Source organism: Mustela nivalis (genome assembly GCF_964662115.1).
Source record: "Mustela nivalis genome assembly, chromosome: 4".
In the NCBI taxonomy this organism is placed as follows: domain Eukaryota; kingdom Metazoa; phylum Chordata; class Mammalia; order Carnivora; family Mustelidae; genus Mustela; species Mustela nivalis.
This window is the reverse complement of record NC_139023.1, coordinates 124,854,913-124,999,091: the sequence shown is the minus strand read 5'-3', so window position 1 is coordinate 124,999,091 and position 144,179 is coordinate 124,854,913. Positions and strand designations below refer to the sequence as shown.

At 35.9% G+C, this 144,179-nt stretch overlaps 1 pseudogene across 1 annotated transcript; it reads left to right on the top strand.

The window, feature by feature from the left end:
• The first annotated feature begins 43,348 nt into the window (after positions 1-43,348).
• On the top strand, positions 43,349-115,772 carry LOC309863134 (large ribosomal subunit protein uL16-like; annotated as a pseudogene). The gene is made up of 4 exons: positions 43,349-43,446; positions 52,763-53,261; positions 111,144-111,322; positions 115,603-115,772. The product of its transcript is annotated as a large ribosomal subunit protein uL16-like (transcript).
• The last annotated feature ends 28,407 nt before the right edge of the window (positions 115,773-144,179 follow it).

Genomic DNA, 144,179 nt, shown 5'->3' with positions numbered 1-144,179 from the left:
GTACAAAATCATAATTGAACAATTCTGTGCATTGCTCAGTGCTCATCATGATAAGTGATTCTTAATTCCCTTCGCCTATTTCACGCATCCTTCACCTACCTCCCCTTTAGTAACCACCAGTTTGTTCTCTGTAGTGTAGAGTCTGGCTTTTTTGTTTGTCTCTTTTTTTCTTTGTCTTTCTTGTTTCTTAAATTTCACATATGAAGGAAACCATATAGCATCTGTCTTTCTCTGACTGACCTATTTCATTAAACAGTATACCTTCTAAATCCATCCATGTTATTGCACATGGCAAGATTTCATTTTTTGTGGCTGAGTAAACATATTATAGACCTCATTTTAACTTCCCTGTGAAAGTTCCAGATCTAAATAAATGTAGGGATCTAACATTGAGTTCCATTGACCAAGTTTAATATGATGATAATCCTACCCCTTAAGCTCTCAATTTTTATTATCGAATGTTAATGTCTAAAATTCTTTTTGATTTTTAAAAAATCTGACATAATGTTTAATTCTTTTTTATCCTCTGAGACATTTTCAAGCTTATTTATAACTTCTGAGCTTTTTAAACACAGTTATTTCATAATCTGTCTCTGATAATTTCAATTATCTGAAGTTTGTCTGAGTCCGTTTCTGATGTTATTTTTGCTAATTTTGACCTATTTGGCTTTGTTTCTTTGCATATTGAGATAATTCTGATTGCATACCTCCTCTTACTGTTGAAAAATTACTTTTACAGACTTTTGGAAGCCTGGGAAATGCTAGTTTCTGTTAGAAAAAAAATGTATGGTTGTTATTTGCAGTCCTATAAATTCTGTCAAGTCAAGAGCATCATAAACCAAAATGGACATGTTTCACGTACTCTGCAGGTGATATAAATCTGGGTCAGAAACCGATGCCAGATTTTAACCAATTGAAACTTGTGACTAATTCTCACTTCATCTTTTTAAATTGTTGCTCTTCCTTTCTTTCATTCATTCTGCTCTAACCATTGGCAAGGAAACCTTCCAAACAGTGTTCTAGTGGGTAGAGTGATATGGATCACTCGGTTTAAAATGGGGAGGAATTTTACAAGATATACCACTTTGGGTCTCTATTTTAGCCTTTTTGTCTTAAGAGACCTAAATGACAAAAGCTCGGATTTTCCTGATGAGTAAATGTCATAGCCAGCTTCCTTAATTCCTCTGAGGGACTCCTTACCTCTCTGGATTGCCACATTAAAAAAAAAAAAATTGTTTATTTATTTAAGAGAGAAAGAGCACAGAGGGAGAGTGAGAGAGAGAAGCAGACTCCCCACTGAGCAGAGAGCCTGATGTAGGGTTCAATCCCAGGACCCTGAGATGATGACCTGAGCTGAAGGCAGATGTTTTAACCTACTGAGCCACCCAGGCACCCTGCAAACTGCCACTTAAAAAAAAATTTTGTTTCATGGTTTCTTCCTGTTTTGTTAGCTCTTCAATCCATGTAAATATGTGTAAATACATATGCATTAATTTCCATACATATGTTTACACATACACATTTACATTATACCAATATAGATATAAACATGCTTATTTTCAATCCATTTAGAGAAGATATTTAACAAAATATTTCATTCAAAATTTTCAGTTGTTTTCAATATATGATGTTGTGGGTTGAATTATTTCTTCCAGAAATTCATATGTTGAAGTCCCACCCCCACTACTTCAGAATGGGACCTTATTTGGACATATGGCCTTTGCATATATAATTAAATTAAAATGAGGTCATACTGGAGTAGTGCTGGCCCTCATCCAATATGACTAATGCCTTGTAAGGAAGCAAAATTTAGACACAGACACACACTAGAGGAAAGTCATGTGAGGATGAAGGCAGAGACTACTCTGATGCTTTCTATAAGCCAAGAAACCCCACAAAATGGCCAAGAAGCCACCAGAGATGAGGGAAGGGTCCTGGAGCAGATTCTTCTCCATGGCCCTCAGAAGGAACAAACCCTGCTGACACCTTGGTAGATTTCCAGCCTTCAGAACTGGGAGACAATACATTTCTGTTGTTTAAGCCTCTGTTTCTGGTACTTTGTGCAGCAGCCCTAGAAAACTGATACAGATGAGTACATTTAAATAAACTTGTCCAATGTTACCAAAAACACAAGTCCCAAAATGCCTTCTCTCACCTTAGAGGAAAAGAGTGATTTGTGTGTGCTTCACAAAGAACAAGACCCCGCTCTTTGCTCCCTCCTGACTCGCTTTTTTTTCTCTCTTTCTCCTTCCTTTCTTCCTTCTTTCCTCCCTCTCTCCCTCCCTCTCTCTCTTTCATTTCTTTAAATAAGCAGAAAATCAACTGCATGTATTGGAAATACAAGATTTAAGAACCAGCTTGTTTCCTGACCTTTAAACTTATCTATTACTTTCTGTCAAAATGTGAGCTTCCTCAGTAAAACAACATGCTTCTACAGGTTTGCATATACTATTCTCTTTACTTGGAATTCACTCTTTTTCTGCCTTTTAAATTCTCTCCATCTTCAAAATAGAATCTAAATGAGATCAGTAATGAAAAAAAAAAAAAACAGAAAGAAAGAAACAAATAAAAAACGCACATATGTCAGAGATGGTTTAACACAGGATTCTAAGCTGAAGTAAAAGATTCCCTTCCTTTCTTCTTTTCTTTTTTTCATTTTATTTTATTTTATTTCTTTTCAGTGTTCCAAAATTCATTGCTTATGCACCACACCCAATATTCCATGCAATATGTGCCTTCCTTAATACCCACCACCAGGCTCACCCAGCCCCTTACCCCGCCCTTCCAAAACCCTCAGTTTGTTTCTCAGAATCCAGTCTCTCATGGTTTGTCTCCCCTTCCAATTTCCCCAACACACATTGAGATACGACCTTACACCAGCTAGAGTGGCCAAAATTAACAAGACAGTAAACAAGTGTTGGAGGGGCTGTGGAGAAAGGGGAACCCTCTTACACTGTCAGTGGGAATGCAAGTTGGTGCAGCCACTTTGGAAAACAGTGTGGAGATTCCTTAAGAAATTAAAAATAGAACTACCTTATGACCCTGTAATTGCATGGCTGGGTATTTATCCCTTCCTTTCTTCTAAAGAAGGGAGAATATAAAAAACTGAGTAGACATGGGATAAATTTAATTAATTAATTAAAAGAAAATACATGAGCAAACTCCTGGGGCAAGATCTAAAATAAGACTTTAATTGCCAAAGAGATCTAAGCCCAGCTATACTAAAGGGCTAAACTATACTAAGCTCTTCTAAGATTAGAAAGTGATAGAAATTGGAGGGAATTTAAAGCACGATGAAGTTCTTTTTCTCTTTTTGTTAATGTTAAGTGAGACAGAAACATTAGAAAACCCAACTTAAAAAAAATATTTGAACATGGTTTTCACAAAACAGGAAATATAAATGGTCAAGATATTTATGAAAATGCACTCAACTTCATTGATATCAAGAAAATGCAGGGGCATTTGGGTAACTCAGTCAGTTAAATTCCTGACACTTGCTCTCAGCTCAGGTCTTGATCTCAGGGTCATGAATTTAAGCCCCAGTTTGGGCTCCATGCTGGCTGTGGATCCTACTTTCAAAAATGACAATGTAAATTAAAACAACAATGTAATCATACCACATACCCATCAGAATGACTAAATGAAATATATTGTAATGAAATATTGCAAATATCACATGTTGACTAGAATGTATAACAACTGAAACTCTCATGCTGCTGGTCCAGCCCTTTGAGAAACTATTTGGGGAAAAAAAAATTCTATCAACCGAAGCAGAACATGTGCATGTACTTTGATCCAAAAATCCCATTCTTAGTAAATACAATAAAGAAATGTGTACTTATGTTCTCCAAAGACATGTACTAAAATGCTATACCAATAGTATTCATAAGCCCCAAACAGGAAGCCTATTCAGATCTCTACAAAAGTAAATTAATAAAATAAATCATGGTACATTTGCTAAATGGAACACTACATACCAATATAAAAGGATAACTTTAAATATTTTCAGTGAGAGAATACTCTTTTATTTCAATTTAATTAGTATTGAAGCAGGTTGAAGGCATGGGTCATGTCAGAAACCAGAATATTAGCAGTCCCTTGGAGAAGCACTGAGGAGGCACAGAGAAACTTCTAGGATGCTAGTTATGTTCCATTTTTAAATCTGGGTTCTGCATACATGATTGTATTTACCAAACAGTACACTTAAGATGTTTCCATTTTTTAGCATGTACAGTTTACCTCATTTCTAAGTAAGAAAAGAAAGGGAAACAAACAAAAAGAAATGTAAATGACTTGCTAAAATAAACAAAAGTCATCCTACTCCAGGTCGAATTTTCTTTATGGCACACAATTCTGTTTCTCTATCATATATTATAAACCTATATCTCTGAAATAATAGAAACAATTTAAATATGGGGAAACATTAAGCTAAGTGAAGTTTCTAAGCAACTATACTTTCAAATGATTTTTACATTACTAAAAAAAGTCAGCTTTATCTTGACATTAATAAGTTACAAATAAAATAATTATAATAAATGTTGTAAGATAAGAAGGTAATATTTTTTATTGGCTAACCTCATTAGCCATGTCCAGGTAAAATAATGGCAACTCTCAAAGCACAATGGAGTGTGTCATATATGCAAAGTTCCATCTAGAAACCAAACTGGGTAATTGCAAGGAACCAATTGTCTAAATCTAGCAAGTCTATGCAAATTATATGCAATTTTATACAAATATTAGGATCTTCTAGATACTTATGTAAAATAAGAAAGGACACAAAATAAAGTTGCATAATTATTTTAAATAAATAAATTCTTCTTATGTGTTTCATTTTATATAATGCTTCCTATGTTTGAAGATCTTAGAGTTGTGGGAAAAGTCTCAGTTTACTTCATAACAGCTACCTTTCATTATCTTAGGGAAATTATAGCACATTAGAAAAATATGACTAAGGGAACTGGTTTTGTTTCAGAATCAGTTTTATTTGTTTTATTTTGTTTTATTCCCCACAGTATTAGGAGAGGTAATAGAATCATCTATCCCAGAAAAAAAACAAAGGAATTCTGTTTTTGTTATCCAAAACTACTGTAGATGTCTATGTGCAAATTTTTGAGTGGATATTTATTTTCCTGTCTCTTTAGTATGTACCTAGAAGTGGCTCCATGGTAATTCTATGTCTAACATTTGAGGAACTGCCAATGTGTTTCCAAAGTGTTTTCACTTTATATTCCCACAAGCACATGCATGAAGGTTCCAGTTTCCCTAAATCTTTGCCAACACTTTTTACTTACCGTCTGTCTTTTTTCTGGTATCTGTTCTAGTGGATCTGAAGTAGTATGACATGGTTTTGATTTTGCATTTTCCTAATGACAAATGGTGTTGAGCATTTTTTTTTTCATATGCTTAATGAGCATTTCTGTATCTTCTTTGGAAAAATGTCTATTTAAATCCTTCACTCATTTTTTTATAGATTTTATTTATTATTTGACAAACAGAGATCACAAGTAGGCAGAGAGGCAGGCAGAGAGAGAGGAGGAAGCAGGATCCCTGCTCAGCAGAGAGCCCAATGTGGGGCTCTATCCCAGGACCCTGAGATCATTACCTGAGCTGAAGGCAGAGGCTTTAACCCACTGAGCCACCCAGGTGCCCATCCTTCACTCATGTTTGAATTGTTGTTTGTCTTTCTATTTTTGAGTATAAGGGATGACACCAGCCCTTCATGCAAGCCCATGCCCTACTGAGTCACAGGCAAATGTTAAGTTCCTGATCAGACTTCCCTAACAGCCTTGTGGTCAGTAGTCTCCTCTGCTTCCTAATACCTTCCATATGAACCCCTTAGATTAAACTTTCATATAGCTTTCCAAAACCTGCTCTTTGGATTTGAAGTGACCAACTGAGCTTTAGCAAGGGAACCAAAATACTCCATACATGGAGCCTAATGAAGGTTGTGCCCTAGCTCCAATCTCCCTCTCTGTCTGCACTCTGTCCTGACCACCCTGTATGGCTCCTCTAAGCATTCTGGGTACTTCCTCCAGGACCTGTGGGTAATACACTTCTTTATTTCAATTTTTCTTGTGGTCTATTGCTGAACTTTAGCTCACCATGAGGTGCCTGTGCTTCACTTAATAACTGTTAATTTGACAAATTCATAACATGGTCCATACATCACAATAAAATGAGTACTAATCATTAACCATTTTGAGAAGTAAATTAAGTCTTTTTTTTTTTTTAAGACTTTATTTATTTATCTGACAGTGAGAAAGAGAGCATAAGCAGGGGGAGTGGGAGAGGCAGAAATAGGCTCTCCACTGAGCATGAATCTCACCCCCGACCCTCAACTTTAGGCTTGATCCCTGGGCCCTGGGATGGTGATCTGGGCCAAAGGCAAACACTTAACCAACTGAGCCATCCAAGCATCCCATAAATTAAGTCTTAAAAACATTACATCACTAAGTGAATCTCTCAAGGAAAGTGGTAGGTCCATGATTCTGAATTCTAGGATTAAATTTTCAAACTCTCTGTTCTAGGGGCAGAAGTAAATCAGTAAAAAGTGTCTTAGGTGAACCCATAAGAACCATTATTTCCCCCAGCACTGTTGTGAATTTAGCACAGAAGTATTAGCTATGCACTAGGCTCATTTACCGAGATTATAATTTGCCTAAAAGAGTAAGAGCTATTTATGTTGGGCTCTGTATATTTTTCATCTTCTATTCCAAGAAGGTAGCTAGCTCCTCCCCCCCCGCTTTAACCATGTCTCAGTAATTTTCTAGCTCTCAATACATTAGTTTACTAAAGACAATGCCTCTTCTGCCTTGGAGTTGGAGGGTATTAAAAAATTAGAAAGACAGTTCTGGGGGTTCTGAATAGTAGGCAGAGAGTAAGGAGAGACAGAACTGCTATGCCTTGAGATGAGAAAGCAGGAGCAAATATAGACAGTGGATATTCCACCAAAGAAGGTGATAGTTGGTAGTCTGTAGTTTAGTGACACCATTAAAAAGTGACAGAACCTGTGAAATATAGGAAGTGTGGCTTGTGGCTAGGGAGTATGGCTTGGTTGTAGCTGAACAGATGCTTTCTAGGTGTTCACAGGAATATGAACACTTGGCTTAGTAACAGTAAGTACTGAGCACTGAAAGCCTCCTGAAGTTTTCCTTCTGTTTAAGATCAAAGTTGCTCTTGTACCAAAAGTATTTGTACTGAAAAGGGTAGTTTGGGGTACTTAAGACTGTCCATATCTTACCAAAAGAAGATCCAAGCAAGACCTAATTAAAGAAAATAATATGACTTTTTTTTGGAATGCCAAAGTGCATGAAGAAGTGACATTTATGCAACATATAAAATCCATCAAATAACTGGTGGACAAGGTATTATTTGACTTAAACAGAATTGTAAGTCAATTGAATTGAAATTGTCCATTGTCTTTAAATTTAATATTCTCCTGGGGGAGGAAGGATGCCATTGTTATTAATGTGGTATCTTATCTAAGACATCATTATTCAACCCAAGGTCATATTTTATTGTCACTTTTGTATTTACTCAATGAAACTTCATCTGCCTCAATGAAACTTCATTTGTGGAGTGAAGATAGATGAGGAATTGATTAATGTAGCAATATCACAAATAAGATTAAGAATATCTGTTTCTGAGGACAATATTCCACATCATAAGAGAGACCTTAGAATGGTCTGTGGAACTAGCCCAGGTATGTGACACTAAAGAAAGGAATATTTAGGCAGCACCAATATAAAATTAATTATTGACTATAACTTTAATTAAGACTGTGAAATAATCTCCCAGTAGCCATTGAAGAGTCCCTAAAATAACAATCTTTTTTTGAATTTTGGGCAAAGGCATTTGAGATATGTAAAAAAGATAATCTACAGCTGGAACAAAGAAATTCTCTAGCTTAGAATTTTTCTATTTTTGCTTTCTACTTGCTGTAATGCAGACTGCATCAACTGTATAATACCATAGATGTTTGCATATGTATTTTCAACCAATTCATATAACATCTTTCTAAATCCAAACAATGAGATAATTGCAAATACAATGCATTTATCGCAAGTCAATATTTTCTGCATTTATAGACTACACATTAATAGTTTCAATGTTTTGCAAGGTCAGTTATAACTGTGATAACTGTGAGTAATGGGATTATCTAAATGAAAGGAGTAGTCATCAAAAGTAACAAATGGGACAATGTAATCTAATCTGTTCTTTTTTTTTTTTTTTTGAAGTATTTCATTTTTCATTTGAGAGAGAGAAAGAGCATGAGAGAGAGTGTACAAGCAAGGGGGAGGTGCAGAAGCAGAGGGAGAAGCAGACTCCCCTCTAAGTAGGGTGCCCAATGTGTGACTTGATCCCAGGACCCTGGGATTATGACCTGAGCTGAAGGCAGACGCTTAACCGACTGAACCACCCAGGTGCCTCTCTAATCTGTTCTTCTAGGCTGCTTGGCCAAACAAAATTGATGTGGAGGAAATACCATGGAGTAGCTTAGTTCAACTCTCTATAGACAAATAAAAACAAAAACAAAAACAAAAACCTCTCTCTCTACACACACAGACACACACACATATGCTACACACAAATATGATATATGACTATATATTGTATATAGTATACATCGTATATATTACATATTTACTATATCATCTATCCCATATATAGCATATGTAACTCTGTGTGTGTGTGTGTGTGTGTGTGTGTGTATGGTACGCACACATATGACAGCTTTGAAGAGTCTACTGGTGGGAGCCAGTTTGCTGTAAGCTTCTTGCATTCTCATATATCTCAAGTTTATAAAAAACATATAACTCAAGTTTACAAAAATATGATTGCCCTTTACCTAGACTACTTCTCAGTATTGTTTACACAACTCACAGTCTTGAGAAGTGAAGAAATGCATTGCAGGAAGGCTTCAAATAGTTCTGTATGCACCTAGTCATTTCCCAGGAAGTAATAGACTTGCTTACAGCTTAGATTCCCTAAGTTCTCACTTGCACATCCCATGGTACATGTAGGCTCTGCCTGGCCTCATGCATAGGGTTTGCTGTGAGACTTCAGGTTCAGAGACCCAGTAAGACAATGCTAACAATTTTGCCCCTGCTTTTGTTCCCATTCAAACCTTCATCTCTGACTCAAGAGTCTTCTGTCTTCTGCCAGTGTCCATGGAACTGGGATGGGCTTCCATGTTAGCTTGTAGAGCTATTTTGGTTAGAGTTCTAGATCTCCTCCACACTGTCAGACTCTTTAAAATAGGGTAAATTCCCCCAAATTATACCATAGCTCCCCTGAGAAATTAGTGATGCTGAAAGTTGAAGAAAGGAAAAAAGCTGTAACAATATTATTTATTCACTTGATTTAAAAAATACATATTTAACATATTTAATTGGCCAAAATAATTGATTTTTATTTCACCATCTTGCTAATTTTGAATCTTAAAGGAAAAAGGAAATAAATTGATTTATAGCTCACAGAAAAGGGAAATGCTGACTTGAATTAGTACTGGATTTTCTTGGAAGCATAGTTGTATAAAAAGCAGATATTTTGTTATTGCTTTGAAATTTCCCTCAGGTATTGAAAGAAGACATATGTCAGAATAAGTATAAGCAATTCTCTTAAATCTTGTCATATCTTGTTGCATCCTATCACACACATGGTATATCAGTTTAATTTAATATGATACATACAGGAAGCCATCCCAACTAAGAAGTTAGATTATAGACAATCTATCTAACATTCAAAAAAATATTAAAGAAAGAGGAATAAGTTAATCCCTTTTAATATAATTCTTCATAAATGCAAATAATGATTTATGATAACCCAAGCTCTAGGAAGGTACCCTTACCTTCAGTGAGTAAATCAAGCCCTCTGAACCTTATTTTTTACCTTGTATGTGTTAGGCAATATATTAGTCTTCCAGGGCTGCCACTGCAAAGTACCACAGACCAGAGTGCTTAAACAACAGAAATTTATTTTCTTGCAGTCGTGGAGGTTTGATGTCCAAGATCAAGGTATTGAGAAGATTAGTTTCTTCTGAGGTCTCTTTCCTTGTCTTATAGATGGTCATCTTCTCTCATGTCTCCACAAGTCTTCCCTCTGTACTTGTTTGTGTCCTAATTGTCTCTTATTAATAGGATACAAGTCAGATTTCACTAGAGCTCACATTTATGACCTCATTTTTACTTAATTACCCCTTTAAAGACCTTGTCTCCAAATACAGTTACAATCTGAGGTACTTGGGGTTAGGAATTCAACATATAAATTTGCAGAGGGGACAAGTCAGCCCATTACAGACAGATTATCATAATGTATTTAAAACATCTAATAAAAAATTAAAATGTACTTGTAATATAATCATAGCCATTATTATTATTACAACTCTTCTGGAAAGCACTAATTTAAAAATAATTACCTAAGATGAATCTTTGTATCTTGGTCAAAGACAAAATATCATGCAATATTCACGAAAGAGAATAAAATATTAGAAAATACATGAATGAAGTTTATTCTTATATGCATTAGCAAGGTTAGCCATTTGTATTCAAACAGTATCCTTGGATTTCCCAATACAAAATGTTTGTTGAACTTTTCCAATATCTAAAATGCGAGCACATATTATAACATTGACCATCAGAAACACTTGAAGAAGCAATCACACTTAAAACTGGTTTGTATGGCAGTTAAAATACTGTATAATTATAACCCATATCTATTCATGCAAATATCTCTAATCTCTATGTCTAGACCTGACATTTTAAAGTCCTGTGATGTGTTTTGGCAATAAAATGGATTGTGTTTTAAAACTAGAGTTGGTATTATTTCTTTGCAACATAAGACCCAGTATAAACCTTGTGTCTTCCATAAAATCATAAAGGATTTATATTTTCTTTTAGGACTATATTAACTGTATGTGAACCACACATTTCCCTATAGTAAATATATATTTATTTATTATAGTTTGTATTATATACTATATGTTTAACTATCAAAAAGATATCCATATATTTATTATTATTAATATATGCCATAATCATTTATATTTTTATTCATTTTCTGAATAACTATTTTTATAATCTGCCATGTTGGGATTATGTATGACCAGATTTTTACTATTGTCTATTCATAAGTTTCTCTCATTTAAGTGCTCCATAAAGAAAAGGATTATTTCTAATTATTTATTTATTTATTTATTTATTTACTTTCTTGGAATACTGGTGCTCTTGTCCTTATGGAGCTCTTGTTGTGGACAAAGTGTTTGTGTCCCCCCAAAATTCATAGGTTGAAACCTTGAACCCCAATGTATTCGGAGATGGGCATTTTCAGAGATAATTCAGTTTAGATTAGGTCATGAGAGTGGGGCCCTCATGATGAATTACTGTTCTTCTAAGACACTAGAGAGCTTGTTCGTTCACCTCACATGCACACAGAGAAGAATTCATGTGAGCACACAGGTATGAAGCAACCACCTACAAGGCAAGAATAGGGGGTCTTAGAATGGAACCTAGCTTACTGGCACCTTGATCTTGGACTGCTCAGCCTCCAAAGCTGTGAGAAATAAGCTCCTATCGTTGAAGCCATCCCAATGTTTTAAATACATTATGATAATCTGTCTGTAATGGGCTGACTTGTCCCCCCTCCAAATTTATATGTTGAATTCCTAACCCCAAGTACATACATCCCATCTGTATGATTAATACAGACCTTTTTTTTGAAATGCATTTATTCTGGATTATAGATCCTGTAAAGAGAAGGATTGTCTCTAACACTTCTTTAACATCCTGAAATAGTCAGGTGCTTATGCTTGTGTAACTGAATCGTATCTTGGAATATGTACTATCAGAAGTCAAAAGCAACAGTGATTTGCAACGACCAAAATGGCTTGAGATTTCATTTATTGGAGAATAATTTTCACAGTGAGTATTTCTTATGAGTAATTTAATCAAAGCAATAAATAGTTTCTGGCTGGAAGTCAATTTGTATAACTGGTTTTAGGCAGCAAGGTCTCATAGCCTAGATTTGTTATATCTTTGTGCACATTTATTTAGGATGTCTCATCATTTGACTTGTTTGGTAATTTTGAAGAGAAATGTCACGGACAACATCAAAGACTTTCATTTTGTGGATTTCAGCACCAGCTCTGGAAAATGGCTTGAACACCAAATGTCACTTGCACCTGAGGGATTCAACATACCGGCAAATTATTCAATTTAGAATCAAGACCTCTTTTTGTAGCCTCTGCCTAGACTGGGTCAACTATATTTATGACCACCTCTAGAGAGACTTTAGACTACTTTGGCACAGGTACCACTGGCATCTAGGATATTATTCAGCTTTGCCTTCGTCCCTATTGGGACTCTGCTTTATTTTCATTCTTTTCTTTATAGCTATCATTATTTGAGCTCTCCCTGAGTTTTATTTAAGGTATCTCAATTTCATTTAGAGTGTATTTAAATGCATTTAAATTTATGAAATCTCTTTAATTTTCATTTCCCCATTTAGCCCCTGTTTTTGTATAGGAAAGAAAACTTTCAAAAAATAACTTCTTCCAGGGGCGCCTGGGTGGCTCAGTGTGTTAAAGCCTCTGTCTTTGGCTCAGAGGCTCTTGGGATCAAGCCCCCAATTTGGCTCTTGGTTCTCTGCTCAGCGGAGAGCCTGCTTTCTCCTCTCTCTCTGCCTGCCTCTCTGCCTACTTATGATCTCTGTCTGTCAAATAGATAAATAAATAATCTTTAAAAATATGTTTTAAAAAAATAACTTCTTCCAAACTCTCTTGGGCTGATGGTACAGAACCTCATGTCATTGTCTCTCACTTAAAACAAATAGCAACCTTGGGATGAAACCTGCCTTTCATGGAAATTATGCTTTCATACCAATCCAGGGTCACACTGAGACCAGAGAGGAATGACTCTCTTGAGCTTGTCGCAAGCCCTGTACCTCTGAACTTCACCTGTATATTTTTTCATCTTTTGACACTGAATGCAGTCTAGAATTTAGGGTAGCATATCCAATTCTGCTTCCCCGGGTTGGAAACCAGTGTTTAATATAACACCTGCTGAATCCAGCCCCCTTGCTTTATACCTCTTGCACATATATCGTGGAAAGTCAAGGTGTAGCAGCTGCACCTTTGGGCACCCATTTATGAAATCGTTGTAAGGTTGTGACTTCAGTTAGGCCAGAAACAGCCATCCAATTGTACCAAGGCCAGAAACTTTGTAGATCAAGTTCAGTCTGGAGCAGTTTTGTATCCTCACATCTAGTATGAAGCCTATTAGCCATTCTGTTTGGATGAAGAATGGGGCCAACTGATTGTCTGAGAGTTGCATAGTTTACTTAAAGAGGTTAAGTAGCCATCTCGCTCTGAACAACAAGCTATAGGAAGATTTAAAAAGTCCCTATTTTTGATTACCTCTATATCCTCAGTATCTAGCACAGATTCTGGCACATATAGGGAGTCAGTGTGTTTTTACTAAATAAATATAATACAAGATACCTTTTTTGACTATGATTGTTTGTTTCTAATGTACATCTAATTTTGGTTTTTCTTTCTTTCTGGTCTCATAGGAAGATTCAACTTTCCAAGTCCTTTTTTAGTTATGTGAGACTATTGACTTGACCTAAGCAAAGAAATGTGAGCCAAAATAATGTGCATCACTTCTGTACCAAGGCATTGAAGAACTTGCATGCTACACTCAACACTGCCTCTTCCTCGACTGTCAGCATCACAGAACTGCAGGGTGAGACAACACAGTTACAGTGCGAGGGCTTCTGTATCTCTGAATATGCTATTCATAGCATATTTATTTAGTATTTATTCATAGCTGAATATTTATTCATAGCTGAATAAATAACTATGCTATTTATTCTTTCTTCTTCTTCTTCTTTTTGTTATTAGAGGAAGAGAGAGAGAGGAAGGGCAGAGGAAGAGGGAGAGAATCTCAAGCAGGCTCCATGCCCAGTGTAGAGCCCTTTCTCACAACCCTGAGATCATGATGAGAGCCTAAATGAAGAGTGATACTTATCCAACTGAGACACGGAGTGCTGCATGGGCTTCTGTATCTGAGTTGCTGCAGACAGGAGACTTCCTCTGGAAGGCTGGTCTACCCCCCTGTGACTTTATGCAAGCTTTCGTTTGTTTAGTCAACCATATTTGGCCTTCATTTTGTTATATTCCTGTTGAGCTGATGTATAACATTGATTTTATGTCTGTTAATTGTATCTCTAATAGAAAATGTTGGATCTACATTATTAGACTTTCAACTCTTCATTGTTTGTTATTATTATGTATGCATCATCTTTCAGAAGTCCATCCTTGACTTAATTTGTAAGCCAATTCAATGAATTCCTTATAAAGTCTTAACTATATGCTCAGAATTTTTTTTACTTTTTTTCTGCTTGTAAAATTCCTATTGACTCTGTGGTAAAGAGCTCTTTTTTAACATGCTGTGGGACTATCTTGGAAGGTAAAGTGCCAACTGGAGAAAAAATCCATGACAAATCTAATGAATGCCACAGATGAAAATAAATAATATGCAAATAAGAGGTAATGATGACTTTATCCAAGAAAATGAGTTAATTAAATATATATCACCCAGAGTTTTTTTTTTTACTTCAATAATTAAAATGCTCAGATTTGCAATTAAGAAATAACTCGGGCTTTTCCAGGTTTTCCCGTTGCTCTCCCACATCACAGCATACATTTTCATTGTTTTCTGAAGTATAGTAGTAAAGTCTTATTGTCAACTCATATAACAGTAAAAACAAAAACAAAAATGCTGCTATAAAGAAAGAGGGGAGAAACACTTTAGGGGAGAAGCACTTTAGTTCCATTATATGGAATTATTTTTAGATTTAACCTGAAGCGTTAGTTTTAAAAATAAAATAATTTGTCTTGACTCTGCAAAAACTGTGAGGGATAAAGTGGCCGGTGAAACCAGGCAAGAATACAGTATGCATGATGGATGTGGTTTGTTTTTGTTTTGTTTTATTTTTGGTAGCCAAAATTTTGGAAGCATGAGCCAGAAAGGAAATGAAAAATAAAGATCGAGACATGGGCTTAAATTTAGAATTCAAATTTAGAATTAGAATAAAGAGAACTAACTATTTATTCACCAAATACTCCAAAGCAATTTTACAAGTGATGGAAAGTTTTGACCTGTGATTAAAACTTTATAGGAAATTTATAGAATCACTCTTAATCTCACAAAACAAATTGAGGGTTGCAGGGGGGAGGGGGGTTGGGAGAAGGGGGTGGGATTATGGACATTGGGGAGGGTATGTGCTTTGGTGAGTGCTGTGAAGTGTGTAAACCTGGTGATTCACAGACCTGTACCCCTGGGGATAAAAATATATGTTTATAAAAAATAAAAAATTAAAAAAAAATAGAATCAGTAATGAAAACACAAATGAAATGAAGTATAAACAGCACTTTATATGCACAATTTTAACTCTTGGAATACTTTTGTGAATTAAGTATTATATCGTTTTTGCAGTTGAGAAAATTGGCTAAGAGAACCTCTAGGCTCACCTGGACAATAAGGTGGGAGCTTGGATTTAAAACCTTTTAAGTCTGATTGCAAGGCTTATAGTATTTCCACTGGATCTCATTACATTCTTTAGAAGTCAGCTATGCTAATTTGTAAGGTAAACAAATGGTAGCCCAATTAGTTATAGTAAAAGAAGGGCAGAGATTAAGTATTATTACTTTTATTTCTGGATTCCTTCTCTTAAACCAAGGCTCATTTATGGTAATAGATTGAGTATGAAGTTCAAGAAAGAAAACTGGAAGTTTAACATGAAATATTTAGGTGCAGTGGGACCTGCTATGAAGAACACAGATGTTAGAGTTCTATGAACATGAGTTTAGTTTTCATATCTATAAAATGGAAAATAATCCCTGTAGGATTTTTATAGACATAAGTGATAATGCATAAGTACTTGGGAAAATGGCTGGCTCATGCTAGGAGATCAATATATGATAACTGCCGTTTTTCCCTCTTTTTGCCCGCTGCTCTTTGGACTGAATGCAACCCAGATGGTTTCTGTGCACATAGGAAGTAGAAGTAATTAGAGTTAAGTTAATAGAAGTCAGATCAGGTGGGTGACAGCAAGACAGAGGATAGAAGTGGCTACATTTTTCTACTAAAAGATCATCAGGCTGTGATTTTCAAAAACATCATATCAGATGAGACAGAAAATTTTACTGAACTTGGCCATGGCCATTGCATGTCTACGATACGTACCTCCCAGCTGCAGAATGTGCAGAGCAGGATGTCATCCAGGATAATGTGACCTAATTCTGGTTTTTGCCCTTCCCAATTAGCTTTCCATGGAAATGGAGTAGGAGCCACCCGATGGAAACAAGCAGTGTTCTGGTACACAGATATATTACTTTTCATGGGCACTTTACATTCTACACATCACTGTAGTAGTGTGTGTTGCCATTGCAAATATTCCTACAGCATCACTCCAAATGTTTCTGGCCACAATTTTATATGTATGAATTATCTTCCATAAACTTTTTAGGTTTCCAAAGGAATGTCTGAGCAAAGTTAAAAAATCCTGTGCTGGCTACTAAGCTCTTGATTATGAGCTCCAAATCCACCTTTCCAGACTCCAGTAAGGCTGCTGCTGAAACTGCAAACCACATTTAGCCTGGCCAGCAGTCCCATCAGGCTCTGCACAAAGAGGGCGCTAGGCACAGGCTGAGAAGCTCTAGAAAGGACTTCTTTCTTGTTTAACTGTTGGTTTCCTGCTCCAGTCAGCATTGCCCTACTCCTTCTCCTTAGCTGTGGCGGTTTGCAAAAACGGAAGGTATTCCAAATTGAATTGTTTCCATTACTGGCAGAACCAGTTCATGGAGCCCCCTTGAGACATCAGTGTCAAGCATCTGAGACCACTGTCCCCTGCCAGATGTTTGGATTCCAGCTCCACACAGTCCTGCTCTGACTCAGGGGTAGGATGGCCAGGAGAATACCGCCCCCTTTCCAGAGGACTGAGTTTCACTCCAGGAGGCCCTTCCCCCAAACGTTTGAATTTTAATAAAGCCAACCTCTTTTCACTGCTTCCTCAATTCTAGCAGTGGTGATGGCTTCCTGTGGTGGCAGTCTCTGTAACACCTTATGTGTGAAAAAGAGCAGGAGGGGTGAGGGGCGTACTGCTCCACTTAGTCCTGCTTGCAAGGCCGGTCCCTGGCTGGTGTCTGGGAACTTAGATTTTTGATTGGTTCCTACCCTTCCCTCATAAGAATTGTTTATTGTGCCTAAACTGCAAACACTGTCATTTATACTGAGTACCAGCTTTTCTTCTGGGGGTCTGGAATTCTGGTAGGTGATAGGCAGAGAGTGCCCACATGAACACCCCCATTGAAACCCTTGGTTACTGAGTGTCTCATGAGATTCTCTGGTAAACAAAATTCCACATATGTTGTCACAATTCATTGCTGAATGAATTAAGGGCATTCTGTGAGACGCCACTGGAAGGAGGACATTCGGAAGTTCAAGTCTGCTTTTTTCTAATATCAACCCATGAATCCTCCCCTTCTGCTGATTTTGCTACCATTTTGTTTTAATAAATCATAGCCATGAATATAACTATATTTTGAATCCTGTAGGTCCTCTCAAAAACCTAGGACTGCTCATAGGAACCTCGAACTCACCTTAGCTTCTCTTCCACCTCCCCCCGCCAATTTTTTTTTTATAGTTTTCTATACCTAGGTAATAATTATTTGTATTAAATTTTCTCTGTTAGGATAACTAGTGTAGATTAAGCTTTAATCTCAAACTGATCTACAGTAGGGTTTTGCATAGTGTACCTTTTACCTACATCAGAAAAATTACCTGGACACAATTATACCACATATTTACACACACACACTGGAGGTACTGAATCATGGGCTCTAGGGGAGAGAATTGGGAATTGGGTTTAACATACAGCCTTGATGAAGATAATATTCTAAAATAAATTTGGAGAACATTTCTCAGTGGTGTGAATTAAGTTTATCCTTTCTTGAATACCTGAGAAGGTATTTATAGTAAATCATATGCTCTTGCCTTCGTGGAGTGAATTTACTTCTTTTATATGAGCAGGCTACTTCCCAGTAGTCAGCATATCCTTGGACACTTAATACCAATGGGTACTTAATACCTTGGCAAATTGCTTTATAACCATATCATTAGTTATTCATAGAATCTGTAAGTAATATCTACTTTGAGTTTATTCCAAGGTCTTTGATAAGGTCGATAAAAGTTAAATCGTGAAAATGTATACTGACACAATGAAGGGTTTTACTCCCTTCTTAAAAATAACATTTTATTTTAAGAAGCAGAGACATTTTTGAAAATATTCTAGGAGACCCACAAGAAAACGATGGGCACAATGAAGTTATAGACACTAAAATGTCTCTAAATATTTTCTATGAAGTTGATAATTTTTATCAATAAATTGGCAGAACAAGAATAAAGACCATAAAATTAAAAACATACGACACACAAATGGGACAGAAGCTTAATTATAAAAGCACAATGGAATCTTCTTTTCCCTTTTGAATTTAGAAACATGTATGGGTCTCTCACCTTTTCTCCTTCCTACATAATCATCTTGGGCTGACAACTATGATGTGATAATTTACAGACTGAAAAATGACTAAGCTTGCCATGGATCGTAAAATAGTGCTTAAGTTCCAAAGGTAGTGGAGCAGTTAGTGACCTCATTATTCCATCTTGAGTTTTAAAGCAACATTTTGAGCAAACAGAACAAGTCAAAGTCATTCTTCAAGAATTGGGAATGCTTTAACTGGGTGGTTCAAGATCTTTGATTTGATCTTTGATCTTCTAGAACTATACTTCTAGAAGGTTCTCTGGATTCTAATGTGTCTGCTTCAGATCACATTAGTGTCTAGAGCAGAGACCTAGATACCGAGGCATTGTACTGGACTCAGATTTGTTCTTAAAACAACGCCTTCAGGCTCTCCTCGCACATTATGGACATTAAACACCATCAAAGGATACCGGAACAGGATACTGAAATGTGTACTCCTCTGTACTTCTGGAGTTAATCTGGGAAAAAAGCTAGGATAATAGCAGTCACCATTTCCTTCCCTTACCTCCTGGTATCAGCACATTCTAACCCTCCTAGTTCAGATTCATTATTTTGACTTGCAATCATTCCTCTGTGAAATATGATCCTTGGACTTATATTTCAGATTAGAAAATTTTAGACCTTCCTTAAGGAAATATTCCAGATCTTTTCAAACACTGAACCCAGTATTAATGAAAAGGAAATATACAAAGATCTAGAAATAGATTCGGTTATAGAGAAGTTCTTTTTGGTTTCATTCAACATATTTTGAGCATTTTCCATTTGCCTCTGGACTCAACATTGAGGATACAGATGTGGTTCCTTGAAAAGATATCCTTTGAGTCATTTTCTCAGTGGGACAAGCAATAGCATTTGGGGTGGGATAACTATTTGTATTTGCCACATCACAGAATGTTTAGCGTCCCTGGCCATTTTCTATTAAAAATCTACCTATTCTCCTCTCTTATTTTGGCTACCAAAAACAGCACACACATCGCTGATATAAGACATGTGCTGCACTTGAAAACCAAAATATTTGAATTTTATTCTACGATAATTTAAATATAATTTCAGTTATATAATTTAAGAGTCAAGAGGACATCAAAATCTATTGTACAGTTTTTTTGTTGTTGTTGTTTTGTTTTGTTTTGTTTTTCTGTCTGAGAGTTTTATTTTCTTTGTTAACACCTAATTCCTTCACCATTTTTCGGGGCTAGCATCTCAATTTTGTCATACTCACGGTAACATGATTTCCAGAGTGGATGAGCTTTTTCTTGGAGACTAAAAGCTTCATGTCAGTTTCCTGACAAGGGAACTTTTTTATTCTTCCTCTTGCAGAGCTGTTCTTTACCACTCAACTACCCACTAAATTCCAATTTCCTGTCTGAGGCAAGCCTTCAGTTCTCCATTAATTGCCAAGCACAGATGAGTAGTAGGCCCTGAGTCATCAAGGAATTTCCAGTTTGGTTACCAGAGTTAACCACTTCCAAGGTAGTCTTTTATGAATCATTTAGATTTTGACTTTCCTTTCTCTGCTCCATCAGATCTTCCTTCTCAATCACGTCACCTTGGTTTTATGACAAAAATCAGCATCATGCTTTCAATGTTTGTAGCAGAACACTTCTACCTAAAATAAGAATTGTTTCCTTACACATGGACAAAAATAAGCCTTCTCAGAAAGCAGTTATATGTCTGAAAGCTTGAGCACAGAGCATTTATTTTAACTATGAGATTGTGGGCATGCCCTTTAGTTTCTCTGTATCTCTAGTTTATATGAAGGACAGGGCCAGGTAGTTTCTAAAACATCTAACAATGCTATGAGTCTAGACTAAATGCTAGAGGAAGTTGAACACTTTTTTGTCTGTGATGTAGGAAACAAGTGACACCTGTATTTTAATTTCTAGGGTATAGTGTGAACCCAGATACATGTAGTTACTGAGTAGTCATTGAGTTACAACGACCAGGGTAAGGTATATAAGAGAAAAAAAAAAATGTAGAAAATGTGTTGATGTGGCTTCTGAACTATACTTCTAGAAGGTTCTCTGGATTCTAATTCTTTCTTCAATTTATACTTTTCACAGCTTCCTTTAGCTATTGACCAAGCTTCAATGTGAATGCAAGCTAGGCAAATGCTTAAATGGCTCCAAGATGAGGCCCTCTTACCTGAGGGCCAACCTGCCCCTGATAATATGCTTATAAATCAAATCACTTTCTGTATAGGACAGAAAAAAGAAGAGGAATACCAAATGCATATTAGTGGCATATTCAATGTTTCAAATCACAATCCTTAACCAGCTGTGTTTAAAATGATGAAGTTATTCATATTTATGAATATTTTTAACTTATTTGCTTTCAACTTGTTAAACATCTTATACCTAGTTTAGTATATATTTGAGCACATGCTTAAAAAACTTTAAAGAAGTGTAGGTATAATAAATAATAACCAAAAATATTTAGGGCTATAGAGGTATATTAATATATAGATTTGAGACCATACAGTAAGTGACATACAAAATTTTAACTCTATTATTACATGAAATCCATCCTTGCTATTCTTTCATGAAATACATATTTTTATGCTCTATATATATGAGTTTTGTTTCTGAAGTGTTTCTTTTAAATTTATTTACTGAAAAATTCAAGAAGAAATCCAATTAAAATAAAACTTGGCTATTGTGGACATTGCTGCTATAAACATTAGCCAAGTTTTATTTTAATTGGATTTCTTCTTGAATTTTTCAGTAAAGATTCAAAAGTTCAGATGTCATATAACTATTAGGGAATATAGGGGATCCATTTCTTATATGCTGGGAGAGTTTTCAGCGCTGATTCACTGCAGGTTACGAAGATGTTGACACATTATCTGTTCCTGGCTCAAACTCTGCAGTGGCCCCTCATCTTACTCAGAATAAAACCAAAGCACTTACAGTGGCTTCCATGTACCAACACAATCTATCTCCATGGTTAACTTTCTGACCTCAATCCCTTCTTTCCCAGGCACTCGTTCCATTCCAACCACATCTCCAGCTTCACACATTTTCTACATCTTCACAGGTGCTCTTGTCTTAGGGCATTTGCCCTGATCATTTCCTCTGCCTGAAACACCTTCTCTGGCTAACTTTCTCATGTCCTATAATCATTTGCCTAAATCTTGACCTTCCAGTGAGGACTATCCCATACCCTGGTTCCTTCAAATCAACAGTCAAGATAGAGCCTACCCTGTTCTACTTCCTGCTGCTTTCCAAGACATTTAATAGCTTATATAAAGGCCATGCGATTTACTTCTATATTTAATTTATTGTGTGATGTTGATCTATATCCTGATAGAATGTAAATAGCAAAGAGCAAGAGTTACTGTTGTGATCTGAAGATTTGTGTCCCACCCAAATTCATATTTTGAGATTTTAATGCCCCATGTGATGGTATTTGGAGGTGGAGCCTTTGGGGAATAATTAGGTCATGAGGGTGCAGCCCTCATGAATGGGACAAATGCCCTTATAAAAAAGACTCCAGAGAGCCCTTTTGCCCCTGCCACCACATGAGGACACCATGAGAACTCTGTAGGCACAACCTTAAAGAAGGTCCTTGCCCTGCCAACGAGGACCCTGATCTGAGACTTCCAGCCTCCAGAACTGTGAAAAACACATTTCTGTCCTTTAAAGCATGCTGTTTGTATTCTGCCATCAGTATTTTGTTATAGCCATGTGTTATTTCATTACAGCAGCCCAAAGAGACTGAGAGTTTTTTATCTGCTTTGTTTCTTAATGTGTCCCAATCACTAAAACTGTGATTTGCTCACACTCAGAATCCGATAAATAGTTGCTTTTTTGAAGCAAAATAGCATGATTAGGAAATGATGATAAAGATGATGATGATGGTGGTGGTGGTGTTGATGATAATGATGATAAAGTGATTATTCTCATTTCTACCCTGGACTTAGTCTGTTCCTTTCATAATTGAGCCAAACCTCACCCTAAATACTATGCCACATAGATATTGCAATTCTTATGTTATCAATTAAAAAAAATGTGGCTGGAGAAGTTAAGGAATTTGTCTCTAATTAAACACCTAAGAAGCTAGAGGAACTGGGACTGGCATCTAGATCTGTCAGACTTCAAGGTCTAGGTCCTTATCTTATATTATGCTCTAATTTCTCAAATAATAACTTGGGAAAGTAAATTTCATACTTCTTTGATTGCTGACAAATAATGGAAATAAATTTATTTTATATGAACAATATATCGCATATACTGTAATACAGTATATCATATGGACTTTCACCAATCTATTCGATTTTTGGAACTTATTTTGGCCCTTGAATTCATGAATCATTTATCCTGCTTCTACTCACATTATAAAAACTCTGTGAATTAATTGTTATGAATATCCTGTGAAAGTCTATCAGCTCAAATGAACTATCTGGACATGAAACATATAGAGTAAAATCTTTTATTAGCTCAGCTTGCTTGATAACACAAAATCACAAGTAAAAAATTATGGGAGAGGAGGGAACAATATTGTCAAAGGAAAGAACATAAAAGCCTAAAGATTCCAAGTGGCTAAGTTAAAAATGAGACAAATAAGAAATGTAATACTTATTATCAACAGGGAATATATGCTATAAAGAAGGGAGCTTGAGGAAAAAAAAAAGAAAATGTGCATAAAATTAAGTAGATAGAAAATATTCTCATTGTGAAGTATAGCATTACTACTAGTTAAATTATGAGGTCTTGTAAGTTTGTTCATTTTTAAATTGCTGATAAAAATAGTATCTACCTCAAAGAGTTGTTTAGAGAATAAAACGAGTTCATATATTTTAAATGACTAGAAACAGAGTCTAGCAAACATAAATGTTTTCTATAACCATTTTATGATTCTGATGGGCAGAACTGTATCTCTCTTTACTTTCCGACACGGAAATCAATTGCTCATGAATGATTTGACTGCAATTCTACTTAGAGGTGGGCAGATTTGAATTCCAGTCAATTTAGGATTTTAATCTGTCCTTTTTCTTCTTTTCTCCCTCTGTAACATCTGAAAATAGATGGAAACATACAACATCATGATAGAGGAAGGAACAGTCTGTTACCTGAATACTGTTCTCCAGGTCTTAGCTGTCCTTTGTACTTAATGACTCCTAGTCTCTAGGTGTCAGTTAACCTTCTTGCAAATATCTATGGTCCAACAGTAGTTACCTTTTCCCATGCAGCATCCCCTTCCGGAAGACCTCAGATTCTTTACATTTACAGCACTCTCAGCATACTTGTGCTCATGGAAGCTCCAGAAATAACTTAGTGTACTGCAAGCCATGAGCAGGGAATGAGGAATGCAAAACATCAATCCAGGCTCTTTCTCTGCCTAATCACACAATGTCATTATTTCTACTCTAATAGGACCACCCTATGTGGTCACAGAGCACACTATGTGATGACCTCCTATCAGAAGCTCCAAATGATAAGCAGTGCACAAGCCTCCTCAGCCTTTACTTTTCTCCTCCATGTGTGGTTTCTACCACCTCGCTCTATCACTCTTGGCCAAAGTCCATGTAGTGATGCTTTTGCTGGGTGAACTGGGGAGTCATTGAGCCCTGAGGCCTCATCCTGTTCAGTCCTAAAGATGTTGCCAGAGGCTCTTGGTCTCTCACTGGAAAGAATTCAAGGATAGACCTGACACAGCATGTGAGCTGCGTAAATGAGAGAGATTTTGAGTGGGTGAGCTTGAGAGAGAGCTGCATGCCCTGGGGGTAGGTGTTTTGTGTTTTACTGACAGTTGTTAACTGGGGGTGGAATATTCATTATTTGGGACTATGATTTCTTTGAAGCAAGATTTCATACCTTTTCTTCCTTCTTTGGTCATGGGGTTCCTGTCATTCCCACCATCTTGGGCCTGTCTGGTGTGATAGGGCTCCTTGTGGAGTGCTACCAGGAAGGCCTCCAACTTTCCCCACAGATGACCATGGTTTCCTTCTTGCTGGGTTTCAGGTATCCTGTTAGAATGTAACTCACTTGCCTCTAATAGTGCTGTTGAATCCTATCTCAGGGAGCCAGACAGCACTTTAAATCCAGTTTCATTCCATTCAGATCTCTCAGGGAGTGCTTTTCTCTACCCATTTCTATATATCACTATTTCTTATGTGGAGATAACTTCCTTACATTGGATCTCATATACATCTTCTGTGTCCTGTGGCTAATAATTAAAATCAATATTAATCTCAAGGCACTGAGTCAGATTTAGGTTTTGAAATTTCGTAAGAAAAATCAAGAGTGTATAAATCTTTTTTCTGGTTAAGTCATGAATTGAACATTGACCTCTCTGTTCAGCTTTTCTAGTAGAAAGTATTAGGTGACAGGATTTATCAGGAATCAAAATATATAGGATATTAGTTGAAAAAAATTTAACTCTTTGCAAGAGTAGGAAAAGGGAAGGAAACATATTTACTAAGCATCTGTTACTATTTCTCAGGGTGTTAAAATTTTAATGGAATATTTAACATTTATCAAATGAATCATAAAGTGAACAAGAAATGATTTTTATGCTTACTGCATTGTACTGTATTTTTTTTAAAGAATTTATTTATTTATTTATCAGAGAGAGAGTGAGCGAGAGCGAGCATAGGCAGACAGAGTGGAAGGCAGAGTCAGAGGGAGAAGCAGGCTCCCTGCGGAGCAAGGAGCCCAATGTGGGACTCGATCCCAGGACACTGGGATCATGACCTGAGCCGAAGGCAGCTGCTCAACCAACTGAGCCACCCAGGCATCCCTGTACTGTATTTAAATAACAGTTGTTTATATTTAAATAACAGTTCCAGGCATGATGGGATTTCGGTTCTGGTTCCAAGACTCTCTTTCCTTCACATCCTGTGATTCATTAACAACCACAAGTCAGTCTCTATTCCCAGCAATAGTCTCTCATTGACTATTTGTCTCCATGTGACTTCTGTTTTGGATTACCATCTATGCCAAACTAGCAGGAAAGGAAATTCATTTGTTCCTTTTTTTCTCCCATTGATTTTCATAAACATTCCTTTTAAAATTTTAATTTCCCCATCTTCCTATATCCTTAACTTTTTCATAGTATAGAAGTTACACAATCTTGTCTTTATCTGTACCCTTTAAACAACAGATTACATAGATCCATACTATCTTTATATAGTGATAACACTAGTAATCAGGAAAACAAACAAACAAACTAGCATTTCTTAAAAAAATAATACAGTAATTTTTGTCAAAATAATTTAACTTTTCCTGTTTTTTATTTCCTTTTCTTACTCCCCAGTATCTATGGATGTGCTATGGAACTCCAAAGTTGCAACAAAGGATGTAACAATCTACTTTTTAAAATGTTGAAGACCTATATAGAATTCCAATTATTTACTATAAAAATCTGCTGGTTAGAACTCCTTGTTCTGTTAGGTCAGAATTTCTCATTTACCGAAGTCAAAATGTTTCAGAAATTCTTCAGTATTGTATCAGCTCTTAGAGTCACCCAAGCCTTATGCAAACCAATACATTGATTTGCCTTTAAAGCTCTAAATCTTATAATTGTCAACTTTATTGAGCACACTTTCAAACATATTATGATGATTAATTTTATGTCTCAGCTTGACTGGGCCACTAGATACCCCCGTATTGGGTTAAGCATTATACTGGGAGTGTCATAAGATTATTTCTGGAGGAGATTAACATTTGAATCAATCCATGAAGAAAAAACACAGTGTCTTCTTTAATGTGGATGAGCCTCATCTAAACCACTGAGGGCCTGAATAGAACAAAAGGCAAACTAAGGAGGAATTTGCTTTCTTTACCTATTACTAAGCTGAGACATCTGTTTTTTCCTACCTTTGGATGTGGAGTGGAACTAACTGGACCATCAGCTCCTAAGACTCCAGCTTGGCCATGGCAGATTCTGGGATTTCCAGCCTCCATAACTGCATGGGACACCTACTGAATCACAGGTTCCAGGATCCTTTTCCTTTGTACTCCAGTTAACAAGAGTGGTGAGAAACAACTTTGGAAATATGTGCTACTGGTGAATGTGCATTACCTGTCATGCTTTAAAAATATATATGCTTTTATCAGGCTAAGGCTTTATAGATAAGCAGGACTAGATTAAAAGTGATGACTTCCGGTGTGATGATTATAATCAAATCTTTGGTAAGTATAGAGGCTGTTTTTAGGAAACAGGCTTGAGGGATGGAAGGCAGAAAGGGCCCCAGTGAGCACCTAGCTGAATATAAACAGGCCCCTCAGACAACCTACCTCAAAATACCCATAGGCCCTAACTGACCAATGGACTATTTACAACCAGGCACAGTTACCAAAAAAGGGGAAATTCCATACCTCCCCATACCTCCTCATCTTTCTTCTTTAAAAACAACCCCCATCCACTGCCTCACTCTCTCCTTTGCTGCCCCCCTTGCCACTCCCTTTCAGGGTATTCCATAAACTCTTATGTCTTTTGTTCTTCCCTGGGTGAATCCTTTCACTGCGCCCACCACCAGCTCCTACCTAATCATGGCCCCACATCTGAGGGCTCTCATCAGATCACACAGAAGGATTTTCTAAGACTAACTGAGAAGAGAAAAGAGATAATGCTTGGAGCAGAAGAACTTGCTTCACTAAAGAGCTTTGGACTGCCAAGGGGGAACCTAGGAATACTTGTTGCACATGTGTGAAGGAGAAAGATCATAAAGACAAGAAAAGAAGGGATTCATTCCTTTACATTTCATAAAAGTTTATCTGCTTCACACACATTTTGTAGAACCACCTAGTGAAAACTGTCTTCTATAATCTGATTATTTCACTCCATTATATTAAACTTTTCAGTGATCCATATTATTCAATGATAATATGTCCCTTCACAGTGTGATTATCTGGCTTTACAAGACCATTGAAAATAGAGGTAATCACTTCTAGAAAAACATGAAAATTCAAAGACACTTATTATGTAGCCAAATACATTCACTAGTTGAAAGTAAATGGTTGTGATTATTGTAACTAATGAAAGAAATCCAGAATTTGAGAATCAGATTAAGATAAAAGTGAACACCAAAGATGAGTAGAAACTTTTTTAAAAAAATCTTATTATTTATTTATTTATTTGAGACAGAGAGAGTGTGCATGCACACAAGCAGGGTAAGGGCAGAGGAAGAGAGAGAAAGACTCCCCACTGAGCAGGGAGGTAGATGCATGCAAGACCCTGAGATCATGACCTGAGTGAAAGAGCAGTTGCTTGACTGACTGAGCCACCCAGGCATCCCATAGATGAATAGAAACTTTACTTAGTGAGATGATGGCCCTTCCTGAGATGAGTTAAGTGTGGCAAATATGCAACCCTGGAATATTTGTCGCTGACCAGATGGTGGTAACATACAACCCACCCCAAACCTCCCTCTGATGCTTGCCTCTACTCTGAACATGCCTTCCTTCATCCATTATTCTTAAACCCAGACTCCCGACTTTAGTCATCGATGGGCAAATGTTAACATATGAGGTGTGGCTCAGGATTGGGGTAAGCATTTATCTTTTGCAGATTTCTTGATAATAAAAATAGATACAAGCTTAGAGTCTGAATTTCAGAGGGCATAAAAGCCACTATGTTAAAACATCTTCTCAGAACGACTGCCTCGCAACCATGTTAATGTGTCACGGGTCTTGTACTTCCTTCTGGCCAAATAGCTTCTGTCCTACTCAGAACAGCACAATAGTTCCTTCTTGGTGTCTTCCTTGCCTCTCAAGTCTGAGTTAACTGCTCCTCCTTTGGGTTCTCATCTCACAGTACAGTGCATGCACACAACACAATGCACAGTACAGTGCATAACACAACACAAAACATAAATGCTGATATTCTCTCCACTAGGGCCCTGGGCCCTCCTTAAGGCACAGAGAAAACTTTACTGAACTGCATATGCTCACACTTAGCATAGTGCCCACCAACTAGTGGAAATGATAAAATGATTAAATAATAAATCTACAATAAAAACAGCTCTTAATCCACCAGAATTAAACTACTGGATTAGAAATAATTTACTTGATAGTGAATTCAGAAATACCTAGTTCCTTGCCTTTGGTAAAACTGATAGGCAAAAAGACAATATTCAAATTTACCACATAGCTATAATTTAGTCTGAAATACACAAACATGGACAGAAATGTGTAAAACGGATGTCCCATTTATAAAAATATAAATTAGGATTGTGTCAAGTAAGAAAAACAAACAATTCAAATCCTATGATTCAGAGTCCTTAAGACTTTATTTAAATGAATTTTCTTTAATTAGCTTCAAGTTACATTATAGAAGAGACGGATGAATTGTTATTTAAAACTAAAACTAAAAATTCTAAACAGAACTTCCTGAGCTGAAATTATTATGTCGTTCTGTACATATTCCTTATTGAAAATTGACAGTTCATGAATAATCTCATCACAATCCAAAGTGTTAATTAGCTAATGCTTTAATGGGCTCTTCCTCCAAAAACCTGTGGCATTTCTTCTCTCATTAGTTGCAAAAATAGCAGGAGACAAACTATTCATAACACATGGACCCTATTTCTGTAGCCAAATCCCACTCACAAAAATACTTTAATATTAATAAAAAGAACACCTTACATTTTATGGAAATTTACTGGAAAAAAGATACTTTTATAGAGACAATTCTGACCTAATTCATACAAGATACATAAGGGCCAGGACTGGTATTGTTAATTCTAAAGCCTGTTTCTCAGGATGGGAAAATTATTTCTATTTAAAAAGCAGACACAAAAATAGGTGAAATGTTAATGAAACCTACAGCTTTTCTCTGCACCCCTCTGAGTAGAAAACAAGTTACCAAATGATGGAAAACAATTCTTTTAGTTACAGTCTAAATTCAGAGATGCATGCTTAGGAAAGACTAAGCTAAATGTTATACTACCTAAAAACCACACAAGTATAATACCTTAAAGGTAGGGTAAGAAATGTGTTTGTTGAACAATGGCTCCGATGCGGGGTTTTCACCAGCAATTATCCCTCAATCCTAGCACTTCAAACATGTTCCTTTTTTCTTTTTTAATATTTTAGACAGGGGTCTCTTTTGAACTGGAATTTAAAAAGCTTCACAACTATTCCTGCCTTGATGCAAAACTCTGTGTTTTTGTTATGACTATAACAAGTAAAATTTTTATAATCCTCTGTTTTGGGGCAGAACTTCGAAAAGCAGCTTTTGATGTTTGGGATTATTATTTGCTTTCTCTTTTTGGCAGTTAATCTTGGCATCCTACAGTGTTTTTTCAAACATTGGAGTAATAGCATAGCTTCCCAAAATTTGGCTACTGGTTTAGAACAAAGAAGTTGGATATTATCTGAGTGATTCCCTATTCAATAATTTCAGTAATTTCTTCATTTTAGCATTGTTTGGATAAATTTTCATTCTTAATAAACTCTAAATATGAAAATATTTCATTAATATGTGATATTAACATAGGAAAAAGGCAAACATGAATTGTCTTAAGTGAGTTTAGCAGCAAATGTAGAATGGGTCAAAACAATAATTCCTTAATTAAAAGATTTACTGACTCCAGTGCACTTATAGTTTGATACTCTTTATTTACCAAGATGTCTGTTCAGTGAGTTTTGGGGTCACTTCACTGAAAAGTTAAGAATGGATTATATTTTGCAAAGATATAGGGCCGGTTGTGTATGCACATATTTTATAAATGTTAATTTGCAATTTAGGTTAATTTCTTATTTAATCTAACCCTTAATTTTACATGTCTCCAAACTAAGGCACGTTAAAAATTAAAAAATTGTAGTGAGATACAAATGAATTTATCTTAAACAAAGGTAGTAATTGCAAATAAACTAAACACAGTAGGTCTCCTAACTCACTTAAACATTCACACAAACTCACCAGTTAGGGTCCCATTTGACAAAAGAAGAAACTGAGGCCTGATGAAGTTAAACATATTGCACGAAGTTAGTAAATACCTGAGCTAACTAACATCTGGACCCAATTTTGACTAAAACAAAAAACCTTGTTTAGAAACTACTTGCTACAAGACTGATAAATTGGAATGTACCTATTATACATATGGATTGCTCAGAAAAGTAAATGTCGGAATTCTGAATATGACTGCATCACAAATTATCTATATATCACTTAGGATACACTGAGCACTGAGATTCAATGCCCTCATCCATAAAATGAAAGTATTTAACTGAATTCAATTAAGGCAGCATTTTCAAGGACATAAAGGTGGCGCCAGATTAATCATGCCCATTCTTATGATGGTAAGCATTAGAAGCAGCAGTTGGCAATAAAAGTGGTTTACACAGGTGAACATGTCGACATTTCAGTGTTTCAAAACTCTGCTAATACTTTCCCGTCAATACCACTGCCACTTATGAATTAGTGCAATATGCAATTATGGGACCACAAAAAAACCCCAGAACACCGAGCCCGAGAAACTCCTGTAAGCTAGAACAAGAACATACTTGAATACCAGCAAAGGAATAACAAACCTGATGTGCTTTGTCAGTTTACGAGAAAACACTTTTAAAATAGCTTAGATTGTCTGCATAAACTTGGTCAGTTGTGATTTTAGCTGTTTTTCTAATTACATCGGAACAGTAGTAGTGTTTTTTATTTAATTTAATTTTTTTTAATGTTTCAAAGTTCATTGTTTATTTTTTAGAAAGATTTTTATTTATTTATTTGAGAGAGAGAGAGAGAGAGAGAGAGAGAGAACAACTGGGTGGGGGAGGGGGAAGGGCAGAGGGAGTCTGACAGGAATCTATCCCAGGACACTGGGATCAGGACCTGAGCTGAAGGCAGAGGCTTAAACAACTGAGCCACCCAGGTGCCCCAGAATAGTAGCAGTTATATCTAGATCCTAAGTAGAAGAGAAATAGCTTATCACCAGTGTGACAAGATCTACACAAATCTTCCATCTTATGGGAAGGGTTGGTGACGTATGCTCTCCACCATTTTTGCTCAGATTTGCAACCACTTTCAGGTATATTTTTGTTGGTTATACCTCAGAGTGGATGCTGGGACATAGGGAATTAACTACTTTTTCTAGATACTCTCAATAATTTATAATATGAATGGTTGAAATTAATTCTTCTTGGCAGTAGGTAGGAGAAAACTCTCATTGCTTCACTTGAAATCCTTGAGAATGTTTGGTATATAAAACTTTTTTCTTCCTCTTTAGTCATTTTGGGGTTTGGGTTAGATCAAAACAATGTTGATTGATATTTTCTTGTTGCTTAGAAGAGATACTTCTGATTTTTCTTTTTCTTCTTCTTTTTTTTTTTGGTCATTTGTTATCCTCTTTATGAAGTCTTTTCAAGTGTTTAGCCCATGTGTGTTCAAAGATTTATTTGAGAGAGAGAGAGAAAGAGAGAGCACGAACAGGGAGAGGAGCAGAGGGAGAGAGAGAGAGAGAGAGAGAGAGAGAGAGAATCTCAAGCAGACTCTAAGCTGAGCACGAAGCCAGACTTGGGGCTGGGTCCCTCGACCCTGAGATGAGGACCAGAGCTGAAACCAAGACTCAGTCTTTTTAGATACAAAATTTAAGTCAAATGCATGTTGAGTAAATATATCCTCAGAACCTATCTGCCTTTTTTCTCTTCTACTAATGTCTTGGATAACCATAAGGTGTTAAGTCTGATACAGTCAAATTAATCAATCATTTGCTCCATGGTTAGGGCTATTTGTGTCTTATTTAAGAAATATCTGTCCTCACAGAAATGACAATATTTTTGTTCTTTATTTTTTTCCCTGATAGCTTTTTTGCAATTCACATTTCAGTCTGCACTCCATGTGAAATTGATTTTTGTGAATGGAGTGCACTAAAGAATCTTTTTTTATCTCTATCATTGTACTAAAACCACTGTCCTAATCATTACAGCTTTATAGTATCTCTTAATTCTATCAATATAAATCCTCCTTTGTTTGTTTCATCAAATTGCCTTGGTTCTTCTTAGCCCTTTGCATTTCTCATGAGTTTTAAAATAATTTTATCAATTTAAAAGCAAAGCAAAACAAAACAAAAAAAACCCAGCTGTGTGTTGCATTCAATCTATTTTTCAATTGGGAAAGAATATATTATAATTAAACTTTTGATCCATCAACACACTATATGCCTCCATCTATTTAGAGATTTAATTTTTATCAATAATAATCTGCAGTTTTCAATGTAGATATTAGTTACTTTAATTTTATGGATGCCTAGCTAACTGATATCTTTTTTAAGGTTTTTTTTTTTTGAGATTTAGGAATATTTGAATGATTTTTGTATATTGACCTTTTATTGAGCAATCTTGCTAAATTCACTAATTAATTTTAATAGTTTGTAGATTTTCTGTATAATAAATCATATTGTCTTCAAATAAAGATACTTTTATTTCTTCCTTTTCATTTATACATTTTATTCCATTATGTTACCTTTTTGCACTGACACATTAAATAATGATTATAGAAGACAGCTTCACTTTTTTCCCAATTTCAAGACAGAGTTCTCAATATTTTATCATCAAGTATTGCCTTTATTATGAGTTTGCTTGCAGATACTCTTTTTTTTTTTTGCTTGTAGATATTCTTTATCAGATTAAGAAATTCCATTTCTGTTATTAGTTGAGCATTTAACATAAATGTCTTCTAAACTAAATGCCTTTTTAGCATCTATTGAGATGATACTATAATTTCCTTTTTTTCTGTTAATGTAGTGAATTATACTTACAGATTTGTAAATATTAGAGCCACCTTGTATAACTGAATAAACTCCATTAATGATGGTATATTATCCTTTTCATACATGGTCAAATTGGGTTTGCTAATACTAAATTTAAAATTTTTTATCTTTGTTTATAGAAAGAATTTAACTGTAACTTTTCTTTCTTGTAATGATTTTGTCAACTTTGTATGTCAAAATTATATAACCAGCTTCCTGAAAAGTCTCAGTGCACATTCTTTTTTGTTCTATTCTCTAAAACTGTAGTGTAAAATGGAACTATTTCTTTCTTACATATTAAGTGAAATTCATAATTGAAGCTAGGGATTCTGATAGTTTCTTAATAAGAAGGTTTTCCATTAACACCTTTACAGGGTTTTTTAATTTACTTATTTTTATTTGACAGAGAGAGAGAGAAAGGATGTGCACAAGAAGGTGGAGTGGCAGGCAGAAGCAGGTTTCCAGCTGAACAGAGATCCCGATATGGGGCTTGATCCCAAGGCCCTGGGATCATGACCTAAGCTGCAGGTAGACACTTAACCCACTGAGGCACCCAGGTTGCCCTGCCAAACATCTTTACAGTTTTGATAGACATCGAAGATACTGAACTAATTAAGTTTTCTATTTCTTTTTCTGTTGATTTTGCTACATTATATTTTTTAACAAATATACTTATTTTATCCAAATTGCCAGATTGGCTATAATTTATTCATAATAAATCACTCAGAAACTATTTCTTGGAAAGTAGTCAGATTCCTTTTATTCTTTCTATTCAAATTAGAAATTAAAATACTTGCACCAGAAAAATGAAACTGGGACAAAATAGCAGGAGGAGAGGGGCTCATCATTATGCAAAGAAAGCCAAACCAACTTTCAACATTATATTGTTCTGCCAGAGCAGATCCTGTGTGTGTGTGTGTGTGTGTGTTCTTAAAAATATGTAGAGTAGGGGCGCCTGGGTGGCTCAGTGGATTAAGCCGCTGCCTTCGGCTCAGGTCATGATCTCAGTGTCCTGGGATCGAGCCCCGCATCGGGCTCTTTGCTCAGCGGGAGCCTGCTTCTCTCTCTCTCTGCCTGACTCTCCGCCTACTTGTGATTTCTCTCTCTGTCAAATAAATAAATAAAATCTTTAAAAAAAAAAATATGTAGAGTAAATCTGAAACTCAAATGTCATATGTTAAATATGGGAGATTAAGCACATGTGTTTCTCTTTTTTTTCACATGTGTTTCTCTTTGATGATTAGTCGGTTTCTCTAAATTATGAATGAACAGGCATAAAACATCAAGAACAGATAGGATAGTTGAGGCAATAACCTACGAAAAGTTAATTTTAGAAAAAAGGAGTTTGGGTAAATGTGTGGTAACACACTTAGGAAATTGGAGAAAGCTGCATCCTAATTTGTTTTGATGTGTTTCTATCTATCACAATTTTCATTCCTGATGCACCAAATATTATCTTTCTTTTTCCAATGGGATCCTCTTCCAGTTGGCTCCTGCTTACTTTAGATGTGACCCCACTAGCTCTGAAAGCTTCTTTATTCTCTGGTATGTGAAGCTGGTTCAGATCCATCTTACATATTTTCTGCTCCCAATCTGAAATTGTGTTTTTGTTTTTTTCCAAGAAGTCTTAGTTCCTGTGAGTTGAAAAGAACTATTTAGAGATCGTAATCTGGGCACTCAGTGTGATCACGTCTAGTGAGCTGTTCACTTTACCCCAAAATAACCCTATCAGTACTGTTGGTTTGGTATGACCCATTTCAGGTTCATTCTCCTCAAAGTAGTCTTGCTATTTGACTCTTCAATCATTCTTGTGTGTTCTATGCATTTCTCTTGGTTGAGTAAATGCTTTCAAGAATATACATCCCTGCTCCCCCAGAGTTTAAAGATCTGACAACTGAATGATCTCATTGTCATGTTGTTTAGAAACTCTAAGGATTCAATGTCCTGAAGTGTGACACATGAGAGGTTATGAACAGAATTTAAGAAAGAATTTAATGTGATGTTGTCACAGTCAAACATTCTTGGATAAGGGCAGTGTAGAAGATTATTTTTAATTGTCATGATGTTACTATTGATGACAGGATGAGAGAGTTTGTGGTTATTTGTATTCTCACTACGATAAATACTACTTCCTGATAAAGGTTTCTGTTCTTTTTTTGTTTTTGTTTTTGCTTTGTTGTGCTTTGTGTGTGTGTGTGTGAACTCTGAAGTCTAATTGTCAGCCAACAAGTGTACTATAGCTTGTAACTATATTCCCACAAATGTGATAAAAATATAGATTTGGAAGAAATAGCATACATAGTTACTTCTTCAAGAAAGTCTAATGATTTCAAGAGATAAAAATGGTATCAGTGCTAAAAGAAGGTAAAAAAAAAGAACACAAAATAAAAAGCTGTGAAATAATGTAACATAGATCATTCATACATGGTTTTAGAGGAGAGGAATGGATTGGAAATATATCCATTCATTTATTAATTCATGTATTACTTATACATCTTATTCCGAAGATGTTGATTTATAGAAACATATATAGTATAAAAATACAATGAATTACAATGCCCAATAATATCAAATTAATGAAGAAATTGTATGAAGAGAAATTTGACAAGTACTAATCCTTTTGAAATATGCACAACTAATGAACTAAGGCTTCCACTTCCATTAATTTACATAAAGAATGTGAACCTAAAGCTTTAATAATAAAGATGTTTACCACAATGCTATTTGTTGTCATGGTAGTAATGTGTGTACTGCTGAACAAAGCGTAACTATTTAACCATAAGAAAATAACTAAATGATGATACATTTATTATAAAACCACTAAATATGTTTTCAAGTAAGGTTTAATGACATGAAATGATCACATAATATTAATTTTAAAAATATAATATAAAATTATGTTTTAGCATATTTCAAGTCTGTTAAAATCATCAAAACCATAAGATTCATAGAAAATGTAATATGAATAGATCCAAATATCTGAAGTGGTTATTTTGGATGGTTATTGGTTATTTACAAATAATTTGAATTTGTTTTATATTACTTTTTCTATTTTTCAGTGATTTCTATAAGGATTTCCTCTTGCAGGATTACTTTTTGTGAGATAAAATTTTATTGCCACCTTTAGAATGTAATACATGCAATAATTAGGATATATATAGTAGGAAGAAGGAGAAATAGGGTAGCAAAATTAAAAAAATAATTAATTAATCCATTTATCAATTTACAGTAGTAATTAGCATGCTTTCAAGTATTTTAAAGCTGCTAAAATGGACCAGAGATTTGGGCTCAAATTTCCTACTAATCAGGTAAACAAAGACACAGAAAATTTTTTATATGATTGGCCGTATAAATAAGAAAAAAGCAAAGCAAGTACTCTGAGGAAATGCAATTATTCCTTGTAATGGGCCTTAAGAGAATTTCTGCTGAACTTTATAAGACAATACTGAGTTATTGTTAAACAGAATAGATAGGATGTCTTTGTTTAATGGAAAGGATTTCAACTAAATTTTTAGGTTTGAATATTTAAATAGGTGGAGAAGACACTGGATAGAGACACTTCAGACAGAGAAAACAACAGGAACAAAGCTATAAAATGATGAATGAGCTCAACACGTTTCAGGTCACTTAAGATGGCAAGAGTAGAGGGTTTATATTGGAGAGACATTGATAAAGTAAGACATGAAAATGTCAAACATAAGGCTCCTGGAGATACAGATGAAATTGGAGATAGAAAGAGAGGGGCAAGGGAGAGGGAAAGAGAAAAAAAAGGTGCACTAAGTTCCATTGGAGAGAAGGAGTATGCATTAATGTCTTTAAAAAAAAGTATTGGTCACATTTAGAAGAAAAATAGTCAAATAAAATTAAATTTTGTGTATTTAGAAAGAAAACTTTATAACATCATAAAACAGCTAGTATTTATTGACTTTTCAGGGAGTGCTGAAAGTTCTGATTAACTTATCTTTAATCCTCACAAATTTTTCAAGATGAGAGTATTTATTCCCATTTTAAAGATAAAAGCATTAAATGGTTGAGTCTGTTGCCAAGATTGTACAGCAGGTAAGTGGTAAAAATAAGGTTTGATAGCTGTTCTGCCTAGTTCCAGTGCTTATATTCATTTCCATTTACATATTGCTGTAGCTAAAAGGGAAGGCTCTGGGGCACCTGGGTGGCTGTCAGTTAAGTGTCTGCTTCTGGTCAGGTCATGATCTGGGAGTCCTGGGGTTCAACCCCACATTGGGCTCCCTACTCAGGGGCAAGTCTTCTCCCTGTGTGATCTCTCTCCATTTCCCTCAAATAAGTAAATAATATCTTAAAAAATAATAATTCTTATGCCAAAGAGACATATTTTTTAAAAAAAGAAAGAAAGAAAAAGAAGGCGGTGGCTCTGGATTCAGATATATGAATTTAAAACTTGGCTCATTGGGGCACCTAGGTGATTCAGTTGGGGTAAGCAGCTGCCTTCAGCTAAGGTCATGATTCCAGTGTCCTGGGATTGAGACCCACCTCCTAGCAGGGAATCTGCTTCTCCCAATCCAATTCCTCCTGCTTGTGTTCCCTCTCTGGCTGTCTCTCTCTGTCAAATAAATAAATAGAATCCTTAAAAATAAATAAATAAATAAATAAATAAATAAATAAACATTAAAGAAATAAAAATTGGCCTATTGGCTGTTAGAATACCTTGGTATTCCCATTTCCTTGTCTTATGAATGAGTATGGCAATAATGTTATATACCTTACAAGTTAGCTTTGAAGATTCAAAGATTTTTTGTTTATAACATATCTAAAACAAAGCCTGCCACATAGCATTTACCTCTCATTGTGTTTTTCTATCTCTTCTCGCCTTGAGCCAAATGTGGTGGAAAATACAGAAAAATAAGATTGTAATTTATTACTCTGAAATAAAATATTTAACAAAAATAATTCTCACCTCCAAGTTTCTTAATCTCACCATATTTTTAAGACCTAACAGAAATACCATAATTTTTCTGGGAAGTTTTTTGTCACTATCCTAATAGCCACAACTCCCATGGGTTAGGAGTCCCACCTCATGCTCCCATAGCTGACAAGACTCATTTTGTTTATTTATGTATCCCCAAAGTGTGACAAATTGTAGGTACATAATAAACTTCTTATAAATTATGAAGGGAAATTTTAAATTTCAGTCTAGTCTTAAAAGAAAATAAATTCCTTAAAACTGGTACAGAGTGCTTCCTCAGAACTCAAGTGCGTAAACCATAAAATTCCCAGAAAGGTTTTCAAAATTTTATTTTAACACTTAGGTAAATAAACTAATCTAAGGAGTATAGACACTCTATTATTCCTGTAAGAGCCTTTTTGAATTTGGAAGTTAAGTAAATACAGATAGTATAGAAAATAATAGGCAGTCACATCAAATAAACTTTGAAAAGTAAAGAAAACTTTTGAAAATTAAAAATAAAAAAAATAAATTAGAAAACAGCAAAAGATAAATTATAAGAAAAAAATTCAATAGTATAAGAAAAAAATTCAAATAACAATATATTTTTTGTGAGAAAAACTTTGGAGGCCCGAAAGAAGGGACACATTTTTCAAATGCTGACAAAAGAATTATCAGTCCTGAATCTTATATCCAGCAAAAATATCCTTCAGGAATGAAAGGGAAATTAGACATTCTTAGATGAAAGAAAACTAAGAGAGTTTGTCACTTATAGATCTCCCTTAAAAAAATAAAAAGGAAAAATGTAATTCTTTAAACAGAAAGAAAATAATAAAGAAAGCACTTTAAAACATTAAGAATGAAGAAAGAATAATGAAAAAAGTGAATATAAATGTTTCCCTTCTCCTCTTGATTGTTTTGAACTATATTTGACAGAACATAAAATGTAACATTAGCTGATATGGATATAAATATTTGTAAAAGAATATTTAAGATAATTACATTATGAATAATGGAAGACTAAGGGACTTAAGAGGAGGTGAAAGTTTTACATTTCATGTGAACTGATAAAATGTCAACACCAGTACTTCTTTGTGATGATGGAATAAGTCTTACTCTTGACTGAGGTGGCCTTTAAAAGAATCTACATTTATGCGTGTTAAAGTAACTTAGAATTCTATACCTACACTGTATAAGTATGAATTCCTGGTTTTGATTTTTACTATAGTTATATGAGACGTAGTCACTGCAGGGGTGGGGGTAGTGTTGGCACTGAGTGAAGGGTATACATGGATCCTCTATGTACTATCTTTGCAAATTCCAAAAAAATCTGTAATTATTTAAAAGCAAAAGTTATAATACACACACACACACACACACACACACTCTTGCTTGGAAAAACAAAGAATGTTGGTTTGAAAAGACTTGTTTCTTAGTATACAAACTCTTAAACCATCATTCCATTCAGAATGATCCTTGATTTCAGGTTTCCCAAAAGTTCAGATTCCATAAATAGATTTTATTTTAAACAGATTTTTTTTAAAAAATCATTGTACAACTAACCTTTAAGCCCAGTTATATGTCAAAAAAATTGACAGGAAATGTCTGAGTTCTATCTTTTCAAATGATTTTGCTCAAATACAAATCAATTTTAGGAAAGAATCATCCACACACTGAGAGGAAGTAAATCAATAAGACTAGGGATTTTTAAGGAAAAAACCTCTAATTTTGAAATATTAGAAACCTAAGGACCTGTTTTGTCTTGAAAACTTTTCCTTTGAAATAATTCTAGATACAGAAGAATTTGCAAAGCTATGTATAAACAAGTCTCATGCACCACGGCCTCTGCCAATGGCAGTCTCTTACACAACTATAGTATACTGCCACAACCAAGAAATTGATAATAATAGAACTGATAGAAGTTATTCAGATTTCAGCTGTTATAAATTATCTCATGTGCATATGTGTGTGTGTGTAGCTCTATTCAATTCCATGATATGTATAGCATTGTGTAATCACCACCACGATAAAGAGAAAAGGGTTGGAAGAATGGATGTGGCTTGTATAAAGGGATAAAAGAGAGTGTTTTACGGCAATAGTACAGTTGAATGAACTGTTTCTTTTTTAACACAAAATGTAGAATTTGTTTCACTTAAAATCTTTAAAACATATTTAGAATAAGGTTTATACTGTTGTTTCTGAGGTGAAATTCTGCATGAATACAATAAAAATAAACAAGCAAGAAAGTGGTACTTTTAAAGAAATAATTTATTAAAATTGCAGTCTACTCTTCTCCTTCCAGACTGTCTTACCATTTAAATTAAAGTGTCCAGGGGAAAAAAGTATTTGACAACAAATAGAATTCAAATGACCTCTTGTGTTTGTTAACCCTATTAATTGCTTTAATATCCAAGGGCCTGCATTTACTGGCACAGAAAGTTCCTGTTATTTATTGCCATTTATTGTGGAAGACCTTTGTTCTTTGTGTTTTTCAGCTCTGTTATTCTTAAAAGCCAGGAACTCTGACAGCTGCTGCCAACCCTGTGCAGTTTGTTTAAAACAATAGGGAAAATTGCCTAGCAACCTCACATCCAGCTTCTGGTACCCTCATGGAGATCACATTCCACACACATTCTGCTCATCTCAATGAGCTCACAGGAGAATACACACACACACACACACACACACACACCCTACAATCAAAACTAGATTGACCTTCACTTTTCTAAAAGATAAGATGCAGATCAAAACTGAGTTGTTTTTAACACTGAAGAGACCACATAGAGATTTATAGAAATGAATTAGTTCTAATTAGTTCTTCCCTCTATAGATTTTATTGTTAAAGGGATACTTTTTACAAAGGAAGTATGCAACCTCCATTGCTAAAACAGAATAAACATGCTGTTTATACTTTGCTAAATATATAATGTCTTATAACTAGTAATAATGACAAAGTTGAGGGAAATTCAAGTTGATTTTGAGTCAGTTTCAGAGCATGGTAGAGAAATTAAATGACCGTTGTTTGAATCTTGGTAATAGCCAGAATGTTAGGCTGCTCCTTCTCCTATACTCTTACTTCCCAAGTAATTATGATAGATGTTATTACAGAAAAGTGTTAATGGAATTAGTAAGAAGATAACTATACCAAAGAGCTAGAAGACTGGACTTAAACTCTGTAATTAGGTGGGTTTCTTCACTTGTTTTCCCTATCAATATTGATTTGAACAATCGCTTAATTTCTTTATATCAATATCCTCATCAGCAAAATAGGACATTGGGGAGGGTATGTGCTTTGGTGAGTGCTGTGAAGTGTGTAAACCTGGTGATTCACAGACCTGTACCCCTGGGGATAAAAATATATGTTTATAAAAAATAAAAAATAAAAAAAAATAGGACTTAAACTAAATAATCACTGAAGTCCCCTCTCATCGAACATTCCATAATGCCATAAATGGCATTGATCTTCTACAAGACTGTTTTATACAAAAAAGTAAGAAGGAGAAAATGGTTGTTATAGTCAGTTTTGTTTTGTTTTGTTTTGTGTTCTTCTTATTTAACTATGCCATCAGACCAAACATTACTATCTACAAAACTGGAAGATAAAAATGGGTTAGATGCCCACAAATACCTATATACCTGGGTAAGATGTCATGAGTACAAACAAGCACAACTATTCCATATAATATTAAAAGTTACATATACAATTTCCTACAAAGTTTTGGGAAACGATTTCCTCAAACCAAAGCAGTAAGAATGCAGAGGTCAGAAACTACAGCCTGTGGACCAAATCCATCCTGTCACCTAATTTTGTAAATAAAGATTTATTAGAACATGGCACACTCAGGCTTTTGTATATTGTGTATGGCGGCTTTCCTGCTACAATGGCAGAGTTAAGTAATTAAAACAGAAGCCATATGCCCCCCAAAGCTGAAATATTCACTATGTGGTTCTTCACAAAAATGTTTGTTGATCCCTATTGTAATTACGAGAAACTTTCCCATATTTATTGGACTTAAAATTAGTCACCTCAACCATACTGTTTAAATAACAATGAAAGAAAAAAATTGTAAGCATTAAACTATAGAATTTAAGGTTCTAGGTACTCTTTTGTTTCAAGAGAAGAAACAAATAAATTAAAGAATGATTTTGACTGAAGAGAACTGATTATGTGTTTGTCATTAATTTCTCAAGGTGAGTTAAATATTATATTTAGGTTTTCTCAAATATTTAGAGCTAAATATTTAAAAACTGGAAACATCAAAGTTACTACATTTGGAATACAATATCTATGCAGGGGGTGTAATATGAGAATTTGAAGCCCCTTAATAAAACACACTAATCCTAAGGAAAATGTGAACTTTGAGGGCATGGACTTCTTCAATATAACTGACATTAATAAAATTCACTGTCATGGTTGTAAACATATATACATCAGCAATGTAAGGCTTTCCACACTGCAATACACTTTGCATATGCCTTACTGTGATTAGAACAGTATTGTTTGATTTCTCAGCCATAGATTACTCATTCTGAAGCAGCTAGCAGAATCTTTAAATGGAAACAGAAAAATATTGAATCAATGGAGAAAGGACTGTTTTTCTTTTTTTTTTTTTCTTCCTTGTTGTTAAGCCCTTCTATACAACACCTGAAATAGCAAATTACAGGGAGATAGAGTTTAATCTTGCTAGGAATTTCTTCAACATGGAGGTCATTTTTGTTCTTTGAGATATAAGGTAGGTAATGTGTCATCTCTTGATGTTCTACGAATCCTGTGATTTAATAAAAATGGTCATCGCTGAGTAACAGATACAAACCTGCTCCATTGCCATGGGATTAGGTATTTAAGAGATTGGAAGAATGGACTACATCTATCTTTTTTCACCAACTGGCAGCTATGGGGAGATCTCTACGGTCATCTAGCTGTAGTCCCAAATGCCCACTGCCATGGGAAGTGATGTTGTGACGTGAGATGACTGAATTCCTGGGAGCCTGGGAGCCTGTTCTGAAGGGAGAAGGGCAGTAAAAGAGGGATTCAAAGGAAGGAAAAGAAAGATGAGGAGTGGAAGGAGCAGTATTGAACTCTACAAGTAGAGAGGAACTGAAGAAAGGTTACAATTTTTAGTTACGGTCTCCAGGTAAAAATGCTCTTGATTGGAGTGGTCAGAGGAAATGGTGATAAATCAATAGGAAAATCAACAGGAAAAAGAAAGAAAGAAATTGATGGATTTTGTGAGATGATGTAAGGCTCATTTTGCTATCCAGTTACCACTGGAATTCTACTATGGCTAGGCTTCTTGACTCAGCTCTAACCTTTTACTCTTTGGCCTTGTTCCTAGTCATGTGCACTGCTTATCAGCTGCTCATGTTAAACTTTTGTCACTGTGGAGATCCTCTAATCCGATTACCCTTTTGCTGGCTACGTTGGGTCAACATAATCTCTGTGATGGTGAACATTTAGTACCTCATTTTTTTTAAGTCTCATTCTCTTCTCTACTAATAACAGTCAAGTTACTTGGAGTTACTTGGAATGTCCTGAATCTCATGCTCTTTGCCTTTGAATCTGCTACTTAGCCATGAATTTCTCTGATTTTGATTCTACCCAATAACTCAGATTCTGCCATCCTGCCTACACGTGTTTTGCTTTTGCTGCCATCTGCTGGGAAACCAACTACTTTATCTCAGGCCCTTGCTTGAAACTCTTGTGCTCACCAGACAATGCCCTTTATCACCTAGAGCTGGGTTCTGCCCAGGACCTGACCTACCCAAGCTGGTAGAACTGCTCCCCTATCTAAGTTGTCTAATGAAGCTCCAAATACCCAGGGGAAAGAATGCTAGAAATCATTGAAATGGAAATGGCAGCATAAATGAGAAGGTAAATTTGTTTCCCCTTTCTGTTAATTTGATTTAAAGTGTAATTTCCCATGTGTGTCTTTTGCCACATCCCCAAAAGACCTGCTTATCTTGGTTACAGAAAGTTTGCTAATGTTAAGCTGATATTGGTGAAGAGGCCAGTTTCTATACAGAGTCCGTATAAAGGAAGCAAATGAACATTGGCATTTCGACTGGACAGACTTGATATTAAACTGTGGTACCACCGTTAATAAGCAGTGTAACCGAGAAAAAGTTATGTAATTAATTCTGAGTCTCAGTTCCTTCTCTTTAATTTTATGGCAATACTACTATCAACCAAGTAAAATTTGTGAAAAATAAGAATTCATGTAAAGTGCTTATCTCTGTGCCAGGTACAATAGACCTCACTAGTATGTGGGATCATAGATGGTACCGTTCCGCACATATCAAAGACAGAACGCATGGGCTCAAATTATTATACAGCAGAATGAAAACACTCCCTTTCTCCTTTTCTAAAACATAGTTCTAGTCTATGACATCATCTTCATTTTTATCTCTCTTTCTTGCCTAAAAGAATTCTTTCTCCACACAGGATAATTCATATATGTCATTGCCTAACTAGACACCTGCCAAAGGAAGAAATGGAATTTAAAAGGAAAACTAAAGGAGCTCTGGAGTTCTCTAATGCAGAGGGAAAAGTCATGTATTTTTTGTAGCCATTCATATGCAATTTAAGGGAACTTGCATTTCAGTGATTTATACTGTATCTCCCAGTTTGGATTTTACAATTTAAAGAACCATGTGTAAATCATCAGAAGAGACATGGCTGATCAGGTTGAAAGAAGCTATTTTGTAAGGGAAGCTCATTAACAGACTCTTAACCCAACAACATTTGTCAGCAATGTTGTCCTTTCTATATCTTTGGCAAGCATACTGCTAATTGTGCATGAGAAATAGAATATACCTACGACTGAAGAAGAAATTCCTGCATATTTAATTGGTGTCTGGTACTCTTTTCTGGCCTATGCCCTCATAAAATTTCCTGTTGAACAATTGCCAACTTGGACCATGACCAACTTCATGTAAAGTAAATTCACTTACTCTTGCAATTCCAATATATTAATAAAACTGGTCAACAGAAATGGCAAAGTGGCAAGTCCTACTCTGATGGTTTGGACTCAGAATTTAGTGGCAATTGTTCTTCTGAATGTAAACAGGTTGAATAAAGTTTAAAGGCTTCAAAATTAAGGAAAACTTTGCATGTTGAGGTTTGTGTTTACCTTGAAACCTGAAATTTTCAAAATATATTCACCCAATTATCTTTAGAGCTGTTGAAGAAATAATGATGATAGTCCATACCCTTCCAGCAAGAACAAGAGTTAACAGAATTTATTACTGTGCAGTAAGGAAAGGGAAAAGAACATTGATGACCATTTCTTTTTTTTTTTTTTAAAGATTCTATTTATTCATTTGACAGAGAGAGATCACAAGTAGGCAGAGAGGCAGGCAGAGAGAGAGAGAGGAGGAAGCAGACTCCCCGCCGAGCAGAGAGCCCAATGCGGGACTCGATCCCAGGACCCTGAGATCATGACCTGAGCCGAAGGCAGCGGCTTAACCCACTGAGCCACCCAGGCGCCCTGATGACCAATTCTTAAAAATTCCTTTGTCCTCAATATTCCATCAAATGCTCCAATTCCAATGCCTTAGTCTGCACAGGCTGCCATCATGAAATAGCATAGACTGGCTGGCTTAAATAACAGATACTTATTTCTCACATCTTTGGAGGCTGGGAAATCCAAGATCATGGTGCTAGCTAATTTGATCGCTGTGGTGAGAGCTCTGTCCTTGGCTTGCAGATTGTCTCTTTTACACTGTGTCTTCCTGTGGGGAATAGAGGAAGAGGAAACTCTTTTGTGTCTTTTCAAATAAAGGCATTAGTCCTATTAAATTAGGGCCTCACCTTGATGACCACATTTAACACTAATTACCTCCCATGGGTCCTATCTCCAAATATAATCACATTGAGGTTAGGGATTTCAACATACAAATTTTGGGATGCACAATTTGATCCATATCACTCAATTTGTGATAGTCTAAAATGATCATGAATTTGTGTAAGTTCCATTAATAGGTGAGAAATTGTCAGAGCACTAACTACTCAAGCCTAAATCTTATAATCTCAGTGTCTAAAGAACACCATCTTTACCTACTGTTGTTAATAACTGACTTTGTGGTTGTTATTAGTAGGAAAATCAACCAAGTACATTTTAACAATGTTATAAGCTTAGTTATTCATCCACATAGTTAATTAGATACCAAACCTCTAATCTCATCCTGTATATCACCGTATCTCTTCCTCTTCCCTTTTTGATTCTTACTACAACTCCTCCTATTGTTAAGTGAATAGCACTTTTCTGCTTCAAAGGGAAAGAAACAGAAAAGGTGCTCAAATATTTTATTTGTTTTTAGCAGTAAATTGCTTGTGTGTGACTTACTATCAATTACCTTCCCTTAAGGAATGTCTGAAGTGCTGCTCTAGTTGCCTGGGATTATTACCTCAGTGATGCCTGTTGGTGGTTATGACTCCTTAGCTGGGTGGCACTCATCACTCAGTGCCAGGGTAGTGGTTTTACATCAACATCATTTGCAACTATGGACAGAACCTTCTTTGTTTCTGTTTAAATATTATACCAATCTTGTCTTGCCTGTGCATTGGAACGAGGTTTAGCATAAAGATGGAGGGGGTTCAAATGCAATCTGAAAATAATACTGGCAAATAGCTTTGGGACTTATTGTTTAAAGTTAACATACATTTATTTAACAGCATTTTTTTTTTTTAGATTTATTTATTTATTTGACAGAGATCACCAGTAGGCAGAGAGGCAGGCAGAGAGAGAGAGAGGGAAGCAGGTTCCCTGCCGAGCAGAGAGCCAGATGCGGGGCTCGATCCCAGGACCCTGGGATCATGACCTGGCCGAAGGAAGAGGATTTAACCCACTGAGCCACCCAGGCGCCCCAACATACATTTATTTAAGATATTGAATTATACCTTCAAAAAGCCATCCTATAAAACTGGGAGGTTCCAAAAAATAAAGAGGTAAAATATATTTGCATCTGTTAGAAAGTCTGAACCATAACATTTTATAAATCATCTCTTTGACTCAATTTCATCTTTTAAATGAAACTTCTTTTAGAAATGCATTGCTTATCTTGGTCCCAATAAAATTCATCCCTAGAATGAGAGTAGAAGAGTTTCTTCCACTATAAGCTGTATATATCTCTCAGCAGAAGCCTGTGAAAGTAATAAACTTATCTCTGTTGTGAAGAGTCACTGCTTATGGTGTGGGCAGAGATTTGGGGGTTGGAGGTTATTGAGAAAGTGCAAAAAATCCCAAGATACTTTCAGGTATAAGTGCATGAGAAATGGTTTCATGATATTTTGTGAATGGGGTCCTTAAGTCTCCTCTTATTAAGCACTGAACATAAGGAATTAATAGACATCATTAAATCATACCAAAACTTTCTTCAAGTAGAAAGCTCTATGTTAAGAGGGTAAATGTGTTTTGAAAGGGAGAAACTAAGCCAAGTGCATGAAATCTAATTTTTTCAACTTTCCTAATGATAAACATTTTCTCTTAATGGTAAAATGTGGTAAAAAAAAAATAACACTACGTATGGTAAGAAATAAACCATGAATTCACAGAAATATGAAGTCTTTATTTGCTTGATAAGAACTTATAAAAAGAATTTTCAAAATTAGATTATTTTAAAATAGCTTACTAAATTCAACTTTTAACTTAATTTAGTTAAGCAATGTAATAAAGTACAAAATATAAAAAAAAAAACCTTTATGGAGGTTTGCTGAATAATAGATGGAATTACAGTAGACAGGTAAATGTGGAAAACTTGGCCAAGATCCTGTTGGCACTTTAGGTTCATTAAAAACATTTAAAAGAATGTCTATTTGTTAAAAAAAAAAAATGGTAAAATCATTGATTTGACCTTTTGCTTAGTGGGAGTGTGAAAATTGGATCTTGGAGGCAACAGATGAGAATGGGATTGATTTAGGCCTTTGAAGTAAAATAATATCTCCAGACAGTCATGCCATGGAAGCCACAAAGCAGAGAGTGAACTCAATAAAACACTGTGGATAAGAATATATATTATGTGAAGGATCTAGGAAAGTTAATAGCAGAATATTTCAGCCATGTCTCATAGACAAGGACCTACCATCTGGAGAACAAGATGATTCAAAGGTAGATGCCAAGAAAAAATTTTAAAGGAAATAGAGAATATAAAAACATTTCTGGGCATATCTGGTAGGCAGAGACTCACTCAATCATGGAAAATAGCAAGTTGTTTAAAAATGATTAAAATTTTTATTGCAAAATGTCGAACACCACCCATTAATAAATTATGGCTAATTAAAGAAAGTGTTTCTAGAGAAAATAAATTGGTTCTTTTGTATTATATGTCTGACATTATGTTTACATTGTCAATGTGTTTACTATAATATTTTAAATTTAATGCCTAGTATTTGAATCCTTATTGTTGTGTAGTGCTGCCATAATGTTCCCTCTTCCTTTAATATGGAGTAGCTGCTTTTAAATGGAAAGCTGTAGCACATTTAAAAAGAAAACTGAAGGTGGTCAGATCTGAATGAATAAACCCAACCAGATCACTTACATACAGGTTTACTAAAGCTGTGCTTTCCTTGTTGCTTGCTGGACTAATATAATCTGTCATGGCAGCAGGGAGGTCTCTAAGACATTCACATTCCTTTCTAATGAGTTAACTTTCTACCCTGTAGCAATATCAGATGTCTTTTAAATCAAGCAAGGAGAAGCTGTATGCTAGAGGAAATGACCTGGGGAGCCTTGAGTTTATCATGGGTTTAGATTTTTTTTTTCCTTTTATAACTACACTGGGAGCAGTTAGTGATGCTACCATTGTGTTTGATCTAAAATTCTTAAATCGGGGCGCCTGGGTGGCTCAGTGGGTTAAAGCTTCTGCCTTCTGCTCAGGTCATGATCTCAGGGTCCTGGGATCAAGCCCTGCATTGGGCTCTCTGCTCAGCAGGGAGCCTGCTTCCCCGCCCTCCACCCCCCCCCCCCCGCCTGCCTCTCTGCCTACTTGTGATCTCTGTCAGATAAATAAATAAATCTTTAAATAAAATAAAATAACATAAAATATTTGAATCAAGAAACTAAGATTAGTTTGAAAATAACTTGTTTAAAAACCTAGAGTATTACAATATTGATGCTCATAAGAGTCTTAAATATGTCGTTAAAGTTACTTGAAAATTCCTCAAGTTGATTAACTGGTTAACCTAGGGAAGCTTAATGTTCTACCCTTAAATGTCTTTTGTTTGACTCTTTACTTCTGAAACACAGTCATATTTGTGCAAATTAACTTTATATTATTTATAGTTTTTTCTTGAAATGATTTTGTCTCATGTAAAAAAATATTTAAGTAATTCACTCCTACTAGTTTGTGAATTGTTTGACCATCTTACATATACAATTTTCTTCCTTATTAAACAAAATGATGGGGCACCTGGGTGGCTCAGTGGGTTAAAGCCTCTGCCTTCAGCTCAGGTCATAATCCCAGGCTCCTGGGATCAAGCCCCACATTGGGCTCTCTGCTCAGTAGGGAGCCTGCTTCCATCTCTCTCTCTCTCTCTCTGCCTACTTGTGATCTCTCTGTCAAATAAATAAAATTTTAAAAAAATGATAAATTTTGTGGTGGTGTCTGTTATTTTAGGCCTTGGCTATGTAGTATGCCATACTAAGATCATAGAGTGACAGAGAAGAAAAGGTAAAAAAAAAAAAAGGAAAAACAAATGAGCATGAGACTCAAAGATATTTATCTCCGTAAGTAAGCCGGTATCCAGTAAGCCCTCAAGAGCCAAAAATCAAATAACAAGCTTGATTATTATTTCCCCCTCAGTCTCAATCGAATCAACATTGGCCAGTTGACTGAGGTAGACACAATGGCAAGCCATAGTCAACAGTCTGTTTGGCTCCTTGAAAAAATCATCATCTCTGGTTCAGATCATATTCACTGGCTTATATGACTCAGTCCTACTTCACTTACTTTAGTAAGTGTTTATCTAATTAAGGCTAGACAAGATAGTTCATCCAAATAAGATAATGGTACAAATATTCTTTCTCTCATCCTACACAGTATTTTTATTGTCTTTGCTAGACTTTATACACAATAAATTTTTGTATCTCTAGCATTTATTTTTTATTAATATTTACAGATCCTTATTTAGTTTTACTTGGAATAACATTAGGCATTACTGCAAGTTTGCATTCTGAGGTAGATCTTTCATACATAAGAACTCTAATTTAAAGTGTCAGGATTGTAGTCATTAAAACTGGCAGCATTGCACTCCCTCACTTCCATAGATGTTGTCATGTCATTTGCTTTGGCCAGTGAAATGTGAGCAGAAGTGAACCTTCTTACTTGCCCATGGAAGTGTTATGAACCAGTCTGTCCTTCATCATGTTCCCTTTTCTCTCTGCCTCCATGAATATGTGTCCCATCAGCATGGGTCTTACAGGGAAGACAATAGGTGCAGAGAGACAGAGAACATGAATGAAATTAAATTTAATCCACTGCGATTTAGGGGTTAAAGCTATGGAAGCTGACTGCACCAACTGACAGACTGGAAGAACTACCAAAGTTTGAAATCTATTTCCAGATTAAGAGAATATTTGGATTTTGAAAAATATGATAATATGAACTTGTTTTTCTAGTATGTGTAAATTGGGTCTTCCTCATAGAGTAACTCTAGAAACAATACCTTCCATATTGACTTGTTTATGACTAGATATAGGTTCAGCCATGTGAAATAGCCTGTATTTGACCCGTTTTTAATGTAAAAAATGGCAATTTCCTACAGTTTACCTAATAAATGTCCTGATGATACTATATTGTTTTGTGTATCTAAGGGAACTACACATTGTGTCTTAGTAAATTGATTGCTGAATAGAAATAAGATTACTCACATCTAGTATTTGCTTAGAATGTAATCTTATTTCATTAATGCCTTATGTTTAGGACATTAAAAAGTTAGGCCAAGTAACACAGTGTTATTAACAAACATTTGTCTTTTGCAGACATGATCTAATGCATTTTTTAAAGTTTTTGTTTTTTAACATGTTAACCGTTGCTTGTTTTAGGACACATTCTTGAGGTCATAGACAACATTTATCACACTTAAAATACTATGACACAGGCTATTTTGTTGGTTTTGAAGCTTTTGCCAATGAAAAATCAGATAACTAATTAGCCAATATGGCTTATTTGTTAAACTTACCCACTAAGAGAGCTTTCAAAAAGATTAACATGTATTTTTCATCCTCAGAAAGAGAATATTTCCATTAAAAGACAACACGCATGAAATATTTGACTATTACGCAGATTTTTAATTATTGAAATATTATTCCATTAGTGAAAACCCAAATCCACTATACTGAAATAAATTACAAGAGGAATGTTCAAAAATGTTTCACTAAGTTTACTCCTATTTGGTTTCATAAGTGTATCAAATTAAAGTCAAATTTGAGGTTCTAGTTCTACATGCTTTAGAAAAATGTGGCTTTCTGGTTTCAAGAAACTAAGTTCAAGAATGATAAAACTTTAGACTTTCCAGATGTAATTTCTCATAAAGCTCTTTGGATATCAAATGCATTTACCAAACATTTTGATGAGTTGAGTGTAAATGAATCAGTAACATAAGAATTAAATTTCTCCAAAAGTACATGAGATCCTAAAAAATTAGGAAAAACAGTGCCTTGGAAGAATTCAGTTGGATCTTGTCAAATCCAAAGAGTTTCAAAACTATGTTTTGAAGTTTTTCTGAAACTGAAAACTAACTATTTTTGATAATCTTTTGTTACAAATCCGAACTGAATATTGTTTCCAAGTTCTATTGGTAGTAAACAAATTGAAAGTGATTAAGACCATGACCACAAATTCACTTACATAAATAATTTATTATAGCCTTAATAGTTTCATCACATAATTTTTCTATAAATAATATTCCCTAGAGTTCTAAAAATTAAAACTAGAGGAAAGTGATCAGAATGTACAAATATCCAGTTAAAAGACAAATAAATATTAGGGATGTAATGTATCACATGATGACTATAGTTTACACTGCTGTATAACATACATGAAAATTACTAAGGGGGAGATCCTAAGAGTTCTCACCACAAGGAAAATTTGTTTCTTTTTTCTTTTCTTTTCATTGAATCCATATAAAAGGATGGATGCTAATTTAACTTATTAAGGTAATGATTTCATAACATATGTAAGTCAAACCATTGTGCTGTACACCTTAGACTTATGCAGCAATGTTTACCAATTATTTCTCAATAAAACTGGAAAAATATGAAAAAAACCCTGAATTTCAATAAATAATAAAAAAAATAAAAAAATAATCTGACTCCCCCGGTTCTCGAATTTTCTGTTATCAGTAATATTTTCACAGTGCTCTGAGACCAAAATAAATCCTTAAGTTTCGTTTATTAAGTAGCTAGGTCTACACAACATAATAAGCTGCACTATTCTAAAAATTTAGAATCTTTTTCTGTTGTATGCCACTGAAAATCTTGGTGTTGTCATGGGCCACTGCCTTGCCCAGTATTAACCATATTGCATGAACAAGCCATAGCCAAAGTCTCCCTTGGCAGAGGTGTCCCTGATGCCAAGATCTGCATCTTTTATCTGGGGTAGAAGAAGGCAAAAGTAGATTGAGTTCTCTCTCTGTGGCCACATGACATAGATGAATATAAGCATCTCTCCTCTGAAGCCCTGGAGGCTTCCTTATTTGTGCCAGCATGTACATGGTGAAAAGAAGTGGCAAAGATGGTTTTCACATACATGTGCAGCTCCATCCCTTCCACAGCATCCCTATCAACACGATGTTGTCCTGTAAGGTATGTGGTGTGCCTTTGGAGAGCCCCAGCCCACAGTAACCAGGATCCACATTGGCCAAGTCATCATGTCCACCCCTACCAAGCTGCAGAACAAGGAGCATATGATTGAGACCCTACACAGGGCCAAGTTCTAGTTCCCTGGCCACCAGAAGATCCACATTTCCAAGGAGTGGGGATTTGCGGCTGAAAAGCAGCTCATCCCAGATGGCAGTGGGGTCAAATACATCACTAATTATGGCCCTCTGGATATATGGTGAGTGCTGAACTCATGAGAAATTCAGCACTGCCCCTTCCCTATTCATGCCCCACCGATAAATCCTACTTCTTGTCCTAAATAAATAAATAAATTCAAAGAATGTAGTAGTGATATGTAAAACCACTACTTGTAAATTAAAAATAATATTTTATTTCATTCTTAAATACTATAATCACTTATTATCAAGTTATATGTGTCCAGTTGGAGACCACAAAAGTTTTCAATTCTTGAAATCTTGTTGACATTGCCATCTCAATTCTTGTTGCAATTTTCTGACAGTATTTGATTTTTATAACAGAAAAAAAAAAAAAAAAGGAAAACCCAGGTTCATAAAGATATAACACCATTGAGAGGAATATAACATGACCTAACATTGAAACTGTGAACTGCCTTGACCTAGTAGTTCACATGGTGTCTAAGAGATGTTGAGTGATTTTACATTTTGGGGGGGAAATTTAAAATATTCCATGTCATCTCCACGACTTTGGTATGACGCTCCAGGGTGCTTAGGATACAGTTTGGGAGTTGAGGGTTTTAAGAATTCTCTTAAATTTATCTTACAACTGTGTCAGGATTTTGAATAGCAACTTATGTATAATGAAGCAAGTATTGCCAGCAATGAAATTTAATATTAAGAAAAACTAATTAGTTTTATTGAATCTTAATAACAGTACTTTATAATGCATTATAAGATATTCTTATATTTAAAAAATAGTTTTAACAAATTAAGAAAATAATACAATCATTGGGACTTAGTTTTTTCATAACAAAATAATAAACTTTACTTTGAAGGACTGTTAACTAAAAATTCAATAGTGGGGGTACCTGGGTGGCTCAGTCGTGAAGTGTCTGCCTTCAGCTCAGGTCATGATCCCAGAGTCCTGGGATCAAGCCCACATCAGGCTCCCTGCTCTGTGGGGGAGCCTCTTCTTCCTCTCCTACTCCCCTGCTTGCGTTCCTGCTCTCACTATCTCTATTTCTCTCTCTTTCTGCCAAATAGATAACAAAATCTGTAAAAAATTTTCAATAGAATTTTTTTGGTTTTTTGAAAAAATTTTTACAGATTTTAATTATTTATTTGACAGAGAGAGGCATCGCAATTAAGCAGAGAACAGGCAGAGAAGGAGAGAGAAGCAAGCTCCGCGCTGAGCAGAGAACCAGATGCGGGGCTCCATTCCAGGACCCTGAGACCATGACCTGAGTCGAAGGCAAAGGCTTAACCCACTGAGCCAATCCAGGCACCCCTAGAATTTTTTGTTTTTTTAAAACTGAAAATATAGGTATTAATATTTGTGTTAGATAGGAATTTCAGGATATGATTTTTTTAAAGGGAGAGTTGATTTAAACATTATTTTATTAAACTCCAAACAGTTTATCATTATAGCATAGAACATAATATGTTAGGGAAAAAAATGAAGTAAGATTTGTTCATCTTAGTGTTCTATACATGAATTATGTCTAAAAACAAACAAACAAACAAAACACACACAAAAAAAACCCCCTGATTTTGCAATTGGAGGAATTTACAAAGAAGCCTCTGAGAAAATTTAAATACCAAACAAGTGTTATCTTTAAAGTTAGGTTATATTGATTTTTCAGATAAGGCATATAGATACTTTTTAGTCAGAATTCAAATCTTTGCCCTAAATCTTTAAAAAATGGAAGTCATGTGACTATGTCTATAATAAACAAATACTTACAAGACTGTAGAGTCCATATAAGCAAGTTTTGCATGAATGTAGGATAGCTGTCCAATTAATACAAATATTTATTGCAAGCCCACCATGTACTGGCGTATTTCCAGGTACTCGGGATACAACGGTACACAAAGCAAAGGGGATCACTGCCTTCATAAAGCTTTCATTTTAATGGAGACAGAGAATAAATATGGTAAATAAGTAAAATATTAGAATGTTAGTAATACATGCTAAGAAGCTAAAATAAGTTAGTGGAAGGTGATAAGATATGTTGGGAGGTCTGAAAATCTAGAAAATTTAAAAGTCCTCCTCCTCTGGGGAGGATTAAAAATTTATGAAGGGCCTTATTGAGAATGTGAGGAAAGAACCACAAGACGTAAGAAAGCAACCCGTATGAAAATCCACAGGAAGAACATTCCAGGAAGAAGAAAAACCAAGATCCTTTTTGGAAATGAGCCTTTGATGCAAAGATCAGCATACCTGAAATAGAGTGATCAAGAGAGAGAACAGTAGAATTAAAATCAGAGGTAGCAAGGAGCAAGACCACAGTGGGGCTGTAGTAATTTGGACTTTTGCTCATGTGAGAAATCTCTGGAGGGCTTTGAGATAAGTATTTATGTGATTCAACACAGATTTTAAAATTATTGTTTTGGCTGCTTTAGTGAGAATAGAATGCAGAGGACAATAAAGAAAGAAGGGACCACCAGAGAGGCTATAGACATAAGACAAAAGATGAGGGTGCTTTGGACTAGGATTTCAATAATGGAATTCATTAGAAGTAGAGATTCTATTTTTATTTTATTCATTTTATTTTTTTAAAAGATTTGTATTTATTTATTTGACAAAGAGAGACCACAAGTAGGCAGAGCAGCAGGCAGAAAGGGCGAAGCAGGCCCCCTGCTGAGCAGAAAGCCAGATGTGGAGCTTGATCCCAGGTACCTGAAGGCAGAGGTTTAACCCACTTAGCCACCCAGGTACCCCTATTTTTATTTTAAATTTGTTTTTTTTTTAAAGGTTTTATTTATTTATTTGACAGAGAGAGATCACAAGTAGGCAGAGAGGCAGGCAGAGAGAGAGAGAGGAGGAAGCAGACTCCCTGCTGAGCAGAGAGCCCGATGCGGGACTCGATCCCAGGACCCTGATATCATGACCTGAGCCGAAGGCAGCGGCTTAACCAACTGAGCCACCCAGGCGCCCCTTATTTTTATTTTTATTTTAAAGGTACAGTACAGGTGTACCACCCAATATGGCCAAATGCAGTTACTCAAATTTAACACTTTTTTTAGATTTATTTATTTATTTGGGAAGTGGGGAAGGGAGGAGCAGAGTAAGAGGGAAAGGAAGAGAATCTCAAATAGATTCCCTGCTAAGCACAGAGCCCAACGAAGGGCTTGATCTTAGGACCCTGAAATCATGACCTGAGCTGAAACCAAGAACTGGATTCTTAACTGACTGAGCCACCTAGTTACCCTTCAAATTTAACATCTAAAATAACTACTAAAAGTGAATTAAACTAAAAATTCCATTCCTCAGTTATGTTAACCACATTTCAAGGGCTCAATAGCTTCACAAATTTGTGGTACTATATTGGACAACACAGATGTAGATCCTTTCCATTGATATAGAAAATTCTATTAGATAGTGCTGATAGAACTAGCAGTCTTTGCTGACAAATTTGAAGTGATATGTGAGAGAAAGACAGTAATCAAGGATGATTTTTGGCCTGAAGGACTAGAAGAATTGAACACACTGATCTAGGGAAACCATGAGAAAAGCAGACTTGGAGGACATTCCAGGAGCTCAGCTTTAGAAATGTTAAATTTGAGATGTTTATTAGACATTAAATGGAGGTCTCCAGTAGACAGTCAGATACGGGACACCAGGTTGAAGAGAGAAGTTTAGGCTGGAGAGCACAAGCAAGTTTTACTTTATGCCGGGCACCCTTCTGAATATTTGCCTAACTCATCCAGTGTTTACAACAACCTGATGAGCTAGTCATAATTGCCATCATTTTATAGATGAAGAAATTAAGGCACAGAGAAACATGCCCTTTCTTGGTAAGTTAAAAGAACGAGATTCTGAGCTGGGACAAACTATCTCCTCCACAAAAGCTAGTTGGCAAAATAAAGCTGAATGAAACCAAGAAGTGAAGAGAGCTGAATAAAGGGAGAGGAAAGGAGAGAATGATACTGATTCTTTCAGCATTCCTTTGGATTCTGTGAGCTAACCCAAAGATCATTACTACCCAACTGTAGAGGCAATAAAGTCTCCTTTTGGAGCACTTGGGTGGCTCAGTTGTTAAGCCTCTGCCTTCGGCTTAGGTCATGATCCCAGGGTCCTGGGATCAAGCTTTGCATCGGGCTCCCTGCTGGGTGAAAAGCCTGTTTCCCCCTCTCCCACTCCATCATTTCCCCTGCTTGTGCTACTTCTTTCGCTGTCTCTCTCTCTGTCAAGTAAATAAAATAAAATAAAATAAAATAAAATAAAATAAAAAAATAAAGTAAAATAAAATGTCTCTTTTTGATCAAGACATTGCAACCTAAAAAGTTATATAACTTAAAAGTTTTATTATTATATTAATAATTGCCTAGCATGTGAAATAGTTTCTACTACCTGATACAGAACCAAATACTCTTTTGTGACCTTATAATATTGTGCACATATGTTGTACACACTCTGTTTGGGAACTTATTGGGTAACAGTAACATTATCTCTCTTTTCCTGACTAGATAGTGAGTTTCTTGACAACAGGGATGGTACACTGCAGATTGTTTGCTCAACACCCAGAATAGTGGTAGATTACATTCTGTCAACTTTGTAGTTTTTAAAATGTCTAAAAAGGAACATAATGTAAGAAAATAATATATATTTGACTTTAAAGAATCAGGGGAAAGTCAAATTAAAAAATTTTTAAAAAATTTTTCCTATTGTGTTATCTATTTCCGTGTAACAAATAATCCCCAAACTTAATAGCTTTACACAGTAAACATTTATTATCTCACAGTTCTGTTGTATAGAAATTTAAAAGCAAGGAATGTTAGTAGCCATTTTTGAAGCAGCTTACCATAGTTTATTTTCTAGGCTTTGATGTTTTTATTCTCCTTACATGCAATTCCCCTGCATGAATTAAAGCAGTGTCTAAAACCAAGTTCTCATTACCTAAATCAAGTCCAGATGTGAATGAAGCTTTTTAGGTGTAGTTTCTTGAGTGGAGTCTATTGTGTTCAGGTCCTCTTTTACTGCAGACTTTGAAACTAAAGAGACAATGTATCTTTAGTCCTCCTCACATACCCAATATACCATGGTGGGACAGAAATAGGGGAAAATGGAAACCAAACATGGATCACTGGAAATCTTGTCAGATAAATGTTGGGTTTCCTCATTAGGTCCCCAAACCAAGGAATAATTCTAATTGGCCCTTTGCATCTCCATCTGGGCTCTTGATTCTTTCCTCTGAGTCTTATTTTTTTTTTTTTTTTAATGAAAGGTGACATATGTTTTCAGCTGAGTAGTTTTCTCATGCTGCTTATTGCAATGGCTTCGTATGGGTATAGGGAAGTCCAGTTGTTTCTTACTCTATGCTGTCACTTTTTGGGCCTTCTGTGAATGTAAATGGAATTTGTTCCTTTAACCAAAACCATACTTACAAAGTTCTTGGCTATAGATACTGAAGCTTCCTTTTAACAAATCTCTTGTGTGAGTGCATATTCCCCCCAAAACTTGCCATTAATCTTTCTAAGGTCTTGGCCAGAATGGAACATCTATAGACCATGATTTTGTTTACTTGTTTGTTTTGGTTGTTGTTGTCTTGTTTTTGTTTTTGTTGTTGTTGTTGTTTTTAGCAATGCCATGGAATTGATCTTTTCTAAGAAGGTATTTTTTGATTTTCACAACATTTGCCAGTTGGAGATTCTGAGCATTTTAAAAACCAACAAGCTCTGGCTCCATTTTTTAAAAATAATCTTTCTCTTTGTCTAGCTCTCTTTTCACATTTCACAGTAGACATTAAAAAGAAACCAGGCAGTGCCTTCAACACTCTGCTTTGAAATCTCCTTAGTTACATTTTTGGACACATTTTCTACATTTCAGGATACTGCACGTAAGAGTGTTACTAAACTTTCTGTCCCTACAAACCAAGGATTCCCTGTTCTTCCTATTTCCAATACCATCTAGTTCATTTCTTTTTTAGCTCTCCTTGGCAATACCCTTGAAGTCCAGATTTCTGCTAACATTCTCTTCAAGGCAATAGGCTTTCTTTAACAAGCTCTGCAAAAATCATTTTGACCTCTGCCTTCTGCTTAGATACAAAGCCACTCCTACATTTTTAGTTTTTGTTGTTGTTTTGTTTTTATTTTTGTTTTGTTTTGTTTTAATGGCAATACCCTACTTCTATGTGCCAAAATACCAATTATCTATTACTATGTAATGTATCACCTATTAGTAGACCAAATATTGACTATCGCATTGTCCTTGTAGATCAGAATCGGTATTGGTTAGCTGAGTTCTTCTGGTCTGTGGTATCTATAAAAGCTATAGTCAAGTGTCAGAGAGGCTACAGAGAACTGAAGGCATCAAACTGGGGAAAAGTACTACCAAGCTCACTTATATGACTGGAAAGAGGGAAGATAATGTGGTGAAAATGTCTTGAAAACTTTGAAATGACAAACCTTCTGGCAAAAGCACTAATGGTATATTCTAAAGAGAGAGTCCTAATCTATGGACTGCTCTTGTAGGGTGTGCCTGTCTTATTAGGTTCACATGTAGTAAAGAAAGCTCGAATCTATGGATGTTTGGGCTATAGCTCTGAGGAAAATGTCACATCATCTATGCAACTATCAGAGCATTGAATAGAAATATTTAGCTTTGAAATAATTCTGTTTTTAGGTAAGCACGCATTGGTTAGAGACCTCACATGGTAATCCGTGCCAAATGGTTTAGTGATATGGCAAAAAAGGTGGATCTGAGCATAAACATTGTGGTCTTAGAACTCTTCCTGCTTCTCCTATGCCTTTGTATTACTTGTATTCCTGAAGTAGTTAAGTTTGATATTCACTGAGATCTCTGAGGTTTTAATTTTTTATTTTTTATAAACATATATTTTTATCCCCAGGGGTACAGGTCTGTGAATCACCAGGTTTACACACTTCACAGCACTCACCAAAGCACATACCCTCCCCAATGTCCATAATCCCACCCTCTTCTCCCAAACCCCCTCCCCCCAGCAACCCTCAGTTTGTTTTGTGAGATTAAGAGTCACTTATGGTTTGTCTCCCTCCCAATCCCATCTTGTTTCTTTTATTCTTCTCCTACCCACTTAAGCCTCCATGTTGCATCACCACTTCCTCATATCAGGGAGATCATATGATAGTTGTCTTTCTCTGCTTGACTTATTTCGCTAAGCATGATTCGCTCTAGTTCCATCCATGTTGTCGCAAATGGCAAGATTTCATTTCTTTTGATGGCTGCATAGTATTCCATTGTGTATATATACCACATCTTCGTGATCCATTCATCTGTTGATGGACATCTAGGTTCTTTCCATAGTTTGGCTATTGTGGACATTGCTGCTATAAACATTCAGGTGCATGTGCCCCTTTGGATCACTACGTTTGTATCTTTAGGGTAAATACCCAATAGTGCAATTGCTGGGTCATAGGGCAGTTCTATTTTCAACATTTTGAGGAACCTCCATGCTGTTTTCCAGAGTGGCTGCACCAGCTTGCATTCCCACCAACAGTGTAGGAGGGTTCCCCTTTCTCCACATCCTCGCCAGCATCTGTCATTTCCTGACTTGTTTATTTTAGCCATTCTGACTGGTGTGAGGTGATATCTCATTGTGGTTTTGATTTGTATTTCCCTGATGCCGAGTGATATGGAGTACTTTTTCATGTGTCTGTTCGCCATCTGGATGTCTTCTTTGCAGAAATGTCTGTTCATGTCCTCTGCCCATTTCTTGATTGGATTATTTGTTCTTTGGGTGTTGAGTTTGCTAAGTTCTTTATAGATTCTGGACACTAGTCCTTTATCTGATATGTCGTTTGCAAATATCTTCTCCCATTCTGTCAGTTGTCTTTTGATTTTGTTAACTGTTTCCTTTGCTGTGCAAAAGCTTTTGATCTTGATGAAATCCCAATAGTTCATTTTTTCCCTTGCCTCCCTTGCCTTTTGCGTTGTTCCTAGGAAGATGTTGCTGCGGCAGAGGTCGAAGAGGTTGCTGCCTGTGTTCTCCTCAAGGATTTTGATGGATTCCTTTCGCACATTGAGGTCCTTCATCCATTTTGAGTCTATTTTTGTGTGTGGTGTAAGGAAATAGTCCAATTTCATTTTTCTGCATGTGGCTGTCCAATTTTCCCAGCACCATTTATTGAAGAGGCTGTCTTTTTTCCATTGGACATTCTTTCCTGCTTTGTCGAAGATTAGTTGACCATAGATTTGAGGGTCTATTTCTGGGCTCTCTATTCTGTTCCATTGATCTATGTGTCTGTTTTTGTGCCAGTACCATGCTGTCTTGATGATGACAGCTTTGTAATAGAGCTTGAAGTCCGGAATTGTGATGCCACCAACGTTGGCTTTCTTTTTCAATATCCCTTTGGCTATTCGAGGTCTTTTCTGGTTCCATATAAATTTTAGCATTATTTGTTCCATTTCTTTGAAAAAGATGGATGGTACTTTGATAGGAATTGCATTAAATGTGTAGATTGCTTTAGGTAGCATAGACATTTTCACAATATTTATTCTTCCAATCCAGGAGCATGGAACATTTTTCCATTTCTTTGTGTCTTCCTCAATTTCTTTCATGAGTACTTTATAGTTTTCTGAGTATAGATTCTGTGTCTCTTTGGTTAGGTTTATTCCTAGGTATCTTATGGTTTTGGATGCAATTGTAAATGGGATTGACTCCTTAATATCTCTTTCTTCTGTCTTGCTGTTGGTGTAGAGAAATGCAACTGATTTCTGTGCATTGATTTTATATCCTGACACTTTACTGAATTCCTGTATAAGTTCTAGCAGTTTTGGAGTGGAGTCTTTTGGGTTTTCCACATATAGTATCATATCATCTGCGAAGAGTGATAATTTGACTTCTTCTTTGCCGATTTGGATGCCTTTAATTTCCTTTTGTTGTCTGATTGCTGAGGCTAGGACCTCTAGTACTATGTTGAATAGCAGTGGTGATAATGGACATCCCTGCCGTGTTCCTGACCTTAGTGGAAAAGCTTTCAGTTTTTCTCCATTGAGAATGATATTTGCGGTGGGTTTTTCATAGATGGCTTTGATGATATTGAGGTATGTGCCCTCTATCCCTACACTTTGAAGAGTTTTGATCAGGAAGGGATGCTGTACTTTGTCAAATGCTTTTTCAGCATCTATTGAGAGTATCATATGGTTCTTGTTCTTTCTTTTATTGATGTGTTGTATCACATTGACTGATTTGCGGATGTTGAACCAACCTTGCAGCCCTGGAATAAATCCCACTTGGTCGTGGTGAATAATCTTTTTTTTTTTTTTTTTTAAAGATTTTATTTATTTATTTGACAGAGAGAGAAATCACAAGTAGGCGGAGGCAGAGAGAGAGAGAGAAGCAGGCTCCCGCTGAGCAAAGAGCCCGACGCGGGGCCCGATCCCAGGACACTGAGATCATGACCTGAGCCGAAGGCAGCGGCTTAATCCACTGAGCCACCCAGGCGCACCTGAATAATCTTTTTAACGTACTGTTGGATCCTATTGGCTAGTATTTTGTTGAGTATTTTCGCATCTGTGTTCATCAAGGATATCGGTCTATAGCTCTCTTTTTTGGTGGGATCCTTGTCTGGTTTTGGGATCAAGGTGACGCTGGCCTCATAAAATGAGTTTGGAAGTTTTCCTTCCATTTCTATTTTTTGGAACAGTTTCAGGAGAATAGGAATTAGTTCTTCTTTAAATGTTTGGTAGAATTCCCCCGGGAAGCTGTCTGGCCCTGGGCTTTTGTTTGTTTGGAGATTTTTAATGACTGTTTCAATCTCCTTACTGGTTATGGGTTTGTTCAGGCTTTCTATTTCTTCCTGGTTCAGTTGTGGTAGTTTATATGTTTCTAGGAATGCATCCATTTCTTCCAGATTGTCAAATTTATTGCCGTAGAGTTGCTCATAGTATGTTCTTATAATAGTTTGTATTTCTTTGGTGTTAGTTGTGATCTCTCCTCTTTCATTCATGATTTTATTTATTTGGGTCCTTTCTATTTTCTTTTTGATAAGTCGGGCCAGGGGTTTATCAATTTTATTAATTCTTTCAAAGAACCAGCTCCTAGTTTCGTTGATTTGTTCTATTGTTTTTTTGGTTTCTATTTCATTGATTTCTGCTCTGATCTTTATGATTTCTCTTCTCCTGCTGGGCTTAGGGTTTCTTTCTTGTTCTTTCTCCAGCTCCTTTAGGTGTAGGGTTAGGTTGTGTACCTGAGACCTTTCTTGTTTCTTGAGAAAGGCTTGTACCGCTATATATTTTCCTCTCAGGACTGCCTTTGTTGTGTCCCACAGATTTTGAACCGTTGTATTTTCATTATCATTTGTTTCCATGATTTTTTTCAATTCTTCTTTAATTTCCCGGTTGACCCATTCATTCTTTAGAAGGATACTGTTTAGTCTCCATGTATTTGGGTTCTTTCCAAACTTCCTTTTGTGGTTGAGTTCTAGCTTTAGAGCATTGTGGTCTGAAAATATGCAGGGAATGATCCCAATCTTTTGATACAGGTTGAGTCCTGATTTAGGACCGAGGATGTGATCTATTCTGGAGAATGTTCCATGTGCACTAGAGAAGAATGTGTATTCTGTTGCTTTGGGATGAAATGTTCTGAATATATCTGTGATGTCCATCTGGTCCAGTGTGTCGTTTAAGGCCTTTATTTCCTTGCTGATCTTTTGCTTGGATGACCTGTCCATTTCAGTGAGGGGAGTGTTAAAGTCCCCTACTATTATTGTATTGTTGTTGATGTGTTTCTTTGATTTTGTTATTAATTGGTTTATATAGTTGGCTGCTCCCACGTTGGGGGCATAGATATTTAAAATTGTTAAATATTCTTGTTGGACAGACCCTTTGAGTATGATATAGTGTCCTTCCTCATCTCTTATTATAGTCTTTGGCTTAAAATCTAATTGATCTGATATAAGGATTGCCACTCCTGCTTTGTTCTGATGTCCATTAGCATGGTAAATTCTTTTCCACCCCCTCACTTTAAATCTGGAGGTGTCTTCGGGCTTAAAATGAGTTTCTTGGAGGCAACATATAGATGGGTTTTGTTTTTTTATCCATTCTGATACCCTGTGTCTTTTGACAGGGGCATTTAGCCCATTCACATTCAGGGTAACTATTGAGAGATATGAATTTAGTGCCATTGTATTGCCTGTATGGTGACTGTTACTGTATATGGTCTCTGTTCCTTTCTGATCTACCACTTGTAGGCTCTCTCTTTGCTTAGAGGACCCCTTTCAATATTTCCTGTAGAGCTGGTTTGGTATTTGCAAATTCTTTCAGTTGTTGTTTGTCCTGGAAGCTTTTAATCTCTCCTTCTATTTTCAATGATAGCCTAGCTGGATATAGTATTCTGGGCTGCATGTTTTTCTCGTTTAGTGCTCTAAAAATATCATGCCAGCTCTTTCTGGCCTGCCAGGTCTCTGTGGATAAGTCAGCTGCCAATCTAATATTTTTACCATTGTATGTTACAGACTTCTTTTCCCGGGCTGCTTTCAGGATTTTTCTCTTTGTCACTGAGACTTGTAAATTTTACTATTAGGTGACGGGGTGTGGGCCTATTCTTATTGATTTTGAGGGGCGTTCTCTGAACCTCCTGAATTTTGATGCTCGTTCCCTTTGCCATATTGGGGAAATTCTCCCCAATAATTCTCTCCAGTATACCTTCTGCTCCCCTCTCTCTTTCTTCTCCTTCTGGAATCCCAATTATTCTAATGTTGTTTCGTCTTATGGTGTCACTTATCTCTCGAATTCTCCCCTCGTGGTCCAGTAGCTGTTTGTCCCTCTTTTGCTCAGCTTCTTTATTCTCTGTCATTTGGTCTTCTATATCACTAATTCTTTCTTCTGCCTCATTTATCCTAGCAGTGAGAGCCTCCATTTTTGATTGCACCTCATTAATAGCTTTTTTGATTTCAACTTGGTTAGATTTTAGTTCTTTTATTTCTCCAGAAAGGGCTTTTATATCTCTCGAGAGGGTTTCTCTAATATCTTCCATGCCTTTTTCGAGCCCGGCTAGAACCTTGAGAATTGTCATTCTGAACTCTAGATCTGACATATTACCGATGTCTGTATTGATTAGGTCCCTAGCCTTCGGTACTGCCTCTTGTTCTTTTTTTTGTGTTGAATTTTTACGTCTTGTCATTTTGGCCAGATAAGAGTAAATGAAGGGGCAAGTAAAATACTAAAAGGGTGGCAACAACCCCAGGAAAATATGCTTTAACCAAATTAGAAGAGATCCAAAAATCGTGAGTGGGGAGAAAGGGGATAAAAAGAGGTTCAAAAAGGAAGAAAGGGAAAAAAAAAGAACAAAGAAAAGAAAAAAAAAAAGAAAAGAAAAAAATTTTTTAAAAAAAGAAAACACTTGAGAAAAATGTAAAAAAGAAAAAAATATATATATATTAGATAAACTAGTAAAAAATCGTTAAAAAAGAAAAAGGTAACAGTTAAAAAAAAAAAATTTTACCCGAAGGCGAGAAGAAAAAAAAAAAAAATGAAAAAGAAAAAATTAAATTAACTGCAAGACTAAAAAAATCACAGGAAAAAAGCCAAGAGTTCCGTGCTTGGCTTTCTCCTCCTCTGGAATTCTGCTGCTCTCCTTGGTATTGAAACCGCACTCCTTGGTAGGTGAACTTGGTCTCGGCTGGATTTCTTGTTGATCTTCTGGGGGAGGGGCCTGTTGTAGTGATTCTCAAGTGTCTTTGCCCCAGGTGGAATTACACCGCCCTTACCCGGGGCCGGGGTGTGTAATCCGCTCGGGTTTGCTTTCAGGAGCTTTTGTTCCCTGAGCGCTTTCCGTAGAGTTCCGGAGGACGGGAATACAAATGGCGGCCCCCTAGTCTCCGGCCGGAGGAGCCGAGAGCCCAGGGCCCCACTCCTCAGTGCGCCCTCAGAGAACAGCGCCCAGTCACTCCCGTCTGCCTGACCTCCGGCCACGCTCCGAGCTCACCGAGCCTGCGACCGGTTCAAGGTAACACGGAGCTGTGAGCTCTCTGTCGGCTCTGTCTCTGCAGCCGGCTTTCCCGTTCCAATACCCGCAAGCTCTGCGACACTCAGACACCCCCGATCCTTCTGTGACCCTGCAGGACCTGAGGCCACGCTGACCCCGCGTGGGCTTCGCCCCGGTTTAGCCTCTGGTGCGATGTCCCTCAGCGGAACAAACTTTTAAAAGTCCTGATTTTGTGCGCGGTTGCTCCGCTGCTTGCCGGGAGCCGGCCCCTCCCCCCGGGGTCTATCTTCCTGTCGCTTTGGATTCACTTCTCCGCCGGTCCTACCTTTCAGAAAGTGGTTGTTTTTCTGTTTCCAGAATTGCTGTTCTTCTTCTCTTCGATCTGCCGATGGATTTTCAGGTGTTTGCAATCTTTAGATAAGCTATTTAGCTGATCTCCGGCTAGCTGAAGCAGTCTCAGCTTGCCACTTCTCCGCCATCTTGACTCCTCCTCTCTGAGGTTTTAAAATGATTTGATAACCTATCCTACTTTGTCCTAGAAACAATCTCAAGTGAAATAAAACATGCATAACAATATAGTGAAATAAAATATCCCAGTGATAAGTAATTAAGGATGTCCTCTGGAACAAATATTTTAAAGGTACTTACCAAACTTTTCATTTGACCTTTTCAGTGTGTGTGTGTGTGTGTGTGTGTGTGTGTGTTTCTAAAAAGATGTAGAGTATTTGGATACATGAAACTTAGGAATTTCCAATTTTTTACATTCAAAGGCAAATAAAAATCTAGAGGGAAAAAGACTATGTACACAAAGAAAATCCTTAATATCTATCAACTTTCTAAGAATTTCTTTTAATCTTATTTATTTATTTGAGAGAGAGAGAGCACGGACAGGGAGGGAACGGGCAGAGGGAGAGGGAGAAGCAGACTCCCCTCTGAGCAGTTAGCCTACCTCTGGGCTCAATTCCAGAACCCCACGATCACAACCTGAGCCAGAGGCAGACACTTTAACTGAGCCACCCAGGTGACCCTCTATCAACTTTTAAATGACAATTTCCCAAAGAGAAAATTGAGAGGAAAAACAAAACAACAACAACAACAACAGTGCTATCAATAATTAAAACAGAAAAAAAGAAAGGAAAAACAGTTGGGCAAAACACAAATTTAAGGGACACATCACTATTTTTACCTATAAAAAATTAAAGAAATGTTTTCAATGGATAATACCCAGTATTTTCCAGGGAAATAGGTTGTGATCCCTCTATTGCTAAGAAAAAAGTGTATTTTAAATTTAGAGGAAAATTTTACATTATGTGTTGTGACCTTTTAAAATGCTTCTGGTTCAGGATGCCTGGGTGTCTCTATCTACACTGGGCTCAGGTCATGATCCTGGGGTCCTGGAATCGAGTTCAGCATTGGTGTCCTTGCTCAAAGGGGGACCCCGCTTCTCCCTCTGCCTGACGCTCCCCCTGCTTGTGCTCTCTCTCAACCTGACAAATAGATAAATAGAATATTAAAAAAACCCCACAGGTAACTTTTAATAAATAAATAAATAGATAGATAAAATGTTTCTGCTCCTTAGTCAAGTATTTTCACATCTATAAATTTAAAATAATATTCTGAGATACAAAGATATTTATATAGAAAAAGGGTTAAAAAAAAGAAAAAGGGTTAACACATAATACAAATTTTAATTGTCCAAAAATAATAGAACGTTTTCATAAAATATGACACATCCATGAAGTCCATATGTTCTAATGATTTAGAATTATAGATTCATAATGATAGTTACTATCTACTAGTGGTAGCTAACATTCACTGTGTGTTTCTTAAATGTCAGGCATTGTTTCCATACACATACTAATGTGATCATGTATCTGCATGAAACATAGACTATGGAAATAGTTATTTCTGGATTGTTTGATAATGGGCAACTTCTATTATATCTTTTATACTTCTTCGCATTTTAAAGTCCTTCTATGGTAAAATTTTTTTCTATTTAATAATGACAAAGGAAATATCTTTATAATAAAAGAAACTAAAATGCTTTTCATTTCCTGATAATGGCCTAGGTCTGAGTGAGCAATTGGTGAAGGGAATAAATCAATCTCTAAACTTTATGTATATTCTATTAAAGCAAAGAAGATACAAAGACCTACTTTTTATTATACCCTGTTCCTTGCCTACAAGTTGAATATCATGTTTTTAGAAGAAAAAGAAATACATACACTTGCTATATTTATAGTTAAAAAAGCAGGGATTGGTTTTGAGAACATTTGGACATTCCAGCAATAGTTTATTGAAGTGAAAAAGTAGTATTCTATGAACACAATTATTTATCTTTCACACTGTACTAACAACTATGCTTGGTGCTGTGATAGAAGGTTGAATAAATGAGTGCTCTTAGAAAGAAAGAGAAGTTAATCACTCACCTTTTAAACCATTCTCTCAGAGTTTATTGTTCCTAGACAGGCTGCAGAACAAATGTCCACATATCTTTGGCCTCCAAAAAAAGATATCTAGCCTCATTCCCCTTAAAAAAAGTTCTTGCAAAACACTCAAGAAAAAGCAAAGTAGCCTTTGATGTTTTTGTAAGCTAAGAACTATAAACAAGGGGAAATTATTCCTGGCCATGTATTTTTATTCTGTTCTGTTATGCTAAATCATTTTGTAATCAATCAATAGTCTATTTACCTTGTGCCATAATAACAAATTATTCATAAAGTGAGGAACATCTTTCATCAATATTCCTTCTACATCCATTTTAGGCAAAGTTAATTGAACTCTTAACCCTAGAGAAATAATCTTCTAAGCAAATAAACCTGGAAAGACTTGGTCCTGTCCTCAGGAGCTTAAATCTGGCCAATTCATAACAGAAAGGCAAATTTACCTCTTTGCATGGAGATTGAACTAGATGGATTTGAAAAGACTCTTCCATTTTTATGTTTCCAGGAGCCTATGATTTGATAATTCTTGACCTACCTTCTATCTCACTTCCTATTCCCTTTCATTGGGTTTGTAATCCATTTGGAAGTCCTCTCAGAACCAGGGTCTAAAGGGGTCAGCTTTGACAGCAACACCTTTTAAGAAATAATCCAACTATGTACAGAAACAAATGATTCCTTAGTATTTCCTTTACTAATTAAGATTTCTCCTTTGATGTAAAGTATTTTGTAGTTTTAAGTTTGACAGTGTCATGCAATTACATTATGTTGAATTGATTCCTGGCCAGAACAAAGAGGAACTCTACAGAACAATCACACTAAATTTAATTTAGAACCCAAGTGCCAGAATATTGTTTATTGGAAATCTCATATGTACAATTAATATTCTCCTCAGTGACATAACAATATATTATGTCCACTCAGTGGTAAGCACCATTTTGGTTATCAGATTTTGGTGTTTTAAATAACTTGTTTGTTAATGATGCTTTTTCACTTACATTTTAAGTATCGGTCATCAGATTTTATAAAATAAACACAGAACACTGAAGAGGGCAATTCATTTGGTGAAGCTACTTCAAAAGTGGAAAAGGAAGGAAGAATTAGGTCATTCAACATTTGGCCTATGGTGGCATTTCTCACTACTACCTTAATTAGAACTACTGAATCATTTCAGTTCCTACACTTTCCTTCTCCAGCATGATTAGTTTTTATTACTATGAGCAAACTCATTATCACCTTCTGTAACTTTACTTTAAATTTATTGATTTAATTACATGAATTTGAAATGGCAAATATACAACTTCAAGGCATTGAGTTTCACATTTTGATTTTCCAGAAACACACTCTTAGAATATAGGAAGGATAGGGGCACCTGGGTGGCTCAGTGGGTTAAGCCTCTGCCTTCAGCTCAGGTCATGATCTCAGGGTTCTGGGATCAAACCCCTGCATTGGGCTCTCTATTCAGTGGGGAGCCTGCTTCCCTCTCTCTCTCTGCTTGCCTGTCTGCCTGTTTGTGATCTCTCTCTGTCAAGTAAATAAATAAAATCTAAAAAAAGAAGAAGAAGAAGAATATAGGAAGGATATAGTTTCAAATAGTTTTTATCTGAAATGAGTGAAGTTATATGCTATTGTTTGGCTTAAGTGCTAATTACTAAAAGGAAGCGTCACTGAAAGAGATTTGAATATTGTTAATGATCAAGAAATGTTGAATGAAAAAGATTTGAATATTGTTAATGATCAAGAAATGTTGAATGAAAATATTTGTAATTTTTTCTTTATAGTTGTAGCTCACAGCACTAAATAAGTATTTATGCTGCATTTATTACGTACAAATGTTCAATGGTTTAATGAATCATACTCTCAAAATGAAAAAAAGAATGAAAGGATTTTATTTTTTAATTTTAAGAATGAAAGGATTTTTTTAAAGTTTAGACAAGAGCAGTCTGTCCATGAAACTCCTCTAATCAGTATTCTGCTCTAAGGCCAATATCAACCTAGAACAGAACATATTCAAAAATAATAAATAAATACAATAAAATGATTCAAAGAATGTCCTTGGTTGCTTGGGGGTTACTAAATCATCCCATCACCCCTGAAAGTTTATGCTTGCCCCTTTTGTAATAAATCTACATTTCCCACTTAGGCAACCACATCATTTCTGTATCTTCGATTGTATTTTGCAGTTCTTGGACTTCATGAAAGTGGAATCATACATTTTATAGAAAGAGAAATTTTAAATTCCACTTTTTTTGGCATGGTAATATTAACACCTCAAAGTTATTATTACACAAAAGCCAAAATTAAACCTCCTACAAAAGATGTCCAGGAATATTTTATTGAGAATAATTATCAATGGGAAAAATAATAATTTCCTTTCACATATTTATGCTGCAATAGCACGTGATAAAAATAATATCATTTAAATTCCCTAAGTATTTAAGTTCATGGCAAAATAAAGGCATAAGTTTTATGTAATCAGTTTCATCCAAATATTTCTAATTTTGTCTTACTATGGATCAGTTTATTCAGCAGTAAAGGTCACCTATAAAACAATATCTGCCAATGAATTTCCAAATCACTGTAGATGTGAGCCATAGTATTTTCTATATATGCATATGTTTGAAAGTTGAGAGTCCTATACTTAATAATTAACATTATCCAGGGATTCAAAAGACATTGACATGTCTTCATTGTTATAGAAACTAGCTTTTTTCATTAAACCCGTCTGTCAGAGGACTAATATATCGAACCATGAAACTTAGTACTATTTATCAAGCAACCAACTTAATTTTGAGTCTTTTGTTAGTGGGTCTGTAGTTTATATTTTCTTAATTGTAGTTTCCCTAGAATGATCCCCACCTTTCTCCATGGAATACAGTCTATTAAGTGAAATAAATGTGTAGATGTTATAACATCTCAAGATATATGCAGCATATATGGATTCCTCCTAACTGCAGAGCATTTTGAAAGGAAATAGCAAGGACCATGCTCATGGTAGAAACAGTAGTTACACACAGAAGACAACATATGATCTCACTCTCTCATACCCTTGATATGATGGGATGCGAACAGCACTCTCGCCAAAAAAAATCCACAAGCCAAGTTTAATAATTAGAAACACATCAGACAATACTAAATTGTGGGATATTCTACAAAATATTTGATCAGTACTCAAAACATCAACATCACCAAAATAAGAAAAGTCTGAAAAACTATCTTAGCCACGAGAAGCCTAGGGAGATACGCTGAGTAAATAGTTGACAGTCTGGATGATGTCCTGGAACAGAAAAGAACATTATGTAAAAGTTAAAGCAATATGAATGAAATATATACTTAAGTTAATAATATATCAGTATTGGTTCAGAAATTGTAATATAAGATGTTAATAACAAGAAAGTGGATGCGAGGTTATGTGGAAACTCTCTGTATATTTTTAAGCTTTTTGTGAATCTAAAATGGTTTTTAAATTTTTAAAAAGTTTATGAGGGAAACAAAGAAACAAAAATTGAAAAATCTATTGGATGGAATTCATGGAAGAAAAAAAGATCAATGATCTTGAAAACATGGAATAGAAACTTTCCAAAATGAAAAACAGAGAAAAAGAAGAATCCCTTCAAAATGAAAAGTATTTCAGTGACCTGTGAGATAAGTGAAATGAAATGAAGCACATTTAATTAAATCAACTGAAAGAAGGCAAGAAATGGGGGGCTGGAGACCAGAAAAAACAAAGAAACAAAGAAACAAAGGCCCCCGATTTTAAACTAAACCCTACAAATCAAAAAAAAAAAAAATTAATAAACTAAAAGCACAAGAAACATGAAGGAAACTACACCAATGCATATCATAATCTAATCGCTCAACACCAATGATAAAATAATATCTTAAAAGCAGTCAGGGAAAAAGGTTACATCACATACAAGGGAGCAAAGATAAAGATGACAGTAGATTTCTCAATGCAGGTGAGAAAATAGTGGAGCCACTTCTTTCAAGTAGTTAAAAAAATACTATTTTAGTAATTTTCTATTGCTACTATAACAAATCATCACAAACTTAGTAACTTAAAACAGTATGAACTTTTTACCTTACATTTCTGGAGATAAGAAGTCTGAAATCACTTTCATTGGACTAAAATCAACAAGAGTCAACAGGATCCTGTTCCTTCTGTAAGCTCTAGGGGAGAATCTATTTCCTTATCTTTCCGTTCTTTGAGGCCACCTGCATTTCTTAACTCATGGTCCCTTTCTCCATCTTCAAAATCTGTAGCATAGCTTTTTCTTTCCTCTGTGTTAGTTGTTTCTGTCTTTACACCTTCTATTTTGACCTTACACCTGTTATAGGACACTTGTTACTGCATTAGGCGCACCTAGATAATCCAAGAAAAATACCAGAGCGCTTGACTGAATCACATCTACAAAGTTCCCTTTACCCAGGTAAGTTAAAGCTTCCATGGATTCTGGGGCCTAGGACATAGATATCTTGGAGAGGACATTATTTAGCCTAATCGTCAAACTATAATTCTATGGCAACACAAATATCTCAAAAATAAAGACAAATGAAGACTTTTTCAGGTTTAAAAAAAAAGTTGAAAACATTTCTCACAACCAAACTCAAGAAACAGTAAAGCCAATCCTTCACACAAAAGAACATGATACTTCATGAAATATATGATTCCATTCGCATAAAATGCTAGCAAGAACTTTATAGGAAAATAAATGGCATATGTAGCAGAAATGATTCTTGTTGATTATATTCTTTGGTTAGGGTCATTGAGCATTAAATGCATTGTAATATATTATGAGCTATGTTTTGCCTGTGTCCCAGACACATCATAAATGCCAAAGGGAAGTATTAGTTCTCATTATATTAGCATTCAGAAAATAAAGATGGGTTAGGGTGCAAATAAAATATAGAAAATTGAGGAAATCCAAGAAAACAGTAAAAATCTTCCAAAAAGAAGCTGTTAAATAATAGGTTTGATATGGCAAATTGAAGTACACTTTAAAAACACAAGTTTTATATTTTATTTGTATTTTTTTTCAGGGAAGGTGTATATGGTTACAAACTATCTAGTTCTATTCTTTTTCAGCCAAGGAATCTTGAAAAAGTGATTTGAGTTTCTCTTACTCAATAATTTCTACCGCACAAAGAAAAGGATTTAATTATATGACTTTATAAATCCATCCAACCTGGAGTTTTTGGTTTTTTGTCTACTAGTACTTAGCTATTAGCTTTAAGAGGCTGATTGTTGGTTCAATAATTTTAAAAACACCTTACTCAAAATCACTCATGTACTTACCTACATTAGAAAAATATATTTTTATTGACTTCACTGCTTCCATACATGATTTTTAAACCAGTCAGTGCTGATCATACAGCCTTGTGTCCCTCTTACATTGCATGAAGATCCATGACCTCCTGGAGTAATACTAAAAAGAAAGGGACAAGAGCATTATCTACCTGGTCTGTTGAGCAGCAGAAAGACCCTAACCCTTTACCATGCTTCTGTTGCATCCTTTGGCCCCTTCTTCATACATATAAAAGCAACTGGAGTATGAGTGAGTCGACATCTGGTAAATGCCCCCCCAGATGTATTTTAAATTTATTACCTAAACTTTAGATAAAAATGGACATATTGCTTTTAAACAATAGCTTTTTTCTTGCATTGGCATGATTTTGGGAGGATAAAAACATAAAATTATGTATACATATTTGTATGCCAACTGCTATACTAGTCAACAATAAGGAAAAATAGGACTGAAGTAACTGAAATAAAGTAGAAGCCAAACATGATTTTTAAAGGATCCACAGAAAACAATAGAATATCTGAATTTTGTGCAAGTTTTAACCACAACCAACCAGACTGCCAGGTGACAGTATGATACATTAGCATATGTTGAGAAAATGTTCTGAATATATAAATTATCTACATTTTTCCCCTGTTACATATGTTTCTGAGATTTTCACCAGAACATAAAATACAAAGGGATAAGAGAGGGCTCCAAATACTTCAATGAAGCCAAGAATCTCAAGATATATTTCAAACATGCTCATTTCCAGAAAACTAAAATCATTCACTCAGCGTGTTTTGATGCAAATAACTATGAAGGAAGAGAGCAATCACAAGGAAAGTGATGACCCCAATCTTATTTTAGCGAATGCAAATTAACATTTAAGAGTGTGGATAAAGATATTCTATACATTAGTAATGCCTTGTTAGTCTTCATTAAAAAAAAAAGAAGAATTGACAATTAAGAGGAAAAAAATATGGTAAATAGCTGGCAAATTAACAGATGCTATGCTAAATTCATTATTCTGTATCTTGTCCAACCCTGCTGAAGAGGACATGTGGTGGGGAAAAGATCATTGACAAAACCAGCATGGGATTAATTAAATGGGGTGTTTTGTTCACAACTTTCCTCATCAGTTCTGTTCCATTGAACTCTAATGTTAAGCAGGGCAGAAGCCAAGGACTGCAGTTTAAGATAAGCTTTCAAGCAAAATTCTCATGCAGTTATCCATTCAATATTTACTGACACAGTGCTGGGTCTGGCCCCGATCTATCTTCTTTCATTCTCTCCCATCCAGCATAAGATCGGCTGTGGTCCCCACTGTCAGTCCTATCTATCTGCTGCCTTCTCATCTCTCTCGTCTCTGTATTATCTGCTCTGTAGCATCCCTTTGGATCTGGCTCACCTGAAGTGGCCTATTCCTTGGCTCATCGAAGAATAGGCAATGCCAATCAATGAGTAATCACCAAATTTACATTTGACTTCTTTGAGAAATCCCAGATGAAAATTGAACGTGTAAAAATTTGAAAGTAAGACTTTCAGCCTCCTCTTCTGTGCTGGCATTATTTATTATATATGTCTTTCCTGTTTTCTCTACCCAGATTCTATGTTAAATGGAGGAGGGTGGTTAAAGGGAAAGATAATGAGTTCTCCCTCTTCCTTCTCCTTCCTCCCCTTCCTCCTCTTCCTCCTTCTTCTTCATATGCACTGGTAGATTTTTTCTTTTAAGATTTTATTTATTTATTTGACAGAGATTGCAAGTAGACAGAGAGGCAGGCAGAGAGAGAGGAGGAAGCAGGCTCCCTGCTGAGCAGAGAGCCTGATTCGGGGCTGGATTCCAGGACTCTGGGATCATGACCTGAGCCGAAGGCAGAAGCTTTAACCCACTGAACCACCCAGGCGCCCCTGCACTGGTAGATTTTGACGAGGCTTCAAAACTAATATAATCAGGAGTTGCGGCCAGCACAATCCAAGTGATTAAGTAAAGTCATTAGTACATTCCAAGCAATAACAATTAATGGTCTTAGGGTCTTAAAGATATTGAATACTAAAACTTATTTATCTGAGAAATTCTTATCTATTCTTGAGGATCAAAATAACAGGCAGGGGGCACCTGGGTGGCTCAGTGGGTTAAGCCTCAGATCATGATCTCAGGGTCCTGGATCGAGCCCCACATCGGGCTCTCTGCTTCACAGGGAGCCTGCTCCCCCTCTCTCTCTGCCTGCCTCTCTGCCTACTTGTGATCTCTCTGTCTGTCAAATAAATAAATAAAATCTTAAAAAAAAAAAATCCACACGCAGTAAAAGCAAACAGACAGGCCTCTATAAGTAGACAACTCATTTGTAGACAACCCATTTCCCTTTGCTGTACCAGAGCAGCTTTCCCTTCTGCTGAGGGTTGCCTAACAGTAAGATGCTGAAGGGCAGAGGGCAGAAAGCAGAAGGGCTCAAGCAAAGCTCATCATTTATCTTTATATTTTCAGAGAAGCATAGCAGTGTTTTCCAAAAAATACAGAGAGTTTCCTTCCTTTTGAACCCCAAATCACAAAACAGAAAAAGAGGTAAGGGTGAATGAAAGTGCTTTCTATCTCAATTCCCAAGAACTGTTCCTAATAAAATCTCAGATGGGAGAGAAATTAAACAAGAGTCAAAAGGTATTAGCGAGGATTCCATTGTAAAAGTGTGGGATATCTATTGTGTATAAAATGTCCAAACATCGCTATCTTATTTACATTTATAACATTCTAAAATGATGTTCCAGGCACTTGTAGTTTTCTTTATTAGGTAAAAATCTAATTATCTTTTATTAATATTAGGATACAAAATGAAGTTCCAGAAGGAAATGGAAAAGCACATTGCTGGTATTTACTCCTGTATTCTCTAGAAGATCAAGACATAAGGTTTCTAAACTAATAAATTATCATTTTAGCCCCTAGGACATGAAATAGTATTCAGTTATTACAAATGAGGCTTTTACAGAATATGTTGGACAAGGGAAATGCTCAAGATGTATGAAATGTGAAATATAGGAAACACCGTTGCATACATTTTAGCTCCATGAGGTACATACCAATATGCCACACCTTAACTACAATTTCTGTTTGTGAATTAGTACTGTTTGTGTTCTCCTTCACTTTTGAAATACTCTCCAATTTTCTACAATAAACCTATACACACAGGGAAAAAAAAAGTATATTGAAAAAGTAAGAAAGACCCTTTCATGAACAAAAGAGTGAGCTTCTCATTATACAAATCATGTGTTGGGTAAACAATTGCTACCTACCTACCAATATGAAGGGGAAAAGTCCACATTCCCGACATCGAGTATAACTTTTTGTCAGAGAAAACTGATAGGTCCTGGATTTAGTTGTTGATCTATTTAATAACATAATAGCAGCCTTTATGACCAGCTGAAAAGAAAGCACATACGTTTTTAAAGGGAAGAAATTTAAGAACCTTGGACAATGATGTTCAAGAGCATTCATTTAATGGTTTAAATTCTCAAATAGGCAAAACGTGTGTATTTCTGAAACCAGGCAATAAGTAGCTTCATCGAAGAAAGTAATGTTGATTTTAGTTCTGAAGTGTCATTACCATGACTACAGCTCCTTGGAGAATGAATTTAGCCTTTCGGTGAGAAGCAATATTTATTTTTAAACAAGTACTTCAGTGACACCTTCATCCTTGCAAATGTGTAACTCAGTGATTTATGCATGAGAGGGGAAAGATTGCAATCTCTTCAAGCCTTCTTAGTCCAAATGAAACAGAAATTTGAAGTCTTTTACCTTTCATTCTGAGTGATAACAGGTTTTCACATGTATTTTTCAGATAATTGCCTCAATTTTCTCATTCAATTTGGCCGAGAATTCCCCAATTCTCCACACATTTTTCTCTCTTTTGGCCTCTGGGCATAAGGAAAGAACTAAGATTATACAAACCCGACACTGTTGCAGATTTCTAAAAGGAAGGGCAAACAGATGAATAAAGCCAAGAAAACAGCTAGGAGAGGCCCTTGGTTACTATGGAATTACAAGCAACTCCAGCAAAGCTTGTGTCAACATGGATTTTCAAATGACCAAGGAGTGTTCTGAGAGGTTTTGCCATGAGAGCAAGTAAATACAAAAACTCGTTTGGAAAATCTGAAACACAGATGGCTAATGGCATGCTGGCAAAACACAGTTCCCAGCCCATGTCTGTATGGGCACGATAAGTGTGTGTTTTAAGTTGATCTTTGTTTCTTCTTCAGCACCAAACAAATTTATGTCCCTGGAGAAACCCTTACACATTTTTGAAATCAGGAAATCCATTGCAACTTAAGTAAGGTGCAAACACTCCACTTTTAACTCTAAGACCACACAATCTGCTGGGAGAGATTCTCCTCCTATTGATTGGTACTCTGCACAGTCATGCTCCTTTCTTTACAAGTAAGTGACATGAGAATCACGTGCGGTTTAGAGTGAGGCAAACCTGCATTCAGATACCTGCTCTGACCCAGCCGTACTGTTTAACCATGACTAAAATGTTTAACTTCTCTAAACCTGAGGCTCTTCACCTAGAAAATGGGAGTGAAAGAAGTAATATTACCTCCAGAATAGTTTCTGTGAGAATTCAATAGGTCTATGGATATAAAATGCATGGCCCAGAGGAAGCAGTTAAATGTTAGTGCCCCTCCCCCCACACCTCTCCTGACCCTTCCCCTTCCTGGTTTCAATCCCAGGGGCCAGCCCTTGGCCATTATTTGTTCCCTTAAAGCTCATCTAAAGATAAAGAAGTTCATGAAATAGGGATATGAAGTGCAGAAACGGAGAAGGGAAAACGATAAAGATTAGGGGTGCTTGGATGGCTCAGTCAGTTAATAGTTCGACTCTTGATTTGGGTTTAGGTCATGATCTAGGGATCATGAGGTCGATCCTAGCTTCAGGCTCCATGGTCAGCAGAGTCGCTTCTCTGCCTCTGCCCCTCCACTAGCTCTCTCTCTCTCTCTCTCTCAAATAAATTAAAAAAAAAAAAAATCTTTAAAAAAATCTTAAGAAAAATAAAACAATAAAGATTAAATGGAAGTTTCTATTCTGTGCTTTTGTTTGTTTGCTTGCTTGTTTGCTTTCCTTTTTTCAACTTAATACTGAGCTTGGAAAAAATTCAAAGTGACACAGACATATACATGCAAACACACATACTCAATGACAAAGAAAGCTATTCAAGAGTGGAACTCCATGGCGGTGGGGGAGGGAGTTGCACAGTAAAGTAAGAGAGAGCAAATGAGTACCATTTAAAAATAATATCCAGTTGTTTTTCCCTTCCTTCATTCCAAAGTAGAATAGGACAAAATCTGACCTTGGGAGAAAAGAAACCGAGTTATCTAACTCCCATCAGAATTCTTTGTGTAGGTCAGTGTTCTGCCTAGCTACCCACAAAGGACATCCACTAAGTGTTCCATCTGTGTTCTTAGCCACACTGTGGTGAGAAGAACATTCCTCTGAGACTTACTAATCAGGAAGGGAGAGCACTCAGGCTGAAAAAAAAAAACAAAAAAAAAAAAACAGGTGTCTCTCTAAAGAAAATTCCTACATTTACCTTCATGTTAGCATTTATTAACTGTCCCCACATCACAGCACCGAGTGCTGGATCTTTGGACAGACTTAGAAATCTTCTCAGTTTATAAATAAGGGTAAGTGAGACTGTATGAGATCATTCATTCATTTATTCAATCACTCAAAGAATATTTATCAAACACCTACCACGTGCTTGTGAAGAACTAAAGATGTTACCCTGAACCTAACAAACATGGTCCCCCCTATCCTCATAGCTCAGACAATCTGAATGGGTAGATAAACAGTAACCAAAGACTTACAAACATACACATAACTACAAACATTAAGAGGCATTGTATTTTGTTAAGCTACTGAAGTTTGGGGGACTACCGGGTTTATTACTCATCCAGGAGCGTATATTTGATTACCACTGCAAAATAAATTACCAATGAGGCTTAAAATAATAAACATGAGTTCAGTATGTGTATCAGGAAACAAAGCATGGCTTAGCTGCTCTCCCTGGCTCAACATCTCTCACATGGCTCCAGTCAAGGTATCAGACAGAGCCATAGTCAACTTGAAGCTTCATGAAATGAGAAATTTCTAAGTTCACTCACATAGCATTAGAATACCTCCAGACTGTCAGGTAGAGACATCAGTTTCTTGCCATGTGGAAGTTTCCAGAAAGCAGCTTAAAATAACGGCAGCTAACTTCTCTAAGAGTGCATGAGCAAAAGAGGGAAAGAACATAAGACAGCGGTCATGGTGTTTTTTTTATCCTATTTTCATGATGTCTCATCTCTTCTGTGATAGTCTGTTTTCTAGAAATGAGCCAGTAAGTCCAATCTACACTCAAGCAGAGATGATACCAGAAGGGATTAAATATCAAAAGGTAGTTCTGTTTGCGAGCCACCCTAGAGGCTGCTTACCCTACATAGTGCTTCCACCAGACTATAAGAAGGGGCAAAAATAGACAATTTAGAAAGAAAACAGAAATAAGAGTCTTAGGATGAAAATTACAGCCTTTATATGCCTTCTCTCCATGATTCCTTTAACGATCCTAACCAAAAATGTGGTTTCAAGAAAGAAATCAGAGAGTCTGAGTGAGTGATCTTAAGCCACAGAAAAATGATCGTCTCTTTCTATCCTATTCCCAGAACACACAGAATGATGCACTGTCAAAAATGGCAATAGGCGTGTAGAAAAAGAATCTTGAATTACATGTAAACTTGAAATCTCTTATAACCTGTACATCGGTCCCTTAAGCACCTATATGTGATTACTAAAATTCTCTGCGCCCCAATTTTAGTGTGTGTGTGTGTGTGTGTGTGTGTGTGTGTGTGTTGGAGGTTCTCCCCATGAGAAATTCTCTGAAACCAGCTGGATGCCCTACAGTTCAACTCAATTCTGACACTATCTACCAGGAAATCACACCAGATTTCACAAGCTACAAGCTCAAGACCCGAGTGTACCCACCACATAGTACACCACAGGCCCCTAACTTTAAATGCCAACAGCAATTCCAAGTTGTCACCTGTGCATCGGACACTACCGACTATAGCCAGAGGTCCACATGAGTCCTTTTCTTGTTCAATTAATTTGCTAACATGGCTCACAGAACCTAGAGAAACACTCCACTCACCAAATCACTGACTCATTATCAAAGGATATAACTCAGAAACAGCCAGATATAAGAGATGCATAGGACAAAGTATGGGTAAAGGGTACAGAGCTTCCATGCTCTGAGTTCACCACTCTCCCCACATCTCTTGTGTGTTCATCAACCCTGAGGCCCTCTGAACCTGTCTTTTGGATTTTTCTGGAGGTTTCATGACATCGGCATGATTGATAAATCATCAGCCATTGGCAACTGATTCAATCTCTGGCCCCCTCACCTTTCCCAGGTCAGGGATGGGACTGAACACTGCAGTCCTGGAATGACAGAGTTGGGTTCCCTGACAACCAATCTCCATCCTTAGGGTACCTAATATCTTCTGAAGGCCAGCTCTTTAACATAACAACTCTATTGCTCCTATCACTTAGGAAATTCCAACGGTTATAGGACCTCTGTGACAGAAATGGGACAAAGACCAAATATATTCCTTATCATAAATCACAATATCACAGATATTTACATCTCATCTGGCACAGTCTAATGTTTAGGATGACTGGAGTAACCCAAGATGGTAAGGGTGAGAGAGGCCATCAATATAGACAAGTGCAACCAGTCTGGCATGTCAAGAATCTATAAATTTATAGATAAGAAACAATATAATAGGGGCACCTAGGTGGCTCAGTGGGTTAAAGCCTCTGCCTTTGGCTCAGGTCATGATCCCAGGGTCCTGGGATCAAGCCCTGCATCAGGCTCTCTGCTCAGCGGGGAGCCTGCTTCCCTCTCTCTCTGTCTCTCTCTGCCTATTTGTAATCTCTGTCAAATAAATAAAAACTTAAAAGAAAGAAACAATGTAGTATTCTGCTTTCTTTTATTTTATTCTTATTTTAATTAATAGATATTTAAGAATCTCCTATAATATGCTTAGCCCTAGGTGTGACATAAAACAAAACAGGCATGGATCATGGCTTCAACCAGTATAGAGTATGTTGAAAGAGATAGCAAGTAAATATACATTTTCATTTAATCAAACTAGCACAATGATAGTAGCATTTTCAAAGTACTATCGAAGCACAAAATCAGAGCACTTTTACTTTATTGGGTATTTTTAAGTAATCATATGTACACAATTATGCATACTTTTCATGTAGAAAACCTAGACCTTATACATATAAAACCGAACAAAACGGCATTTACCGGGACTGTAGATTCATATTCGGATTCTCTTCTTCATCCTCCCACTCTGATTTCATCATAGCCGACTCTAAGTTATGGTCCACGATCCTGCTCTGGCATCCCACTTTCTGAATTCCTCCCTAAATCCCACATGCTGCACTATTGACACTAATATTGTCAGTCCAGGGCAATCCCTCTTAAAACTCTGTGCTCTCTGGGTCCGATATGTCCTTTTCCTTCTATGCTTCATGGTTTACCCTAATTATGAGTTGACATCATATCTCTTCCACTGGAATGCTATTTTCTTCAGAGCAGAAAATTTATGTGTGATTCATCTTCCTATGGCGCCAGTACAGAGTACATGCTCAGTGTATATATTTTTGACAGGGTACCTGCTCAGTAACTTTTGTAATATTTCTTTCTTTTCCAAGAAAATTTTTTCATTGTGAAGTATTTGAAAAATATAAATCAGCAAAAAACAAATACATGGAAATGCTTAATCACACTTTCAGAGATAGCTACTCTTAGTATTATAATGCTATCCTTTGTTAATTAGTCATATAAATGATATGACTGTTTAATGTTCGATCTAGAGTGGCACAAGGTAAAAAGTTGCTGAATGCATCTTTTCAAATATCTTAAATATCTTTATCATTAGATATTATTATTCAATATCATTTTAATAGCTACATGACATTTTGATCTATAATAGATAATAAATTTATTTAATCAATTCTGTTGGTGTTCTAAATGGATTATAATTTTTTCACTTCTATGGCTATAAATAATCTTATGAATATCTTTGACATGTCAGGAAAAACATAGAAACCTTTGAAATGAACCAAAATGAAAGATTGCTTTGTGTGCTGTCTAATGAACATTTCTGTGTTATTTCATTCTATAGGGACTGCACTGCTCATTGTATTGGAGCTATTTTATAATTCTCCAATAGAAAATGTTGTTGTTCCTGTCTTCAGGAAATAGGAGTGTAGAAAATGTATAATAATGCAGATTATTTTTGTCCAGAGACATATGAATGAATTTTGTCTGATGGATGTGATGATTATTGTCCTATAAATATTGACCAATCTCACTTTTTTTTTAAAGATTTTCTTTATTTATTTGACAGGCAGAGATCACAAGCAGGCAGAGAGGCTGGCAGAGAGAGAGGAGGAAGCAGGCTCCCCGCTGAGCAGAGAGCCCGATGCGGGGCTCTATCCCAGGACCCTGGGACCATGACCTGAGCCGAAGGCAGAGGCTTTAACCCACTGAGCCACCCAGGTGCCCCTGACCAATCTCACTTTTATTTATAAATTAATTTTAGCATTCCTGATGTGTGTGTATGTTTAATTCTCCTTTGAATTGGTTCTGATAGTTTACAGATTTGATTATCAGTGAGTTATATAGTATCTTTTACATGTGTTCATTTAAAAAAATAAAAATCCATAAGTTTCCCATGGACCAACTAAAGGTGACAGATAGATGACAAGTGCTTTTAGTCATCAGGATGGAGAAAGCCTAAGGTATTTCCTAATGATCCTGACCTGGTATGCAAGCCCTGGTACCTTCTCTTCCCCATGAGTGTTAACAGGGCCAAAGACTTATGTGACCAACAATATATAGCAAAGATGTTGGGTTATCATTCCAGTGGGTATGTTCCATTATATACAACTTTGCCATGCTAACTGACTCTCCTCCTTGACTGTAGGAAGTAAGTGGCTATGATGAGGAATTCCATATGGGCAAGAAACTGCAGGTGGCCTCTAGAATCTAAGCATGGCCTTTAGGAGCTGAGGGTAGACTCTATCTGACAGTTGGCAAGAAGCTGAGGCTATCAGTGCTCCAGATAGAAGGAAACAGATTCTATCACAACCTGAGTAAGCTTAGAAATAGATCCATCCCCATTCCTTGACCTAAAATGTACCCATCTGACACTTTGCAGACTTATGAGACAAGCCCTGAGCCAAAAACCCATCTAACGAGTGCCTGAACACCTTACCTAAAGAACCCATAAGATAATAAATGTGCATTATATAGAAAAGTTTGTGGCAATTTGTATGCAGTAAAGAAAACTAAGCAGCCATCTTGAAAGCAAGTGAAAAGCCTGTGAGGATCAGTTGTCTTCAGGAAATAGGAGTGGAAATCACATGGTCAAAAGCAGGAAGAGTTGCCAGGCATGGCAGGAGAGCATACTGTTTCTGTCTGGAGCTATGCAGGGGAGAATACCCCCACAGAGCCCCCAGCGCCCCCAGCTTTGTATGCTCTCACTTATAGCCCCACAAAAGAGCAAAAGAGCTGGGAATTTGAACCCATGTCATGAAGGATACTCAACAGCCATGACACCTTCCTCACATTGAAAGAAATGAAAAAGGCATTATTGTTTCATTACTCTCATTTTCCTCTAACCCTCCCTTCTTGCACTATGAAGCCAGCAGCAGAGGGAAGAGGAAAGGCAAGAATGAAATGATTGACAATATATTCCTTCTGGACACTTAGGACATGGATTGGGGATATGGAAAGAAAAGCTTGAGTTAGATGTAAACTTGCATTTTTTACTTATCCTGGTCATTTCTATTTAGTAGATAAAAGTGAGTCACACTTATTATTTATTGTTGGAGGTGAATCAAAAGCATGGAATCTTCTTTTAAGAGACATTATAGAGAATGAATTCTCTCCTCTTTTTCACTCCTTGAGTTTGGCTATTCTGTAAACTAATAAATACGTGCTTTTGTAAAGGGCACTTACTTCTCTGTCCATTCAGACATAATTGGAGCTCTACCTAATTTACAGGATTGTGTTGTCATTAGATATCATGAATTATGGAAGTACTTTGTAAACTGCAATTTCCTATGTATTGAAGCATATTGTCACTCCTCCTCCATATTGACATTCTGAAGTTGGTGTAGGCTGAAATAAATAAGTTTAATACACCTGGGCACAGAATTACTCCACCTCTATGTTTTAGGAGACTGTATTTTTCTCAGCTATATAACATAAGATATGTTTTCTTTTCAAAATTTGAGACAATCCAGTCTCCATTCTAGGGGAAAAAAAATGACCTGCTTCCTTTCTGTGCTGACTTACTAATGTGTGAAGATAATAGATATTTTTATTAAGCTCCAAGAGCTCTCCTTGGAGTATAAATGACAGAGCACAAGATCTAGAATTGAGAAGGAAGGGAAGGAAGGAAGGAAGGAAGGGGCAGCTTTTACAGATTGAAGAAAGCTAGGGAGATATGACAACTGAGGACAGCTCATGATCTTTGCAATAAGTCATTTTTGATAAAAGACATCATTAGGATGGGGGAAAAACTTGAAGAGTTCACTGAGCAAAATGAATATAGAGTTATTCGTGTTGCTCTTGAAAATTTTATGTAATTTTGAAATTATATCTAAATAATAAGTAAAAAAATACATATATTTTATAATGAAAAAGATTCATCAGAAATATTTGATGGTTCTGTATTTGTATGCTTCTAACATCATACCCTTAAAAGATAAAACCAGAGGTTGATAAGCAAAAGAAAAAACAGACAAACCCAAAATCAGAATAGGAGACTTAAATAAACATCTCAACAATGATAGAAAAAGCAGGCAAAAATCAGGAAAAAAAAATACAAACTACAATTGTGGTTAACTAACTTAACCTAATTTTTATATATAATAACTTACACTCAACTGTTATAGAATGCATACACTTTTCAAATTCATTTGACGTATTTTCTAGAACTGAGCAAAGTTGGAAAGTAGAGTAAATTTCAACAAATTTCAAAGGTTTAAAATCATAGAATAGAGAAATGCCATGAGCTGAATTGTATCCCCTCTAAATTCATATCTTTAAGTGCTGACACCTAATAGTCCAGAATGTGACTGTATTTGGAAACTGGACCTTTAAAAAGGTTACTAAGTTTAAATGAGACTGTTAGGCTGGAGTCTCACCCACACTGACTGATGTCCTTTCAGAAGAGGGAATTTAGACACACAGAGAGGTGGTAGGGATTGCCATGCACAGAGAGAACACTATATGAGTGCACAAAAAATAGGCAGCCATCTGCAAGCTAAGGAGAAAGGCCTCAGAAGAAACCAAACCTTGATCTTGGATTCCTAGCCTCCAAAGCTTTGAGTAAATAAATTGCCGTTGAGTAACCTACCCACTCTGTGGTCTGTTGTTATGACAGCTCTAGCAAACTGATACAGACACTATTTTGGCTACACATATACTTAATGGAGGACTTGAATCTAGACTGTATGAAGAACTACTACAAATAATAAGGAAAAGGCATCCAATAAAAAAATGCGTAAGAAACTTGGGCAGGTCACATACATATATATAATAGATACATGAAAATAAGGATCTTTGCAGAGATGCAAATGAAAAAAGACACTCAAAAACTGAGGGGAAAAGCCAACAAGGCAAATTATTGTTGAAGTAACTAGATCCTTCAAGCATTGCTAAGTACAGTGTAAATTGTTACAACCACTCTGAAACTCTTTGGCAATATCTAGAATGGTTAGCATACACATAGCCCATGCACCAGCAGTTCCATTCCTGGGTAACAGAAATGTGTACATACATGCTTCAAAAGACATATCATAGAATGCTGATAGCAGCATTTTCATAATGACACCTAACTGGAAATATGCATCAATAATAGGATAGAAAATAAATTGCATTAGAAATGTTTTACCCTACAGAAATCAAAATAACTGTTATTGTTGCATACAATCACTTATGTGAATCTCCACAAACAAAATGTGCAATGGAAGCCAGATATAAACTGTATGATTGCATTGAATACAAATCTGAAAAAGATCAAGTTCTAGGGTTTGAGGAATCATGATAATGGTTATCTTTTGGACAGAGGCTTCAATAATATGTAGGACAGAGCATGAAAGAGCTTCTAGGGTAACTGTTAAGAGTTTTATATCCAGGCATGACTGGTGGTTACTCAGGTGTACTTGCTTTGTAAACATTCATTAGGATGTAATTATGAATCATGCATTTTTATGTTGCTTATGCCATTCTTTAATATCATAGTTTATATTAAAATTAGAAATTCATTATACCATTTTCCAACAGGCTTTTGAATCTTTCCTAATATATTGCTATTTAAACAATGCATGTCCTAATAAAATAAGTGAACTTGATTATTTTCCACTAATATTCACTATAGGTATTTCAAGTTTGTGTCTACCAGTGGTTTCAATAAAGCTGGACAATTTTTTAGGTTCATTTCTTAATTTTTATTTCTAGTACCTTCCAGATAATATAAATTTGGATCCTATACCCAGAGCAGGCCTCATGGGCATGATTCCTGTTTGTTTGTTTGTTTGTTTGTTTTTAAGAGTGTGGTAAATTTGTTTAATTGGGTAAAAAATATTCACCATCACAGTAAATAAAAAAGGATTAAATAAAAATTATAAATCCATTACACACAAAATGATATATATATATGTACATAAGAAAAAAGCTATAGGGGTGCCTGGGTGGCTCACTGGGTTAAAGCCTCTGCTTTCGGCACAGGTCATGGTCTCAGGGTCCTGGGATCGAGCCCCACATCGGGCTCTCTGCTCGGCAGGAAGCCTGCTTCCTCCTCTTTCTCTGCATGCCTCTCTGCCTGCTTGTGATCTCTCTCTGTCAAATAAATAAATAAAATCTTTAAAAAAAAAAAAGAAAAAAGCTATAGAAGATACACCTATAAAGATATATGCCAAAATGTTATTCCTGGATATATTAGTTTTTTATTACTTCATAAAAAATTGCTACATAAACTTAGTTCCTTAAAACAACACACACTTATTATTTCACAGTTTCTGTAGGTCAGAAATCCAGGTACAGCTTAGGTGGATTCTCTGCTCAGAGTCTCTAGGCTGAAAACAAGGTGTCAGCCAGGACTGTGGTTTCCATCTGGGGCCCAGGGTTCTCTTCCAAGCTTACTATTTGTTGGCAGAATTCATTTCCTTGCTGTATGACTGAAATTCTTGTTTTCCTGCCAGAATTTAAAAGCTGCCTGCAGTTTTGTTTTGTTTTTTTTTTTTTTTTTGCCATGTGACCCCATAGGCAATTCACAACATGGGTATTTGCTTTTGTCTAGGCCAGCTGGAGCATGTCTTTTAGACTTTCTCTTTTCCAAACATCCAGTGCAAACTCTACTTTTAAATGGTTCACCTGATTAAGTCAGACCCACCCATGATAATCTCCTGTTTGCCTTATGATGAAACATAATTATGGGAGTGATAGTTACCATCATATTTACGAATGCAACATTGACTCAAAGGGGTAGGGATTACATCTGGACAAGGGTCATGGGGCATCATCTTAGAGTTCTGCCTCCCACAACAGTTTCTTTGTGTTTTAGATTTTCTTCTTTATCATTTCTTATTACATTTCTATAATTTAAAAATGCTACTAATAAAAATCTGTGAATTGTTCTCATGTAAATAAGTGCTGTTCCTAATCTCAATGCACATTTGCCCTTTTTTCATAATTATATTGGTAACAAAATTTATAATGCAATGTAGTAACATCTGTATAATCATGATCCCCATACTCAAGAATAGCTCTGTGTGAGCTGAATATTCAGTTGTCACCTTCCTGAAACTTTTGATAATTGTTGTTTTTAAATTTATGTCTTATAAGTGGTGCAGCGGAGATAACGTGCAGTGTATCTACCTTTCCTTTTTGCTCTGTTCACAAAGAATGCTCATAATGCTCCCTAAGCACAGGATTCCCATACACCCATGATGCATGGGAGCTCAACAACACTGAAGGCAAGGAACCAGGCTACATCCTCATCTGGTGAAGCAAAGGCACTGACAGGCCAAAGAGATCATTCATTCTGTTCAACTATAATTTACATCAAGGAGGAAAAAGCACATGGGAATTCTCAGACATGCTAATGACCAAAGAACCCTATCAGACTCTTTCTCACTACCTCAAATCCCTGGTTAAGCCAACCACTTACACTGAAAATGATAACATAGAAGGAAAGGGAAATACAGGGTTTTCCATAGTTTCTTGTTTTTTGTTTGTTTTCTTTCAGTGCTTATGGAATTGGCAACATACTTAGGTAGAATGTGCATGTATCAAGAAGTTAAATAAAAAACAGCAGAGTTCATAAGCATTTCCACTGTTCTGATAGAATGACTACATGTGCATATATGAGTTATGGAACATGAAATGTATGATTTTTGTGTTTCCTCATACTAACTCAGCATTCATATTTGTATTTAAAAGTTATTATTGCAGGTTATAAATATGAAGTGTAAAATTCCTGCAAGTGATTTTTTTTTTACTTAGAAAAACATTAAATAGCGAATAAAACACAGGATGAGCCAAGAGACATAAAATAAGAGAAAGGTAAAAGTTGTATATTTTACTTGTTTTCTTCTTTTTGAAACAAGAGGCCCACGCTTTCTTTTTTTTTTTTTTTCCCCAAAGATTTTATTTATTTATTTGACAGACAGAGATCAGAAGCAGGCAGAGAGGCAGGCAGAGAGACGTGGGGGAAGCAGGCTCCCAGCAGAGCTGAGACCCCGCCCATGCAGAAAGCCCAACTCAGGGCTTGATCCCAGGACCCTGAGGTCATGACCTGAACTGAGGGCAGAGGCTTAACCCACTGAGCCATCCAGGCTCCCCCACACTTTCATTTGTTACTGACCCCAGAAAATTATTTTAGGCTTTGTCTGTGCTCACAGTTGGTGTAAGTCTAGAATCCTTTTACTGATGATGGCTTCCCCCCCACCTCCTGCATCCAAGCATTAGACAGATGAAGTCCCTAACTAACTGGGCCATAAAATAGAGGGTATTTTTATTTTGAAATTATAGAGACTATGAGCACCTGAGGTTCCTAACTTTTATTATTTACCTCTTCCCTTGCTTCTAGGAGCATATCTGTTACCAAAACTTCCACGGTAGGAGAAGACTTTAGCACCCTCTGGAGCCTTATTATTCGTGTCTGCTGACCGGATTCTTTCTTCATTTTTATTTTATTCTGGATGTATTTTGCCCCATATCCACATGAATTTTTAATAAAAAAGGATCCTACTAGATCAGAATTTTTTCTGCCATATTTCCAAAATTCTGCCAGCTGTTTAAAATCATTAAATTCTTGTCATTTTGTTATTTTTCTCTAAATTAAAAGGATACTAACTCTCTTACACAATATAGTCACTTGTGCTAGACTTTATAATCATAGCTTTATATTAAAACTTTGTCAGAATTTATTCTTCTATAGGATTTCATATCCCTCATATAAGCTTTCCATTAAAGCCATGGTAATTATAAAAAATAATTCTCTATAGGTAATTTTTATAGGTAATTATAAAAAATAATAAGCCACATTTTCATTGAATTCACCATACTTTGCTTTGAATCTCTTTCTGTCTAGAAAAAAATCTTCCAGTTTTTCCTTACTTTTTCATCTAAACTGATTCTAAATGTAATTGGATAAACCAATATACTGCTTTCAATTGTAGAAAATTGCACTGCAGAAAAGAATTATTATATGTGAACATAGCTTAAGTGAAAAAAAAAACTATGTTTTTGCCACATACATTCTGTACAAATAAATGAGACAATGATAATAAAAGAATCAGGCAAACATTATGACTACATTTGTCTACAAATAATGAGGTAATGACTTACAGTGGAATAAAGAAATTCCTTTTATTCATTCAAAAAAAAAAAGGTCAGAATTTGACGATTGCTGATCTCGGGCCAGTGGCTCAACATGTTTGTGATTGTTTTTACTTTTCTCACATGGAGCAAGAAGACTGCTAATTCCCCAGCTATTACCATTTTTGTTTGGGATTGGACACAATGCCATTCCAAACAAAACCGTGATTTTTTTTTTTCAGCATGCAAGGGATAGGAACAAATATTGAGTGGGCACTATTGAAATTATTATTATATTATTATATTATATATTATATTATATATTATATATTGTTATTGGTATTTTTTAAAAGATTTTATTTATTTGACAGAGATCACAGGTAGGCAGAGAGAGAGAAAGGGAAGCAAGCTTCCGGCTGAGCAGAGAGCCCGATGCAGGGCTTGATCCTAGAACCCCGGGATCATGACCTGAGCGGAAGGCAGAGGCTTTAACCCACTGAGCCACCCAGGTGCCCTGTTATTGGTATTTTTAAAACTAATTTGATTGGCATCTTCCATTATTTATTATTACATGCCCATGAATGCACTTTTGCTTTTCTTAGATTTGGAACCTTTACCAACAGAAGATTGTAACCTTAACCACTTGAAAAGATGTATGTGAATAAAATTAACCAAAATAAAAGAAACAGAATCTATGCAATTGTCTCTTGATATTTAAAAATTTTTAAATTTATTTTTTATTTATTTTCAGCATAAGAGAATTTATTATTTTTGCACCACACCCAGTGCTCCATGCAATCCGTGCCCTCTATAATACCCACCATCTGGTACCCCAACCTCCCACCCCTTTGCCACTTCAAAACAATCTGAGGGTTTTGATATTTAAAATTTTTAAAGGTGTACTCTGTCTTTTAGAACTTGGAAAGTCTTATTAAAATTCACACGCTGGTACAAAAACAAGAGCTGGCAATTAACATTTTTACAACAATAACCAGTAAGAATTGAACACAAATTTAAAAAGACCATACATTATAACTTTCTAGGATCTTTTAAAGAAAAGAAAAAAGCTAGAAGAGAATATTTTCATTTGGTTGGAATTGAAATAAGAGACACTTATAGCATTAACTGAGTTTTTTTTTTTTTTTTAGCTTTTTAAACATCAAGGCAAAATATATGCCAATATGTGCGGAATCACTTGATATCTACAAAAGGCAGTCTTAGGAATGCCATTAGTCTTTAATTATAGCAATCAATGGAAACAATAAAATCATTAATTAAAAGTTGTGATTTGTGTCCTAATCCAAGAAATTATAAATTTTAAAATATAAAGAAAGAAAGAACACTTAGTACACTTCAATCTAATTGTAAAATGCAAGAACATTAAATATTAAAAAATTCAGAAAGTCTCTTTCCATTGAATTAAACTCAGGTGTGTTTGATTTTCTATAATATGTCAAGGATAGAGGAATAAAGACTTAAAGACAAATTAAAAGAATTCTTTACTACTCCATCCTTTGGTCAAAGTATCACACTAATCTAAGAATATTGTTTTAATACTCTGACTCTTCATCTCTATAAGTCATGGCAAATTTCTCTCCTTCCTTCCTCCTTTCCACTTTCTTCTTTTTTTTTTTTTAAGATTTTATTTATTTATTTGAGAGAAAGAGAGCAAGCGAGAGAGACCTGAGTAGGGTGAAGGGCAGAGGAAGAAGCAGACTCCCCACTAAGCAGGGAATCCAACACGGGGATTGATCCCAGAACCCTGAGATCATGACCGGAGTGAGCCAAAGGCAGAAGCTTAAATGACTGAGTCACCCAGGTGCCTCCTCTTTTCCCCTTTCAAATGAGAAATTTCCTATTTTCCTTCCTTTCGAGTGTTGAAAATTATGTCTTTTTCTTCTATTCATTTATGTATATTATATACATATATGTGTGTATGTGTGTTATTATTTAATATTGAATAATTCACAAAGGCTCTTTCTACAAGGTTAAACTCAAGTGTGTTTGGTTGTCTATAATGTTGAAAGGATAGGGGAATAAAAGTTTAAAGACAAATTGAAAAGTTTCTTTAATACTCCATCCTTTAGTCAAAATGTAATTTTAGGTACTTTTCTTAGTCCTGTTGTCCTTGTGTCATCAATATTAGACAATCTTTCTTTTTAAAGATTTTATTTATTCGTTTGTTTGTTTGTTTGTTTGTTTGATAGAGACTCACACACACACATGCACACACACAAACAGGAGCAGTGTGGAAGGGGAAGAGACTCCTCACTGAGCAGGAAGCCTGATAGGGTCTCTGTTACAGGACCCTGGGATCATGACCAGAAGCCAAAGGCAGATGCTTAACTGACTGAGCAACCCGGGTGCCCCTAGACAACAAATAGGATTTATTGTTTACTTAGTTAGAAATCCAGAAATAAGTAGTCCTATGGTTGATACAGCAGACCAAATATGCCATTAGGTTTTCAGGTTTTTCTGTATTTCCTTTCAAGTAAACCTGCTATATTGACCTATTGGACTCGTCCTTGTTACCTGCCTCAAGGTCTCTAGATGAATACTGGAGCAGCCATGGAGATGCACTGCTCAGAAGTCCATCTAAGAGAATCTCCTGTGGAGAGCGGAGTTGTCTGACTGCTCCAACTGCTGCACCCCTGGATGACTCACCCTGTGAAAACTGAGACCCACAGTTCCCCTGATCTGCTCCTAACTAATGACTGAGCATGAAAGAGGTACTAGAGTCAGGCTTTCCCAGACCAATGCTAGATTCCACAAATGGGAAATGTTGGTCCAGGTTCACCCCACTGGCCTGAGACTTTTTAAAGCTGCATCACTAATCTTTAAAAAAAAAAAAAAAAAGAGGGGGCACCTGGGTGGCTCAGTGGGTTAAGCCTCTGCCTTCGTCTCAGGTCATGATCTCAGGGTCCTGGGATTGAGCCCCGCATCGGGATCTTTGCTCAGTGGAGAGCTTGCTTCCCTTCCTCTCTCTCTCTGCCTGCCTCTCTGTCTACTTGTGATCTATGTCTGTCAAATGAATAAATAAAATCTTAAAAAAAAAAAAAAACTGCATCACTTTCTGAGTCTTTTCCTCCCAAGCCTTCCTTCCCACGCTCCATTGATAGAAGTCAGAACCACTTTGTGGTGGGAAGTCACTTCTTGAGTAATCCTGCTCCCTTTCCCTTTTTTGCTTTATAGACATTCCCCCCATAAATCTTTTGGATGTCTCGTTAGTCCTGACATCAACTTCTTGGAAGCCTCACACTAACACAGGTGTTGCTGAAAATGATTAGAGAAATAGGCAATAAAATGGGCTTTGAGGACTGGCTCACTCCATGTGGAAAGTGGGGCACAGGAGGGCAGCTAAGCACTCAAGTTTTCACCAGTGGAAAACTGGAAAAACATCCCAGTCACTGGAGAAATGTGCCAGCATGAAGATTCGGGGATCTAAGAAATTGGGTGGGGGGGCATGATGTTCCAAGGTCAACAGTCTGCTAATTATTATTGAATTGTGTTGGTGAGCTGAAGACAGATAATGAGAAAATGAGAGTCATGAGCAAAAGGTTAGAGGCTGACTGACAGAGACAGAGTCTCCTTCCTAGTTTATCAAAAGGCAATAGAGGGGCACCTGGATGGCTCAGTTGGTTCAGGGTCTGACTCTTGGTTCCAGCGTATGTCCTCATCAACTGGTTGTGGGCTCAAGCTCTGTGCCCAGCTCTGTGCTCAGTGTGGAATCCTTCCCCGTCTTCCTCCTCCTCTGACGCTTCCTGCTCACTCTCATGCACTCTTTCTCTCAATAAAATCTTAAAAAATTAAAAAAAAAAAAAACGTAGAGGAATAAATACATTTGAAGAGCAGGGTCAGGATTTCATCACTAGAGTCATAGTTATCCAAGGAAGGCAGACCTGTCATTGCTAAAGTCAGGTGAAATCTACGATCCAGGAGGATGGAATGGGAAATATTGGTGAACAGAGCCTTATCTGTTCAGACCCCTCGGAACATTCAAATTTGGAAAAGTAAGCCACTCCTTCATTGTAAGTTCATGTTGCTCTCCCAGGGTCCCCATTCTCCATATGCCTTTCTTCTAGAAAGCAAAGGCACCTCTCCTGGTGTTGTCCTTATCATTTTTCCCCTGGTGTTGTCCTTATCATTTTTCCTGACAGGCCAATAACTACGGTTAAATCTGCTGGGGACCTGCTGGACCTAATAAGGGAAAAAGGACAGGGCAGCCTGAAAGAGCCATAGAATAGATTAGCAAGAGACATTTAACTGACTGAGTCAACCAGCTGCCCCCTGGAAATATCTAATAGTATGCTTTAAATACAATTTCAAATAAAACTAACAGAATTAGAGGCAAATTCAGAGTATGAATTCAATATCAAATCATCATGTAAGATCAAGAATTAATATTTTGATAACAAAACATATTTTTGTAAATTTAAATTGCAGATATTTTATAATCCAAGATATTTACTTAGTATTAAAATTTTTATAAAATGGTAGAACTTACTTTTTCCTTTTGCATACCCTTCTTTAGCTTCATGATGTGACATGAACTTTGTATGGAAGATTCTTATCATTTCTTTGAAAATTTAAAAATTTAAACCAGAAATTGATCCATGCAATTTCTTTCAATCTATGAATTGACCATTCTGATGTTGTTTCACATATAAGACCCCTGTTATTTCAATACTAGAACTATGTTATGAACTTAATTGTACAAAAGAATTAAAAGTTCTTTACATTATATTGTGTTGTAGAGTATAAAACAAAATGTTCCATTGCTCTCTTATTTTTATGGAAAAAACACAAACAATTTATTTTGGAAGGATTTTTGTTTGCTTGACCTTTTTTAGTCAAATTAGTATGGTGAGAAATATAGATTGGCTCTTCTTGACCATTTAAATTTTATTCTATTCTGTGATAAATGTATGAAACATGTAATTATTATAATATATATAGTAAATATATAACTATATAATATAATAATATAAATATAATACAAATATATAATATACATAGTAAATAGATAATTACTATTTATATACTTATAACACTTAACAAACCCTTGTTATATGTGCTATTTTTGTAATAGACATATGTAAAGATAAATCATTTATATTCTGAGTACCTAAATAAACTTGATAATTACATTTGCCCATAATTTCAAATTCTTATCTCAAAATGCTTCAAATTTTTTCTTGCTAAAACAAAAATGGGGGGCACCTGGGTGGCTCAGTCAGTTAAGCATCTGCCTTTGGCTCAGGTCATGATCCTGGAGAGTCGGGATTGGACTCGAGCCCTACATCATCCTCCCTGCTCAGCCTGCTTCTCCCTCTCACTCTGCCCCTCCTTCTGTTCATGCTCTCACTCTCTCTCTCAAATAAATAAATAACTTTAAAATAAAAAAATTCAAAATATGAAATGTATGACCATATTGTATTAAATAGATACCCATGTGAATCAAGATTTAGATATTTAGGTTGCTTGTTTTAAAAACCAGTTAACTCATTGGAAAGGTTCTTACGGAACTGAGTATAGAGTATGGGAAACCTACTGAATTTGCAATAGCAGAAAGGTGTTTCTGATTCTTCTGGCAGTGTTTGCTGTATCAGAGCATGCAATATTCTAATGATCTTACTTATGCATGGGATCCAAAAACAAACCAAATTAAAAAACAAACAAACAAAACAAACAACAAAAAAACCCAACAGAGCTCATAGATACAGAGAACAATTTGGTAGTTGCCAGGCAGGGGGCAAAGGTGAGAGTGAGAATAGCTATGGGGTGAAATGGAAGAAGAGGGTCAAAAAGTATAAACTCCAGTGATTAAATTAATCAGGAGAAATAATGTAGAATGTGGTGAATGCAGTTAATAAAATTTGTTGCATATTTCAAAGTTGCTAAGAGACTGGATCTTAAAATTTTTCATCACAAGAGAAAAGATTTTTTGTAACTATGCATGGAGAGAGATTTTCATTAGATTAATTGTGGTGATCATTTTGCAATATAGACATATATGGAATCATTACATCTTACACTTGATGCTAGTAAAATGTTCTATGTCCATTATATCCCAATAAATAAATAAATAAATAAATAAATAAATAAAGTGATTCTACCAAATTCTCCTTGGAATTTTGCAGAGCTGTAGGAAGCTGTGAACTTGTATTCAATATGTAGAATTTTATTAGGAGAGAAATGTTATCAAATCAACAACAGGGTTAAACAATGGCATTATTTATTGAGTCCTGAAACCATTTCCTGCCCCTTGAGGACCGAGCAGTCTATGTCTGGATAACAGCCAACATTAAGTTCTCCCCATCTGAAGCACCATTCTCAGAACACAGCTGAAAAGGCACAGAAACACAGGTACAAATATTCGAACACATACAATAAAGGAAAATCATTTTCCATGAATACATTCACTTTTGTGAGAATATTCAAAAACATAAGAAGAAATTTTTAAAATGGATTTGAAAGCAATGTTGGACTGATTCTCTGAAATGCATATGTAGCCGTAATTGTGTGGGTGCGCGCACACCCACATACACATTAGGCCATTTTTTTTTCTTTCAATATATTTCTGTGAACGTTGCTAAGCACGTCTTTATTTTATTTTTTAAAAGATTTCTTTATTTATTCATTTGACAGAGACATAGTGAGGGAGGGAACACAGCAGGGGGAGCAGGGAGTCCCTGAACAGGGAGTCCGATGTGGGGCTGCATCCCAGGACCCTGGGATCATGACCTGAGTCAAAGGCAGACGCTGAATGACTGAGTCTCCCAGGTACACCACGTCTTTTCTTTAAATGTTAGTGAGCTGTGAACATTTTAAGGAGGAAGCTCCAGGGTTATGAGAAACAGCTAAGCATTTCATTTCATGTAGTGACATAATTAAGATAGGAGTATTGGGTACATTCTCTTAAGATAAACTTATCAGTATTTCATTTAAAGAACACACAATTATTTTTAAAAAATTATCATAGCTGGGAGAAGTACATATACAGAAAATATTCTCTGGCCGGTCCTCTGAGGAGCATTAATGCTACGTATGCTGAAAAATGTAAAGCAATTCAGTGGTTTGTTTTAAGAGAATTTTTAAAAAATCAAGAATAAATATTTCCTTTCTTTTATTTCTCAAAATAAAGCTTGGCTTTTATTTTTCTTTGGTAACTTAAAGAAGTCTTTAGTATAGCCAATTATAACTATGTGGTTAGAATATGAATTATGAGTTCAGATATGAAGTAATAACTGTAGGAGATTACTTGGTATAAAACCTCTCATCCAAAGATATAAATATGTGAAGGGAAAAAAAAGTGTTCTAAAAACAGAAAGCTTCACTGCAGGTGCCTGCTATTGGCAATGTCATGTAATAAAGTAGTTGGCATTGATCTATGTTTTCATAAGCCCTGTGGTATTCTGCAGGCTTATTAGCAAAGTGTATTTTGTAAAGTTGCAGGTTTAAATGTCTTTCTAAGGGTGAGTGCTTCTCACAATGAAGAAATAAGAGTCCTCTTGCTTTTTCAATGGTTGTGATAAATGGCTCCCAAGGGGTTTGCGAAAGAAGGCCGGTCTAAGATAAAGCTGACCTTAAGATACTTAGAAGTCCTCCACCACCTGTATAATATCAACTGTAATAGTACTGAAGCATTCAGTATTTGGGCCGTCCTCATTATAAGTTAATGGAATAGCCAGATTTGAGCACAAATTGTGTTGCTAGGAGCTCTTCAACTGACCATGTATCATTCCAAGCCTTAATAGGAATGACAAGTAGTAGTACAAAAGCATTACAGGATCAGGGCTGAAAGAGGTTTCTTTGCTAGTGCTAGGACACCACAAAACCCTACTGTATGTCTTATTCATTTTAACTTTGACAGTCTTTTTTACGTTATTTTAACACAACTCACCTTTGCTTGTCTTTCGCAATACTTAACATATGAGCCAAATATTTAGTAAATGATTGTTTTTATTCCTTTAATATAATGCATGCTTCCTTTTTCTCATGTAATCTTCTTATGGTATTTTGCAAGGTTGCCATTAGGATTAAATCTATAGATGATACAGCAACTATATTGAATACACTAAAAATTCATTGCCTTAGGGTATCTTATAATCTAATTTCTTATTTCATTAGGGTCTGCATGGAAAAGGCAAACAATCAAGCCCTCCAAGTGTGTGAGACTTGTACCTCTGTCTGATGTCCCCTTGAGCTTTATTAACATAACTTATTTAAGAACAGAACCATTCCTTTCAGGAAGAAACCAATACCCCGAAAAACATCAGCTCCGTTGAACTTCAAGGTCTCGTTAGTGGCTGAATCTGGTTGGGGTCCACAGAAGAGTATCATGCCAAAAGTCTACCCTCACGAGCAGTGTTCATGAAAGCACATGCAATGGCAACATTTACCCTTGACGGGTACTTTAGTGATGTGCCTTTTTATGTCTGTTTTATACTGAGGAATGAGCTGAATTCTAGCCATGGCCTCTCTCTATGACCCTTCCAAACTACCCCTGTTCTCTAGTTGTTCTCTATCCTCTGTTCTTTTCCCACTTTAGACTATATTCCCCTGAGGATAAGGACCCACATCTGTTTTCCAGCTGGTAGAAAGAGATTATATTCCATTTCATGATTATACATTACTAAAGCATTTGTTTGATTCACTACAGGCAGAAATAAACTGAACATGCCAACTTTCCTTAGTAGTTTAGTGACAATCTGCTGTGCTCATCTTCTGCACACTATATTTTGGGGACTCATATTAGAAAAGCATAAAAACTAAAGGTTAAATATTGGATTATACTGACCCACTTCTGCTATTACTATTGATTTTCAATATCTTACATGCACACTGCTACTGGAATTGATGAATAACATAAAAAAATCAATTTAACAAGATTTTGACGGGATTGTTCTCGTATGGGAGTGATTATGGCAAAATTCTTTCCTATGGACTTAAAACATGATACTATATTCAAAAAAATAGTATTAGTATGTATTTGTAATATGAAAAGATAAATACCTATTTCTTTTAACAAGAGAAACAATTCTTGATTTCGTTCAATTTTGAGAACAATTGAAGTTATTATTACATATTATTACATTATTATTTTTTACTACCTCAGAACTTAATTTCAGAGTATTTCTGAAGCACTTATTCGGTTACAAATCAGGTAATTCCATCATAAGAAACTTCCAAAAATTAGTTATAAATTAGAGGATATTATAAAAAGATTCTTTGCGAAATGTAATTGGAATAATTAGTGTTATGTTAGTACAAATCACACTAAAATGAATCCAATTATAGTGACACTAGAAATATCCAGTTTAAAAATGGTCCTTTTATGCTAATCCTCAAAGCTGGCTACAAATATTTGTCACATTTGCTGGTGGACTCTACTGTTGGGTCAATAATAAATGAACAAGTAGAATGCTTATTTGAATAGAGACAAAAGTCATGCTTATAAAATTTACAAAGAAATGCTCTTGTAAAACATAAACTGGGACAGGATACACACACACACACACACACACATATACACACACAGTATAAGCAAGAGTAGGACCATATTTAAAATAAGGCAGATTCCCCAATTAGAAAACACATTTTAAAATTTGGTCACCTGCAAAATATTATCACCTGTAGATCATTTTTTTAAAAAATGATTTTATTTATTTATTTGACAGACAGATCACAAGTAGGCAGAGAGGGAGGCAGAGAGAAATGAAGAAGCAGGCTCCCCGCTGAGCAGAAAGCCCGATGCGAGGCTCAAGTCCAGGACCCTGGGATCATGACCTTAGCTGAAGGCAGAGGCTTTTTTTTTTTTTTTTTAAGATTTTATTTATTTACTTGAGAGAGAGTGAGAGAGAGCATGAGAAGGGAGAAGGTCAGAGGGAGAAGCAGACTCCCCATGGAGCTGGGAGCCTGATGTGGGACTTGATCCGGGGACTCCAGGATCATGACCTGCGCCAAAGGCAGTTGCTTAACCCCCTGAGCCACCCAGGCAACCGAAGGCAGAGGCTTTAACTCACTGAGCCACCCAGGTTCCCCTAGGCTCATCTTTTGATATTCTTTCAAAAAGATTATGCTCTTAATGATTTTTGGTAGGAGACACAAATTGCCACAACACAGGGGTAAATGAAAAAGAAAATACAGGGGTATATGCTAGGGATGGTTATCAGTCACTAGGCAATTTTGAAGTTTTCATATGAAAAAATGAAATTGTAACATCGCCAGAAAATTTTGAAAATACATTTTCTAATTAAGTTTGAGCCATGAAATATAATGTTGCCTTTGTTCTTAACAGATTTTAGTAAAGATGAATAATAGAAAGTCAATAGCCATTAGTAGTATGTTATTAATTGATCTAATTATATATCTTGTATCTAAGAGCTTCTAATTCTAAACACCTATTTCTCCCAGATTGTTAGCAAGCATGTACATTTGGGAAATTTAGAAAAAAGTACTTATACTAATCTCTGTCAAAGGTTTTTTCTGCTTCTTTATTGCCAAATACTAAAATTAAGAAGTTTTATAATTTTTATTCTTCGAATAAAATACTGTTATTGTGACTGATATAATACCTGATGAGGAAACTTCATTTGCATTAAATCCGTTTAGCCTGTGCCGAGGTGTATATGTAATACAAATATGAAAGGTTAATTGCATGGGCTCCGATTTTGAATGTTGGTTGATTCTGACTGTCCACTCGCAACATCTGTGAAAAAGGTAATAATATATAATAGTACCTTACTGAACTGTTGCAAGCACTGTCTAAAAAATAATAATAGACAATAACTGTTGTATTGATTGTTGTTTTTATTGAGACAAAGGGTAAAGGCTGGCTCATAGACAAACTTGCTTTTAACTTTTTTTTTTTTTTTAAGATTTATTTATTTATTTGACAGACAGAGATCACAGGCAGGCAGAGAGGCAGGCAGAGAGAGGAAGGGAAGCAGGCTCCCTGCTGAGCAGAGAGCCCTATGCAGGGCTCAATCCCAGGACCCTGAGATCATGACCTGAGCCAAAGGCAGAGGCTTAACCCACTGAGCCACATAGACACCCTCAACTTGCTTTGAACTTTAAGGCTTTTTTATATTCTCTGACTTTCTAGTCATGTGTATTTATAATTTGATTACTGCACACTAATTATATAGGTCCTGCCATTGTGCCCAGGCATTGATTCCCTAACTCCCCGCTGGAAGGCCATTGGTTTTCCAGGACAACAGATCTATCAGACTAGAAGATTAAAGAGCCATTCAATAATAATATTCCTATGGCCAAGTTCCCATTGCTGAACTTCCCTTCTGGCTGAGGCTTTAGTTTTACTGATAAAGTTCCATTGATTTCCCAAGTCCAAGTTTCCTAGCCTCCCCTCCCTGGACAGAAAGGCTCTGGCCAGTATTACATTTTCAGGGGTGGAGCAGGCCTGGGAGTGGAGCAGACTTTTGTAGACTTTTGCATGGTGGAAGTGAAAAAGAAATTAACGTAAATCATGAGAGATGTGGGGCTCTAGCTTTGGGACTGGCTGTTTTTAGGAAAGAAAGCATGGACCATTAAAAAATTAGGGCCAAAGTTGTGTACCGTGAGCAAACCAAGATCCAAAGCAAAACAATGAGAGAGAGAGAGAGAGACAGAGAGAGAGAAGAGTTTAAGAGTTTATGCTTGTAAGTGTTCCCTAAAGCAGTGGCTTGCCCCTGAAATACTGGTTTTTTTTTTTTCCTTTTTTAAGATTTTATTTATTTATTTGACAGAAAGGGAGATAGCACAAGCAGAAGGTGCAACAGAGGGAGAAGTATGTTCTCCACTGAACGAAGAGCCCAAGGACCAGAGGCTCATGACCCAAGACGAAGGCAGCCACTTAATTGACTGAGCCACCTGGGCACCCCCTGAAAAACTATTTTTTTATGGAGCATACCTGGAACCTGTAGGCACCCAGAGACACTTTGGAAAGCTATTTCCTTCAGGACTTCATCCAGGGTTAAGCCAACCAGCATTTCTGAGTCTTGGGTGCAGGATCATGGTGCTGACTACTTACCTCTAGTAATGTTCAGAATTTAACATTCCTGAGCTCATTGATCCTAGTAACCGAGCTTCAGAGACCAATTTCCTCTTCCAATTTTTCTGCTTGGAAACACTTCTGATAATAGCAGGCCTCTTTTGTTCCCATGTGTGAATTTCAAAGTCTAATTCTCTTCTGGAGGTACCCTAGACTCCATCTAGAAATTTTTGTTTCTTTGTTCCTATGAATTCTGTTTCTATAATCTACACGAGGATCCAGGCCAGCCTTCCTTCTGCCTCTTCTCCAAACCATCACAGTCCTGTGAATACCATCTTGTCGCTCGGTGGACTAGGGAGACTCTGGAGCCCCGAAGCCTTCACCCAGCCCTTCCCAGGGAAATCACCAGAGGCTCTGGTCTCATTGAAAGAAAGAATTCAAGGACAGACCAGACTCGGGGTTGGGCGATGCCAGTAGGAACGTTTATTCAAGTGACAGTATACTCTCGAGGTATGAAAGCAAGCAAGCTCAAGGGAGAGCAGTGCCTGGAGTTTGGGTCTTGACCTTTTATTGACAGCTGGTTAGTGAGGGCATGGGATATTTACTCCTTGGTGAGGGGATTTTGAGGGGATCAGGGCTTCACATCTTTTCTCCCTTACTTAGGGTTTCTGCCTTCTTTGTCTTGGGCCTGCCTTATTTAAGCTGACGTCTTGTGGTTTTGCTTTTGGAGTGCTGCCAGAACAGGTCTCTAACTTTCCTAATTTTCCATCTGCCCCTTTGCCGGCCTCCAGACACCCTGTTCAAGTCTAACTAACTGCCCGCTCTAGCAATCTCACTGTCTGCAGTTAGTGTCTGCTGAAGCCTTCCAATTCCCATACGATCCACACCATCTATGCCATTATCATGTCTTTCTCATTGTTGAAATCCCCCATGACATTCTTTCTATTGATGCTATTTTTTAGAATTAATTCATTTATTTTTACTTGTTCATACCCATGTGAGTTTCTGTCATCATCATATGCCTTTGGGTTTATTCTCTTGGGCCTGCATACCTGTTGACCAGCTCTTTGGGTTCTAAGCTATAAAGATTTTTTTCAGTAAATTCAAACAAATGAGGATTTACATAAGACTATGCATGCATAAGCAACTAGAACTATAGGATCCTAAAGAATTGAAGTATCCCTAAGGACAAAATTATCATTCGTTCCTGAATTTCTATCTTCTTGCACATCTGTTTCCTTTACTGATGACTTTTACCTGCTAAATTGTGCTATTTGTACCCTCATGATTTGCCTTATATTTTACTTAGGCTTCTGTGGTCTTTCTGTCTCTCCCTCATAGCTGTTTTGTTTCTAATCTCTCTTCAAAGGACAGCTGGGTGGCTCAGTGGTTTAAGTGTCTGCTGTCATCCCCGGTCATCATCTCAGGGTCCTGGGATGGAGCCCTCCCTGTTCAGCAGGGAATCTGTTTATCCCACTCCTTCTGTCTAATGCTCCCCCTGCTGTGCTCTCAATTTCTCTCTCCCTTTCTCTCTCTCTGAGATAAATTTTAAAATCTTAAAAAAAAAGTCTCTCTTCAAATTGACAAATTCTTTGTATGTTGTTTAGTTCAACTATCTGGTCACCAAATAAAATTTTTAACTACATTTCCTATACGGCCACATATTGTAAGTTATATATCAGTCTACTTAACTGGTTATGCTTGGATCAGATGTTTAACACTGGACCAGTTGTATATATGGAGATGAGGTCTCAGAATATAATATGGCCGCCTAGGTCTATTGCCTCAGAAAGGTATAAGAACAAGATGAGGACTGTGGCATCTCTAGTGTACTATTCTTGTGAGGGTATTTATTCCACATTTCTGAATCTCAAGAACTGACAGAAACCACATTTTCAGCATCACATGGGAGCAAGGAAACTTTTATCATTTCATTCTTTTAGCAATCTGTTTGAGTTTGATCCGGATTATAAAGAAATGTTAGTTAGCAATAGCTAGAAAAATTTGTTTTTAACAGTTATTATGCAGATAAAAATGATATAAGGCAAGCCATGTCTTTGAAAATAATTATTCAATTTATTTGTAAGTAACCCATATAAAATGAACAGCAGCAGGAAGACTAGCTCTTATAATTTCTATCTGCCAAAGATTATAGATTTGTGTGCTTTATAATTAATCAGCTTTTAAAAGCTTTCAGATGATTAAAGAGAAATACCTCAGCAGCCAAATTTCCTTCCACAGATGGAGACGTATGAGACAGTCTTTAATGAGGAAAATAGACCAAACCTTGTAGTTTGAGCATCCAAAAAGACTTTCTGTAAAATACAGCTGAGAATGAACACAGAGTGCCATCACTTGGTAGACATCTTTAACATCTTCCAGCTCTTTATTAAATTCTGAAGATAAAATACCTAAAATAGAGTTTTAAAACTATTGTAAGAAAAAAATATTAATTAAAGTAGTTAAAATAAAATAATATTGTTATAATTTACACATATTTTGCACTACTCTCAAGGAAAAAGAATACATACCAACGTTCAATGTCCATCATCATTTTTTACACTAATTGTGGTTTTTTTTTAAGATTTTATTTATGTATTTGATAGAGAGAGAGACAGAGACAGAGAAAGAGATCACAAGTAGGCAGAGAGGCAGGCAGAGGGGGAGGGGGAAACAAGTCTCCCGCTGAGCAGGGAACTCGATGCAGGGCTCAATTTCAGGACCCTGAGATCATGACCTGAGCTGAAGATAGAGGTTTACCCCACTGAGCCACCCAGGCACCCCTACACTAATTGTGTTTTTGAAAGAAACTTCTAGACTTTGATTCAACAAGTATCAAAGGAAGAACTAAGTGCATAAATAATTTCTCTTCAGTCTAAGGAAGCCTCCAAGAAAGTGAAATGAGACTTCTAGGGAATTCCTTTCTACATAGTGTGCTGGACTCAAAACAAAGAAACATGTCTATTTAGATCATTGTAGAATTGTCTTCATCATTAACCAATGGCCTCATCGAGATGCTAGAAAAAATCATGTCCAATTCAATATTCCCAGTAATTTAGGGAGGTCGCCAAGGGCAATGCCTGCTTCTCCATGCTGCCCGTCCTCCCATTCAGGTCTCAGAAAAATATTCCTATATTCAAAATAATTGCTTGATTCTTAATTTCCATGGAAACTTTGACTAAATAATTAAGCATGTCTTTTTCTCCCCACTCCTCTACCTCTCTCCCTCTTGCTATTGGGCAACCTCAGGCCAGAACGGAGGTCCATCGAGAGGAACTCAAGATCCTCCAGCGGGCATGTCTGTGTGCATTCACCACACTGGCTTTGGTGTTTGTCCCCATGTTTTCCTTTAATCTTAATTTCCTCATTATGTATTTTGAGATTTATAAGCCAATTCAAATCCTTTATGGAACAAAGTGGTAAATACATAAATACACTGGTATTCCGCAATATGGGAAGAACACGGTCACTCGCTTGTTCAGGTTTATATTGAGGATCAAATCTTGGGGACAGATTGGTTATTGTGATCCATGGACCTAGGCCCTGGCTGTATAAACACTGTCTCAATAACACCATTATTATCAAAACAGTTGAAGAACTGTTTTACATTTTAAGATTATAGAAATGCCATTAAAGAAGCTAATTTGAGGGGCACCTGGGTGGCTCAGTGGGATAAAGCCTCTGCCTTCGGCTCAGGTCATGATCACAGGGTCCTGGGATCAAGCCCCGCATCAGGCTCTCTGCTCAGTGGGGAGCCTGATTCCTCCCCTCTCTCTCTGCCTGCCTCTCTGCCTACTTGTGGTCTGACCAATAAATAAATAAAAATCTTAAAAAAAAAAAAAAAGAAGAAGAAGAAGAAGCTAATTTCACAGGTTTAGACCTGTCATGTCTATTCCACTTGCCAAAAACAACTGTAGCACCCTGCTATCTAAAAGACTGCTCACAGGAGGATTCAGCTTGGTTTCTTGGAAGAATATAATCGACCAAGACAAATTGACCTTCATATCTATTTTTTACTTTTTCCAGTAATTCTTAAAATTTGTGCGGAATTCCTTGTATAACTGGTTTTGAAAACACTGAAAAGGCGTTCCACCTAATTAATTCAGAATAATTGGCAGAGATGTATTAAATTTGGAAAGAATTAAAAATGATGGACTATATCATAGAAAAATAATTATATAATTTCCAAGTACTTATGGGAATAGGATTCATAAGCCAGCAGCAAAATGCCAAATATAAATTCTAGAATATTCTACCTTTCCAGAAAAGTTGTTTAAAAATTATTTTGGGTTTATGGCTAATAATGATGAATATAATTTTATGTAATAAAAAATATCTTGCTTTAAATTATGATACTATTTCCCTGTTGTTGTTGTTTTTTTTTTTGGCTTATTTTAATTACTATGTTCATAAGCTTTCCTTCCCCTGATGATTTAAATTTAAACTTTACCACAACCACATCTGATAAACCCAAAGTTCAGTATTCATAGAAATTGAAAAAATAGAGCATCTTAGTGTATCATAAAATCTTTTTATAGTCTATTGATCTGAAATATTCTGAAAGTATTTGAATCTCTAATTATTTTTCTCAAGGTCTGCCTGGTGTGAGGTGCATTAAGTTAAGTGGGGTTATGTGGAATTAAATTCTTAGTATCCCACTGTCATATTCCAAAAGAGCAAGGTGGACATTATTCCTACAAATAAGGCTTCAGGAGAGCAGGTGAATTGTAAAAGGAAGCCCAGTGTTCACAGGAAGGTGAGTGTACAAGGATAATTCTTGTTAAAAACACCTCTGCGAAAAACAAAACAAAACAAAACAAAACAAAAAAAACACCTCTGCGTGTTTTGCATGCCACTCTCACTTAGCTGCCCGGGAAACCACACAAAGACGTTCTGTTTCATGCACAGGACCAGACTCAAAATATTTATTGAGCTTTCCTAAAACCATACACATAACGTGCTGAATGTCTAGACAGGAATAATTAGCATTTAAAGTGAAGGATAACTTGTGATGAATTGTGAGCACTGGTGACTAGTTGATTAAATGTGTATAGATGTTTTGATATTTAAGTTCCATGAAAAACATCGGTTTCCTGAGCTTGTCTAACTCCTAAGATTCTATTTCCACTCAGTCTCACCGAGCTTTCTCTCATTATTTCCAGCCCGAGACTCCACATCTGTCAAGTTCATTTGCTTGCTGTCATCCACTCATGAAATTTGCCTGCCTCCTCAGTTCTATCATGTATGATTTGCTTTAACTAGAATTCTCTTTCCACCCCACGTGGCTGATCATATCCCTAATTTCCTTCAAAATGCATTCTCTACAGCTTACCCTATCTGGAAAATTTCCATAATTGGTTCATCCTTACTCAGTTAATCTCTGCAATAAATAAATATCCCCTTTTTGCAGGCATAGAATGGATGGCTCAGTGCATTCTCTATATATGTTTCTTGGGTCTGTTATGTTAAATATATCTAAATTCAAAAGTCAAATCTCTGGACATACCCAGATGTTATATACATTGGAACAAACTATCATTTTAACTTTATGTATGACAATTATCTTTGGGTATTTAATTCCTCTTGTTTATTGATCCCATAAGTTTAAATGAATATGAGAAGTATTACATGAAAAAAAAACCCTCTAGATCATGTAAATTCAGAAAGCCTCTGCTGAACAGTGTTGGATAAGTTTCCTTTACTGCAGAACATTTTGCGGCCATTCATGTGCTGCAGTGTAGAACCTTTCTAAGTGGGACTATAGTATACAATTGTTCCTAAACCTGTGTAACCATAAATCCTTTTATTTTTTTAATGTTTTATAGAATATCATTGTACCACTTTGGAAAATGTTATGTTAGTCAGTTCAAGGTGATCCATCCATTGAGGCTAGAGTCTCTGATAATACAGGAAATGAGACTTAATATTTGTTTTCACTTTGTAGATTACTGTTATTCTTCAATCAACCTCATTTCATAAAACAATCTAGGAAAGGATTTATGATCATTTGAGGAATCTGTTTCTGTTAAACTATTAATTCCATGCAACTCGTGATAGTGTTCGCTCTTAAATTCTGACCATTAAATTTCAAACCCTGATGAATCCCAAAGGCATGTGACCATTCAGCTTCCATGCACATGAAATCAGTTTCTGAGAAAATTCTTGTGAAGCCCAGCATTCTATACAAAAAAAGATCACCATAGATATGTTGGTTGAAATTAATTACAGATCTATATAGCTGGTAAGTTTTCATGACATTTTCTTGATCTTAATAGACAAAATTTTAATTAAAAAAAAATATCATTTTGTCTCCCAAACAAGAGGGAAAGAATACAATTCTAAGAGGAAAGAACTAAGATTTTAAAGAAAGAATAAGGAAAACATACATGATTTTATGTGGTCAAAATATTGTGCAAATCATATTGACATTTGAGAAATTTGACCTTTTATATTACTTTTCTGTTAATTTTAACATTTTAACAAAATTGAAATAAATAGTATTTATTTCTAGAATTGTGTTCTAAAATTTTGAGGAAATGATATACAGTGTTTTTGAAATAATTTTAAAATATGTATTTTTGAGGAGTATGCTAATATCTCTACTAAATAAATTAATACACAGCCAATAAATAAGTGTACCTCAGGAATAATGGAGAAGCTAAAGACATATTCTTTCTCTCAGATGAAATGGAATTTTAAATACCTGCCTCTATCTGGACAACATGAAATTTATGCATGAATAAAGACTGTGCTTAAATTCCTTTTCCTATAATTATCTTTATTTTCACACCAAACACCTGCTGACTAGAAGATTCCATTCTGTTTCCTCTCCACTACTTGAAGTAGTTTTCTGGGATACATTCTTGGCTGGTGGGCATTCTTGATACCATTTCCTCCTTTCACTTGGAAGCTCGCATCCATCCAATATGAGCCCCAGTATTCTTCAAACCTCAGTGTTCTCTGTGGAGAAAACTGCTGGAGTGGAAACAAGATGAGAGCAGAGGTACCAGGCAGGAAGAAATTGCATTGTCTCAACTTGGGGAAATCAGTGTGCAAGCCAAGATAGTGGACCTATGGAAGAAGAAGAGCACAGAGATTTAAGGGGTTTTAGACATGTAGCATTGATGTGGTAGAGTGAGTAATTAAATCTGAAAAATATGGGAAGAACAAATCTGATATTTAAATTGCATATTAAAGAAAAATGCCTTTTATCAAGATAGAAATCACAGGTGGGAGAAAGGAGAAGTCTCTTGGAGGAAGTAGAATTTCTGTAGGACGAAGACAGAGAATTTCCAGAGAAGCCATTTATTACAGTCACACATACTTGGAGATCAAGAGGCAAAGACCAAAAGAAAGCTGAAAAATAGAAGTTTGGCAATCACCAAGGTGTAGGTGATGGGTAACATTATAAAAGGAAAATATGGAAGTAAGTATAGCAAAGGGCCTTGCACACATTTTTTAAAATTTATTTTTTATTTATTTTCAGCATAACAGTATTCATTATTTTTGCACCACACCCAGTGCTCCATACAATCCGTGCCCTCTATAATACCCACCACCTGGTACCCCAACCTCCCACCCCCCGCCCCTTCAAAACCCTCAGATTGTTATCCTAGCTTAAGAACGACATAGGCAGAGGAAGATGAGCACAAGGAGGATATTGGGAAGGATGGACTGGACAGAGTCGATGGACCAGGACCATCTGATCTCAAGCAGAACAAGAAAGACTGAGTTTCCAGGACCATCAATAGGCAACAAAACACAATAAAGCACTTGTGGCTCAAGAGATAATAATTCAATCAGAATATAAGCACTAATGCTTTATAACCCACAAAACATTCCCTCTTTTTACTTGTTCACCCAGTTTTTTAGAAAACTTAATTTATTAATGTTTAGTATATAAACTATCTCAACATTTAGCATATGTATATAGCAAGAATCAATAAATCATAAAGAAAACTCCTTATACAAAATACTGTAGAGTGACTTTCTTTCAAAGAATTAAAATGTCATGCAGTGATTTGTCGCACAACACATTTTATGGAGTTTTCCCACAATTTTGAGGGGGAAAAGATCACCTAAAACAAGCCATCATCCAAGTGGTTATCATGAGTAACAACAAATGTTTTAATAACATAGCAGGGAAATACATGGGATTGTCTGTCTGAGGGTCAAATACTCTATTGTGTAGTGATTTCTTTATTTCTAGTTAGTGAATTTTTCCTTCCACCAAAGGTAGCAAGAGTAAATAAATCACTTGGTAGACAAAGTGCCCTGACTGACATTTGCAAATGAGCTTAAAAAGATTGAAGCTTAAATCTTTGAAATTTCTCGTATGCAATTGGTTCTCTCCGTTGTAGTTCATCAGCATGCAAAGACAAAGGTCAAATTCCTCTCACTTCTACAAGCATTGATTTTGAGAAGGAAATTTCAAATTCATTTCACCTTGAAATTTCAGAAGTGGAACAAAATGCGATTTGTTTCGGCCGAGAGGAAGTAGTTATTGACAGTCTTCCGATTTTGAAGAAGACCGTAGGAGGTAAAGTCACGCCAGGGACAGTGCTGAAATGCTTGTTCAGTCCGAGATGGGATCTCCGCTGTCTGAACAGCTCTTCACGTTGTCAAAGCCCTTACGTAAACACGGCTGCTTTTGGCCTTTCATTTCTTTGAAAAGCAGTTTTTCCAAAATCTTTGAAAACAAAAATAAAAAACAAATTGATTTTAAAGATCTTAAGAAGCATATCCACCAGATCATTGCACCACAAAATGCAGCTTGATGTCTTGCTGGATTCAATTTTATAACTCAGTCATAAAAAAATATGTGACAGGCATTTTATGCACTAGTATATTTGGGTCATTTTCTCTCAACTTTTGGAATCTTTCCTTACAAAAGTATTCAATTTAGCAAAACGAAGTTAAATGCTCACTTTCAAGTACTAAATGTTAAAATAAAGACAGAAAATTCTACCTTCTGTGGAGCAAATCAGGTTTAAGAAAATAAAAGCAGAGAAAAATCATAATGTAGTATGTGAAATTGACAAGGTAGAAATAAAAAATCTGAATTTATACATATACGTATAGCATGATAGATGTGATTGGCTGATTTGGAGAATTTAGTCTGAATTTAACATAGAATGAAACCCACCAAGAAGGAAACACATCTCTCTGTTAGCCTAGTAGACAAGTTAGAATTTTTGTCCTTTAAACTTAGATCTTAGGGCAGTAAGTGACCATTTTGAACACAACACAACAATGCTACACAATTATGAATAATGCCATCCATTTTCAGAAATGTTAAGAAGATGTTGTAATCTCAAATTGATGCAGTCAATAAAGTTACAGTTACAGCTTTTACAGGATCTTGGTGTATAGTTTTTAATAAAATCATTTCAAATGTGTTTTCTTTGTGTTTTGTCTACTCTAGGTAGCCTAGGAGAGAAGCAAGTGTAGTTATTTACATAACTCGGAGAGTTACTATAAAACTTGCAGTTCCAATGTATTCATGTGGATCTGATTGAAAACATTGCAGATTTGGGGCATAGTCATTGTATTTCATAGTTTTTCATCTATAAAAATGCATTCTTCTATCTCCTTAAAATATTTGGTGTATTATAGTTGTCTACTTATAATTTTCACCAAAAGTATTAGATTTTAGATCTCTAGTGCTTTATTAAAAAAGATCATATCTTCTATAAAAATATTAATTTGGGGATGGTCTTACTATCATAATTTTTACTTTTGTTAGACTTGAGGCTGAAGGAATTTTAATTTTCAATAAAACAGAAGAATGCACAAGTATAGTCAATATCTCCTTCACTATTGGAAGCTAGAACTTTAAAAATATGTATTTTGTTACTATAAATTCAATTTCATCATCAACTAAAAATCAAGAATCTTACATATACTCACTAATTTCCTATCTTTTAAAATGCACACAGGTAAAAAGTATTCTAGTCCTGTAGAAAGTCTATCAGACTGGGCTTTGAAGAGAAGAATTTGTGACATGTCAAATGTCTACCAGGTGAGAGGCTTTATGATAAATCTTGGAATCTCATGAATAAATCAGAACAGAGAACCTCAGACAATGTTAGAATTCCCAGAGAGCACTTGGTCTGTTTCACATTTTTTATTTTCCATCACTACTATTCTGATACTGATAACCCATATAATCAGAGTCAAATATGACTGTCTTTAAATTGGCAGTGCATATACTAGCATATGCTATTTACACATATAAACGTCATTCATTGCGAAAGAAGAAAATGTCCATTTGTAATTATATAACAAACAGAACTAAATGGACACTTTTACATTTAAATATATTGCTTCAAACAATTCTTCTGTTTCTTTAACTGGATTTTCCTCATTTTCCAAGAAGAGGTTTTCACACCTTCTTCTCGCTGCTCAAGCCTTTACCACTTCTTTCTCCATTTTTTTCTCAACTAATGACCAAGATTCACATTTCACAGAGGAAAAGAGAAGTCATCAAATACAAGCCACTCATCTTCCCGCCTCTAACCATAGTCACTGATGGCGTTTCTTCTTTAGTCTCTGTACAACAGAGGAAGTATCCTCTTGTGAACTATGAGTTATTTGTTTTGCATTCTAGATCCCAAGACTATTGCCTTTCTCCATTACTGCTGTTGCCTTATCTCTCTCTCTCTCTCTCCTATTATCAGATGCACCTTCTCCAATGGGTAATCCTAATTAGCGAAACATACTACCTTTACTTCCAATTCTTGAACTCGAAGGCCTCTTTCAAATGCCCCGTGTTCCCATCTCACTGTCAACCTGTTTGATATATTTGCCTAAGCTCTGTTTTTATTTCCATACTTGTGATTCATTCCTCAGCTCATCACAAACGGGAGTCAACCCAAAAATCCACTGGGTTGACTCCTGTTAAGTTGTCAGACCCTCTGTGTTTCCAAATTCAAACTCCTCACCTCCAAATCTCCCAGCAAAACAAATTCCAACACAACAAAAATGATGAAAGTGCTCATGTAATAAACAAGTAGATCTCAAATGTCTTCTTCACATGGCACCACAAGGTGGTAACATCTGTAGAACCACATCTGTAAACTTTAAGAGAATGTGTTTGTGACACAAGGATTCTAAGGCCAAGTGACAAACTTGTATGTGAAGGAAGAGTAATAAACTTCTCAGGTTTTACTTAGAAAATATGTCATGCATGTATATTTCTCCCAAAAAGTACTCATACCTATAGTTCTCCTTATTAAAATAAAACTCATGAATTAAAAATTTAAGCATAAAGAAATTGGAGTTTTATGTAGACTTGCTGGAAACACAAAATTCAGTGAAATATTGAGTTACCCAAACCAGTATCATATACCGACACAGAACTAGCCATCTATTGACATATATTTATGGAACAAAATGGCATAAGTGGTATCCAAATATTAGTAATTGAATAACAACAAAGTTCTGGATTTCAAATTATTTTTATATGCAGTCATGAATAAGAAAGCAGGAGAAGGATATAAAAGCTTATTCAAGTTCTTTCTTTTTTAAGTTCTAATAGTACACAAGGGAAATGAAAAGTTAAATTGCTCAACAATAGAGACTCAATTAAGCTTTTCGAAATTTTAAATGTAAATTAGATTTTTTAAGGAACATATATAAGTTCAAAATAAAAATAGCTGTCATTTGAATTGTGCAGTTCAGTCTGGATAGGGAAGAACTTTATAACCACGAAAGTACTGGAGAAAAAGACCTGCAATGGAAGAGTATGATAAACTCGACTATATAAAAATGAGAAACTTGGGGGAAAAAAATGAGAAACTCGGGGCACCTGGGTGGCTCAGTGAATTAAGCCTCTGCCTTTGGCTCAGGTCATGATCTCAGGGTCCCAGATCAAGTCCTACATCAGGCTCTCTGCTCAGCAGGGAGCCTGCTTCCTCCTCCTCTCTCTCTCTCTCTTTCTCTACCTGCCTCTCTGCCTACTTGTGATTTCTCTCTCTGTCAAATAATTAAATAATTTTTTAAAAAAATGATAAACTCTGGAGCATCAAAGTACATCACAAATAAAAGGCAAATAAGCCATGAAAAATGTTTGCTAAAATTATTGCAGACAAAATGTTAAAAAGCCCGTGTAAGTTAGTAAAAGGAACTGGGACACACTAGTTACTATTAATATAACTTCTTCACATTTTTATTTATAAATATTAAATATTATTGACTTATCCCCATGCCAAATTATACAATTAAAGTGAGTTCCGATCTATAGTGAGTAGCTATAAGCCCTTATTTGTTTGTTCTTTCTTTTGTTTTTCAGAAATGGTTCTTTATTTTCCCATTTATTTATAGGTATTTTTGAAGTATAGAAAATAATGACTCGGTTCCAAATAGTCTAGTTCCATTTCCAAAATTAATTTAATCATTGATCTCTTGCATTACTTTCATTATGTTTTTATTTTTCCGAGTATGCCAAAATTTGGTTCTTAAGAGTAAAGCCTATAAAGATTGTGTCTTGGTCCAGCGCAAGTGGAAACATTCAGTCATCTAGAACTAACATAGAGGAGGGAATTACTTCCTTTGGAAAGCATACCTTAGAATAGGTCCCTATTTCTTGCATGAAAAAAATAAAAAAGAACTTTTAATATTGAGCCGACTTTTCTCATATTCCTGAGTGTGTGTCTACTGCGGTGTTTCTAGCAGTTTCTTTGGTCTGTGGCAGAAGTGGACTTAAAATGAAGTTAATAAAACATGAGTTTCAGGCTCTCTCACTGGCAAAGAACTTCTCTTTCAAGCTGTCAGAGGGCATCTAGCCACATGTTCATGTCATTATCTGTTTTTGTCAAGAGTGCAGAAAAAATTATCGGAAGTACAAAGCTGCCGTGCTCCTGTCACTTCACCCTCCTCTCTTGTCCGGTGTCATTGGAGTGGCAGTGACACTTTGGGACACTCCACCAAAGAGGAAACTTAGTTTGGTCAATTGTATTTCTGAGGTTCACAATCATTTTCCTGCATAAGTTCTTGCTGGCTGCCTGGTAAGTAAGACGGGCTTCTGGGATATCTGTGTGGAGCCCTCAGTCCTCTGACATGAAACTGTAGGGCCAGAAGTCATCTTGCCATGTATGTCCTATATTTTCCTGCCCCAGAAATAGTGTGGCTAGCAGAGGACCAAGAAATTTAAAAAGCATGCAGCCAGAAATAATATGTGGAAAATTTCTTCTTTTCCACTGGAGACTCAAAATTGTAAGTGAAGGATTTTATTCTCATCAGTGCCTTGCTGAAGTTTCTCTTCAGTCAGAAATATGTTTGATAATACAAATAATATATTATTTATATATATAATTATACATATAATTATATATATAAATAATATATTATTTGTATAATAATTTGTATATATATATAATTATATATATAATATATAATTATAAGGGCTTCATATTTTTTCTTCCTTTTTGATAAGAATCTATATCATTGAATAAATTCTATAAGAATTCCTGTGTTGGGGGCGCCTGGGTGGCTCAATGGGTTAAGGCCTCTGCTTTCGGCTCAGGTCATGGTCCCAGGGTCCTGGGATCGAGCCCCGCATCGGGCTCTCTGCTCAGCGGGGAGCCTGCTTCCCCTCTCTCCCTGCCTGCCTCTCTGCCTACTTGTGATCTCTGTCTGTCAAATAAATAATAAACAAAATCTTTAAAAAAAACAAAAAAAAGAATTCCTGTGTTGGCTGGGAACAGATCTGTGGCAAAATGGCAAATAGCAACTTTTCCCTCTTCCTGAGCAAGTAACGGTTTGTGTGTCTTGACCTTTTCATAAAACACGTAGCACCCTAGCATCTCTGACCCATCCTGTCCTGGCAATGTCTGCTGGTTCCAGATGAAATTGCACACAAACTTATGATTAGAACAGCAGAACAGCCAGAAAATGGAAGTGATGGGGACAAATTTCCTATACGTATTCGTCATGGTAGGTATAGGCAATATAAGACTCATTTGGTTATGCAAGTATGTTGTTTGATACAGTGAGAAAGCAACTTGAAAAACCCTGAATTGGGGGCACCTTCGTGATTCAGTCGCTTAAGCTCAGGCTATGATCCTGGGGTCCTGGGATGGAGCTTTGCATGGGGCTTCCTGCTCAGTGAGGAGTCTGCTTCTCTCTCTTCCCTTGCCCGTCCTTCCCTCTTGTGCTCTCTTTGCCACATGCACACTCTCTTTCTCTCGCTAAAATAAATAAATAAAATCTTTTAAAATGTAAGTGAATTTTTTTTTAAAAACCTGAATTGCTCCTGTATATCCCTTATACTCATCGCTTCTCTGCCTTTTGGCTAATCAAGTGTTGTATATCCCTTATATTCAGATTAATTTTATATACTTGTAAGAATTATTGATCATAAGCAAATTCAGAAAAATAATTCACTTGCATCCTGAAGCTTATTAATAAATTAATCACATTATTTTTGGAGTTTGCTATGTTGTGATATTTGCCAATTTTTTCATGTCTAGTTTATTGTCCTTTTTTTCCCATCTTAAATAATAAGTAAATATTTGCTACTATTCTTAATTTTTAAATTATTTTTCTTAAAGAAATCTCAAAATATAAAATAGACATTTACATCCTTCAGAATATTGTAGTTAATAGCCCAGTGTTAGATTAATGGAAAAGCCTATGCATTATGAATAGATACATGGAAATAACCTAATTTTCAGAGCACCAACAAAATATGTAAGTCCATTTACATTTCACATTTGTTCTATAGTGAATAAAGTCAATAATCTCTCCCAGCTCTCCTTTATAACACTCTATTTTAGTTACAGTACCTGAATTATTCTGGTATTTAATCAATATATGCATGCCATACAGAAGATGGCAAATATATTAACTTTTTTGATTCAGTAGTTAAAACTTCCATATTGTGAGTGTCCTGGTATAAAAGCTTGGAATGCAAAAATTTGTGCTAATTAACTATGTTGAAGAGACATCTTTCCTGAGCTTTAGGCTTATGTGTAATGCACTTGATATCTTCACATGAAAGTCAAATAAGCACCTCAAACTTAACTTAATTCCTTGGTACCATCCAGTGCCTCTCTGCAGTATTCTGTCTCATTAAAAGTGCCAGCAGTTGTTCAAGCTAAATCCCAAGGAATGGACATCAATTCCTCCCTCTCTCTCACCCCCCACAACCATATTCAATCCATCACAAAATCCTGTTAGTTCAAACATCAAAATCTGTTTCGAAGACAACCACTACTCTCTATCTTCATGATTACCACTCCAGGCCAAGTGATCATCTATTGTGGGATGAGTATTATGTAAATTTTTGTTCACAAAATGTTTAAAAATACTGGGAAACTTACATACTATTAACCTAGTATATAACCGTGTTGGCATTTTAAAGATTTTTTCATAAACTTAATTAGCTAGAAAGAACATAATTTCTGAAATACTGTAAATACTGTATTTTAAAATAAATCTGTTTCATGGGATCTAACACTATAGCAATTTTTTTTTTTTTTTTTTTTTTTTTACTTAGTACCATCCTTTTAAAAAATTGATGAACAGATGATTCTTTAATGTTTGGAAATTTAACTTTGTAACATCTTTCCTTACACCTATATTTTTACTTCTCCTCAGAACTTTAATATAAAAATCACTTACTAACGAACAAAATATTTTTTTCTGAAAAGTATGTATCACAGTTTTTCATCATTCTTTATGATCCCAAGGACCCAAAAAAGGTTCCAAATTATTAGTACACGAATTGATCAAAACACCAATGTACTGGATGTTTGCATGAAAAATATTTAAATGAAAAAAATATTGTAAATGCATATCTTAATGTTCTGGTTATTTTTTCTTCTTGATTCACATGTGGATGGATAAATACTACTTATTGTTAAAGTGAGAAAATATATGGGGCACCCAGGTGGCTCAGTTGCTTAAGCATCCTACTCTTGGTGTCAGTTCTGGTCATGATCTCATGGTCTGGGGGTCAAACCCTGCATTGGGCTCTTAACTAAGTAAGTCTGCTTGAAATTCGCTTTCTCCCTCTCCCTTATCCTCTATTCCTTCCCCCACTTGCATGTCCTGTCTCTCTCTCTCTCTCTTCAAAATAAATAAATAAATAAAATCTTAAAATAAAAATAAAAGAAAGTTTATAATCAATGGAAGTTTATTTCTTAGATATAGACATTATAATTTTTTTCATATAAAAAGTAGATGGGAATGGAGAACAATTAATTATAGCAACATCGCTATATTCACTGAACAGAATTACATAGCAAAAATCACAAAGTCATCCGTGTAAAGAATGTATGAAGGTTGATCAGTTGATTCCCTCTGCAATTTTGTTAAAAGAAACATTTTATCACCTGACTTTAAAAAGGGCTTTTTTTAATCAGTAAAATAATTTTCATCCTCAATATCCATATCAGCATTTCAAGCTGCTTCCTAGTGGTGCTTTGAAGGATTTGACAACCTGAAACAATGCTCCATGTATGCTTCAGGGTGCGTAGGAGGCAAATTTTCTTTCTTTTTTTCTTTTTTTTTTTAATTGCTTCAAGTTTTTATTTAAATTCTAGCTAGTTAACAGATAGTCTAATATTAGTTTCAGGAGTAAAATTTAGTGATTCATCCATTATGTGCAACACCCAGTGCTTCTCACACGTGCCCTTCTTATAGCTCATCCCCCTACCCACCTCCCTTCTAGCAACCCTCAGTTTGTTCTCTATAGTTAAAAGTCTCTTATGGTTTGCCTCCCTCTCTCTCTTTTTTTGTTTTAATTTTACTTTTCCCTCTGTTTACCCGTTTTGTTTCTTAAATTCAAAGTATGAATGAAATCATTTGGTATTTATCTTTCCAGCTGACTTACTTTGCTTAGCATAATACATTCTAGCTCCATGCACATTGCTGCAAATGGCAAGCTCATTCATTCTTTTTGATGGCTGAGTAATACTCCATAGTCGATATATAGCACCTCTCCTTTATCCATTCATCATGTGATGGACATTTGGGCTCTTTCCATAATTTGGCTATTTATGCTAATGCAACTATAAACAGAGTGCACATGAACCTTCAAATCAATATTTTTGCAACCTTTTGATAGATACCTAATAGTACAATTGCTGGGCCATAAGTAGTCTTATTTTTAACGTTTGGAGGAACCTCCATACTGTTTTCCAGAGTGGCTGCACAAGTTTGCATTCCCACCAAGAGTGTAAGAGGGTTCCCCTTTCTCTACATTCTTGGCAACACCTGTTGTTTCCTATGTTCCTAATTTTAGCGATTCTGACAGGTGTGAGGTGGTATCTCATCATGGTTTTGATCTGCACTTCCTTGATGATGAGCAATGTTGAGCACCTTTTCGTGTGTCTGTTAGCCTTCTGGATATCTTCTTTGGGAAAATGTCTATTCATGTCTTCTGCCCATTTCTTAACTAGATTATTTGTTTTGTGGATGCTGAGTTTGATAAATTCTTTATAGATTTTAGATATTAATCTTTAATTAGATATGTCTTCTCCAAATGTGTTCTTTCATTCCAAAGGTTGTCTTCCATTTTATTGATTGTTTTCTTTACTATGCAGAAACATTTTATCTTGGTGAAGTCCCAATAGTTCGTTTTTGCTTTTGTTTCCCTTGCTTCCAAAAATATGTCTAGTAAGAAGTTGCTCTGGCTGAGGTCAAAGAGGTTGCTAACTGTGTTCTCCTTCAGGATTTTGATGGTTTCTTATTTCACATTTAGGTCTTTCATCAATTTTGAATTTATTTTTGTGTATGGTATAGGAAAATCGTCCAGTTGTATTCTTCTCTGTGTTGCTGTCCAAGGCAAACTTTCAAAGATCATAGCCTTCTCAGGTGAATCTGTTCTAGGGAAAAAAAAAAAAAAAATGCAAATGGTTTCTTAAAACAATTCTTGCTTGCCTACTTCTTGGTATACAGAAGGAAACTCCAGGTGGGTCTGTTGAAGATGTCCTTATGGGCTGCTGCTGACAGCCTCCACTCTGGCTGGGCCCATGCTTCCGGTGGCTTAGTTCATTTTCATTTTCCACAAAGTCACCATTACTGTTTTAAATGCAAATCAGATGTTGTCACTCTCTGCTTAAAATACATCAATGGCTTTTTTTTCCTAGTTACAATTGTCTTGTTTATGTTCCCAGAACAGGGCAAGCTGTTTTCTGCTTCAAAGCCTTTGCCTTGTGTTTTTTTTTTTAGGTTGGACAAGCTTTCTCCCAGTTGTTAGAAAATGCATAACTCTTACCCTTGAGATGTGATCTCAATGTTTCCTTCTCTGAAAGGCTTTTCATAAGCATCGCATCCAAAGTAGGGTCCACATTCTTTATCCCATTGTAACCTTCTTTTCTTTATTGAAGTTATCATAATCTGAGGGAAAAAAAATACCCTTTTTGTGTTTTGGTATGTATTTATTTACTATATTATCTAACTGCCTGCCTAGGCTCTAAACTCTGAATGGCTGAAATTGTATCCTGGTAATTGGCACCATGCCTATAAGAATGCATAGTAGGTGCTCAAAAAATACTTGAGTTGGAATGAATGACTTGTAACTCTAATTTGTCCTCTCCTAATGGATAAATGAGAGGGAGATTTGTAGGAAAAGGGAAGGTGCCAAAGAAATGAAAACTGTTTTGAATTCCTGATATATAGTCTCTAGAGGATAGTTATTTTTCAAATCTTTTAATCACATGTGAATTCCTTTCACTGTTCTCTAACAAGCTCCAAACAACTAAGGTAAATGCTACACAAATACTGAGGGATTCGGTTCCTCTTATTAAAAAAAGCTTCTTAAAAATATTAAAGACTTCTTTAAAATGTTATATACAAACAAACCTTAGAAAATATATATTGTATCCTTGTCATATAAATATTTAAATTAGTGTGAATTAAGTCTTAACATAACATTTCTTGAAATTTCTATTAAATAGTGTTTTTTGTGAACTTTAAAATATGGATTTGTCTAGATCTGCCTACACTGAAGAACACAAACCCATGCACACCATATAATAAGTAATTGACATTTTCTCATAGTATGTCTAGTATTTTCTGCTACCATGTTATATATTTATCAGATGTCTGTACGAAATTTCAGTACAGATTTTCCTTCTCTTAACTTTGAAAACCAGGAGCACAAGCCTAACTGTCCATAAATCTTATATCTGCATTTATTAAATAAAAATATGTGTGAAGCTTAATAATTCACTGAAAAAAGCAAAGAACATTTTTATATCCAAGCTTACTCATGGAAAATGTATTTTTTAATTGTTTTACTTTTAAATAATTGTATTGTCAGTGAGCCATAAACTTGATTTTTCCTAATAGCTGTGATGATTTGTGAATCAGATATTAAGATGAAGATAAATGTTGTTTTACAGACAAAGCTAGATCCTTTTTTAAATTGTCTGTTGAAAATACTCTTCATTTGTTTTATTTAGTATGAAGTCTAATAGTGTTTTTCTTAATATTTAAGATGACTTTTAACTTAAATTCACAGCTGTTTTCCAATTTAAATCTTGTACCACTCCAGTGAGGGAGAAGCTAATGACAATTTTAAAGTATCTCTTCTCTGAGTAAAACGTTTGAGAAGACTATAGAGTTTGAAAGGTATCGCTCCTATCTCCACAAACTCTAGAAGGAAAATAAGGTAAAATATGCGATTGTCTTGTTAACTTGGAGAGAGCTATCATCACACAAAAACTTTATGAAATATAAAAGATGCAGTGCAGATGGGTTCAAGTTAAAGTGGGCCTCACTTGCTCATTTGGAAAGTGAATTCCCAGAGAACTAATATGGTCTTAGGAGGAAAAATAAAATAGAATAAGGACTTCTTTACTCCAGAATGATCTGTCTTGAAGGAATCAGAAGTGAAAGCTAAGCAGACTTGAGAAATTTTAAATTTCAGACAACCTGGCTGTCTTTGTCATGACACTAGCCTGTCTCCATTCCTGCAAATATACCCAATGGTAACACAGTAACTCTGTTAGTAGGTGGTCTAATCGAGGTGGTCTAATCTAATGATTTCTACTCCAGGATTCTGGGAACTAGGAGGCCAGGTGTCGTCCATGTATAGATGGTGTTTCTCCAGCAAGAAAGAAGAATGAAGCTACTATGTGGAGGGCCATGATATGAAGAAAAGAAGAGCCCAGCCTCTATGTGAGCCCCTCCTGTCTGCGCTTCCTTGGGATCTGGCTGTGTCCTCACACTTCCCAAGGTTAATTACACCAAAGTCTTCTCACAAATTTCACTTTTGACAATACTTTGGTTTAAGAACTTTTATCCCCTTCAGTAAGAAGCCATAGTAACAAAACACATAGGGAGTACCCAGTTAAAGCACCACAGACTCTGAGAAGAGGCAAATCTCTAGGGCAGCCTCAAGGCCTGCAATAAATGGAAGATTGACAGTGACAGCAAATGCTAATCCCACAGCGCTGCTTCAGAATTTGGTTCTGGACTATGGTGAGGACCACACAGTTTTTCTCTCTGTAGACTTTATGTTTACTAGTAGTAATAAATAATTAAACAAACAATGACAATACACACTAAAAAGTGATATATTATAAAAACACAGAATGGGAGTACCTGACGGTTCTGTCGATTAACCCTCTTCTTCTTGGTTTTGGTTCAGGTCATGATCTCAGGGTTGTGGGATCAAACCCCACAGCAGACTCTGTGCTCAGCACAGTCTGCCTGAGACTCTTTCCCCTCCCCTCTATCCTTCCCTCTGCTCTTTTCCCTTCTCATGCTCCTTCTCTTAAAGGAAGGAAGGAAGGAAGGATATCTAAGAAACACGGAATGATGTGAGAACATAAAAAGGGGCATTTATTTAAGAAGAGGAAAAGGAGATGACAGGTATTGAGAAGGATGTGTAATCCATGGAGAATGGAGATCAAATGTGATTGCTTAGAGGTGGAAGAGAATAATTTATACCAGAACTTGATACAGTTTCTTATAGCTATCTTAGAATTAGAGGAAAAGTGAAGAATGAAATAAGCTTGAGCAAATGAGCAAGGCATTCAACTCAGGAAAAAAATAGACAACACAATTTTTTTTTTTTTTTTTTTTTTTAAGCATGAACTTCATTTGAAGGTTGATAAGGAGGTGTTCTTTTTCAGGCAAGAAGTAACATACAGGATATGGTTTTATAATATCACTTTAGGGCACCTGGGTGACTCAGTTGGTTAAGCCTCTGCCTTTGGCCCAGGTCATGATCCAGAGGTCCTGGTCAGTAAGGAGTCTGCTCCTGCGTCCCCCTCTTCTGCTCCTCCATGACTTGAGATCTCTCTATCTCCTTCTCTCTCAAATAAATTTAAAAAAAAGAAAGAAAGAAAGAAAGAAAACCACTGTCCACTGTGGAGTAAAGAAATCAAATGCGGTCATGATTAGAGATAGTGAGACTAGTTAAGAGGCTTTCACAGTAATCCAGTTTAATTGACCATAAAAGTTGAATTGACAAAACCTTCAAATTGGTATTTCGAGGAAGTGAAAAAAAAAATTGATAATAAAACTTGATGCTCTGATTCAGGTTAGACCAACTGGGTAGTGGCACTCACTGTGCCAGAAGGCCAAAGGTGGAGGGGGAGTGTTAGTGAAAGGTTAATGTGTTAAATTTAAACATGTCGATTTTTAAGTGCAAGTGGGCAGTTTAAGTGGAGATTTCCAAGGTCTGTCTCAACCATGAGAGACTGTGGACTCTGAAAAACCACCTGTGGGGGGTGGGAGGTTGGGGTACCAGGTGGTGGGTATTGTGCAGGGTACGGATTGCATGGAGCACTGGGTGTGGTGCAGAAACTATGAATACTGTTATGCTGAAAAGAAAAAAAAATGTAAATATATAAATCTCAGTCGGCCTCAAAAAAAAAAAAAAACAAGAAAGATAAAGGCAAATTATCTGTGAGTTTGATTAGGTACTTTGGATCTGGAATTGTGCACAGGAATTACACCAAAATGTAGAAGAAATTTTGCAAATGTCATCCTAATAAAATTTGCCACGTTACTGCCTCCCTCCTCACTCTGCCAAAATGAAATAGCAAATAAGACCTCCCCAAGAGATTGAAGAATGTTACAGTATACCTACATGACATTGAAAGTGCCTCAGAAAAATACAGCAAACTTCTCTATAAAAAAACAATACACTAGTTCAGGATAAAAATTGATCAGGTTCAAAGATAACTAAACAAAGCAGGAGCATCCACATGTAGACAAAACCCATAGAGGTCTACCAACATACAATATGAAAGATTCACTACAGAAAACATAAGGAAATTTCAGATGGCATATGCTTTGTAATCTTGATAAAGCATAATTATTGTGAAATAATGAAGGAAAGGGGATATGATAAATCTACAGGAAAAGGGAATTAACCCACTGAACCACCCATGTGCCCTACAGCAGAAGGGAATTAATAGCAAGCAGACATTTAAGTGAATTCAAGTAAGATATTTATGGAACATTTTTAAATGCTAGCTATTATAAAGAAGACTTTAAGACCATATTTGGAAATAATGTTTTTTGGAGGGATGGCCCAATAATATTTGAAGGTCTATAATTATTCTAAGTTATCAGTTAATATATGTAAATGGAGTGTTTGAATACATTTAAAAAATATTTAATGACAATATTGTTTAGATTTCTGTTACTAAACAGGGAGACCCCTAATGAATTTTAGGCATGATTCTCTTTTCCTCCCTTACCCATAAAAAGACTTGAAAAATTCCTGAGTCTGAACTTCTCAGGGGGATGAGCTACACAGGCCACCTCCCATCAGGCTGTTCTTATGGTCTATGGTGGCAGTTGCCCCTGCAAACTAGAGGGGAAATTGAGGTCAGAGGCATTCAGATTTGTTAGTCAGTTGATCTGAACTCATTCTAAATCCCCTCCCTAGAGCTGTGCAATGGCTTATAATTATTATGGAGCTGGAATAGTAGGAAGATTCTAAACTCAACTCTAAATTTCTGAAAGAGAGAGAGAGAAGGAAAGAAAAAAAAAAGGGAGGGAGGAGAAAAACCACCTATGATTGACTCCTGTGTCCTGTTAGTTCTCTTGCTGACACAAGTTAGATTTGCTTCTATTGGGACCTACATCCCCACAGGCAATATGATCTACTTAAAAGAGAAAAATATGCCCACAAAATTAATTTGCCTCAATCACATTATGGTGACTAGAAGTTTTGTTTTGTTTTGTTTTTGGTTCTTGTTGTTATTGTTGTTGTTGTGTTTTGTTTTGTTTTGGTGACTAGAAGCTTTAAGGTAAAGGTTTATGAATGTCAGGGTCTGCCTTGACACAGTGATCCTCTCATCAAACAACTCTCATAGAAGCACTAAACTGTAGGTCTGAAATGTCCATCAAAACATAACGAGCCACAGGCTGTTTCTGGAAACTAGGGGATTTGAAAAAAGAAAATGAGAGGTTCTTACTGCCTGGTCAGTGTCATCATTCCTAAAACCAGGCTAGGTATTTACAAGTGATTTCCCAGGATTACGATCAATGATAAATACAGAGGAGACTCTTTAAAGAGGCTTAAGGATTATATGGAAGCCAGGAGTCAGTCGTGGGATCGGATCCTGGGATGTGTCCCCAACTAGATGTGATATGGTTATGGCCTTTGTCAATTTAGTTTTCCAGAATTATTCAGTTGCTTTATAAAAATGTGGTTAATTTTCAGTTAGAGGGAGATGGGATTTTTCCCCCCATTCTGACTTCACTATCAGGTGGTATTTTACAATGAAAAATTCAGATCAAATTCTATCACACATAAATATTTATCACTAAATAGGTAATAAAACAGTCATTCAACCTATTATGTAAACTCAATGCGGCCCAGTTTCCTGAACTTTTACCTGACATGACAGCACATTGCACAAAAGTTTTATACCAAGAGAGCTCTAAAAATAGGCTAGTGGCAGAATTTAATTCTTTTTTTCTTTGAGGAATCCTAAGTAACTAAAAGTACCATGAAGGAGTCTTAAAACCTGAATGTCTTTTTGAATACTATGTGCTCCTGGACACACTGTGTTCTCGTACTTTACTCACGCAAGGGCAGGAGAGCTTGCACAATATTTCCATCTGATCTACCTATCCTAAAAATCACCCTTCTCACCAATGAAAAGAAATTTGTAGCATTTCCATGCTAGTTAACAACCAGGTAGGGGTGCCTGGGTGGCTCAGTCAGTTGAGCATCTGCCTTTGGCTCAGGTCATGCTCCCAGGGTCCTGGGATTGAGCCCCACATGGGGCTCCCAGCTCAGCAGAAAGCCTGCTTCTCCCTCCCCTTCTGCTGCTCTGCCTCTTCGTGCACGCTCTCTCTCTCTAATAAATAAAATCTTAAAAAAAAAAAAATGCTGTGTTTAGGGAAGATGAAATGTTGGGAACAGACTCTTCTGGGGTGTGGACTTAGAGTTTTTTGTTGTTACTGTTTGGGTTTATGTTATTGTTTGTTTGTTCTTCTTTTGAAATGTTAACTACTCATACATTTTTCTAATACTTACTAATCACCCAGTGTGTATACTTTTGACTAGAATACTTAGAATGTTAACAAACTGCTCCTATGATATAAATTGAAGTAAATATATATGTCATACCCTTTATGTTGGATATTTTTAAAATAAATTAAAGACAATGTAACAATCCTGGATCACAGGCTTTCTGAGTAGCAGTTTCTTTATCTTTAACTCTAACAGTTTGAAATACACAGTGGAAATAGAAACCAGAAAACTATTTTAGACAGGAACTAACACATCTTTTGCCCTTTTTGCTGACAGTTTAAGAAAGATAGAAGTCAGGTTACTCCCATGAAAAATTTAACATGTTTCTAAGAACTTAAAGTAGATAATATGAAAATAATAATTTACCATTTATTAAGTGCCTACTGTATGCCATTCCTTCTAATCCTCATCACAAAATCACAGCATAGGCATTAATATTCCCCTCATTCTCAGGAAAGTCCCCACCTTGTGAGTCATGCCTATCCTGATTAATGTCAGAACTTTTCTTTAAGGATAAAGGTGGTTGAACACAGAGGCGAAGAGCAGACTTTGAAAGTTATAGCATACAACCACAATGATTAAGGTGATTATCGCCTCTGATTCTTTGGGACATGAGGCAAGGACAACATTAGTCATTAGCCAAGACTAATATAATATTATTATATATTACATATATTATTAGTTGATGTTAATACAGCCAGCATAACTACAGAACAGTCTAGAGCACAGTTCAGACCACGATTCCCACTCCTGTGGAGATATAGTAAATAGCTTCCAAACTGTCCTGTTTTTATCATTTGGGGGATGTTGAGCTGCACTTTTAGTGGAATTTAGAAAAATTTAAAAAGCTGATGTATCGCTCAGGAGCCTAATGTTATCTTTAATGAGGAACATGTAGTTTTTAAAAATTACGTCATGAAGAGAAATCAAGTGGGCTTTAAGTACACATGGCTCCTTATACTCTTACCTCCTTACTAAGGAGAGACATAAATTGACCTGGGAAGACAGAGCCTCAATATTTCTATGACAAGCCATTTCCAGATTCTGTGGGAAAAAATCATCAATTTAAATTTTCTCATGTCCCCTCAATCAGATTTTATTTTAAAACATCTCTCTATTCTCTTGTGATTCTGTCATCATCTGAAATTAAAGGGAGTCTAAGTAAATCAAGGGTGACCCCAAGGAAGCCTAGAAAATGCTCCCATGCCAGAAATTATCCCACATATTTTGAGGTTCTCTTTTTACTTCCAATATTAGTTTACCTCTTCTTATCCCGGGGGCTACATAGGAGCAGAGGAAAAAAAAAAAATCAAGGATACACAACTGGGTTTGGCTTCCATGGATACACCATCTGTCTTTCCCTGTTCTCTCCATTTTTGGCAGCATCGTGAAGCTACTTCCTGGAGTGGTGCCACCAAGGCAGCGCGTGCACGTGTGGGCTCCCTGCACACACACACACACACACACACATTCTGATCCTTGTCCCTCACAAAAGAGGACCCACTAGAAGTCACTGTCCAAGTGCTGCCCTCAGTAGATTTGAAAACACAGGGACTGTGTATTCTTGGCCCTATTTTTTTCCCCAAAGTCAATAGGCTTCTTGATCGACAATGAAATTAATAATTAAGGACTGTGATAACTCTTTTGTCATTGGCTGACATGCTACCCTGAGAGATCCTGATTACTCACAGCGAGTATGAAAATACCCCGAGAACTCCCCACAGCTTGTCATCCTTTGCAGACCCCTCAATGATGTCAGAGAAACAACAGGGAAAAGAGCGTGTCTGTGCCCTAACTGGGAGGTCACCTTAGCTTAGAATGGTAGACGGCTTGACATTTTACCGGATGCATTTTTCTTGAAGATGTATTGCGATGTAAAGTGCAGTTGAAAATATATGTATAAAACAGGATCCCCCCCCCCATCTTCCTCTTAGGAAAAAGAACCATATTCACAGCCCAGCTCTTTTTAACTGTTTTTATTATTTTGTTTTTTGGGTTTTTGTTTTTTTGGGTTTTTTTGGCTACTGTTTAATCAGGACAGCCATGCACCAGGCAGCAGAGATTGGTTGGGAGTCAGGATATCATAGTTTCTGCCCAGACTCTGCCCCTGTGCACATTGCAACTTGCTCGTATTTCACTGCATGATTTTTCTCTAACAGATGAAAATGCCCCTGCCTCCCAGGAAAGTTCTGGGAATTCGTAAGAGAGCTTTGATGTACTCTTCAGAGAGTTCAGGTTTGTCCTGGAAAGATACAACGTATCCCATTTGGAGAATGTATTAAGAGGCAGAGACAACAACAGGAAAGCAGGAGACTTCTCTCCGCAGGCAGATGGACTGAGGGAAAAGGCACATAGTCCCCAAAGTAACAAAGAATTGCTTGCAGCACTTTAATGCAATGCCTCTAGGGTCTGGCTCATATTTCACTTGTATAATAAACTATAAAGCATTTATGTTAAAAGCAATGCCAGGTTATTGTTGGTCTTTCCTCCTCCTTTCCAATCCTCCCCCCAATAAAACATCAGCATCCATTTATAGACCCATATTTAATCAGATACTTCCAGAATTTATTTGATCCTTCTCTTTGAAAAATGCCATAAGCTCCAACTCCAAAATCACTTTCATATTTGAGTATCTAACTATTACAAAGCAGAAACTCTCCTGTCATTTTTGATCAAGTGGGGCCCATTAGATTTTATTTACTGTGTTAGCTTGTTTCTTGGAACCCGATTCTGTAATTATCGTCCCTTCTAACCTTGTGCAAATGCAACTTTTGACCTTCCTTCTCCAAAGCTTTTTAGGATAGAGAGTCAACCAAGTGTGATGGGTGGTTTCAATAGCAGTGACTCAAAAAAATTAGCACAGAGGGTGGTCGAGGGAAATGTGGAAATTCAATTCACCTCTGCTGTTCAAATATGTCAAGTTACAGGTACGTGTATGTGTGGTTATGTGTGTGACTATGTCTGGGGGGAGGGTTAAGTTAATAGAATTCTATCTTGTGATTCAGAAAGAAAGCAGTCCAATATAAACTGTGTTTTTGACCCAGACTGCATTGACCCCCAAATATCAGAATACTAAGCAAGTTTCCCATTACATTCAACTCTCTAAGATGCACTGGCAAAACAAAATAAACTTCAAAGCAAACTACCAAAGCTTTCTCTCAACTTTGCCAACTCACTTTACAGGCAGCTGGGTACTTTGAACTTTTAATTTCATTTGCAAAGCTTAATTGGGAGCATCTAAATCATTCCCGATTTAACATCACCAGCTGAATACAGTGATTGGATCACAAAAAATGATGAAGCCTCAGTCTTTGAAGTCTGGCTCTTAATGTAACTGGGTCAGGAAGACTTCAAAGGACCAAGTGGGGCTTCTTGGGCACCTTTGCTTACATGGCTAGCCTCTCAGCACAACTTCACAAACAGGTAGGCTAGAGGGCACTTGGGTTCTGCTAAGGAGTACACATCCATGTTGGAATAGCAAGACTTTAGAACAAGTTTTGCACCTGCAAATCACTCAAAATCAACCATGAATTTTGTTCTTGAAAACTGAGATACTTCCTTGTTCTTTGTTTCTCGGTGTCCATCTAATTAGCTTGCAAATATTAACTATCCTGCTTCTGAAATATGAATTTCTTTTCTATTCAACGTGAAGTTCCATAAATCTTAATTTTAAAAAATGCTTTAGACTATTATTCCTACACTTAGATAGTCTATCCTTGCTCTTTCTCATATGTCCATCCTCTCATCCTAACGGGAGTATATGTACACTAACAATAATTTTGCTTTTCTGTGTTTTGGCTTTGTTTTTGTTTTGTTCTTATTTTTATTCTTGATGTTTCTGCTACCATTTAAAGTATCTGATTATCCAACAAGATCAAGGGTTGGCCTAATTAATAGTTCACAGATGAAAGAGTGCTAAAAATTATCTATAGCAAGCTTTCAATAGCCAAAGGCTCTCCACTTAAGGCCCAACACATGCATGTGGGTTTCATTGTTCAGAGATACATCTAAGAGAGATGAAACCTGAGAATAAACTCACTGACAGTCAGAATAACTCTTCAGATGCCTGGCCTAAACACAAACGTATAAACCAGTCTGTTCAAAGGGGTTTAGGTGAAATCTTGTCTGGAAGTTGTAGAATGAGCTGAAAAATCTCTTCACGTCCCACGGAGTCCTTTGATTCTACATTAAGCAGGCCGGAGACCACACACAGACAGGCACTTTTTATGACATCGCTTCCTTGAATATTTGTTTTCTTTAGGGAGCAGATGGGAAGGCAGAAGGAAAGGTCCTCTTTATCACCACAGAGACTTACAAATGAAAATGGCTCTACAATACAGATAAAATTACTACAGGAAAAGATAAATTATTTGTATTTATCCACTTGACATTGAATTCTTGGCTAAAGTTAAGAATAAAGAGTAAGAGTAAAGAAGTAAGTTTCCTGCCTCATTTTGAGGTAGAGTGTTTATCTTCTCCTCAGTTACTAGACCAAGAGAGAAAAAAAAAATATATATATATATATATATATACATATATATATATTTTTTTTTCCTTCTGGTCAGGGTAGTGGAAGTGTGTTGCTCATGTTTAGTCTGCACCATTACAGATTTTATGGTCTGATTTTGACTCACAAGGATAATTCCAAATAAGGAAGTATAAGAATTTATAAGCTCAGTGCTGCAGAACAAACACAGGCTACATTCAAGCAGAAGAAGCAAAGTAGGGACTTTCCTTAAAATGATTAATTCTATGCTATTTTTGTGGTCCAAGAATGATTTGTAAATAAGTCTAGGAATGAATATATTGAGTTTCCTTCTTTTTTTTTTTTTTTTTTAAGGAGAAGCTGACCATGCCATACTGAGAGCTCTTTTCACAAATCTGTGAGGCGTCAAGGACTTTTCTAAGCACAGAATTACTTGTGAGAAATTACTTTGCATACTCTAGGCCAAAGAGAAAAGGCACCTCATTACAGTAATCCAAAACTTCTTTTTTTCTTTTTATCCAAACATTTGTATTAAATACACTCATTATAAAGATTAAAATGAAGAGAAGTAAGCTTCCCTTTGATGACACCATACACCTTTACAGAAGCCTTCATACAGAATCCTTATTCATTCCACTTCTCCTTCTCTAGGACAGTCTCCTTGCACTCCCAACTGCCTAAGGTTACAGCAAGGGAAATCTCCATTTTGCCCTTGGGCTTCTGGGCTACACGTGATTCCCTGGCTCTCAGTACTTGAAGTCATCTGAGAGTGATGGGTTTAACAAGAAAAAACCTACGTTGGCTTTAAATAATGAGCATATAAAAGTAATTATAACTGTTATTAATAAAAATAATGAATATAATTTATTGCACTTCTATTACATGGCAGGCATTTTGCTAGGCACTTTGCCAACATTATTTCATTCAGTTCAAAATATTAGCCCTTATGATAGAAATTACTATCTGCATTTTATATACAACTAAAGCTCAGAACAGTTCAGCAAAGTGTAAAATTTACACACCTAGCACTGGGCAGAGTAGGGATTCAAAACAAGTCTCATTAACTATAAAGCCTATGTGATTTCCATTCCAACCTTCTCTTCTCAATATATCCTTTCATCATATAAAAATGCTAGATTGTTAAACAAAGCCCTGGCCAAACTTTTCCCCGGAGCTATTACTCTATCTATCTTCTCTTTTCTTCGTAGCCAGCCTTGTTAACATATTCATTTTACTACTGCTTCTCCTTCCTTACCTCATGTCCCCTGTCTAACCTAGTTCAGTCTGGTTTTCATAACCACTTCTCCACTGAAACTTCTCTAAGTGAATGTTACTTACTAATCGATTGTCCCATGAATGAAAAACCCCCAACTGAGCTTATCTCCAGCAGTTAGTACTCTTAACCACTTCCTGTTCATTTATCACCTTCTTTGTTCATAAGGTCCCTTCTTAAACTCTGAAACAACGTTCCTTCTGAAACTCCATCAACTATTTTGTCTTAATCTTGGGCCATCTGCCTCTGGCTATTTTAGCACCTCTTCCTCAGTGACTCACCAACTGGTTTCAACTACCAAACTAATAACATCTTTTTCTAGCCTAGTGCTTCCTCTCCAGCTCTACACCCACTTATGAAAGCACCTTCCTGATTTGGCCGCTTATTTCTCCATAATCACCTCAAACTCAACCAGTTTCAAACAGAATGTATTATTAATGCTCTTCTTCTAATCCCTCCATCCTGCATTCCCTATCTTTATGAACAAGCTCAAATATATTCTGGATGCCCAATTCAAAATCTTATCATTCATTATCCCATAGATTTCTTTTTTTAATTCTGTATATGCCACCAGGTAATAGTTCTCTATGACTTCTCAATAATTTAACCAATTTACAGTCTCTTGAATCTACCTCTTCCTTTGTATTCTTACTGACTTTTTCTGACTTTAGGTCTAAGCTTGTAGAGCATTTCAGGTTCAACAATTGCTTAGTTGGTGTCCCTACTTCTTTTTTTTTTTTTTTTTTAAGATTTTATTTATCTGACAGACAGAGATCACAAGTAGGCAGAGAGGCAGGCAGAGAGAGAGAGAGAGAGAGGAGGAAGCAGGCTCCCCACTGAGCAGAGAGCCTGACATGGGGCCCGGTCCCAGGACCCTGGGATCATGACCCGAGCCGAAGGGAGAGGCTTTAACCCACTGAGCCACCCAGGTGCCCCGGTGTCCCTACTTCTATACTTGCCATTTTCTTACTGCATTCTGCACAGCTTAACCCAATTCCCTTGTTTAATGTTTATCAGTAACATTTTTCTTTTCTTCATGGTAACATTCAAAAATTTTAGAAAGGCATGAGATCTAGCCTAGAGCTGAGCAAAGTATTTTGTTAAGGGCTGAATAGTATTTTAGGCTCTGAGCACCACAAGATGTCTGGTGTATCTCCTCAACTCTGCTGTTGATGTACCAAAAGCCACGGAGCATATATAAGTAAACAGGCATGGCTGGGTTTCAATAAAATTCTATTTACAAAAATAGGCTTCCAGGCTGATTTGGTTAATAGGCTGGAACTGACCAACCCTTAATGTAGTAAGTCCCTCTCCACTTCTTCACGTCATTCCTCATGTTTCCATACCTAACGTATTATGGTCCAGCCTACATAAAACTATTCTTAATTCTTCAAATTGTCATGCCTATTATTGCTTCTAAGCATACCTGCTATTCCTTCTCTCCTGGAGGAATATTCTTCTAAATTTTCTTCAAGGATGCACCTTCCAATTATCTTTCAAACTTCAGCTTTTATATAATCCCTTTCAAGAAGTTCTCTTCAACTTCTCCCACACCAACTTCAACACATTACCATGTAATTTTTAGACGCTATTATAATCATCAGTTTAACTGTGTTTTCCCTGCACTCTGCTGTGCTGTCCCTGAAGACAGGGAGTATGACTTCCATCTCACTATTTTTTAAGATCTCCAAATACCCTTCTATATGGTTGGTGTTATAAATTCTTGATGGTGAGTGAATTAGTACACATCACCATGTGTTTTCAAATCCATTCATGATCAGGCCAGGTGAGAAGATTTTCAGTGGTTCCTTAGCAAGGAAATCTAGTTGTGGGCAGAAGACAACTGTCAGTAAATCTTAAAGCTCTGCATATGGGTCACTGCCAACTCCTATAAGAACTCACAAGCCAATTGCTGTTATCCTTAACTGCATCACTGAGGTAAACTTTCCAGAAAAAAACATAAACAAAACAACCAAACAAAACTCAAGGATGTGGCTTCAGTTCTAGAAACTAGGCCATATAGCTCACATTTTGGAGAATTTTCAAGGATCAAGACTTTATTTCTCAAGAGACCTGGATTTGTGGGCAAAAAATTAATCTCTACAACAGGATTAATTTTTAGAAGAACCAGTATCTGAAAGCACAATAGGAAAAAGAAGGCTTTAGCCAGCTGGTATTAAAGAGAAACAAGTGAAGTAGAAAAACAGAAGCAAAACTGAGAGCAGTGTATTATGATATATTTTGATCAAGAAAACTCTTTCACATAAATGATTTTCATTAGAAAATGCATATCATCTACATTATATGGACTGTATTTAATATATATATATAATATATATAAATCCACTGTCCTGTTTAATATATAATATACATATATATATAACATATATATTATATATTAAACAGGACAGTGAATTTACTTTGTATCCAAATGAAAAGTTTGTTGGTTGTTTTAGAAAATGTTATGGCCACTTAAGTAGTCCTAAAATAAGTGCAGTGCTCTTGTTATACTGTTAAGAAAAAAATAGCTACATTGTCAGTTGCCATTACAATCCTAGATCAGCTGACTTTTATTCCAGAAATATTAGTTTTTATCAGGTGTGTGTTTGGACTTTTTCTGTCAATAACGATGTTAAGGTTTCATGTGTATTGTGTTGAGAGCTCTGATATTGCACTGGACTGTCTTGGTACATACATTATACCATTTATGAGCTATGTAACTATATACAAATTACTTAATCTTTGCTGCTTCTTTTTCCAGGAGATAGTAGTTGAAAATAAATGTGACAATATATTTTTTTAAAGATTTTATTTATTTATTTGACAGACAGAAATCACAAGTAGGCAGAGAGAGAGAGGAGGAAGCAGGCTTCCCGCTTAGCAGAGAGCCCGATGTGGGGCTCGATCCCAGGACCCTGGGATCATGACCTGAGCCGAAGGCAGAGGCTTTAACCCACTGAGCCACCCAGGCGCCCCAAATGTGACAATACTTTAAGCCCCATTATATTTCAGATTCACTTGTACCAACACTTTATATGATGCAATGAAACTGTTTGGCAGAAATTCATTTAGGGTTCTCTTCCAGTTGAAGTAATAACAACAATAATAATAATAGTAATAATAATCGAAGCAAATGCCCACATTGAGCTTATTATGTAACAAACACTCTCAACACTTTACAACCATTCATTCATTTAAACTCCATTCATTGCTTCTGCAATCAATGAAGGTAGCTATGATTGTCCTCAGAAAAGGAAACTGAATTACAGAGAATTTACACAAAGTTACACAATGGCAAGGCTGAGATTCAAACCCAGGCCAGTATGGCTTCTGAATGCATGTGTTTAAATACTACACTCTACCAGTTCTCAAGCTTTAAGTGGAGTGTCTGCTTTGGAGTGTGAAAGCTACTTTTCATTTTTATGGATGCTATCCACATTCAAATAATGAAGAGAACAAGAATGGATTGAAAGTTTATGATAAATGGTTGTTATTTTACTGTCAGTGAACCAAATTCCGATTTTAACACTAGAAGCCACTGGCCTGTTTCTAATAAAAACAGAATACAAAATAGAGCATAAATCACCAAAACTCTTATAAAGCACTTCCTTAAAGTCAGCATCTAAAGGAATACAGCCTCTATATTTGCAAGAGACAATAAAGAAGTAAAATATATATTCACATTGCCTTGGCATACGATTCTAAAACCTGATAAAATATCTACGGTGACAAATAATCTTTGGGAAATTGAAAAACAATTATTACCTTATCCATTGCCTGGCAAGAAAAATGGAAGTCTTGTTAAATGGGCCACAAAAGAGATTAGTATGTTCATTGAGAATATTCTAAATTGAATAGAAAGGTAATATATTTTTTCTGCATGAGCATTCAAACAGTTCCTGGAGGAAAATTGAAAAGCTAAAGTTTATGTAGCTGGAATGAATTCTGTGGTGGTGGTTAGTGCTATTCACCCAAATGCATGGTATGGTTGCAATGATTTCTGAGTTTGAGGGAGATCATGTGACATGTGTCACTTCTGGGCACAAGCTTGAAGAACCCCTGGACTTTTGACCACATTTCCTTCCTCTGCTACCCTGACCACAGGCAGGCACATCATGAGGCTATGTCTGCCAGGTTGGAACCTTCCATGAATATGAGTAGAGTCCTGTGGCCAACCAGTGCCACAGGAATAAGAAATACATTTTTGTGTGTTAAGCCTCTGAGATTGGGGATTTTGCTCTTGGTCATCGTAACACAACCTCTGCACATTCAGGTTGGCAAAAAAAAAATTTTTTTTAAATAAAAACAAAAGATAATTAGTAAAAGGAAAGAAAGAAAAGAAAAGAAAGGAAGAAAAGAAAATGTCATTCCTTTATTTTCTTTGACTGAACCAGAATCCAGAATATAACTTGAAGCCTCCATCTGAATTGGGCTGGCAGTGAATTTGATGTTACTCTATACTGGAGGTCATTTCCCGTTTCCTAAATTTTGCCAGTATTTTCACATAGTATATAACAATATAATGTCAGGGAATCCTGTTTGGGTCTTTGCTTCCTGATGATTATTACTGGGAAGTACCCTCCAGACTTATCTGGCATTTGAACAATCAAGACTAGGATGCTTGCATGAATCCTGTTTGTGTACAGTAATCTTGCAAACTACTCAGCCACCCTGTACATCATGTCAAGAGTGATCTCTTGGCCCTCTTCCTTCATCTCAGGTCCTGTCACTTTCCACATTTAACACCTAGAATAGAATAGAATAGAATAGAATAGGTGAGGATCCAAGTGTTCTACAGTCCTGAACTTGGACAGTTGGAAAAGATCTCTTTGAGAAAAGAAAATAATATATAAAATTTCTTTACTTGATCTGGCTGGTGGTTCCAAGAACACATGGATTGGTACTACTTTGATAAGAATTTGAGTATTTTACTCTATGAATATTATATGGTAATAAAAATTTAGGGGGAAAAGTATGATTTAGAAATCAGGCTCACAACCCGGTAAGGTTTTCCTGCACCTCAAGGCCCCAAAGGGTAAGTTTTATGAGCTTCAAGGAAAGGCGGTGCCTCTGACCTTGAAGCTTCCTTCCTGACCTCCACAGCTTTTCTAGTCTGGGTAAATCTCTCTCTTATCCCTGAATAATCCTGGCTCCTGAGCACGGAAATTTAATAACAAAAGTCAGAAAGAGGGCTTCTCTTTAATTTCCCCTGAGGCAAGGGCGTTTGTAGTCCTTCTATTGGGAATACATGAAAGATGGTTATACCAAGAACTGTCAGAATTAATGTCCCAATAAATTATCCTGCCACATACAGACAGAAAGAGAAAGCTACATACATCTAATAGAATTGTACAGCAATTGATCTTGTGAATTATGTACTTGAAATATTGCATTTTTCTTTCAATAAAAGAATAAAAGAATCTTTAGTATACATGTCATCACTGGCACATACTGCCTTAGAATGCTTATAACTGTAAGAGAAATTGAGAAAAATGCGGGGTTGTTCTGGATGTAAACTTCTTTCTCTTACAATACCTAAAGGTAAACATAATCCAAACAAGGGAGAGCCCATTTGATTAAGATGTTGTCTGTCTTAACTCTGCCACATCATGAAGAAAACTTGTCATAAATGAAAGTTAAAGGTCCAAAAGAGAGTGAAATATTTGTAACCTTACTTGGAAATGATCACTTCTGAGGGTTCTGAAGCAATTATAAATCCTCCGTTGATTCTGAAGTTTCTATAAATCTTACCACCTACTTTTCTGCTATACCCTAGTTTCTCTGAAGAACAAAATTATGAATTATATTTTTTTATGAATTACATTTTTTAAAGATTTTATTTCTTTAATTATTTAGAGAGAGAGAAAGAATCTCAGGCAGTTTCTGTCCTGAGTTCAGAGCCTGAGGCAGGGTTCCATCTCATGACCCTGAGATCATGACCTGGGCTGATATCAAGAGTAGAGGTTTAACTTACTGAGCCACCCAGGTGCCCCTGAATTACATTCTTAATGTAAAATTTCCTAAAGGGAAGAGGAAAAGCAAGCTTTCCAAAGTCTCCCATTACAGGTATCAATATTAGTTTAACAAATTAGAAATTTTTGAAATAACTTTGCCATAATTGGGTTTAGTGATTGGGTCAGTCATGTTAATTCCTTTATTTATATTTCTTTTTTTTTTTTTTTGAATGGCAGACCTTTCAGCCTTGAAATAATTCTATACTTTGTTCATGAACTTGATTTTGTAACATATTCTGCTACTTTCTTCCTTTCTTAATACATAGCATTAAGCCTATGACACATCTTTTATTTCTAATACATGTAATTGGTTCTATAGTCCTTATAATAAGAATGAATTCAACGCTGCACAGCCTCCCATGTGAACAGGTTTTGTGCATACAAATAACTACTAGGTTAAAATTGTTTATGATAAATTTCGTGGAAAGTACCAAAATTTAAAGAAGGAAATTGGACTGGCTGATTATTCATAGAAGACCACTTCGAAAAAGTCTGTTTTTTATAGTGTTTTGAAGTCTAATAAAATAGTTGAATGCAGATAGTAATTTTTCACACATGACTTATAGAACCGGTAGTTTTAGAAAATTAACACCAAAATTACAAATTGACTTAATCTGGTATGATGTTACCTCATGAGTAGGACATTAATATTCTCAATGTGATCCTTAGAGTCACACTTTCCAGAAGCTTTCAATAAATGCCTATATATATGTATGTGTATATACATAGATAGACGATAGGTAGAGATATGATAGATAGATGTGTCTGGTCTCAAGTACACTAGCAAAAACCACTGCTTCCATTTCAAGTACCTTATTATTTGAGGGAATGAAAGCAGCTTTCCTTGTAGGCTAGTAGTTCAGAATTTCTCTCTCATTCTCTTTCTCTCACTCTCTTCCCCTGTCTAATTTCCTAACAAAATGGTAAAAGAACACTAAACAAAAACATCTGGTTGGCCTGCATGACTTCACCAGTTCACTAGGAGAGTTCAAAGCTCTCTGTAAATATTTCACTGCCTTACTAGTAATTAAACTATGTAAACTACTTCCTGAGTGTATTGCTCACCTATGAAACTTAATTAACTCTTTTAGTGCATTGGGGTATCATTAGGGCACCATTACTTTATTACATAATAATCATAACTTTAGAAGTTGTATAAGCTGAACTATGAAAATAAACATAGACCCAGAGGCTCAGAACCTAAATGAACTTTGTTATAACTAAGTAAGAATTTCATTGTAAATAAAACAAAATGAATCATCCTTACAGGTTACTAATAATCATATCACATCTATTATCTCACTCTATGATATCACATCTACTATCTCACTGTATGATATCACATCTATTATCTCACCATATAATATCTATATTCTGAAATCATTAAAATTTTATCAAGATGACATTTATTTATTTATATGGCAATGTAAGACTTTTTTCTCTATAAATATATTTTAATAAAATATTAATACTGTGACATCTGAAGAGAAAATGTAGATGGCAAAGAAAATATAACCAGAAAGAAAGTATAAAGTTAAATCAAAATTTTTTGAAAAAATAAAAATAAAAATTTAATATAAAATATTAAGTTGTTATTTATTTCATAAAATTAATTGTATAAATAATATCTGCTTACCATTTTAAAAAATCTGTTTTAAAGTTATTTTGCTTATAGAATGGCTATCTGTATTTGTTTATTTTCTTTTTTTTCATTTAACTATAATTAACAGGTAGTGTTATATTGGCTTTAGGCTATCTGTATATTATTTTAAGAGAAACAGTACATAAATGCATGGTCAAATATCAATGCTGTCTAAGTAATGTTTAAAATAAAAGCAATACCGATATACATAGTAAAATTATAATCCTATTCTTTCTGCCCCCATCAATTCCCACAAATTAGCATGTTTAGTGTTTCATGGGCTATCATTCCAGGTATACTTTTCATTAACTCAGTATATGCATTTAAAAATATTAAATAAGATAATGCTTTAACACATATGAGTTCATGGACCATATGATATTCTGACACTACCGAATTTTTACTGGGTGATATATTGTAGATATTGTTTCATATTAATTTATAATATTTTAACTCATTCTTTATAAAAACTGATGATCATTGCATAAATACTACATCTTTATTCAAATAATCTCCTAGTGATTAAGATTTAAATTATTTACATTCCTTTCTCTCTAACAGCACTGGAATACTTAATCAATAATTTGGATAGAACCACAGAAAAAATTTAGAAATGGAATTGATATGTCAAATAGTTAGAACATTTTAAGTGTTTTCTGCTGAATTGCTTTCCTATGAACACTGTATGATAGTTCCTATTTCTCTTAACACAGCTAATATCAAGTATGAATGATCTGTGTAGGCTTTGTAAATTTGACAGCTGAGTATCAATACCTCAACATTGCATATATTTATATTTGTTTTATTTTGTTTTATATTTAATGATGCTATTTTGTTTTATATTTTGTTCTATATTTTTGTTCTATATATTTAATGATGCTATTTTGTTTTATATTTTGTTCTATATTTTGTTTTATATTTAATGATGCTATTCATCATTAGCCATATATAATTCTTTTCTGTTCTCAGCTTTCATACTTTTGAAAAAGTTACAGAGGTTGATCCTTTTTTCTTTGATTTATAAATGCTTTTTAATATAAAGGATATTGGTTTGCATCTTTTATATAAAATTGAATAAACTGTGTCTGCTTTGAAATTTATCCTTCTATTTTCACCAACTACATATTTTTAGTTATGGAATTATTTTTGTTTTATATAAGTTCTTAAAGAAATTTTATATGAGTATTTTAGTAGTTTCGTTCTTTATTCATTTCCCACCAAGATTATACAAAACAAAGAAAGAAAATACTTCTGTTTTAAACATTTCATGACTCAATTTTCAGCTTGAAAATCTTGGATGCATCTGAATTTTAAGGATTGATAGGAAGATACAACTATTTATTTCCAAGTACTGAGCCACTTGGCCCAGCACAATTTACTGAATACTCTTGATTTTCTTCCCTGTTTCATTGTGCTTTCTTTCTCTCATCTTTCTGCTCTCTGCTGGCGCTCACAGATACATCAGTCGATCCCTGCAGTGATGCCATGTTTGTAAAATGAAAGTGAGTTATAAAATACGTTTGAAACCTAGAAGACTGGCAAACCATTGCTACTGGCTTGGTTTTCTCTCCCAGAATTTGATAATGAGGATTCTTGAATGTTTGGTCTTCAGAGAAACTTTATGGCCACATTAGGATATTCCAAATAATACATGCTATAATTTTGACTGATGTTATATTGAAATTAAGATTAATTTTGGAAACTTGGTATGTTGAAATGTCATTTGCAACAACAGTATGACAGGGTATTAATTAAATAAGGCAACTATCATAGATTTTAGTCCTCTCAACCAAATAGCCTTAGCTGGCACATTCCTGCATCTCTTCCTAAAGGGCAGACCCAATATTAGCATACGTTTTAAAAAAATATATTCTCATCATGCACTCTCTTTATTCCTTAAGTTCTGGCCTAATCATTCTAATCATTGTGTTTTTGATGATCTTCTAAGACCAAATTTCATAATTATTGCCCAGTATCCATCCTTTTTTAACATGTGAAATCTTGGGGAGCCTCAGCATTTCACCTCAAGTGTACAAATGTTTGGGGCATTCAGTGGAATATGAGCTGCTGATGGAAAGGGCCTTGGTCTAGATCTTGGTTACTCCTCTTCCGGAGTGACTCAGCAAATTAATCCATCTGTTTCAACTGCTGTATCCTCACTTGTAAAATTCAAACACGAATTCTACCTGGAAGGATTGGTTTAAGGATTAGAGCACAAGAATTGGGTGCTCCATAAGAAACATTTCTATGGTTTCCTAATGAATCACATCTTCATATACATTTATTTAATGTGACTCCAAACTGATTGATCGTACCAAAATTCTTCCTGTATCCAAAGGCTAGAAATCGTTGGGTCAGCTATTTATATTCTTTTCCTTTTCTTGGACTTCTGATATCTTATACTAAATCTCTGTATGGATCACTCGTCCCTAACTATTATTAGCTATGCCCCTGGATACCACTCCACTTCAGACCAATGGTGCTTTGCAGATGGATTCTGCAATTGAAGCCTTCCTAACCTCCATGACTCTCAGCTTCAGAAGTAAAAAAAGCATTTCATAAACTGCAAAGCTGTTAGCAAAAACTGTAATAGTGTCATTTTAGGCAATGCGCTACACATTGTTATATTTAGTGTCTACCTCTTTGTAATATCTAACCATTTAAAAATCTTCAGGGTTGTGTAAGGTTAAAGATACAAAGATAAGGAGCGGCTGAAAGAAGATGCAGATAATTCTAACTCAAAGATTGAGGCTCTTTTGTCAGGACTCCATTGACTATGACTTTTTTTTTTTTTTTTTTTTAAATCGAAGAGTTAGGAACTCTAAGTGCTAAACACACTTGAATATATCTATACATACAGGCCATTATTGTTATCTTGTTTCAGATTAATCTTTCAGTATCACATTTATTATGATATTTTCCAACTCTGGTAAATAAATAGTTTTGCTCTATTCTGCCACAGCATATCTAAATGCAGGAGCCCACATAACCTGGCTCAGTTCAACCTTGTTTTCCTCTAATCCCCAACTAGTCCTTACCCTTTGTTTACCCCGTAATTATGACTCTCCCATTGATAGTCCCTGCTTATAGAAAAATATATAATCTGTCGTACACACTAAACACTCTGAAAATGAGAAGGGAATGTATCAAAAATTATAACAAGATGATAGTCATATCTAATTTTTTTCAATGTAAAATGAAATGTATAGTAAACCCTATCTCTTCATGCCCTCCTTATTCTGCAAGAAGAGTTTTCCTTCTCTTTTATTCACACATTTGAAATGTATCCTATGAGACCTGCCTAGATCCTGCCATCTGCGGATATCTTCCCTCACCCACGTTTATCTTTTCTCTAACCACTTTAGCATTTAAACTATTATCACATGTTTCAAGTGTATTAATGTTGCTCATGATCAAGACTATGAGCTCCTTTTTTTTTTTTTAAAGATTTTATTTACTTATTTGACAGAGAGAAAGAGATCACAAGCAGGCAGAGAGGGGGGGGGGGTAAGCAGGCACCCTGC